We start from the raw sequence: 132,239 nt of genomic DNA on the forward strand, positions 1-132,239 counted from the left end.
GAGGCCAAACATAGTTTTTTGTTGTTGTTGCAAGACGTACCAAAAACAAGAGGAATCTAGCCAAAACAATGGCAATGAGACACCAGTATAAACTCTGTTCACATTTAGAAAGCAATGGATTTCTTGGAATAGATGCCTTTGACCTGACTAATCCTGTCAGATTACCTCTGAATTCACTCGGAGAAGAGCGAAACCTTGTCGGTGCATTTGTTGGGGAAGGCGATTTTGTCACTAAAGCATCAGGTTGTACAGTCAACTGCCTCACATACAACATAGGGACAATGGTTGTTAGTAGCTATGAATTCGACAGTCTTCAATTTTCTTCAGTGATCTGTTGCTTTGTTCTTTGTGGAAAACCTTTTTTTGTATTGTAAAAGATACCAAACTGTTGATTATCACAGGCATCTTTTTGTTTACATTGTAGAGCCAATGAGAAGCTATGAACTCCTGAGCATTCCAGATCTTTATGATCATTACCCATTGCCTTGTTATGTGAACAAAGGTGAAAATATGATTATCCTACATCACTACATTCGTGGCGACTGAATGATGACAAATTTTAAACAGAACTCTGTTATCAGTGGTAAATTTTAACCTGTTTTATGTAACTTGGTGTGTACCTTCCAGTGACAAATTTCATTAAAAGATTTGACATATTTTATGTATATTTGTTTCTGCCTTTTTGTGACAAATTTCATCAAAATTTTCGAAGAGAGAGAACTTGTGTCATATTAATATGTATCATGCATATTTGCACCAAAATCACCACTATCATCACCATCTATCGAGGTCAGACTACTTATATTTGCTTTCACCTTTTAAAGGCTACTATTTGTTAGGGACAAAACCAAATTATTTATTTGGCTGATTTATACCAGTCCTGCTGATGTTAAATTTATGGAAATTTAATATATCTTTTTGTAGTTGTTCTTCAATGACAACTTTTCTGCATGTGTATACATATAAATCATTTTTAATCGGTACCATACTTTTAAATTCCAGAGAGATGGCTTTATCCTTCCACATTACCTACAATGGAAAAAATTGTGGTGTCGGTGGATGATCTGGGATTGTTGCCCAGTAAGATTTCTGACAACCTAAATCTGGATGTAGATGCTACCAACTTGTCAGCTCAAATGTTCATGGAAGACTGGGTGGATGTTCAATGGTCTGACATTCCAAAACCACGAGCAAAGTTGCGCGTTTCTCTGGTTTCTAATGCTGGGGCCTCTGATGGAGAGATAGCTGTTGTGGTAAGACGTTTGTAAGAATGCGCAACCCATTTAAATTTGAGTGATTATAATCATTTATGTAGCCATTAGAAATCACTCTGCAGAAACTTTATTCCGAAGAAAAGAAGTAAAATTGTTCAATATACATTATTCAACATAGCACAATTACTGTTATTTTTTATTACAAATTTAGGCCCGTTAAAAATTTATTTTTGACCAGAATCCACCGAACCCTGAAGTGCCTTCAAGCAAGCAGAGTGCATCTTCACCCGGTCAAAGTACTGAACAAATTCAGTCCATATCATCATGGTAGGATATGTCCTAATGAACGTCAAACAGATTTTTTCAATCTGTTGGAGAAATAGTTTCATCTTTCACTTGAGACAATTAGGCCTTACTTAGTATTTCATTGCAATCAGTCAACCCCAATTTGTAAGTGTTTTGAACTACTTGATATTTGCTTTGATCAGCATCTTAGCATTCAAGCCTTGGCCAGTACCCTTTAAGCTGGAAAATTTGTCAAGTCTGCCTAGAACTACTGCTTTGCTGTTGTCGCAAGGGAAACCTGTTGAGAAAGAAGGTCGCTTCCATTTACTGGATGCAGTCTACACTGAGGTTTCCAATTATACCTTGTAAGTGTTGTGCAGTGAATACCATGCGTACCATTTCTGATTACAAGCGTGTAATTATCTCTCTTCAGATGTCTTCATCTGTATTTGATAGCCTGCCCAACCTCTATTTTCCAGATATCCCACTACAAGGCAGTATGACCAAGTAGTGGATGAAATATGTAAGCGCTACCCTCAGCTGTCAGATGCCCCAAATCTAACGCCCCAAGGTGTTCGTGTAAGTACTATCCACATGTACATTATGTTATGTTTGTTGTGAAATATACTTTCATCACAAATATATTCTTTTATCCATACATTTGACTTTATGAGCCCAATAAAATTCGTCCTAAATTGCATAACAGAAATGACTATATCACAACTTGTAAGGGTGTAAATGTATTCTGCAAGAAATATGTTCATTAGTTACAAAATAAATTAAATGGCATTTTTATGTTGCATAATATTAGTGAAGAAACAAGTGAAAATTTTATGGAAGTTATATTTTTTAAAATGCACACAAGTACATATATCTACCAAGGAAGGGCTGTGGAAAATCCTATTTTGATACTTTGAAACATTTGTTTTGTTTGTATATGATGTAACATGACTCAACTAATGAAACTCAACTACTTTGAAGCTAAAGAGAATACATTGTCAAGATGAACTCGTACAACTGAGTTATTAACCAGTATGTGTATAACTTTCAGTTTCTCAGATTAAACCTGAAAAAATGCCAAAAGTGGTTTAAAATAAATACTGTTTAAAATAATTATAGTTATACCAGGGCAGTTTTGTTATTCATTCTCAATAGAAATAATTATGTTAATTCTAATTGCAGGAGCTGTGGAGGATGAGACTTCGTCAGAAATTCCAGAATAAAAGAAAGCGGAAGGATTCATCATTGCCTTGAATCCAAGAAAGAAAGAAAAAGACGAAAACTGCAACAGATGAAACCCCATCTCAGAACAGAGGCTATATGGATTAAAGCAATAATTGTGTGAAAAGCCAGTGGGGGGATAAAACTTCCACCGAAAAACACAAGGAATGGATGAAAACTCGTCTGCATTGCAGAAAAAAAGGGTGATCTTTGTAAAGTGGACTTTCTTATGGACAAAACTCTGCATGATCGTAAGAAACTGGTCATTGACAACACTCCTGTCAATGAACTTATAGAGCATTATCCTTTCCTTGTGGCATCACCAGCACAGCTATTGAATGAATTTAAGCGGCTAGGAAATGATGCAAAAAAAGGACTGTCCAACTTTCTTTCTCAATGTAAGAACTCCATAAATTCTCACCTGCAGCACAGAAACATATCACCAGAAAATAATCCATTGCTAGCATTTCTTATGAAACAGTCCTCACACATGCCTGATGTTACATTCTTTGGTATTGCCATTCTTGGTATCCCTTTTCTTCTGAAAGAAAGTGAAAGTATCATGGTGGGTACTGAAGTTAGGGAACCTGCTGAGAGTATATATATATACGATGTGGTTCAATTTCTCAGTTTTGTGATCAGGAATTCAAACTATATGTTGATGGCTTTGATATTTGTGCCACTGAAGATTTTGTGGAAGCATTCACTATGTATGTAGGGAGTTTCTGTATCTTCAACTTTGTATTTCCAACAAAACTCAAGAAAACTTTCAACTTTGTTGAAAGAGTTGTTTTGAAGCTCTATGATGAGTCCAGGAAAATTACCAAATCTGAAAAAAAATGCAGACAGTTGTGTTCTTCAGTTGCTTGATCTCTTGAATATCAAAAAACATAGCAGCGGGAAATCTGTCAAAATGTCACAAGGTAAAGGAAGAGGAAAGTGTTCAAAGCCATGAGGTTATATTAGGTCTGGTAATAGCAACTTGTCATGTGTATTTGATCCACGGTGAATTTTCAAAAACCAAGTGTAAAGTTCAGTTGTTTATTTTCAAATTGTTGCTGCATTTTGAATTTTATTTTGGTACATGTATATTGATGTACACTTGTGTTCAGTTTGGAATAAAAATGGTGCTGCTAAAATGCATTTTATATTTTTCAGGATGGTGGCAGATTACTGGGACTTAGGTTGAATCATCAGATGACTGTGGGGTTGACTGCTCAGTGATGGTTCTGCTGACCACAACTGATTGACGATGGTTTCTTTGCCTAACAGTGGCATTGCAGAGGTGGTCCTGATCGGGTCAACATGACTTATCTTCCATGGTCGTTGGTTAGTCATAATGACAACCTCTCCTTGGACGAATAGGGTCACACTGACTATGTCATGACTACTCTGTAGTGGTTTGCAGGAAGTCAATGCGACTATTGTCAGGTAGTCAGCATTGGTCAGAATGACTACCTAACGAAAGTCATAACGACTATCATAGAGCAGTCAAATTTATTACCTGCCAGGTATCCCTGCCACCATCACCTGACTATTTTCCGACTACACAATAGTAAAAATGACTAATATTTAATAGTCATATTAGGTAGTCATCGATTTTAGCGACTACTTGGAGAGTCTTTTTTGGCACCGCTTGACTACCTGATTTACATTCAAAAGTCGTCGCCTTGACTAGTTCTTATTTTGAGTACTAGTCATGTTCGAAAATATAGTTATTTCCTAGAACCTACCAGTGATTTTGGTTGATTGGAAGGTAATATTTTTGGCGGAGGGGGTAAAGAGTTGTTCATCAAGAAAATTATCAAATTACAGAAATTAGTTGGTAATTACATATTTAGAAAAATATAATAATTATGAAACAGAGACTTTGAATGGTCAAAAGGTAATATTCACGAGGTCGACTTTCATCAAAACATGGTTAGCAATTCAGAGACCTTGACTGGTCAAGATTGCTTGTTTGTTTCAAATTAAGCACAAAGCTACACAATGAGCTATCTGTGCTCTGCCCACCACGGATATCGAAACCCAGTTTTTAGCGGTGTGAGTCCGCAGATATACAGTGTGCCACTAGAGGGGGAACGACTGGTCAAGAGCATTGTTTGCGACAGTATGTTTGGATGTTAAAGAATTTTGTTAACTGAGTAATAGCATAAATGAAACAACCTTTATTTTGACAAAATATAGCAGCAAATGCCCTTAAATATGATGCTAGAACCAGAATTTTCACCTATAAAAAGCGTTTCAGAAACCCATAAGACCATTAATTACATGTTCATCCACGGTTCGGCTTGTTGGGAATTTCGCGAAAAGCTACACGAAGATTATTTACGTTAGCTGTGCCTAATTTAGCAGTGAAAGACTAGTGAGGGAGGCAGCTAGTCCTCATCGTCCACCGCCAACTCTTGGGTTACTCTTTTACCAACGAATAGTGGGATTCACTGTACATCATAACGCACCCACGGTTGAAAGGACGAGAACATTTGGTGAGACAGGGATTCGAACCCATGTTATTCAGATGACGAATCGAGCAACCTAGCCACATGGCCATGGTTTATTCATGGAAAGTTCAAAATTTACTAAAACCTTTAATTATGTTATTGTGTACTTGTAATGAGCGTTTAAGTAAATAAAAAATACCATTGGGGTGAGTGCGAAAATGTCATTGTTAACAGTATTGTTATTTCAATTTTTTTCATATATAAAAATGTACTTTTGAAGAATACTGATAATACTTTAAAATAGTTCAAGATTTAGACACCTACGTTGCTCAACGTTTTTTAAAGTTAATTGTCAATAAAATATACAAATAAAAACTGACATTCACCAGTTTGTCAATTCTTTGTTAAATATTGTTAATACGTTGAGACTCAGCACACTTAGAAGAAAAATCAGAATATTTTGTAAACAAATAACAGTTTATTATTTCTCTAACACCCCAGTGACACAATGGTTAACAACTTACAACGCCCGAAACCGGGTTTCGATATTCGTTCTGGTCAAAGCCCAATAAGTAGCTTTTTGCTTAATTACATACAAGGCCCGTCATGGCCAGGTGGGTTAAGGCGTTCGACTCGTAATCCGAAGGTCGCGGGTTCGAATCCCCGTTACGCCAAACATGCTCACACTTTCAGTCGTAGGGACGTTATAATGTTACGGTCAATCCCACTATTCGTTGGTAAAAGGGTAGCCCAAGAGTTGGCGGTGAGTGGTGATGACTAGCTGCCTTTCCTCTAGTCTTACACATGGTAAATTAGAGACGGCTAGCGCAGATAGCCCTCGTGTAGCTTCGCGCAAAATTCAAAAACAAACAAGCTTTGCGCGAAATTAAAAAAAACAACAAACAAATTATTTGTCGGGTGAATAAAAATAATAGCAACTAAATAGAACTTTGTTATTTTTTTAATGTTTAACAACGTATAATTTCAGGCCTTTCTCAGATTTTTAACATCTTACACATAATAAATCAATACATATATTTTGTCAGCGATTAATAGAAGTACGAAAGTTATTTCAAATTTTAATACTAGTTAAACAGTAAACAATTATGTTGGATAACAATTATTTTTTTAAATTTTATAATGTTAATTCTTTGCAATTGCTAAAAACATAATTAATCTATTTTTTAAACGAACAATCTTTAATTACTAAGAGAGAATATGGACCGTAAGTTGATCACTCATTCAAGAAAAGAAACGCTACCATTTATTTCGTTTCCAAATGGAAAAGGCCTCATCTGGGGTGATAAGAGTAGCGCCACGACAAGGATAGAACCACGGGTGTCTCACAGATTTTGATAAACATGGTCTCAGGCTTTCAGCGGGAGATAACATTGAATCCACTAAATCCATTGCAAAAATCCGTTCGTGTCTTCTTGGAAGGAGGTGTAAGTTGTTGCTCCAGCGGTATCGACGTCCTAGTTGAAACCTGATGATGACCACAGGACTGAGATGGTTAGGAAAAGGCATAAGACGGTTGAGAAGTCCGAATATCAGCACTCCAAGTGACCAGACATCAGCTTTATGCGGATCGTACTGAACACATTTTAAAATTTCGGGGCAAGTGTATACGTAAGACCCACAGTAGGTGTCACTAAGACAAGTGATACCCACTACTTCCCTGGCAAAACTAAAATCGCTGATTTTAATGTTAAAGTTCGTGGAAATCAAAACATTTTCCATTTTCAGGTCACGGTGGGCAATTCCTAGCCGATGAAGGTATTCCACTGCTTCGCACAGTTGACAGCTCCATTTCCGGGCCACTTCCGGTGTGAGACGGAAGTATGTTTCATCGTCATTTATTGTAGAGAGTAAATCTCCTTGACCATGGTGTTCCAACACCAAGAACGCCTATAAGGCAGTGAAAAAATGAACTAAGAAGCAACATACGAAATACAGCGACTTGTTTATCCACCTCTAAACTTATGTGTGTAAACATGGATAATAATTTCATCACTTAAATCATAAACCAACTAGATAAAGAATCAGCACCTTAACAATACCTTTTAGCACTGAGCTTTAGGTATACAGAGTGATATAAAACGTTTTCTTCCCAAGCCTAAATTTTGCTTTCAGACTTTAAGATTCAGAACATCTTTGGTGACGAATGACGCAACAACTGACATAACTTACAAGATATAAAACGTTTTACAAGTTATCCCATCAAATACAGAAAAACTCACGAAAGCTATTCATTATAGTCTACATTCGATTTATTAACATTTACGGCCAATTTACTAGCGATTGCAGAAAAAGGCAGATCTCGAGCTGGCGTACTGAACAAAGATATGGTTTGGTTTGGTTTTGAATTTCGCGCAAAGCTACTCGAGGGTTATCTGCGCTAGCCGTCCCTAATTTAGCAATGTAAGACTAGAGGGAAGGCAGCTATTCATCACCACCCACCGCCAACTCTTGGGCTACTCTTTTCCCAAAGAATAATGGGATTGATCGTCACTTTATAACGCCCTCACAGCTGAAAGGGCGAGCATGTTTAGTGCGACGAGGATTCGAACCCACGACCCTCGAATGACGAGTCAAGTGCCTTAACCACCTGGTCATGCCAGGTCCTCGCGTTCTTAATGAAACTGTTAACTTTAACCGAACAGTGGAGACGTTTTATATTCTATTCACATTTGGGGTACTTTCTTAACAAGAATTTGATGGAGCTATACAAGCAATATATGGGTGGAAGGATCGAAACCTATCACCAAAACATGTTCACTTTTTCCTAAGAGGTGGTGGGTGGCGCTAATTAGTTGCTTTGCCTCTAGTCTGTCGCTTAAAAACTGAGAGCAGTTAGCGCAGATAGTCATTGAGTAACTTCGTGTAAACTTGCAGAAGAAACCAAATAAAGAACGAAATCTTCTCAACGTCTGTGGACAGTGCTCGTTTATGTGTTAACCGATAAGGTGTAGAACACTAATATTTTGTATGGGGAGAAGTTTCCATGTTAGTTAATGAGGATTTGGACAAGATTTAATCTCCAACTTTCGTTCTTTACCCAAAATTTCGATTTTCACGTTTGGACTACTCAAGGCTCGAATAGATTGTAACCTCCAAACTTTGTGCTGGTTACTCAAGATTTGAACAAGTTTTAATCTCAAAAGTCCATGTTTGTTGCTCGTGTTTTAGGCTACTTTTAAGTTCTGTATTTGTCGATGAATTTTGATGTCCAAACTTCACAAAAAATTCTGCGTATCATTGTTAATATATGGAAGCATCAACTTTTAGAAACCAATAAATAAAACTAATATTGATATTATTGTGTAACCTGCATCTATGAAGGTTAAACATACAATGTAACATAATTATACTTCAACAGTGTGTGATACGAAGATAAATACAGTACAGCACATAAATCCTCGCTTTGTAGCTTATGGTACCAGTTTAAACTGAATAGAGCATCATAAACTGTTTTTATAGCTTATCCTGGTAGAATAGACTCTGTAAGTCTCGCTGAACTTTATTTCATACCAGGATAACGCCAGTAAAGTACATTGACCTTTGTAGTTTATCGTACCAGAATAAACCCAATGGAGCATATTGAGCTGTGTCTTATAGTTTATAATACCAGGATAACATCAGTAAACACTTCTTTATAGGTATTTGGGTATGTTGGAAATTTTGATACCCAGGAGAGTCAGGTGTAAAAGACCTCTTCCTTCATCCCTAACTTCAATTCTCAGCTACTACTGTGTTGTAGTTGTGGTGCTTGAGGGTCAGAGTAACCACACGTACTCCGGCCCTTTTCAGAGCAACGTCCATATATTGTCTAGAATTCGTTTTTTTTACTTTAGTTATTTATCTTTTAAATCTAAGCGTCTAGTGCTTGGTGTAATAATTAAAGATCTATATCCTCACAATGAATGTTTAATTGGTAGTTTTGTTTGTTTGTTTTTGAATTTCGCGCAAAGCTACACGAGGGCTATATGCGCTAGCCGTCCTTAATTAATTTAGCAGTCAGTAAACACTGCAAGTAGCGTTTGTTTGTTTTTGAATTTCGCGCAAAGCTACACGAGGGCTAACTGCTCTAGCTGACCCTAATTTAGCAGTGTAAGACTAGAGAGAAGGCAGCTAGTCATTACCGCCAATTCTTGGGCTACTTTTTTACCAACGAATAGTGGGATTGACCGTAGAATTATAACGCCCTCACGGCTGAAAGAGAACAAGCATGTTTGGTGTGACTGGAATTCAGACCCACGACCCTCAGATTGTGAATCGAGCGCCCTAACCATCTAGCCATGCCATGCCAATATTCTAATGACATATAATCATAATTCATAAATATCATAACTGTGTAGATTCATTCAAAAATAAAATGGAACTAAATTTTATAAGATTGTTAAATAATAAAAAATAAAAAGAGCAAAATCACAGTAGGCTATTAACTGTGCACACCGCAGGATCGATCCCCAAATTTTAACATTCTAAGTCCGTCAACCCCTATTTTGTTTTTGCAACAGTTTTTTTTTGTTTAGAATTAAGCATAAAGCTACACAATGGGCTATCTGTGCTCTGCCCACCACGAATATCGAAACCCGGTTTTTAGTAAGTCCGCAGACAGGCCAGTGTGCCACTGGGGGGCTGCAACAAAGACAAAACAGAAAGCAAGTTAAATACGATTACTGATAAATAAAAGTATTTGTGTAGAAAAGAACAGCAAAAGGTATAAGTCTGGGAAGCACGGATAAACACGAAGTTACATCGTATTAAGTACACAGACACGAACACGTGCTTAACGTGTGTTGGAAGAAAAAGTAATTAAAGCAATAAAGGTTAATGGAATAATTATGTTTCCACGATATCTCTAATTGCCTGTTGTAGATTAGACAAAGAAACTCAAAATGCCATAATTATAAAACTGTGAAAGTTTACGTCTGATTCTGTACTCTAATTTAAAAATAATAATATCTCTGTTCAGAAGTGCTCAATTTAGTTACAGTTTGGTTAAAACGGAAATTTTCGTTCAGAGATAATTAGTTTTCACAATCCTCTCATTAATAAGAAGGGTAATAATGACCATAAAAATTCAAAATTTGAAAGATACTGTTGTAAAGTGGCCACTGCAAAGTGCATGGGCTCTTGAAAAACTGTGTAAAACTAGTCACGTGAAACTAATCAATTTCTCTAAGTTTGTTTTTTGAATTTCGCGCAAAGCTACGCGAGGGCTATCTACGCTAGCCGTCCCTAATTTAGCAGTGTAAGGCTAGAGGGAAGGCAGATAGTCATCACCAACCACCGCCAACTCTTGGGCTACTCTTTTACCAACTAATAGTGGGATCGACCATCACATTATAACGCCCTCTCAGCTGAAAGGGCGAGCGTGTTTTATGTGACGGGGATTCGAACCTGCGACCCTCGGATTACGAGTCGAGTGACTTAACCACCTGGCCATGTCGGGCCCGTTCCCTAGAACTTTAGGACTTTAAACATATTATAATTTTACATCTAAATTATTCGAAGCATATTGCTATTTTAAACATGAACGCCCGGCTTAAAGTATCTAATGTTTCAGGTATAGACAATCTTAATTCTGAATTTCTAGTCGAAGGAAAATCAGAAAGCAGCACTCGCCGCCGTAAGGGTTATATTCAGCTCTCTAAACTGAATAAGGGGATTAAATGTAACTTTTCAAAACGCAGTCGAAACTAAAAATATGGCATCACATCTCGAACCTTTTGACCCGCTGACCGAAGCGTTAACCCCATAGACTGTATTTGGTCCACTATTTTTTAGAAATAGTGTCCAAACGTGGAATGAAAAAGTACAGCTATGTAAGTTTATTCTGTGATGTTCCTCTTATTTACCCCATCCACTACCTCAGCGATAAAGCTGTAGACCTATAATACTAAAAATTGGGCTTCGATACCCGTGAAGAGCATAATAAGATAACCTGTTATATAACTATATGCTTAATAACAAATAAACATTATTTGTATTAATTTGTGCTAAACATAAGCCAGTAAGGCGTTAATAGCAAACATATAATATCTGTACTAATATACAATAACTACATCTATATCTATAAAAAAGCGGGACAGACGAGGCCTAGTGTTTAGTTCTTTGAACTCGTAGTCGAGAGGTTGAAGGTTCGAGTTTTACCCTAACCGCATCATTGTGTTTCTGAGTAACATATTTATTCCAATTGGTTCAGTGTACTCAACTGTATAATGGGTACCAGCAGGTAGTTAAGGATTAACATGGTATGCTATCCAGAGGGTTTATGACACCAATCTTATTCGCTTGTGCCACAGATTACCGGAATTTACGTAAGTAGCAACGTTATTTTAGGTATGAAATATAACAAATGTATTTATTATTGCGAACTTTAACTAATCAGTTGTAGCCCTAGTGTTGGAGAAACGGCCCGGCATGGCCAGGTGGTTAAGGCACTCGACTCGCAATCCGAGGACAGCAGGTTCGAATCCCAATCGCACCAAACATGCTCGTCCTTTCAGGCGTGGGAGCGTTATAATGTTACAATCAATTCCACTATTCGTTGGTAAAAGAGTAGCCTAAGAGTTGGCGGTGGGCGGTGATGACTAGCTACCTTCCCTCTAGACTTACACTGCTAAATTTGGGACGGATAGCGCAGATAGCCCTCGTGTAGCTTTGCGCGAAATTCAAAACAAACAAACCTAGGGAACGTTCATGCAAATGAGATTAGAAAAAGAAAGTTCTATCGACGTTCATTCCACACAACATCTCGTTAAAGATTTTTATTTAATAGAAAAAAAAAAAGAAAGAAAAATGTATCACTAACAAACGAGAAAACTCATAAATGCATAGTGCACATGTCACATCATTATATTACTAACAAGAAACGTGGAATTCCTTGAGGGATTTTGCAGTCTGCTAGTCATGAGTATACGAGCGAAAGTTTCGTTACAAAATCGACCGGAATGATGGTTTGAGGACAAACAAAGCAAACTCTTCTATACAATGGTAGTTGATTTTCTCTAACATTTAGGGCCTGGTTGTATTTTATATATATGTTAAACATAGCTATTTTTGTTTTTTGTCACATTCATTACGGGTGGGTAATATTCTACGATATAACTCTAATATATAGCTTTCTCAAGTCTTAAAAAAAAAACAACTACGCCATGAAAATGTCTGAAGACAAACACGTAATTTTATAAATTTCAAGAAACGTTTATCAACTGAAAGAAAAATGAAGAACGTTCCACAAAAAGTTTCTATATTTTTTTAGATTAAAGCCGATGAAACATCTTCAGGATTTATTGTTAAGTAAACTCTTCTTAGGCTCGAGGGAAGTAGCTTCTAATAAAGAGGAACGTTGTTGGTAACATCCATGTTAATTAAGAGGTTAGCCCAGAAGAAACTTTGGTAGCATACGCATTGGTTAAGAGGATAGCCCAGAAAAAGCTTTGGTAACATACTCATTGGTTAGGAGGATAGCCCAGAAGAAACTTTGGTAGCATACGCATTGGTTAAGAGGATAGCCCAGAAAAAGCTTTGGTAACATACTCATTGGTTAGGAGGATAGCCCAGAAGAAGCTTTGGTAACATACTCATTGGTTAGGAGGATAGCCCAGAAAAAGCTTTGGTAACATACGCATTGGTTAGGAGGATAGCTCAGAAGCTTTGGTAACATACTCATTGGTTAGGAGGATAGCCAGAAGCTTTGGTAACGTCCGTGTTAGTTATGAGGACAGTCTTGGAGCTCTCGTAACGTCCATATTGGTTACGAGGACAGCCCTGAAGCTCTGCTAACGTCCGTGTTGGTTAAGAGAGCACTCCTAGAGCTTTGTTGACGTCCGTAGTGCAGAGCATCCCTTTCACTATACAGTAGGACTCCAGTGGTACATCTGTGGACTTACAACGCTAAAAACCGGTTTCGATACCCGTGGTGGGCAGAGCACAGCTAGCCTGTTGTAGCTTTGTGCTTAACTACAAACAAACACTCCAGTATTAACCTCTGAAACTCGAACTAATACCAGCACGTGAGCCTTGTTCTTGTTTTCAGTCAAAGTCTTTGGTTTTACTAATTAATCCAACTATAGAACTTAAGAAGATTTTCTTGGATCCTTTCACTTGGAAACTCATAGGCCGATATTGATCAAAAACAACCAAACTGACTACTAGGAAAGTGCAGTAAATAGTCTCTACAGTTCTTTTGTTGCAGTTTACAAAGAATAAAGTACGAGCTCTTCTATGTTTATAAATTATTGATATCTCGTACGTCTTTGAGTAGATATCAAATAAATAAAAACAATTAATATAATCCATGGATAAAGGGAGTTACTGCCCTTTCTAAAAACGTCGAGTCTTAACTAAAATGATTTTTTTCTTCTCCTGGAAGAAAAGTAAGGCCCACTTTTTGGTAAGATTTTAGGCGAGAGTTTTTGAAACGGACTAGAATGTGTCCACTTTAAAAAACATATAATTAATCATCAATCACTAACAAATATCCTTCCTAAACTAATTATATATTAAAAATTGACTATCGCATATCAGTATTCTCTAGTCTTATACCAGCTACTATCGGTGTTATATAGCAAAAACAAGTCGTATACTAACTACTAGCGGCCGTAGCCCAACAATCCCACTGGTAAGATACCAACGACCATCAATCATATACCAACCAGTACTGGTCTTACCCCAAAAATCACTGGTAATATATCACCAACCACCTGCCATATACTAACTGCTATCGATAACATAACACAATCACTACACAACACACACAACCATATGCCAACACTTGTAGTTTGATATCGATAACATAACACAATCACTAAACACACACACAACCATATGCCAACACTTGTAGTTTGATATCGATAACATAACCATATAAACACCACACACTTGCCAAGTTTGAAACGGGATCACTAATCACACACACAACCATACCAAGTTTGAAACGGGATACAAACCAATTACCAAGAACAAACCAACACTAACGCTATATACTCGTCCCCCAGTACGACAGTGGTACATTTACGGACTTACAACAGTAGAATATGTGGTTCAATTATTGCAGTGGACACAACAGATAGCTTAATGTGACTTAAATCTAAAACGAACGAACGAACGAACACTACACATTTTTTTAACTATTACATACGAGACGTTCTGAATGCACAAACAACTTACGTATTCTTCACATATACTAACCGTTGATAGACATTTAATAGTTATTAACAAATAATTATCCAATATACTCTAACATCTACAAGCCACGTAACAAAATTTAATACACCAATAGAAAATAACAACGTAAAGAATGACACACTATCCAATATCTACAATCAATATGACAAAACGTAATACGCCACAACAGAAATCACTACAATAAGACATCTCATTTTAGTAAAATATTTCCAAGTTGTCATTTGTTTGTATTTTAGTAAAATCTTTCCAAGTTGTCATTTGTTTGTATTTTAGTAAAATCTTTCCAAGTTGTCATTTGTTTGTAGATTAGTAAAATCTTTTCAAGTTGTCATTTGTTTGTATTTTAGTAAAATCTTTCCAAGTTGTCATTTGTTTGTCGTTGATTTTTAATCAGATATTATGTAATCTACACATAATATTAATATTAAGCAATACAACAAAAAATAGAATTAATCTTGAAAACATAAAAGAGATTATGGAGTTAATAAAGTGAACATAAAAAGGATTTAGACACATGTCTACTAGATTTAGTCACTTACATACTAGACGTTCGTTATACTTACAGAGAATACGTTTAAACGTTAATTTACTCAATATCAACTTCACACTTATATTGACATGATTTAAAAACTGGAAATTTAAAGACATGCAAACAGAGATCGTAAAAAGGAAACAAGGCTGGAGATACTATATAGATTATTTAATCAAACTACAAATCCATATTTTGTCTCCATGACCTAGAGTTACAATTGGTGAAGTCAAAATATGGATTTGTAGTTTAAGTTTGTTTCGAATTGCGCGCAAATTCCCGAGTTCAGCAGTGTAAGACTAGAGGGAAAGCAGCTAGCTAGTCATCACCACCCACCGCCAACTCTTGAGCTACTCTTTTACCAACGAATAGTGGGATTGACTACAACATTATAACGCTCCCACGGCAAAAAAGGCGAATATCTTTGGCTGGACGGGAATTCGAACCCACAACCCTCACTCGCAAGTCAAGCGCTCTAATTACCCAGTGATAGTGGGACATCTCAAGCAAACTTTAACAGAAACAACTCATATTCAGCTTTTGAATGGATATTTTTGATTTATTCATGACAAAAACTCAAAAGAAAGGTATATTACATTGCTTTCAAAAGCGAATCAACTGTCTCAAAAGTCAATATTTTAATGTGGCTTAAAATAATACTCTTCAAACAGGATAAACTAGCAAAATCGAGTTCTATTTATATTGTATTAAAGCGTACCGACAGCAAAGTTAGAGTGGTGTTAGAATGACCTTTACGCTCTAGGTAATAATGATAGATTTTTCTTTATATCAGGAGAGTAAATGCAATTCAGTTTCTCCATAATCTTATTGTTAAAACGTATAAATCCCTCCAGTGCACATAAAATTTAGAAGAAAACAAAAAAAACACAATATCAAAACATCTAATATTTTTGCTTTCATTTGTTGTTGTTTTTTTTTCATTTTGCGCAAAGTTACACGAGGGCTATCTGCGCTGGCCGTCTGTAATTTAGCAGTGAAATACTAGAGGGAAGGCAGCTAGTCATTGCCACCCACCGCCAGTTCTTGAGCTACTTTTTTACCAACGAATAGTTGGATTGATCGTAACATTATAACGCCCCAATGGCTGAAAGGGCGAGCATAATTTTAGGAGTCACTTCAAACGTTTCCTTTTTTTTTTCAAAGAAGAAGTACAATGCAATATATATATATATTTTTCTTAAATCTTTCTCATTTTTCAACTTATTTCTAACATAGCCAATGACAAAAATCCAATGTGACTAATTTTTCAACTTATTTCTAACATAACCAATGACAAAAATCCAATGTGACTAATTTTTCAACTTATTTCTAACATAGCCAATGACAAAAATCCGATGTGACTAATTTTTCAACTTATTTCTAGCATAGCCAATGACAAAAATCCGATGTGACTAATTTTTTAACTTATTTCTAACATAACCAATGACAAAAATTCAATGTGACTAATTTTTCAACTTATTTCTAACATAACCAATGACAAAAATCCGATGTGACTAATTTTTCAACTTATTTCTAGCATAGCCAATGACAAAAATCCGATGTGACTAATTTTTTAACTTATTTCTAACATAACCAATGACAAAAATCCAATGTGACTAATTTTTCAACTTATTTCTAACATAACCAATGACAAAAATCCAATGTGACTAATTTTTCAACTTATTTCTAACATAGCCAATGACAAAAATCCGATGTGACTAATTTTTCAACTTATTTCTAACATAACCAATGACAAAAATCCGATGTGACTAATTTTTCAACTTATTTCTAACATAACCAATGACAAAAATCCAATGTGACTAATTTTCAACTTATTTCTAACACAGCCAATGACAAAAATCCAATGTGACTAATTTTTCAACTTATTTCTAACATAACCAATGACAAAAATCCAATGTGACTAATTTTCAACTTATTTCTAACACAGCCAATGACAAAAATCCAATGTGACTAATTTTTTAACTTATTTCTAACATAACCAATGACAAAAATTCAATGTGACTAATTTTTCAATTTATTTCTAACATAGCCAATGACAAAAATCCGACAAGCAGGGTTAACACTGAAATTGTTCATCCTCCTCTTTTAAGCTATTTGGATGCAGAAACATGGATCAATGACAATATTGATCTTCATGGGAGACCCAGCATGGCCAGGTTGCTTAAGGCGTTCGATTCGTAATCTGGGGGTCGCGGATTCGAGTCCCAGTCGCACCAAACATGCTCGCCCTTTCAGCCGTGGAACGTTATAATGTGACGGTCAATCCCACTACTCGTTGGTAAAAGAGTAGCCCAAGAGTTGGTGGTGGGTGTAGGTGGTGATGATTAGCTACTTTCCTTCTAGTCTTTCACTGCTAAATTAGGGACGGCTATCTCAGATAGCCCTCGTGTAGCTTTGCGCGAAGTTACAAAACAAACAGTCTTCATGGTTCTTGCACATATTCTGAAAGTAGGCTTAGGAGCTAATCACAAGAAAATTAGGATTAAGTTTTAGTGATTTTATAAATAAAATGGAATGAAAGTTTAATCTACGAAGCGTTGTGTATTATATATACTGACCTTTTCATTTATGATGAAATGTGCAATCATTCTAACAATATGTGGATGTCGGACCTTTTTGAGCACGGACAACTCTCTTGGAAAAAATTTCTCAACGTACTCTTGGTGAACGTACTTCAGATCAATTATTTTTATAGCAACTTTATTGTTCCCACTCTGAAGTAGTTCGTCAGCTTCTATTACCTGTAAATATACAGTGGGTATCAGATTCCATATATCCTTGTGAGAAATAACTTTAATAACAGTAAAATGACATGTTTAATTCAATAATAAACACAAATATCCTATAGTAACTGGAGTACCAATTTCACGGACGTAAGATATGTAAATTTATGATTAATGAAAAGTTAGCTAAGGACATGAAAAGTTACTTCCCTTACATGTAATTGTGAAAAAACATAAAAACACGCCCATAAAAGCTGCAAAACGCAAAAAGTGAAAGTACAAATTTGTATGTATCTCCCTATGAACCTAACAAACCCTCATGCCAAGTTTGGTGAAGATACATTGACAGGGAGTAAGTAAAGATAAAAAATGCCCATTAAAACTGTCAAACGCAAACCTTATAGTTTATACGTATCTCCCCTTGTATCCAACAAATCTCATAATTTGTATGTATCTCCCCTTAGCCCAATGAACCTCCACACCAAATTTGATGAAGATCCAACCACAAAGGTGAGGTAGTGGTAATGAACGCGAAAATGCTCAAAAAAATTACAAAACGCAAAATGCATGACTGAAAATTTGTATGTATCTCTCCATGGTCCCAATAAACCTCCACATCAAATTTGAGAAAGATTCATCTAGAGTGAGCGAAGTAGTGATAACAATGCAAAAGTGCCCATAAAAACCGCAAAATGCAAAACTGAAAATTTGTATGTAACCCTGCATGAATCTAATGTACTTTCATACCAATTGTGGCGATCCATCCACACCTTGTGAAGAAGTTAGATGGAAATATAACAGACAAGACTGTTATATACATTTTTTTACCTGAACCTTTTTAACTTATATTTATCTTTAGCAAAGCCATATAACAAACCTTCAACCTGACACGCAGGACCAGCGCTAGGGGTCATGCTAAGGTGAACCTTGCATCTGCAAATTCCACTCTAGCTCATCTAAGTTTATTCTTCTTAGCGGTTTAAAACTTATATTACTATTTTTTTTTTAAAAACATAACTTTTAAATCGCTAAAAGGAGTCAACAGAAGCATCACTAGACCCTCAATGGAGAGGTAATGGAGCCGGGCCTGTTTCAATCTGATATTCTGGTTCGTGTGCTTGTTTGATTGTGTGTTTTTGAAATTTCACGCAAAGCTACACGATGACTATCTACGCTAGCCTTCCCTGATTTAGCAGTGTAAGACTAGAGGGGAAGACAGCTAATCATCACCACCCACCGCCAACTCTTGGGCTACTCTTTCACCAAAGAATAGTGAGATTGACCGCATGTTATAACGCTCCCACGGCTGAAAGGACGAGCATGTTTGGTGTGATGGGGATTCGAACCCGCGACCCTCAAATTACGAGTCAAACGCCTTAAGCACCTGGCCATGTTGTTTGTTTGAAGTTAATCACAAAGCTACACAATAAGCTATCTGTGCTATGCCAACCACGAGTATCAAAACCTCATTTCTAGCGGTATAAGTCGGCAGATATACCACTTGGAGGCACTAAAATGATAAATTTTGTTTCTTCTTGATAAATAATATATTCCTTTTTTTCAGCATATCACTACTGAGATTGCACTTGCAAGCAATAGATATTTAACTATTATTATTTCACAGTGAATGAAACACACACAAAAAGGCAAAACTCGAAGTTGGGAAATATGTTTGTAAGGTCGCCTTTAAACAACTGCATTTTTTTTAATTACATTTCAAAGCAAAATGTCAAAATAATTATACTTTTTTCGATGTCCTACTTTGAAAAGTAATTAATTTATAATTCTAAACATGTTTATCTATATCCAAAACAGATCTCAGTAAATGTCCTTCATTAAACCAACTTTAATTTTAGACATAGTAGAATTTGTTTGTTTCAGAGGCAACGGAGGCAAATATTTTGGATAAAGTTGAACATTCTCTGCACACTTATGTTTTCGGAGCCACCACCTAATATTTTGTGCACAAACCTTTCTTGGGTGATGAATCTTACGTGATAGGATTTTTTTTTAAGAAAAGTGTCAACTAAATACCTAGGTTTCATCCTGACGCACGAGGACATCTGCGACAATATTGATCTTCGTGGTGCTTTCACGTACTCTGAATGTAGACTTATTGGATAGACCACAAGAGGATTAGGGTTAAATCAGCAGAAGATGATGAACCTAGCGACCATATGATTCTTTTTTCAATCCCAGAAAGCAGAATACAGTCTCATATCAAAAGCATAAAGATGTAGAAAAGGTTGAAATATGAAAAGATTTAATGATGACATGACCACTGTAGCAGGAAAGCATGGTTTATTTCCAAGTAATTGAAAAGCCGTACATAAATTAATGTTATTTGTCCATTCCTGTTAAAATTGCCATCATTCCAAATTTATTTTGTTTCATTCTTAACTCTGAAATCTATGAATTGAAATACATTTAAATTTGTCTCCCCTTCCTTCAGATTAACATATAAATTATTTATATCATAAACATAATTTACACAGGGATCGATTATCTTCTTTCCTACTTGAATAGCAACAGCATTAGGTCATAGAGCAACTTCTGACAGAATATAAAACTACTATTTTACTTTCTGTACACCTTTGACCCCACACTTATGCCCTTGAACTTTCTAAAATTTCACTAAATGAATCGTGGGTTAAGGCGTTCGACTCGTAACCTGAGGGTCACGGGTTCAGATCCCCGTCGCACCAAACATGCTCGCCCTTTCAGCCATGGGGATGTTAACTATTCGTTGGTTAAAAGAGTTGGCGGTGGGTGGTGATGACTAGCTGCCTTCCCTCTAGTCTTACGCTGCTAAATTAGGGATAGCTAGCGAAGATAGCCCTCGAATAGCTTTGCGTGAAATTAAAATCAACAACAACAACTAAATGAATCTCATCCGTATGCAAACACATCCGTTGACTGTTTTAATTATACATCGGAAATTTCAATATGCACTGACTAAAAGCATTTCACTACCATGAATTTCCCTTAAGTTCAATCACTGCGTTTATCCGGAACAATTTGCTGCTATAGAATAGGTTTGTCATACCACTCAATAACGGGTAACATACATCATTTTAAAATTCACAAAAACCATCGTTTTTGTTAATACCATGTCGGCGTCACATTTGACAGCAGAAACCACAGATGCTATTTTCTGCCAAGTGTTCGACTGAAAATGTCAGTCAGGCTCTGGACAAAATTCGATAGCTTATTTAACTCATTGAGACTCTTGATAGATAGCCTGACTGGAATCTATAGCTTTTGGCTGGTGATTCTATTTTAGTTCGTCACATATTACAATTTTTAAATATTTTGTTATTCTTGTTGGGTGAGGTACATTTCCTCGTTCAGCGGCATTAACTATCAAGAAAATTATTGTATGTTGGTTATAGTGTCATCTAGTGTACAATTATGTAACAAGATATTGAAAGTTTGAGAAATTTAGGGTATCCAATTATATGATTTTTGTAGTTAAAGTTGATAACAGAAAGACATTCCTAAATGCTGAAATAATATTTCTCAATTTATTTATAAGCTCCAAATGATGAATAGAGAAATACCTTACATAATCAGCAGTATATATATTTATATGTGTGTGTGTAAAAAATCAGTATTTAGTTAAGCGATGGGCCCGGCATGGCCAGGTTGGTTAAGGCGGTCGACTCGTAATCCGAGGGTCGCGAGTTCAAATCCCCATCGCACCAAATATGCTCGCCCTTTCAGCCGGGGGGCATTATAATGTGACGGTCAATCCCACTATTCGTTGGTAAAAGTGTAGCCCAAGAATTGTGAGTGAGTGGTGATGACTAGCTGCCTTCCCTCTAGCCTTACACTGCTAGAAGGCTTGTGCAGATAGCCCTCGTGTTGCTTTGCGCGAAATTAAAACAAAAACAAAAAACAAAACAAATAGTTAAGCAATCAAGCAGTAATTGATATCAATAGGTTTGTTTTTTAGTTACACACAAAGGATATCTGTATTCTGTCCACCACGTGTATCAAAACCCGGTTTATAGGTGTATAACTTCGATGCCATACCATTGGCAGGTGCCATAAAAAAAGAAGGAGTTAGTTATAAACAACAAATCCAAACCTGAGGTGAAAAATACTTTAATGAATAAATTAAAAGGGCCTCTAGGATACAGGTTATAATATAGAATATAAAACGTTTCTCGGGGTTTGGAAGTAGAACCCACATCGCGATTCACCCAGAAATGTAGAAACTCACTTTTATTTTTCTTTCTTCTATTACTTCAGAAAGTAGTTACCTTTCCATAACTGTCTGCGGACAACGAAATGTGATATACACGCGGGAAGTTGTGGACTTGAGCATTCACACCTTGTTCTTCTAATTTATGTTTTTGATGATTTTGTTTTCTTAAACGAACAGAGCTTAAGACTAGCAGATGGTGTATTCCCATCACAATGTAGGTTTTACGTCTGCAGTCACCTACAAAACCCAGGGCATATTTTACAACCAGCATTAAAGCCTGTATCCTGACGCACTGAAAAATCCAGCGTTAGTATTCGGGGGATAAGGTTTTGAAAGGATGGCGCCGAAGGCATCAACGCAAGCGTAAACATTTACGGTGTGGGCTTCAGGGGTAACGCCCCTGGAAGCTCATCTGGAATAAAGAAATGTGCCTCCCCCACATAAAAGACCCCAAAATCCTCTGGTATACCTTCCATGTTCAACTTTCAAGAGTAAGGTTCGAAGATTACCTCCTCCTATTTCTGGATTAAAACCATCTTTTTTTCTTTTTTTTACTTTCGTTTTAGGGTCACGACACCCTTTGCCTCTGGGTCTCCCAATGCTCTGGGGATCCTTTTAATTCATGCACCGTCTTCAAATTCTTTTTTTTTGTTGTTGTTGTTTGTGCCTGCTTTGTTCATTTATATATATATATATGTCCAATATTTGTGACTCTGATTAACCGCAAACCGTCAATTTTAAAATTAAGATACACAAGCATCTCTGCCGTTCCCCAGTAGTGCAGTAGTATGTCTTCAGACTTATACTGCTAGAAACCGCGTTTCGATACCCGTGGTAGGCGGAGTATATATAAACGTTTGGGTAGCTTTGCGCTTAACGACAATAGAACATCAACAACTTATGTGGTTTAACTTGTTATTAAGTTATATACCTATTTCTCAGCCAAAAAGATCTAGTAATATTCTAGGCCTAGTTCCTTAAAAACACTTATTTTCAATCATTTCTTATTAAAATCAAGATCAGGTCTAGTCCTTTTTTTCTTGCGGGAGGCGGGGAGGTGGAGCTTTTGTTGGGACCACCACACAGTGATACGGATTTACAAGAAAGGTAAAAAAAACAAATATTCTCTAGAGAGGGTGAACTTTTGTGAGCTAAAGTGAAATATGAGGGTGCACGACCCACCCTGATTAAAACTAATACCAGAAAAGAATTTCAGAAATCGTTTTCATCCACTACAACACAACTGTTAATTACGAAATAATATGACCTGTGGATCGTGGGTTCGAATCCCTGTCACACCAAACATGCTCGCCCTTTCAGCCATTGAGGCGTTATAATGTTATGATCAGTCCAACTATTCGTTGGTAAAAGAGAAGCCCAAGAACTGGCGGTGGGTGGCAATGACTAGCTGCCTTCCCTCTAGTATTTCACTGCTAAATTACAGATGGCCAGCGCAGATAGCCCTCGTGTAACTTTGCGCAAAATGAAAAAACAACAACAACAAATGAAAGCAAAAATATTAGATGTTTTGATATTGTGTTTTTTTTTTCTTCTAAATTTTATGTGCACTGGAGGGATTTATACGTTTTAACAATAAGATTATGGAGAAACTGAATTGCATTTACTCTCCTGATATAAAGAAAAATCTATCATTATTACCTAGAGCGTAAAGGTCATTCTAACACCACTCTAACTTTGCTGTCAGGACGCTTTAATACAATATAAATAGAACTCGATTTTGCTAGTTTATCCTGTTAGAAGACTATTTTCTAAGCTACGTTAAAATACTGACTTTTGAGACAGTTGATTCGCTTTGGAAAGCAATGTAATATACCTTTCTTTTGAGTTTTTGTCATGAATAAATCAAAAATATTCATTCAAAAGCTGAATATGAGTTGTTTCTGTTAAAGTTTGCTTGAGATGTCCCACTATCACTGGGTAATTAGAGCGCTTGACTTGCGAGTGAGGGTTGTGGGTTCGAATTCCCGTGGGAGCGTTATAATGTTGTGGTAAATCCCACTATTCGTTGCTAAAAAAGTAGCCCAAGAGTTGGCGGTGAATGGTGATGAGTAGCTACCTTCCCTCTTAGTCTTGCACTGTTAAATCAGGGACGGCTAGTGCAAATAGCCCTCGTGTAGGTTTGTGCGAAATTCAAACGAGTTACTTACATTGTTAAGTGATAAGCCTCGTCCCTTATCATGCAACCGAACTGCTAAATCTTAACGATTTTTACGATAAAGAAGTTTTTTTTTTCCATTTATAAAAATATTATTTCTTCTACATCCTTAGGCGTAGCTATTCTAAACCCATTTTTGTTTATTGTCTGACGTTTCGTAAACTACCGTCACTGCAAATTAAACTGTTTTTGAATTAAAATTTCGTGAGAATTTCACGAGAGTTTGCATCTGTACCGTTTCATCGTAGACTTATAGATTATGTAGTACGCATTGTAGCAAACCTTAGAGCCGTGAACTAGTTTAAACCAGATAAAGCATTTTACTGTATATTAGAAGCACTTTTTCCTATTTTAAAAGTAATGTTTTATCAAATAAAACCGATAACACTATTTCAGCAATGAAGCCTACCTTCGCAAATTGACCAGACCCTAATGTTTTACCTAGTCGATATCCTTTATCTGCCATTATACTGTAATCGGATCGACGAAAAATGTGCCTCCAGCGACTTCGAGTAACTGTCTTATTGTTTTTAAATTTTGATCGAATTTCATGCGTTTTAAATATATTTAGACTTGAGTCGGACTCGAAGTTTAAGGGCTTGTAAAGGCGGTTGTTAAATGTATGTGGTTGGTCACTGCTTTCTTGTGCTGTGACGTATTTCCTGGAAATCCAGAAACCCATAGTTTAAAATAAAATATAGGCTTCTGTTGCCTCTCCATTCGTTGTTAAGCAATATATACATATTGCAACAATGACATAAAACATATTGTTGTGGTCCACTCTCACTTAAATTACGTATGAAACAAAGTAATAATTAAAAACAAACCGTAAAAAAAGGCTTCATAACCAAAATAAAAAATAATTTATTTTTCACGATCAAAGGAAATTACTTGAATAAGTAGTACTACGTTACATTAAATTCATTTTTGGTGGAGCGTCATTTGAGGCTAGCGTAAGGTTTGGTTTGGTTTTTGAATTTCGCTCAAAGCTACGTAGGGTTATCTGCGTTAGCCATCCCTAATTTAGCAGTGTAAGAAGGCAGCTAGTCATCACCACACACCGCCAACTCTTAGGCTACTCTTTTGCCAACGAAGAGTAGGATTTACCTCACTTTATAACGCCCCGACGGCTAATAGGGCGAACATATTTGGTGTAATAAGGATTCCAGCCCACAACCCACAGATTACAAGACGAGCGCCCTAACCACCTGACTATGCCGGGCCCACCCTCATCAGACTTATTATAAAAATAAACAGTACAAACATAATAGTAATGATGAAAATCACATTCGACTGCAATCGAACCCAAATGTTTAAGTTATAAACCCTCAAACTTACCGCTGAGCCATTAGTTTTCTGTATAAAAGGGGAAATGTTTTATTTCTATATTTTGTCTGCCACATATCAGTGCTCAAGAAATATTCTCCACAATACTATGATAAAGTCTAATATTAAACAAAAGGCCTTCAATTCACATGTGGGAGACAAAAAAAAATTAAACAGTGTTATCAAACGCCTCTTGTCTGAAATTCGTAAGGTAGTAATTACTAATAAAAGTCAATGACAAAATACCCGCAATCTCAAGTGTGATTTTTATTATCATTACTAGTGTAGAGTCTGTTAAAAACAAAGGGTATTTTAAAATCTCTGTAAAGATTTTTATAAATTAACTAACAACAATTTTATTTACATTGAAAATAAAATTTCTGTTTCATAATATTTCTTTATACACAACACTGACAATATTTACATGTTATGTCTAATGTTAGTTAAATTAACTAACAACAATTTTATGACGGTTATTCATTAAAAGAGTAGCCCAAGAGTTGGCGGTGGGTGGTGATGACTAAAATAAAAGTCTTACACTGTTTCATATAGCCCTTTCTTTATACACAACACTAACAATATTTACATGTTATGTCTAATGTTAGTCATAAAAAATTAGAAAAAAATTCAGCATTTTAGTTATTGCTGCATTATAAAATATTCTTAAGCATTTTTACATTTCAATTTTTGTATTCATGTTCTAGCTATTTACACACTGTAACTGAGTATGTAAATATCAAAGAAATATATAATTTCTTTAGTTTAGTTATTTAAATACTGTTTCCACTTATACATATAACTATATATTAACCGAATAACGTTAGTATTAGTAGGTTTATCTGTAGTCTAATTTAAGCATTAGGCCTAACACATAAACGTAACGTGAGGCTTAGCTGAAACACTACTTCACTGAAATCTTTCGTAACTTTATCTCGCTTTTCTCTACAACTTAATGTCAAAACATTTAAATATTTATTAAACAACTGCAAAAATATAAATAAAATGTTGTTAAACTTGTCATAGTGCAATAGGAAAGCCTAAGGTATTATTTGTTCTATAATTAAGCCCAAAGTACAAAGGTAATTTTCAATAACTTACCATATGCCAAAGTGCATAAAACTTTTCATGAAAGAAAAAACACCAATTCCAAATCTAAATCATTTCTAAATTAAACTATTTTTCTTGTTATATCATCGAAGTTATCATAAAATAAAGGTCCGGCCTGGACAGGTGGTTGAGGCACTCGACTCGTAATCAGAGGGTCGCGGGTTTGAATCCCCGTCACATTAAACATGCGTTATAATGTTACGATCAATCCCACTAATCGTTGGTAAAAGAGTAGTTGTTGTTTTGTATTAAGCACAAAGCTATAAAAGGGGCGAACTGTGCTCTGTCAACCACGGGTATCGAACCCGGTTCCAAGCATTTTAAATCCGCAGACACACCGCTATGCCACTGAAAAAAAAACTAATAAAAAGTTTTTTAAACGTCGATTTCTGTAGACTTAACTGTTAAAGGTACGTTCGTGTAACAGTACGATGTGTTGTGTGAGTAAGAACTATTTTTCAGATAATGGTTCTCAACTTTAATAAATTCTAAAAATTGTTTAGAACTTTAATATCAGTTCAGTCTACTCAATTTCGTAACAATATTAATATACGCATGATAGTATGATGTCGCTCGACAACATACCCACTATTTTCAGCAAACAGGGGGTTGGGGTCAAAAGGAGTGAAGTATTTGTATCCGTATTTGAGGGGGTTCAAAAATTGACGTTTTAACGTAAAACTACATAATAGGTTATCTGCATACCATGGGAAATTAAACATTTTACTTTTCAGCGTTGTAAGTTCCTAAACTTACCATTAATCCACCAGGGGCATATTGGAAACAAATTAAAAACTTGGAATGGAGGTCACCAGTAACCAGTTGGCTAGTTTTAAATTTTGCGCAAAACTTTTTAAGGATTATGTGCCTAACTTAGCAGTGATAAACTACATAATGAAAACTATTTTACCAATGAGTTATGGGACTCACCGTCTCATTATAACATGGCTGAAAGAGCGAAAATATTTGGAGTCGGGGTTTAGAACCCACAGTTTAAGAGTCAAATGCCCTAACCACCAATCCATCCAAGGCTGCACCAGTAAGAAGAAAAATTTTAGATGTCAAATCCTGAAAACCAAAGTTATTTTTATGTATTATGGTTATTGAAGCTGGATATTTAGAAACATTTAGTAAATATGCCTGCAAGTGTCTAACTGTTCTATTTGTTTTAAACTTCCAATCATGAAATAATCGGCTAATTACTTCTTTTTTATCAGATATAAAATGGGCAATATTTTATAAACAAGCAAAAGAGACAGTAGAAATTGAGGCTTATAACATAAAATCTTCTTTCCAATCGCAAAATGTATAAATTTAAGAGTTATTACTGTGTTTGGAGTTTCACTTTTTTATATAACATATTTATTTCAACAAATAAAATAACGACCTACACCCTTGTGCAAATTAATTAAAACAAATGGTCATTTTACAATATTTTCAGCATGACGGCCGGTGTAGGCTCGCTGATTTCCTTTAATAGTCATTTTTTTACACAGACGGCGTCATTAGCTGTGTTTTGCAGTACGGTCGATCTATTTTTGGAATATATGACGAAATTTTGAGGAATATTACATTATTCGAAATTGCGTTAGAAGGGCAAGGAGACCAGTCAAAAAACAACTTCTTACCAACTCAATAAAGAAAAAACGGTATCAATGGAGTCTGAAATACAAGAAATGGACGCAAGAACAATGGAGGAAGGTGTCATTCAGTGACGAGACTCATTTCTTTGTATAGGGTCAAAGAAGTCTGCATGTTCGCAGATCACCAGGTGAGAAACTTCGAGAATTTCACATCAATCAGTTCCTAAAACATCCCTTGAAGAATATCTTTTGGGGCTTTTTTCAGCTACTATGACGTCAGAGGCTTACATATCGTAGAAGGTATGATGCGAGGACCACAGTACATCGAAGTTTTGCAGAGAAGAGTCATTCCAGAATTGAAAAATATATTTCTAGATGGATCTGGCATTTTTCAGCAAGATCTGGCTCCGTGCTACACATCGAAACTTGTGAAGAATTTTATAACTACAACGCGAATAAAGGTACTGGGCTGGCCTGGAAATTATCTGGACTTAAATCCTATTGAAAATCTTTGGGCAATTTGTAAGGAAAGACTTTGGGAAAAACACTGTACTACGAAAAATAAGCTAATTGAGGCCATAATTGAGGTGTGGTACCGCGATCCAAAATTTAGTAAAGATTGTAGTCAACTCGTGGACTAGATGCCAAAGCGGATTTATGATCTTCTGAAAAGGCGGTCATATCATGTATTAATTTATGAGCAATTTTTGGATTCTCAGAAATAAAACGCAAAAAATTGAAAAAAAAAATCGTAATTTTCCGTCTTGTTTCAATTAATTTGCACAAGGGTGTATATCTCCAGAATTTATATTTATTAGCTCAACATTCCGCTATTACAATTTCGTCAGGAACCATTGACATCCTTCAAGTTCAATAATCCATTTGAATCTATTAGAATGGAAAGTCTTTAGTCTGACATTCTGTAGATTGGCAACTCTCATGGTCCAGCACATTTTAAATCTGCCGCCATTAGTTTGTAACTCAGCCACCAAAAAGGCGCTGTTGGCAGCGCCAAGACATTAGGTTTGTTTACATCCAAGACGAGTGTTTTGATTATACACTCCTGTTTTAGCTTATATTTTGCCTGTATTTTAAACCTATATCATGTCTTTCGAGAATCCAAGAGTTGTGAAAGGTGATGCTAGTGTTATTAAGCGTAAGCATAAATCATTATCTGTGCTTCAAAGGTGGAATTACTGAAAAAATAAAGGAACTTCGGTAAAGGCTTTGTGCGAGTTCTATGGCATTGGCTCATCAACAGTTTATGACTTAAAACAATAAAAGAAGCAGATTTTTAAGTTTGTTGCTAAGAATGAAAGTCAGAAAAGATTAAAATGTCGGGAAACTTTGAAAGATGTAAGATGCAAGGGCAAAGACAGTGAACTTATAAAGCAGGTTAAGCTCAGATTAATGATTGTGTAAGCATTTCAGGTGAGACGGTTATGGATCATGCCAAAATTTTTCACGAATAACTAAAACTAGTCTACGACTGTGAATATTCACCAGAATGGTTACACAAGTTTAAAAACAAACATAGTATTTCACTACGTAGTGTGTGCAGTGAAAAACTAAGTGCTAACATGGGGGCTGAAGCAAAGTTTGTGGATGAATTTGCACAGTTAGTGGCAACAGAAAATTCATCTCCAGAACAGATGTACAACGCTGATGAAACAGCCCTATATTGACGTCGCATGCCACACAAAAAAAAAAAAAACCCTTGCCAAAGATATTGAGGAAGATAAATAATCGAACTTTGCTGCATTAAAAGTTTGCAATGAAAATAAATTGATCCGAGAATTGGTAAGGTAAGCTAAAAGTATGACAGACCCAAGGTGTCTTGAAGTAACTAAAGATATGACAAATATAATCTGGAGGAATGGATGAACGTTGATAAAGTGCCAGTTGTTTATAAACCCTCTGATAAAAAGATTGTGGAAATGGTTCAGCTAGAAGAGAAGAAACGAGAAGGTCGTGAAGAAAATGCAGATAAAGATGAGAAAGTGGAAGAAAGTATTTTTATTAATGAATGTATCCAGATGATTAGAAATTTAATTACAAGGTTGGAGCAAAAGGACTTTATAAGAGAAAAGAAATTATGTCTGTTCATTTGAATTATGTCTGTTCATAAAGCAAGCTACCTTGCAACAGTGATAAGACGTTTCTTAAAACTACTGAGGACCAGTACAGTGTAGACAATCCACTTCCCAAACTCTCTTCTGCTTCTGATGTATTTCTTATGTAATCTGAACTACCATTAATAATGTGTTGTACAACACATTGGAAGTGGATATATGGCAGCATTAAAAGTAATTTTTTTTTTTCTGTTGTTGTTGTTAAGTTTTATTACACTTACTGTAATTATATATGGTTAAGTTTCAACAGCATCATACAGCTGGAAATGTAAAAAACAGTACAGTTTCTCAATTTCAAGGTTTATGTTTCTTAAAACAAAAACTATCTAACAGCATCCATAATAGTATGGTACCTGTATTGTTTTCTCTTTTAGGCCTTATTTTGTACCAGATAGAAATGTGTTTTAACAGCATTAAGTATGTAAGAAAGTATAGTACAGTTTTACGTTTTACATTACCGGTACGTAAAACAATAAAAATCTTTTCTGGCAGCATTAATGATTGTGCCCAACATGGTCAGGTGGGTTAAGGTGTTTGACTTGTAATCTGAGGGTCGCAGGTTCGAATCTCAGTCGCACCAAACACGCTCACCCTTTCAGCCATGGGGATGTTATAATGTGATGATCAATCCCACTTTTCGTTGGTAAAAGAGTAGCCCAAGAGTTGGCAGTGGGTGGTGATGACTAGCTGCCTTCCCTCCAGTCTTACACTGCTAAATTATGGATGGCTAGTGCAGATAGCCCTCAAGTAGCTTTGTACAAAATTTAAAAAAAAATGATTGTATTATTTTCAGTTTTAAGCTTTATTCTACCTTTTATGACATAGCAATAAGTATGTAGGCAATCTGGAAAGTCTAGAGATAAGACATATGTTTACATATGTGGTTCTTAGGGGACAAATTCTGTGGTTTGGCATTTTCCATTTTCTGTAATCTGGCACTTGTCAGGTCCCAATGGTGCTGGACTAAAAAGTTTCAACTGTGTTCTAAAACCACCTGTTGTTTATTATAAAACATTTCTACTAAAATAAATACCTATGTTTCTAGGATGCAACTTTATTAGCTCTATATTTCACTACTACAACTTCGTCAGGAGCTAAAATATCATATTCTTTCACTAATCCAGTTGAATCTATATTGGCGTACAAATTATTTTATTTACCTTAATAGAAATATCTCATAATAAACTCCAGTATGTATTAAACAAATTTAAAAACAATAACTTATCTTAACAGCATGTGATTAATAAAGCAAACAATTCATTTAGTTTTTTGGTAGATATTTTCATAAATGCAATAATAGTTACTTAAATCTATTCTAGTCCAAAAATATCTTTTTTAGACTGACCAAGAAATAACATTTTACTGAATATAAAACAACAAAGACATTTTGTCACAATAAATACTGTTAAACTTGTGTCTATCACAAAATTGTGAAATCCTTGATAAACCATAGCATTATATTGGTAAACCCAAAATTTTATTGATTTAATAAAAGCAAATTTCAATGTAAGCAACAGAATTTTGATAAAAACTATTTTTTTGCAGAAATAATAATGAAAAATTGAGTTCATAAACAAATCATTTACAAGAGTAATGTGGTTAAAATAAGCAACCATGCAGGAAATTCAAATCAGAAAACTTAAAAACCAATCATTTATTTTTCAAATATTTATTAAAAAGGTTTACTGTTTGACAAAGCCATATTAATATTCATCAGTTCTAGAGAGAGTTGATATTTTCTGTAAAGGTGCTGTCTCAGTTATGAAATTTTTTTAAATCCATGCACACACATATAGGAAAAACATGATAGAAAGCATGTGTACTATTGTACCAGTGTTAATTTCATACTGTTCTTTGTATTTAATCATAAGGAAACAAAACCAAAACTATACAGAATGATTACCATGTTTAGAAAACAGTATTATATGAAATATCAAATTAAGATTAGCAAATGATGAAGAAATGAAAGCACACTGTACAGAAATAAGAAAATAAAAACAATAAACCCAAATTCCTGAAAGATCAGTTTGAGAACAAATACCATCAAAATCGAAACTGACCGAGTAACAAAGTTGTGGAATGTGAAACTGCCTAGTCTGAAAGCTGTAGGTTTTAACTTGAAATTATTACAACACAAACAAAAATGTACATGAAATAAGCTTGTGTCATTGACATACCATTTCACAGATCACAAATATATTAAATTTTTTTAAAAATAAGTACAAGATACAATCTTGATAAAAATGCACCAATTTCAAGTGAATCCTAACCACTGATTCAAATGGTCATTAAACCTTGTCCACCTCTCATGCCAGTGGAGCTCTGACCAAGAAGGTTCTCGATGACTTTCTGGGTAAATTTGTGGCTCTTCGTCTTGGAGACAAAAATAAGACTGAATGACTCCTCGGCACATAGGACAGGTAGAGAGTCTTGAAAGCATGTCACACACACGCACGTGTGTCTACAAGGAAGCAACACCCTAGAAATAGGATTAGTCTGACATACAACACATTCTGCTGGTGTTTGTGTACTGCCACTAACATTATCTGAATATTGTTGCTGGTATGAACTGGAATCTGTAGGCATGTACAGAGGCTGGATAAAAAAATAAAATATTTTAACATTTGGCAAATAATGTGGAAATCTCTTTTAACATCTCAGTGACATTCTGAAATACAATTTCACTACTAATAATGCAAGTGTTTGTTATGTATGTCATACACTGTTTCCTGTAAGCTGCAATAAAGTTTGGCTGCCCAGCAAACTGGCAGGTACCATACATCAAGTACAACAAGTCACTTACAAATCAGTCAGTTGGTAAAAGTCTCCTGTGCAGGACATAGGCCTACAGTTGAACAATACCACATACAAATATAAAGCAGGTGTGCAGGTATCAACAAGTGCTCAAAAAATTTCTGAACAGAAAAGTCGTTTTTAAAGAAGTTTGGAGTCTGTCCTGTACAAAGAAAAATTAAAGAACATTTTAACACCCCTCCACATAGACGTCCAAATGTCAATGGAAAAACTACTCTTATCCATCTAGGGGCAGATAAAATATGCACCACAGTGCACTTGCAACTTGATAATCCCACTATGTACTTTAAAATTTTAAAATTAAACAGCGTTATGCATGTGATAATCACCATGTGACATGGCATTTGATTCTTACCTTCAAACAACATATCTGCTCACTAGCCTGCTTCAAATACTGTGCTATAACAGTGGTACTTAATGTGCACACTAGATCTTTGATATGTACAACGGTTACCATAGCTACCTGTGAAAACAACATTCATGTTAACAACTATTTACGATCACCTTTACAGCTGGCACTTTCATACATAAGTGCAGAGATTAATCCAGTTATTTACTCTAATACACAGTTAAAGAAATAAAAACCAATTCATTAACTATTGTCCAAGTACACAGATTAAAAGTTGTGAATTATAAGCTTGAAAACAGCTACACAGCTTCATATTTGTTCCAGAATACTAAACAAACGTTAGTACTTACTCATACTTTTGCTGCTTAGTAAAAGCAAAAATGGGCAAATAAAGTTCAGAGTTTGAAGTGTATTAGAAATTAAAACCCCAGAAAACTGAATTTTATGAATACTTTATTGCTTTGCTAACATATTCCCCTTAGATGATACCGCTTCCGAAAATACATTTTAGATATAAAATATTGCAGGTTTGAGTTTCATCAAAATAACAAACTTAGTAAACAGTGAGTAGCACAGTTAGAGACTGGTAGAATGTTTGAGAGTTCTAAAAAATATTGTTATACCACACTGTTTTTCTGATCATCATCTTCAAGTAGACAATCTTTCCTCAGCATCAGTACTACTAAAGGAAACCTTGTTCGAGGTAAGGTTCCTAAATCAGCTGCCGTAATGACTTGGTTTGGAACAATTTTAAGCACATTGTTCTCACATATGTCTAATCTGAACTCAGTGTGAAGATTCAACAAGGACAAATTTTAATGTTATCTATTATATGACTCTTTCATGATATTAACTATTTCAGTACAATTAAGATATTTATGTACCATCATCAACTAAACCATTTTCATCATCATAATTTTTTTTAGATAAAATACAGCTTCTAAGTTAATGGATACTGGTGTGAGGTTATGGTTATAAACTGATCAGACAACAATTATTATAGTGTCGAGAGACATATGAATATGTCATCATATATGCATGTTTTATTTTAATGTTGAGTACAGTCAGAACTGTATAATTACTTTCAAACCACCTTCATACTGAATATTTATATTTCTCTTATATTTTACTAAAACACTAATTTCAAGGCTACGTTTACATCTTGAACAAAATTACCAAGCAAAGAACTAATTTATCTAAACCACGTAAATATAACATATAATATGGCACTTTAAAAAACATTTCACTGGAATCTTGCTTATAGGGTTTTCTTTGTACAAACCAATTACTTTTTTTAAGATTTCTGAAATAGGAATTGAAGTAATTTACTTATACAATTTACACCTAAACTTTGAAGAAAATTAATTTCATAATAATAAAAGGATACTCTTCCATTTGGTTTTTACCCAAACATCTGATTTCTTGAAGATCATTTCTCAAGAGAACTTTCTTCAACTGAAGCCATGACATATGAATCATTTTATCAAGTTCTTCCATGCTAACACCCCAAAATACTTGCATTAAACAGGGTGTTTGACATGTGACAGAACAATCTATGCCTGAAAAATACGTAAATAACACATAACATTTCACATGTCTACACTGTGTTAGTCCTGATAATTAGTTCTTACTTTGAGACTGTTGATTTGTAAAGGTCAAATTTCTGAAGTCATAATATAGATTGTGCAACATGTGGAGTCTTCATTCTTCTAACGAGGCTAAGAAGTATTTCAGAGTTACCTTACTGTCTGATAAATCAACCTTTTACATTTAAAATGTACTGAATGAAGCACAAAGAACAAAGTTCTTTAGTACAGAACAAAGTGTACAGCTTCATCAATTTATAAGTTTTCAAGTTTGGAAACAATAATTTGTCAAAATCTGAGAACATATAACAAAGTGAAACAAAAACAACAGAAATACAAACCCATCCTTTCAAGATGCATCATAGAAAATTCAGTCAAAACATTATAAGAAATGTAAACAAACCCTTTTCATCTTTATATCAATATTTTACATAGAAGAGCTAACAACGTTTTGACCTTCTTGCAGTTACCTCTTTCTTTGTGAACCTGACGATGACCGAAGAAGATCAAACGTTGTTCGCTCTTCTATGTAAAATATTTTCTCAACCCAAACGAGCCGTTTTTGCATATAAATTTAAAAAACCCTTTTCATCTTTATATCACAACAGACCACTGACCATGGAGCACTAGGATGAGTTGATGGTCTCATACTGAAGTTCTGGTCAGTGTAGCCGTTCTAAAACCCTGATATCTTAGAGCATGGGTTCCCAACCTTTTGGCACTCGCGACATGAAATTGATGAAATAAAATTAATGTTATCCTAAGCTACTTCTAACAAGGCTACACGACTCCCCTGCCAAGGCTTCGCAACCCCCGGGGGGGTTGCGACCCACCAGTTGGGAACCCGTCTTAGAGCCTAAAAATGCTTTAGTATAATACCCATGCATGTATGCAGAAATGGGGGTGGGGGGTCAGATGAACCCCCTACTTTTGTGATGTAAAATATATTATGCTTATATAGTTATAGTGCAACTGTTTATGATATCAAGCATATTCTACATGGTTTTTCTGATAAATTGTTAGCATTTTTTGGTTTGAAATAATTACATGCTACCAGACTCCTGTAACATTAGCATGCTCATTTTGCTTCACACTATAGGCGTTACTTTTTGATCTCACAAAATTATAACCCTCTCCTTCTGCATACAGGCCTGATAACATCCGCAAAACATAGGAGGCTTACAAAGTCATAAACATACAGGAGAGAAAGCACAAATAGTAATCAGAAAGAAAAAAAAAGTTGATTTTAATATTACAAAAACAAAAGCAAAGTTTGATAATTTGGGATAAAAAACTGTAAACACAAAGCAAAACATACCAAGATCAAGAAAGAGTAATATAGTAATAATTTACAAACAGTCAAAGATTCATCATAACAGGAAACCCTGTAAGGAGTGAAAGAGAGTTTGTAACTGAGAGATAACTTACTGGAAATAACTATACAAGTGGAAGCCACTTTTTGTTGCACTATTTTAAACAAGGAACTAAAACGTAATCACAGAGAGAAGTGGAACAAAGCCTATATTAACAACAATGACCACTTATATCTAAATCCAGATGAATTATTTGTTGAAACAATTTCATTTTCATAATACAGTCTGTTATTTATTTCATTACTATAAATAAATAATCAAGATGTCATATGCTTAACAATATAAGTAGCTATCATATAAGACAGGTTGATGTTTTAACAGTCATAAAAATTTGTTATGGTTTTACTTTCCTTCACAACTTACTATTTGTTTAGTCTACATATTAAGAATACATTTACATACATTTTCGAAAATATCAAGGTTACTAAAAACGACCTTGCTAACCAGAATGAAGAAACATGTCAGCAGAGGTATCGCCCCCACATTACCTAACATGTGAAAGAACACTTATGAAGGATGTAAAAAAATATAGTTCATGGTTCAACAGTCATAATGAATTAAATATTTCTGAAATGTACAACTGTCTTTGTTTTTTCAATACTGTAATTTCAGCAGTTAGTGATGATTTGGAATATTATTTATATTAATAAAAAACTTACAATAATACAAGAAAGCTGTCCAAATTAAACCAATATTACACTTCAATTATCTCACCAGAGAGAGAGCTATCCTTCATATTAACAATCTTCAATATGAATGGATTTTGTACAAGAATCATTGACTGCAACATTTGTGTTGGTGGTTTGTGTACCACAGTCACAGAGGTAAAAGGACCATTTAAGTTCCTGAAACTAAAAGAAAATGATTTTATCTTAATGTAGATTCATGTTCATTTCTACCAGTTACATTTATTAAAACATTAGTTGAAGAATTTTCTCATTCTTAAAATTAATTGCTTTAATCTTTTAACATTAACCATACATGCACTCAATAGGGGTTCAAACACCCTATTTTTGTTATTTTACAAAATTATGTTCATATAATTATAGCTCAGACGCTTATGGTATTTATTGTTTTCTGCACAGTCTGCATTCTTCTGATGAAGTATTAGCATTTTTTTGGTTTAAAATAGTTGCATGCCTCTAGACCCCCACAGCAGAAGCTTGTTGATTGTGCTTGATACAGTACCTGTTGGCTTTCAATCTTATAAATTATAAACCCCCTTTTCAAACATTTTGCATATGAAACTAATAACAATAAATTATTTGGTATTTCAAGGCTACCCTTAAATACTTGTTCTTAGGAAAAGCAAAGACTTAAACACTCCCTTTATTTTTCAGGAAATTACCTATTTCCTTTTTAAGCTCCCATAAGGTGTTGTCCACCATTCCTGCTAACAGTCAACCACTCTTTTAAGAAAATAATGTCATCCTAACTAGAGCCCAGCCTGTTTTTTCTAAACCTTGGATAGTTAACTTGTGTTCTTTCATTCTGTTATCATGAAGAAATCAAAAGCTTTTATCCTAACATCCCCTAACACAATCTACAATATAAAATGAGTTGAAAGATCTCTGGACTTATCCTAGAAGTCCTCCTAGAAATCACTTCCTAATCAATCAATATCCTTTTTCAAATAATGAGGCCAAAATTATCTACACTATTGCAGGTGAGGCCGAACTAGTGACTTGTTTAGAGAAAGAGTTTCCTATTTTTAACTGGTAATCAAAAGATACGCTGTCATAATTTACTACTGCAGCTTTGCTACAATCAACATAGCACTGTCTCAATAGCTTGAGTAACCTACCCACCACCAAGCCAATGTGTCATTCAGGTTTAACAATCCAAATGTATCACCTTGCATTTATCATAACTAAAGCTAAAAGAAAATCATCTTCCACATATTTGTCCAACTTATCAATTGATTCAATTCATTCTGTAACAGTAATACCTCAAAATTCTCAATACACCTAGAAATACCTAACAAGTTGACGTCATCAACAAATTTAAATGATTTACTAATTATGCTCCTACCAGTATTTCATTACTACAAATAAGAAATAGCAGAGTCCTAAGCTACTCCATTAGTAACAGTCGTCTAGGTCAACTGGCCTCCTTTAATATTAATAATAGCCTATTGCTTTATCTCATCCAACAACCAACAATTAACTAGTTTTTTTCTGCAATCATTTTTATTGCACCTTATTAAAGGCTTTTCTTTTTTGAAAGAAATTAATTGCATCAAGTCCACACTTTTTCCATCACCAAGTTAACAAGCAACATGCCCAAGGAAAAAGTTCAGTGACTAACCCTAACAGAACAGTATTAATAAAACATTATTTTCCTTTAGGGTTTCATTTGGGTTATGTTTCACTAAGTGTTAGTGTTAATTGATTATCAAAATCTTCTTCCCAATACACAAGTAAAACTTGCAACTTCTTAATATTGATACATATATAATTTATAAATTATAAACCTCATAGCCACTAGGCCTACTGTCAAGTATCATCCACCAAGTTTTCTTTAAATTAAAGATAGTAAATGTCCAGATCAAAACATATTATACATAATAATTACTACAGCTGTATTGAAAAAGTACCATACTGATAATGATAGAAAACATGACCAATAACCTAACCCAACGACAGTCCTGGCGTATGACTGCGAGAAAAGCAGTGAACACAATAAATAACACAGTACTTTATAGTAATAAAGTACGGTCAATAACTTTTTATATAGTATTCAGTTAAGTACATTTTTCACTCGCAATTTTTACTCTTTCTAGTCTTAGTCTAAATCATTCACCATTAGATACTAAGAGATTAATTTTAAAAGTTTAACAAGCCACGCAAAATATAAATCATAATTTCTTACTTCAAATTGAGCTTTACTTCTAATAGTAGTAATAGTTAACAATTATACTTAATAGTTTACAGCTTACATAACCGCAATGACTTATTAAGGTTTTATTTTTTATTGGGCTAAGCGGGTACCTCAGTTGTTATTTAATTGTAATGTATTATGAGTACTTTATTTAATGAAAACAAACATTATAAGAAAAGTGAGAAACCTCTGATTAAGCAACGACTGAACAGTTTTTACCGTAGAAGAAAAGTCATCATCGTAAAAAAAGAAATTAAAACAATAAAAACTGCTATAACGTTAGAAGCTCCTGCTAAAGCTGCTAACGTGGCCATTTTTAAGCTTTTATATCACGTGATAAAACGCTAGTTGTAATTGGATAAAACGAGCGCCTTTTCGAGCATGGCAAAATTTAAATAAGTGTCAGGTTGCATTCTGTTCAAAGGATGAGAGTACAAACTAAATTACTTGCTACATGAGAAGAAGAAAATTCTAACTTATGAAAATATAGAATTAACATATGAAATATTAATTTGCAAAGGTATGTATTTTGATGATATTTACTTTCGTCGATAATATAGTGTAGAGCTGACTACAACAGATCAAGTTAAACCTACTTGCGAGTTGCAGTATGACTACGAGTCACAATTGTGTTTATTTTATGAGATACTGAGCGATTCTTGATAGACGTGAGGCTAACTTAAGTACACTTTATTAAGTTAACGAATATTACTGTAATGTAAAAGTAAAAATGTTACAACTTGTATAATACTTACGATATGAGTTTCAAAAATAGATTCAAAACACTCATCCGCTATAGTACTATTAGTAATAGCATTGCTGATGGTATTAATAAACAAACAACAAAATCGCTACAGTAGATTAGATCAGTAATAGTTGATCATTTCTTCTCAGTCTAATCTCACATAGTAACAGTAATGTTAATTTATTAACACTTAAGAGTTGTAATATTTCGAAGATTAATAATCATAGTACTATAAGGCGCAAATGTAAATTTTGGCAAGGTAGAACTCGTCTTTAGTTAAGAGTTTCATTTTTCCCAACGGCAACATTGTGGTTGGACTTGGGTGTTGTTAAGACTACATTTAACGTTTTGTGAGTTTAATAGAAAGCTTGATACCTATGTAAATGATAAGGGCTATTTTTAAGATTTTTATAAAATTGATTTAATAGTTTTAGTTTAGAAATTAGAGGCTGGGACAGTTGAGATGGACCAATAGGTCATTTGTTGTCCATAAACATTATGTTGTTATATTATAAAACAGTTAAACATATAAGAAACTGTCTTTATCAAGTTAGTTTGCCTTTTGTTTACAAAACCTTAAACTGTACATGATGTTGTAATTACTTTGATTTAATATTCATCTTATAAGGCTAATAAAAATTTCACAAGCTCCTTAAAATGCATCTGGTCCCATCAGTTAGTACTTCTACCAAATTCTACTTAAATATTTTAATGACATTCTGAGATGAAATTACATGTATTTATTTATTTAGAATATTTGTGAAAATAAAAAAATAGTTGTGGTAATAATTTGATTTTATTCAGGATTTTTTGGAATATTTAAAATAAATTTATGCTTCACATAACTTTTAACAAATAGAGTTAATAATGTTCAAAGAATGTCTAATGACATTTGCCAACTTTTCTTTTATTTATGTATAAAACTTTGTTATACAAACCATAGGTCAGATTTATTATATAAAAAATGATTGCAAAATACTAAAGTTAATTATTTTTTATTATTTTAGGAGAAAATTACAGCTAGATGTAGCATTATCAGTTTTTGATTTATGCTTATAATAGGTTTAAATAGTGTCATTTTCTTTATGCAGATCACTAGCACAATTGAAGGACAAAATAGAATGAGTTCCAATAAAAAGCGGAAAATTGGTCACTGTGATTCAAAAAGAGGTTAGAGGTTTATCAGTATTTTATTGTATATATACTAAAGGGCCAGTAGTTTACCTTGTTAAAACTTAAGTCTTATTATTAAAAGACAAAAATCATATTTTAAATAATTTATTTTCTAGTTTTGTAATCTTAGTTGAACAAGTAACTGAATTTTATTAGTAAATATTTTTCACAGTGATAAATTTTTTACACTGGAGTCTAAACTAAAACTAAAATAATAACACTAAGCATTTAAATGAAATCATGGGTAATAGTGATATTTACTGTGGTCTTCCTTATACAGCTGTTTGCATTCTTTGTGAAACTAGCTATGAAGAAGAGTTGATGGTTGGAAAGTTTTTTCACCATGATGAATTTTCAGTACATCACTTCTGTATGGTAAGATTGTATCTTGCAATAAAAGAACATATTGGAGTACTATTAACAAGTTTATTTTTATTTTCTTTATAAATTAGATTTGTGTATGCACCTAAGTTTGTTTTTTTGCATAGTTTTTTATTTTTACTTTTTTTCTGGTGTGGAGACTAAAAGAGTTTGGAAGTTATTTTATCCTAAATTAAAACATATATATAATTTTTCAGAGTTTAAAATGAATATTTTTCAGCTGCTATCCAGTGGACTGGAACAAAAAGGGCAAACTGACAAAGATGGAATTGTTGGGTTTCTGCCTGAAGACATTTGTTTAGAAGTAAAGCGAGGAAAAAGACTGGTAAAACCATTAGGTTTCTTCCACCTTTTGTGTGCACTTTATTGAGTAGAAGTTTTAATACTGTTTAAAACTATTATATGGTATATATCAGACCTGAACAGTGCTGGATAGACAAAGATTCTGTATTCTCAAGATGGCTGGTATGGGTATTAGCACTTTAATTAAAATAAAGTACAGAACAATGTTTTGACCTTCTTAGGTCCTCTTCATGTAAATAAAGAGAGAGTTTAATACATATGTAAAATGGCTCTTTTGGGTTGAGAAAATAATTTACATAGAGGAGCGAACAACATTTTGTCAGGTTCCTGACGATGACCGAAGAAGGTTGAAACGTCGTTTGCTCCTCTAGGTAAAATATTTTCTCAACCCAACCGAGCTGTTTTTACATATATATTTTTCTCTACAAGTGGGTTTTCTCGACATCAAAGAGAGAGTTTGTAACTTTGTTAACTTGAAGATGACCTGAGAAGGTCAAAATATTGTTCTGTTCTTTATTTTAATTAAAGTGCTAATATCCATACCAGCTGTCTTAAAAATACACTTTTACTTCAGACAAAGATTCTTGTTACAATAACACTTCCCAGAGGACATCTTGTTAACTACTTCTGTATCATTTATAGTAACAGTTTTAAACAATAATAAACGTGATAAAAGAAAAAACCGTAAACTGTATAATAATAATTAAAATGTGAATCACAGCACAGGTGGCTAATAACTGAAGCTTGCTGATGGAAAGTTGTAGCAGGGCCATAAAGTTATAATGAGTATTTTTACATGGAGATATGGAAATTTCTGATTACAATAGTTTTTTCTAATGCAAAGATGCAGGAAAACAATTTTTTTACTTTTAGGATTCCAATAGAGACTACCCTGTCTTAACTTCCTTAATACCTTTAATGCTAAAGAAGTTATCTACATGACTATAAATAAATTTTATTATAATGCTAGAGAGTACAGAGAGTATTTTCTGAACAAATAGCTAATTGCATAGAGCCACAAGCTGATTATCTTTCATTGGGTGACAGTATTGGTGTGGACCGAAGATATTATTCTGATACGGTCTAATCCTCACTCACACAAAGCTATCTCAATTTTTTTCTGCCCTATAAGCATTGCTAAAACATTTTTGCACCCAGAGCACTGGTCTATATACCCCCATCAATTTTGCTTCATTTTTGAACATGTGACTACTTTCTTCCAATAATATTGCACCCACTATATTGGTACTGCTAGCTCTCTGCTATTCTTACTCAGTTCTCACTTTCTGGATTGGCTCAACATCAGGTAGTTGGATTGTATCAGTTAGTTGGAAAAACCTTGTATCAATGGCTTTTCCACCTGTTGGAACACCAAACTTCCTTCTTTTTGGTCCCCGATTCCACACCTGCCATCTCTGAGGGTTGCCCTCAAGTGGCACAGGGGTATGTCTGTAGACTTAGAAACCAGGTTTTGATAGCTTTGGTGGGCAAAGCACAGATAGCCCTTTGTGTAGCTTTGTGCTTAACTACAAACCATTCTCTGAAGGTAGGTGTGTTCAGTAAAAATTGGATGGACTTTCACGTGTGTTTATCCTCCTGTTTGACTCCTCTTCAGAGTTCTGAAGCCTTTTAACGGCTCCATATTGGCCTACCCAACCTCATGGCTATGACCTTTACCTGCACAACTTTCCCTAACCTTATCTTTGTCTTAGTCTCCATCCCATCAACTTCTGTTTGGCACTGTTTCATTCAGATGTCACCATTCTCCATCTTCGTGAATGGATTTTGTCAGGTTAATTTCCTAAGCCCTGAGACTGACTTCAAGTTTTCTCAGTTTCTCCAAGTTGCATAAGGTGTTTGTCTCCCCCTGCTATTTCTTTTGAGTTGTGAGCCCTTCGTGTTTGTTTGATATTTACCTAACTTGGTTCTCAGTGTGGTCATTTATGTATTTTCCCATCCTTTCTTATCTACATGTTTCATGTACCATCTCTTCATCAAAACATGTTTCTTTTTCCTCCCTGCTGACATCATTGATTAGATGTTTATGCCATTAATGTTACCCAAATCCTCTGTACCATTTCTCTTTTGTCACCTGACTGATTCTTCCTCCCTTAAAACTCTGCTACTAGTGAAGGAGGTTTGGCTTTCACACCCAATTTCTTACCTTTAATCTCCCATCCGTATTATCATTCTAATCCTGATTGACTTATGCGGCACATACTAACTCATTTTAAAATTTACATTCCCATCTTTTATTTGCTGGAACCCATCTGTTTTTATCATGTTATCATGTTTATCACTCACTGTAGTGGTGTATTCAGGCTTATCTGTGTAAGTCACTGTCTCCACAACATTTCTTCTTGTGAAATATCATATTACCATGTCTTTGGCTGCTTGCCTTTGCTATTTGCTGGAGAATATTGTATCCTATGACCTTGAATCTAAAGTATCATCATGCCAAGGTTGTTTGAGATTGTCTCAGTAGGCTGGGAGTAATTAACCAATAAGCTTTGTAAAACAGCAATAGGGTTAAGTTTAATTTTGAACCCTTTAGGACATTACCCATAGTTCATAGTGTTTACATGCAAATTTTGGTTGAGTTTAGCCTAATAGGCCTGGAGAAATTAAGGTGCAAACAAACATACATTTTGTCTTTATATATAGGTTTATTTCTTGGCATCTGCAAATATCATTCACTGGTAGACCCTCATTTAGAGACTTCAGGAGTAAAATCTGTCCCTGCTGATTCTTTGATTGAATAAATTGGGATCAGACTGCTTTTCAAAATAGGGAATTGTTGACACCCACTGCCCTTGCTGTGATGTGATGTTCATCCATACTCTCCACCATGTTTGCTTCCACTTTTTTCTTCCAATAGAGCAAGAGAGTTCTTACCGGTTCCAAGTCACTAGGGTGGTGGACTGTGATGGCTCCACTGCCCTGAGTGTTTTTGTAGAATTTTGTATTCCCTTACAAACTTGTGAGAAGAAGGCAAAGTTGGTTTTCCCCCTCCCACTTCCCATGGATGGTTTTTTTTCCAGACACAGACAGCTGTCGATTGGAGCAGGATCACTCTTGTAATACTGGATTTAAATGATACCAACCTGTTTCTGTGGTTGAGTGCAATAGAAGTTCTTGTTAATTCCAGTTGCAGAAAGTTCTTTCCCTGTTGGGTTTGTGGGACTTCATCTGCCTTGTAATGCCAGCAACATGTACATGCATTATTCCTACAGTTAAATGAACAGTACATGTCCTCCTCATAATTATATGTACAGGATGTCTCTTTGTACTTTATATTTGAGTAATATATGATTTCTTTTTGTAATAATGGTTACACATCTTACCCTGTTCTTCCGGTTAAGTTCATGTAACATCGTGATACTGTAATGCCAGGTTCACTTTGTTTGTACTTTTTTGGTCCTACAGTGGTTTTGGGAGTTTTCCAGTTTCAGGCAAATGCTCTCTTCATAATTCCAGTTACTTGGCTTATTACATTCTGTTTACTTATGGTTGAGCTTGGTGAGTATATATAATATGATCCACATGTCATAGTCAGTATATTTATGTTGTACTAATTTTCTTATCTGATTTCACCCTCAATCTCCTAATGCCGAGGATGAGTTATGCAGTCTTATCTGGATGGTTGAAGATGTGTAGCTACTTAACTCATTCAGTTTATATTTTACTATAGATTGCACCTCTTGGACCTTATTGCACTTGTTCACATCCTTTTTTTCCCACCCATATCAAATTCATTTCCTCCTTCAAGGGCAAAAATCATACCTGTTCTTGATGTAGCATAGTACTCCACTTAAGTGCTTCATTCTGGGTGATTGCTTTCCACTTGTTAAGTGCCTACACTGGCTAATTCACCTTTACAATGTGGGATTTTAGTTTTGTGTGAAAAGGGGTAAGACTGTGTCGATGATTAACATTTTTCTTACACCGAAAATGTTTTTCTGATAAATATTTACCTTTCTCGCACACTTCCCACTGCTGGTGTTATTCTTTTAGAGCTTGCCAATTCTTGAAAGTGAGGATTGAAATGGAATAGCAGATGGAGCTAGCCACTATAGGTGTCACAATATTATGGGTGGAGAGCAGTCACATGATATTTACATGTACAAAAATAAAGTGAAATTGATGGAGTATATAATACTTAGAAGGCAAAAAGAAGATTGAGATAGCTTTGTGTGAGAGGGGTTAAGTACCTGTTAGAAATACATTTTCAGTGTAAGATAAATACTAACATTAATTACTGTTTACACTGCTATTAAATTGTACTGTTTTAATCTACCACAGTGTATATGTTTTTCATTTTCATTACAAGTTTTGTGGATCTGGAAACTCTTCATTTGGATTAATTTTCTTCTTTGTAGCGATGTTTCTTTTGTAAAAAGAGTGGGGCGACAGTGGGTTGCTGTAATAAAAACTGTAAGAAAGTGTTTCATGTGCCCTGTGCTTATGGACGAGGTGTCCTCCACCAGTTCTTTGATAATTTTTCGTGAGTATTTTGGTGATAACATATTCACTTCTAAAGTTGTAAGGAGTATCCTTAAGGCTGCGTATCAGTGTTAGAGACAATAACTTTCATTTAACATTCATTGTAAGGTCTTTGAGTGATTTAAAGACAGCAATATGTTTTGGAAATGCATAGTTCTTAATTATTATATACTTTAGGTTCTTTCAAAAATCTTGCAGCTGCTTAGTTACAACTGCAAATAATCATATCAGTGATCTTTTTATAGGTATTTTTTTCAAAACTGATGAAATATATTTAAATGTAAAGTATTTCTAACAGTATTTAGAATATATTCACATAACATTTTTCCATAAGCACATCTATATAAGCATTTGGTTGGAATGAATTATTCATTAGTTTATAAAATTCAAACTTATTTTGGAATAGAAAACAGCACTGTCATAGTTATGTATAGATGAATTATAAATAATTTTGAATGAACGGGTGGTGTGTTTTCTAGAATGTTCACTTCTAATCAGTTTTATGTGAATATTATCTACTTTTGAAAGATGTAATTGCAAGTATGGTTGATTTATTTACGGTGGCATTTTATAAATGATTATATGGTTTTTAAATTAATGTTTACTAAAATATGCATCGATGTTTTAGCAAATGTCTACTGTCAGTCAAGACAAAAAAATTAAATGTTGGTGATAATTGCTGAACCTCATGTGTATGTTTAAACTGCATTTCAATGGATGTTGCAGGTCTTTTTGTGCAGACCACAAACGTAAACAAAAGATACTAAATAATTCCCTCGTGATGTGTTCATGCCCAATCTGTCTGTGTCCTGTAAATAGTCAAGAAGTTGATCACATCATACTTTCTCCATGCTGCAAAAATTTTTTTCATCGACAATGCATCCAGGTTTGTACTTTATGCCATTTTCAGGTTTTCAGCAACAGTGTATCCACTGTTGTACTTTGTTATTTTCAGGTTTTCAGCAACAGTGTATCCACTGTTGTACTTTGTTATTTTCAGGTTTTCAGCAACAGTGTATCCACTGTTGTACTTTGTTATTTTCAGGTTTTCAGCAACAGTGTATCCACTGTTGTACTTTGTTATTTTCAGGTTTTCAGCAACAGTGTATCCACTGTTGTACTTTGTTATTTTCAGGTTTTCAGCAACAGTGTATCCACTGTTGTACTTTGTTACTTTTTCAGGTTTTCAGCAACAGTATATCCATTGTTGTACTTTGTTACTTTTTCAGGTTTTCAACAACAGTGTATCCATTGTTGTACTTTATGTTACTTTCGGGTTTTCAACAACAGTGCATCAGTTGTTGTACTTTTGTTACTTTCAGATTTTTAGCAACAGTGCATTCATTGTTCTAATTTATGTTACTTTCAGGTGTATAACAACAACAGTGCATCCATTGTTGTACTGTATGTTATTTCCAGGTTTATCTTGCTTGTTGATAGGACAAAGAGCCTCTTTTCACTGAAAACTTCGTAAACCTTGATTTTTATTAGCAATTTCTTTTATTTTACACTCATAATGTCACTCAGTTTTGATATAGTATTGAAAAAAATCTTTTAAAAAGGATTAAAGCTTATTCAAAATAGTATTTTTTGTTGTTCTTTTCAGAGAAATGAACAAAATTCAGAATATCTGTGGGTGTTAAACACAGTGCTTTTCTTGTTATGTTGTACACAGTGCCTTCCTTGTTATTTATATAATAAATTTATCAGAAAAACATACATCTATAAACCAGAAGATAAGGGACTAAGAGAAAATGAAATAAAACCCAAAATTTATCAAACATTTTAAAATGAAACAGTTTTACACCTAAAACAGGGGTGGGGGGCATATTACATAATGAACAGCCTTATAATTTGTGCCATGGTGTTGAATGTTTGTATTGCTGTAATTATATTTTTTATCATTGAAATTCATTGATAAAATTATATATTATTGGATGGTTTTTGTCAACTGTTAAACCACCACTTGATTGTACAATGTTTTACAACAGATGCAGGCTCTATGTGCAGGGTACTTTTTCAGATGCCCTATCTGTAACAATAAGGAAAACTTTCAAAACGAAATGCTTACATATGGCATTTACATACCTGAACAGTAAGTTTTTATTTCTTGTTAAATTACGTAGTAACTATTATAAAGTTACTTTTATTGTATTGTTTTGTAGTAAAAACATTTCTGTAGTTTTTCCTTACAAATATAAAAAGTATGTCATTAGTACCTACCATGTGGGAAGGGATTTTTGATTATTTTTTTTTAACTTTATTCCTGCAAGTAAGAGAAATAATTACTAATTATATTCTTTTTATGTAAATCATTTGCAATTACATTTTTATTGTCGATATCAAATTGAATCCAAAACTTCTTGCCCCAGGGATCAAGTCCTCTTAAACCTCTTTCTATGGGTAGATCAAAATGTGTCATGACCTCTTTTGGAGTTATATTCAAATTTTAATTAAAGTACTCTATTATTAATGTAACAGATAAGCTTGGCATGAAAATATAGTTAATAAATCATATTTTAATATTACATGTTTTAATTTCTTAATTTTAGAAGGAAAAAAACTGAAATAAATCGCCTATCTCTCTTTCATTGTTTGTCTAATTTACTTACCATCCTTCACTGAAGTATACAGTTAAATGTAAATTACGTGATATAACATAGATATTACTCAGACAAAGCTTAATTTTTTTTATCCATGATATAATATTACAGAGATGCAGCTTGGGAACTGGAAGATAATGCATATCAAGACCTGTGTTTCAGGTATGCTCGATGTGATGTTTCTCCTTGTAAGTGTCCCAAAGGACGATCGTATGGCAAAGATCATACGTAAGTTTTCAGGCTAACATTTTATTTTTACATTGCATTCCCTGAATTTCTTGTTCATAAAAAAAAATGAAATAAGAACCATGAAACACTTACTTTTAATACTTTATGTTCTACAGTATATGCTATGAATATTATAGTAACAGTTAACTGAAAAATGATATTTTTTTAATCTAAATTTAATTTTCTTGGTTGTATTAATGAAGTTTATTACATATTTAGATTCTAAGTACTACAGATATTAGCTCTACTGACTGGAAAGCAATATTAAATTACTATGTATCACTATTAACCCTTAAAAATGCATGATTTCAGTTGAATAGGCTTAAGCTTATGATTTTAAAAATTCTGCTATTACAAATATTATGCAAATTTTTAGATCTTGTTTTCTGTGGAAGTGTTCCATCACTTGTGGAAATATGAAGAGAAGCAGTAACTTGAAATATATCTCTTTGAAAATTGATTTAAAATGAGTAGTAAGTCTGAAGGCTTATAATGCTTTAAAATGGGTCTTGATACCCATTGCAGGCACATTGCAAATAGCCTATCATGTAGCTTTGTGCTCAACAGAAAATAAAAAAAATCTAAATATAGGAAATAACTTTTTTTACCTTATATTTGTAATTGAGATAGGTTGATCAAACATGGAAAACATTTGTAGATTGGTTGTTTTTAAGCCTACTTCGAATATTTTAAGGAAACCAAGGAACATAATATATATTATATAATAATTTTATATATATATATCACATCAGTACTGTTTTTAAACATTACCCCTCTGTGTAATTTCCTGTATATGGTGAGGAGACCTGCCAGTGAAGGTTCTGTTCTTTCAGTTTACCTCCTCTGGGATCTAAACATCCACCCACGTGTTTGCCGTGCATGGCGACGCGTGAAGGGGAGGAGACGATCCTGATGGTCGAGGGGCCCAACTGACACACCACTTTGGCCTTGAATTTCTGTAGACGGGCAGCCTTGGGGTGGCCCCATCTTGGGTCAATCAGCCGGTCCACTTGGGTTAGGGTCAACCAAGTACTAATGTTGAATGTTCTCAACAGGTTTTATGGACATTGTATCTGATGCTGGTGTTTGGGTATAGTGCTCACAAAACCCCTGCGTTGCTACAGTGTCCTTGTTTGGCATTGTAGTGCGTCCCCTCGTAGGACTCCATGGTGGGTGGGGTCAGTGAGCATTGAAATATTCTTTTTTATTATTATTATGGATCCTCCAAATAAACACTTAAATAAAATATTGAAAAAACAGTCCATAGGTAAATGACCACATTTTGAAGATTCTGAGCAGCAATCTTTAACATTTGTAACACTGTTGCACCTCATTTTCTTATACTACATTCTCTTTCAGAAAAACCATTAGGGCAAATGTCTCCCTTTTTCATTCAGAGGGACTAGAGGGCTTTGCTGGCTCTCCAAAGTCAGTAAAGAAGCTTTGCTCTAGTGACATGTTGATGAAAACATCCACATTTCAACACAGTGAACAACTCCTCTTGCATTGAAAGGCAGTTGGGGATATACCTATTGAGGTTACACCTCATGCTACTTTGAATTCATCATGAGGAGTTATCATTAAGAGGGATTTGAAGAACATTCCCAAGTCGGGGATTCTCGCTGGTTTATCAACTCAAGGAGTTTCTGCAGTGAGGCATATCTCCACTAGCAAAGATGGAATTACAATGCCGACCAATGTCCTCATTCTGACATTTACATCACCATGTCCACCTGCCACGATCAAGGCAGGTTATCTTAATTGCAGGTTACGACCATAACCCTCTCTGATGTTTCCAGTGTCAGCAATTTGGTCACTCAAAGATTTTGTTGTGGTTTCTTGATGTGTGCTCCTTGCAGTGGCAAGGGTCACGATCCCTATGAGTGTGAAATGGACCCTCATTGCATCAATCACATTGGTTCTCACCTGTCCTGCTTCTGTTCTTGTCCTAAATGGTTGGAAGAAAAAGAGGTGCAGCATTTGAAAACAATTCAAAACATTACTTATCCTGAGGTTCAAAAGTTGCTGTCCATTACTTTATCTCGGATATATGCTCCTGCACTTCATTCCACTACTACAGTGGGAGTGCAGACGGATCTCTCTGTGCCTCCAAAAGAATCGTTCTCAAACAAAATGAAAAGTCTTATAGCCTCCATGGTTAGAAAAGTTGATGAATCAACTTCAACACCCATCTCTGTCTCTAACATACATTTCAGCAAACCCCAAGATCCACTTCCTTTGATTTTGGGTATGGACATTTCCTTGGATACATCTTCTTTTCCCACCCCAAATGCAAAACGATCATTCATTCATGTCCTTAGTCGCTGGAATCCTCTTTCAACAGCAAAGACCTGCCCAATCGACCCAGGGCAGGATCCATGGAGGTCAATAGACCTCCCTCAAATAAAGACAGTAAAGAAAAACGTCATGGTCGTAAACAGAAGGGTTCTCCACCCAATTTGCCTACACGTAAATAAAAATGGCCACCCTGATACAATGGAACTATCAAGGTTTATGTTCTAATTTAGATGATATCAAAACACTGATTGCTTCCTACCTTCCTGTTTGTCTTTCCTTACAGGAAACATTTCTGAAAACTGCCGATACATTCACCTTTCGGCAGTTTTCTTTGTACAGCAATGACAGGCTGTGTGATGGACGAATGCATGGATGGGTGGCACTGTTGGTTGATCAGCATGTGCCTATCCATGTTTCCTTGGGTCGTATCATCACTGTTTGTTCTCTCTACCTGTTGCCTGTAGAGACATATGATCAATCACACCTTGATGGTCTCATTGAACAGTTGCTGTCTCCCTTTTTTATCCTGGGGACTTTAATGGACATCATCTCCTCTGGGGAAGTGCTGATATTGATATGAGGGGTCACTCTGTAGAGCATATGCTCTCTGATCATAACCTTTTCTTTTCAATACTGGTTCTTCTAGTTATTTTCATGCACCTAGTCAGTCCTTTACTGCTACTGATCTCTCAATTTGTTCCCTTTCATTATTCTCCCATTTTTCATGGAGGTTCGACAATAATTCACAAGGCAGTCATAATTTTCCTAGAATTTTGAGGGAGACTGGCCATGGTCAATGCCACCCGACCCAAGTGCCCTGGTGGAAGTTGGATCAGGCAAACTGGCCTTCTTTTACTGCTCTCGCAGAACTTGATTCTGCCATCGTCTGTAAGCCATCAATAGACGACTGTGTGGCAGCAATAACTGAGTGTATTATACAAGCAGCTGCTCAATGTTTTTCTAAAATCTCAACACATTTTCCACAATATCCTTGTCCATGGTGGAATCCTGCCTGCCATGTTACGTGGAAGGCTCAAAAACGAGCCTGGGATACTTTTCTTAAGTATCCCACATTCTCACTCCGCATAGCTTTCCAGCAGGCCCATGCACATGCTTGGTGGGTAAGATGTCAAAGCCAGAAGGAATCTTGGATTAAGTTCACAACCAGCATATTTTCTACCACCAGTTCCAAAGTCATATGGGACAAGATTTAAAAGGTCAGTGGGTAATATAATTCTGTCACCCTCTCTGTCTTGCTGTCTGATGGCCAGGAAATACCCAGAGCATCATTGGAACTGTATGTGGAAGCTTTTGCTGGGTATCTAGCACTTCTGCTTCTTCCTCCACCTTCTTAGCCGTCAAGACTCAGGCAGAGTGATCATCTTTTTCCCTTCGAGCTGATTGTCTCTATAACTATAATCATCCATTTACACTGGTGGAACTCAAACTGGCCATCAGTTGGACCTGATGATGTACACTATGAAATGCTGCACCATCTGTCTCCTGCTTCTCTTGCTATTCTTCTGATTGTTTTTAACTGGATCTGGCAGGAGAGTGTTTTTCTTGATGCTTGGACCAGGCTATTGCCCTACCTTTCTCTAAGTCTGTGAAGTATCCCAAGATTCCTTTAAATTATTATCCAATTGCTTTGATGAGCTGTCTCTGTAAGGCCTTAAAGAGGATGAATAATGCTTGTCTTGTTTGGTTCCTCGAATCAGACAACCTCCTCTCACCCACCCAGTGTGGGTTCCGATGGTAGCACTCCACCATGGAACACCTGATTTGAATTCAAACATCAACCAGAGAAGCCTTTCTCAAATGACAACATCTTGTATCAATATTCTTTGACACTGAGAAGGCTTATGATACAACATGGAGGTATGGCATTTTGCGAGACCTCTATATATAGGGTTATGTGACCATTTGCCCATTTTTATTTAAAAATTTTTTTAATAGACAGGAGATTTCAAGTTCATGTGGGTTCAACACTTTCCCTTTCTTTTCTAGAGGAACTCCGAGTCCCTTGGGTGTGTTTTGAGTGTCACACTTTTCAGAATAAAGATTAGTGCCATCACTGAACAACTCCCTCTCACTGTTGCAAAGAGGCTCTATGTCAACGACTTTCACATCTCATGTCAGCTACAGAGTGGCAGCTACAGACTGCCCTCAATCAATTACTGAAGTGGACCACAGCAAATGGCTTTAACTTCTCTTTCTCTAAAATCATTTGCATTCACTTTTGCTGCCAACGGAGTATTCACCCTGATTCTGAACTCCCCGTTGGTGAAATTGTGCTGCCTGTGGTTCCTGAAACAAATTTCTTGGGCTTATCTTTGACCATAAGCTGTCCTTTATACCACACATCAAGGAGGTACAGGTCAAATGTATGAGAGCACTGAACATCATCCGTGTCCTCTCTTCCACCACTTGAGGACCGGATTGATGTTCTATGCTAAAGATGTATCATGATCTTATTCGATCGAAACTCGACTATGGATCACTTGTCTATGGCTCTGCCAGGACCTCGGCCTTAAAGATGCTGGACTCCATTCATCATCAAGGACTTTGGTTCTGCACTTTCCCAGTTCAGAGCTTATACACAGAGTCTCATGAACCTTCTTTGCACTTTTCCCATTTGCAACTGTGTTTACTATATGCTTCAAAACTTCTTTCCTTACCAAAGCATTCCACCTGGGGTTGTTTTCCTTGCTCAGTGGGCTGTGCCTTTCTTTTTGGCCTTCGTATCCAGGCCCAGTTGAATGAATTGGGTCTGTTCTTAGATAATATTGCTGTATCCGTTGGTCAGCCCATCCTACCATGGCTTCTTACAGTCCCCAAATGTGACTTCTCTTTAAGTCATCTGAGAAAAGCAGATACTACCGATTGGAAATGCTGTCTGCTATTTGCTGAATATCTTTCAAACCATCCTTCCATTCCTATTTATACACATGGTTCAAAATCAGGTGACTGTGTGGGCTCTGCCATGGTTTGTTGTGGTTCAGTGGTTGCATGCAGAATCCCCTTTACAAGTTCTGTGTTCACTGCTGAACTGTGCACCATTTCTCTGGATCACATAGAAGCTAAGCAGTACTCAAACTGCACTATTTATACTGACTCGCTTAGTTCTCCATTGGCTCTGGAATCACTTCACGTTAGTTTGCTCCCTGTTCTTGCTGATATTCAAAACCGATTGGCCCATTTTTCTTTAACATGTACTTCTATACGGTTTTTCTGGATACCAGGCCATGTTGGTATTCGTGGGAATGAGCTTGCTGACACTACAGCTAAGTCTATCTGCTCTGGCACTATCACCACTGTGCCTGTTCCATACATGGACTATGGTCCTGTATTCAAGGCTCAGCTCTGTTCCAGCTGGCAGTTGACTTGGAGTGAGCAATGCGAAAACAAGCTTTTTCCTAATAAAACCCTATGTTGGACTTTGGCCGTCTTGCTACCGTAAGGATCGGAAAGAGGAAGTTGTTCTAACTAGACTATGCACTGGTCACAGTTATTTAACTCATTGTTTTCTTTTATCTAGGACTGATGCACCAGTGTGTAGAGTCTGTGTAACACTAGGGTCATAATTTACTTTCTTGCCGTTATTACGACTCAACGATGGCACTATTTTAAACACATTCTGTCCCAAGGTCTGTTCATAATGTTAGACACTGTTATTGGTGATGGTGACACTGTCCACCTTAGAAATGTTTTTAGTTTTTAAAGGCCATTAACCTTTTTAATGCTATTTAAGTTTTTAATTTATACATTAGACCTTTCTTTAATGTGATTCCCTTTTAAGAATCACAGTCCATCTAATTCGATTTGAAATTAGAAAATGGCCATAACATCAAATAACTCGAAACCAGGACTGGAAAGGCCAACTTCAGGTGACTGACGGTGGTTTTTGTACTTACCTGTTAGTCTTCCTGGTGAGTTATGATAATTACAGTTATGCTACAGAAAGTACTTTACAACTTGTATTACTGTAGTTTTTCTCTTACTGCTGTAGACTAGATGTAAACATTAGTTTTATGCTGTTTATCTTTTTTTTTTAAACTTTGTTTTGTTTTACCTTAATTTCCTTTTATGAATTTTACTAAGATTATTTTAATTTAACTTTTTACCAGATGTTTGGTACAGATAGGCCTAGTTGCTTTGTGCCATAAAATACCAAACCAACCAACCAACTTTAAACATTATAAGTAACTGACGTATCTCTGTTTAGTAAACTAAAGTAGTTGTTTTCTTTACATGTTTAACTCAACTGTTTCTCTGAATTGTATTCGCAGCATGATGTAGTTATTTCTGAGAAAGAAAATTGTTTATTTGCAGTGTTTTTGTTGATAGATAATAAACTTACAAAATTAGAAGTTGTATGTGATATAAACATGTAAAAGCTTAAATCAGAGTTCATCCAGTAAATTAGGTGATTCAATTTTTTAACACTCACTTTTAATCAGGAAAGAATAAATATTGTTAAAGTGAAGGTTCTGTTAAGTCTAAAACATTTACTGCAGTGTGGGTTCTACTTCTGAAATAAACCCCAAAAAGTAAGGTACATTTTATAATCCCATGCTGTAGCTTCTACCCTAGGATCTTTTTTAAAAAATGCAGTGTATTTTGTTGTATAGTGATGAAACATCAAGGGACATAGTGTACATATGTTCTAATATATGATGTATACATATTCTACTATGGGATGTAAGACCAAAGAATATAATATATACATATGTTCTACTACAGGATGTTTTTATTTTTTTCAACCTGTTAAACTTATCAAAAACTAAGAAAGACTGCTAAGTATTAAGGAAGACAGATTTTCATTCAAAGTATCAGTATAAAAGTTGCAACTTGTAGTGAAATGGTTAACATGAGGCTTTAAGAGGCACTATTTTAAACACATTCTGTCCCATTTTTACACTATGTAACAGAATTTTTACTTTTCTTGTTCCTGGGCAGAAAGTGTTATTTCCCAATTGCTTATGCCTAAAGTAAATGGAAAAGACCTATTTTTCTCTTCACAGTTTGCTTTTGTGACCTGGGAGCATATAAAGAAAACATGATGGGAGACTATATTTGGGGGCTGATACGTGAAAGTGATTTACATTACAGTCACAAATCTCAAAAAACTACTCCTAAATGTTTTTGTTCATTTTTGTATAACTTTAGTGTAAATACATGTAAATCTTGATTCATATGTTGTTTTATTCAGACTTTACGTAAATGAAAATGTGCATTTTGCTCATTTTTCATAGAAAATAGGTTAATTTTTTCTAAATTTTGTTATCCAGGTCACAAAAGCAAAGATTGAAGGGAATAATGGCCATTTTCTGTACTTTTACAACATAAGCAATTAAGAAATAATAATACTATCCAGGAATAAAACTTGTGTTACATAGTGTTATTTTTCTCGCAATCCAGAGGTACCACTTGTTGTCTGTGGTGTTTGAAGTATCCTTGTAATGCACACAGGATGTGTAAGGGGAGGTAGTTTAATGGTTTTGTGTATTTGGAGACATTCATAATTAGTTATAGTGCTAACAGTATGTTTCTTACAGCCTCTGGGAGATCATGATCTGTTACATTTGTGGATCTCAAGGTTGCCATGTTGGCTGTGGAAATTTATCAACCACAATGATGCACTGGGAATGTCCAGAATGTGCAACTGTCAGTTCCAAGGGTAATTATTGCTCGTTACCAAGAAGAGAGCTTATAGTTAATCGCCAGCTACTTTCAGAGTTAAAAATAATAATAATAAAAATTAAGGTTATATAGTTTACAAACAATAATCTGTATGGAATATTTATGCATGTTTCTTTTTTGTGTAAGCTAAAGCTATGTTGTTTTCTGTTATTCCACAGTGGATGAAGACGAGGATCTTTATCTAGTCCAATAAATACTGATGTATCTGAGCCAGATTCTGTGCATGAAGTCCTGAACCTAAAAAAATCCTCGGATAAGAGTATCTTTTGTAGGAAACAGCTGTTTGTGAAGGAAGAAGTACCACGAAAGAAAACAAAAAGAAAAAAAAGGAAAAAGAAATCTAGACATAAAGATAATGATCAGTTTCTCCCGGGCAAGATGGATTGGACATATGGTGAGGGTGAGTGGTGTTTTAATCAATGGAACTTAGTAGCGACAAATTTCAAGTTATAGTACTGGTGTATATTCCATTTATATGGGATGAATTCTCGCACTCTGTACTTTCTCCATAGCCAAGTGGTTCAACTGCTAATCTGGGGGTCGCAAGGTTTGAATCCCCTTCACACCAAACATGCTTACCCTTTCAGCCGTGGGGGCATTATAATGTGATGGTCAGTCTCACTATTTGTTGGTAAAAGAGTAGCCCAAGAGTTAGCAGTGGGTGGTGATGACTAGCTGCCTTCCCTCTAGTCTTACACTGCTAAATTAGGGACGGCTAGTGCAGATAGCCCTCATGCAGCTTTACACAAAATTCAAAGAAAGACAAACAAACCTTCTTCACGTTGAAAAGTATGTGAATGTAACTCAACATTGAATGTAAACTTGAGTGCCAAAGGTGTATAATTAAATCGTTTTTTTTATTCTAAGGTAAAATTGTCTTTTCTTAATAGCTTCATATTCATAATTTTCGGCAACCAAATAAGTGTCGAAATTCATGCCTGAATCTTTAAATAAAAAAGAAGTCACTGGTTACCTAAAGCAAAGCACCCTTTGTGTTCTCTCACTAAAATATATTTTTTTAAACTCTTGGAACTTGGAGCTTAAGCTTTAACATGATTACCAAACAATTGGAGAACCCAAATAATCTAACAAAAAATACTATGGTTAAAAGTATTTTTAAAGTGGTAAAATAAACCACACTAAGATCATATACAAATCTTGCATTTTAAGCAAAAATTAGTTTTCAAGAGATATAAACATTGGCATTTAAAATTGATTCACAAATTAGCTGTGTCTTGAACATTAAGACTTACTTGTCTGTAATAGTTGTCAATGAAACTAGTTGCAACAACTTACTAAAATCAAAATGCAAATAACTGAATCGAAATCTTAAAGGATTTTTTTAAAAAAGATAAAATGGTTTAACACTCAAGTTGTGGTATGTGTTACTGTTATTTTAACATATGTAGAGGGTTCACTGCATTACAGCCCCTGTTACAACATTTAATTATGTTTTAATCTTACAACCACTCTGCATCAATAGGTTTGTAGAAAAAAGCTCCATAATAAGGCTGTTATATTCAAAACACACCACTCCTCCATATGTGCTTTCCATAATCCACTTGTTATTTAACAGTCTTATAAAGGGTCATATCAAGCAACTTAACAAGTACATCTTTGTATGAATAGCATTTAAACCCTGTTTAATTCTCCTGATGCATGAACTTTGAAAAAGAAAGTATGATAATTAGACTCACTTCATGATGGATATCCTTGATGATGGTTCTTATTATTGTCTGGAACATGTGGACAGTTTCTTCCATTAATATTTGTGGATTCTAACCTGTTAAAAAATATCGCAGTTTGTTGTAAGTCTCCTTCTGGATGTTTGGTGCCCTAAGTTGATCTGTAGTCATCTGTTTTCCAATGCCTTTAAGAACAGGGATGTTTCCCTTTTGGAAATTCTGAACACATTATTATGAACTGTGTATGAATGTTCTGCACTGGAAAGGGCTATTAAATAAATTTCTCAAAAGCAGTGACTTTTGGTACCATCACAATTATATTGGCTGTTGTCATGTGACTTTCTGAGTTGCATAATCATTTTAATATCGTGTATTGTACCTTGTATAATCAAACCTCAATTTACATTGGCAACATTCTGAAGTTTTCACATTGTACAACCAATTGCATGAAACTTGTATGCAAATAATTCTGACAAATTACTTTTGTTGTTCTTGTAGAAGTTTTGCACTGAACATGAGGCATACTTTGGTTTGTGTAAACAATAAGCAGTTCTTTAAACACTGTTGAAATGTTTTGTATAACAGCACACCTAAGGAATACAGAATAACATTTTGTTGAAATATATATTTTCCCCAGAAATAAATCGCTTCATTATGTCTTAACACGTTGTTTACTAACTTATTATTAGCATGACAACTGTGTTCTACAGCTGTTTGAAAGAGTTTTACTGCAGAAGGGTGTTAAAAAAATAAATCTGTGTTTTTAGAAATAGTGTGTAGCAAATAACAATAACTTTAAATGTTTCATAGTAATTTGAGCTTAATTTTCAATATAGGTGGTGGAATTAAGTTTTTTCTTTTATTGGGGGTGGATAATTAATGTGTGAGTACTTGGTTCATATTTGCTTTATATATTTTGCCATCTTTTGTTTATTATTTCCAGTCGGGGACAGTTCTTTACTTTTTACTTATAATATATTATTTTACAAAACACCTAATGCATTAATTTCATTTAAAACATCAGGAATTCTATCCAAGAAATACATTAGAGCTATTTGAGCAGCTTTGTTGGTTTATTTAGATGAAAATGACACAATTATCTGTATAAGATTCCCCTGTGGGAATTCTAACTGTGGCAGACCCATGCATTTGATTGTGTAATAGTGAAAGGCACATAGGACCAGTGTACTTCCAAGGTTATAAGCATGGTAGCTAGTTCATATTCTCATAATATTTCCATAATTTTGAAGACATTATTTGATTATTATAAACATTATTATGTTTAATGTAAAAGCATATTACCTTTCGTTACAAGTGGGTTTGATAAAACAACCACTAGGGATCACCTCAAGTCTGGAAGTTGGTCAGTTGTTAAGTGAACTGTGTTCTAACTTTGACATCTTTAACTAATTTAAAAGATACCTTTTCCTAGCATGATGTTTCAGTGTATTTTCATGTTTAAGCACTGTTTGTTAGATCACGTTTTTTTACAATTCCCAGTCAGCAATGTTATGAGTAACATCAAGTTCTTGGCTTCTCAAATGTCTTCTAACATAGTTTTAATAGTGTGCTCTTAACACTTACCATTCCATCGTTAGATCCAATAGTGCTGATACCAACTTTTAATAAAGTTCTTGCTGCATTTTTTGACAAGTCTTTTGGTCATATTCCAAATGTCTTGACTTTTGTTATAAGCTTAGACACAGTTTTGTTAAACATTTAAAAACGTGGTACAAGATTTGTAACATGGGTTTGAAATGCATCCCTTCAATGACAGTTATAGGTCTCACCTAACTGGTTTTCAAACAAGACTCAAGACTTTCGAATAGTTCACCATTCTTCTTCAATCCTCCATAATCATGTTTCCAATCTGTTTACTCTGGTGCCACTAACTTGTAAGTTTTATAAATAAAATTGTAGTTATGAAGTTGTTTGGTGTTACATCTTTATTGGTGTTTCATGGTAAATTTCAAGAATGTTGACTACCCATATGGTCTTGCAAAACTGGCAGTGTTAACTGAGTAACTGAGACAGTTTTGACATATGCTGCATTTTATTTCTTGCCCTCTTAATCTTGAAAGGAAAGACATAATTGGTTAAAATTCAACTGTTTAGAATAGAGGGAGCCAGTTGCACTTGGTGGGGACTTGAATAAAATATACAAAAATATGCACAAATTTTACAAATACAGTGACAAGTTAAATCACTGTTATAAATACAATTTTATGTTATCACACAAAGACCTAAAATTGTTCATTTTTTTTTTTTTACCAGTAGCCTCTTGAGGGGGTTAAAACTATAAATGTTGTCATGTTTAATGCTTGTTAAATATCCAATTGTAAACTTAGAATGTGATTTGGAAGTTTTTGGTTGGACCATTTGTTATGTACACGTGTGGTGTGCTCGTGTCTGTGTAAGTGTGCAATATATTTGACCTGTCCTAACCTTGTCTTTCGTCATCTCACAGTGAAACAGATGAAATCCTTTACTACTGAAGCTGAAACAACTACAGAAACACAGGAGGTGGAAAAATTACTATTTAGAAGTTCTGTTCAACTTGCAAGGAATCAGCTGTCTCAAAAATCCAAGAAAGGGAAGAGAAAAAAGTCACACTCTTATATTGAAGAAAATTCTGTTTTGAAGTACAAAAAGAAGCAAACGGAACCAGTTGGATGTAAAAAATCGGACAGTGGAAATATTGGTACATTGCAAGACATCTCACACATTTTAAAAAAGAAAGACTGGGCCTTTAACGAAGAAACACTGACTGGCCGTGAAAGTTCTAAAGAACATCTGCCGAAATCTTCAAACTCTGATGGTTACATTTCAGCTCATTCTACAGAATCTAGTAGCAACAATCATGCTCTATCAAAAATGTATCTTAATAGTAGAGTAAAATATGTAGAGTCCACTACAGACAAGAGTAATGACACTGTTGAAATAAACCATGCAAAACCTCTGTCTACTGACAGCAGTAAAGTTGACTGTGCCAAGGGTATAGAAACTTATGTTAGTCAGACAAATAGTACTATAGATAAAGACACTTGTGTTACCAGAAAAAAGAAAACTGTGAAGAAAAATAAAAAAAATCGATCAAAATTTGTTAGTTCTGTTGAAAATTCCACCACAATTCAAAGTAACTCCAACACACTTTTAAGCTTGCAAAATGTTCCATGTGAAATGAAAATTAATCCATTTGTCAATATCAAGTCCTTAAATTATATTTCATTTAGTTGTAAAAAAAATTTTCCAGCACATGACATCTTAAATCAATTAGAATTTAAAATCCAAGACTCGTCAACACTTGATCAAAGAGAGACCTGCATCCTAGAAGTTTTCAGAAAACAAAACAAGAGAGGATGTTCAGTAAAAGTGGGATGTCACAACATCCTTCTCCATGGTAGCCAAAAAGGCAAATGGTCTAGCAATACCAGCAAGAAAGAAGGGCCACTATCAGAAGAAAAAGCTTTAATGTCCATTATTCCCACAAATAGAGATTTTAAGTTGAAAATGCCTCAAACTGCCCGGAAAAGCTTTCCAAGGTCTCAAGTATCATTTCCCATCAAGCTCCCGCATCAGAAAACAAAGACTAAAAAAAGATTAGCTTCTGAAGGCTTCATCAAACAGATCCCTAGAGTTTCTTCATCTTCAGTGAAACAAATATCTACAAGTGATTCAGCTTCATTATTACCAACAGTAGAAATGAAATATCAGGAAATACCTCGTGTTAAAATACCAAAGTCTAGGAGAAAATCCAGTTTTGGAAAAGGGTACAAGAAATCAGAAAGTTCTCAAGTAGATGTGAAGATGGTTCGGAAGCAGGGTGGGGTATCAGTGAAGAAAAGCTCTTCTAACAGAAAGTGTTATTCAAAACAGTTGTCAATATTAGATTTTGTCATCAAAAGTGCTCCACCTGTATTTCTTAAACAGCAGAACAGGAAAGATGAACCACATCTAAGTAATGGGCGTGTGGACAGCAACTACGATACCACGCAGGAGGTGAGAAGCCTGCCAGGTGAAGAGAGCTGTTCCAAAAATATGGGGTGCCTTCATTGTCCAAAGGAGATTCCCGATATAATTAAATCTCATGTTTCAGCAGGACCATCACACCAATGTTACTAAAAGTTACTTTGCACAAACTATTAATTATTCTTGTAATATAAGTAGTACAGAGGATTATTCCTCTACAAACATATCTTGTTTGTATGATTTTTAAAGTTTCTCTTTAAATGTTTTGCATGTAAATACTTTAAGTTAGTTTCCTGAAATTAGACTTTCTCTGCAACAGTGAACTATGAAAAAATTCACAAACTACAGAATGTATTAATAATGGATGACAACTGACCAAACACAAAATAGTTTTATTTATGTAAGGTTCATACTTTTAGGAATGAGTGTATTTCAGAAGGTTCAGATCTTCTGTAAATCAGTATAATCCATCAACTCTCTTCATCTGTACTGTAAACATTGTTTTTCCTCGTTACAAAACATTTTTGTCGTTGGTTCTTGTTACTTCTCACAACTCCTTTTATAGTTGTTATTTTATAAGATTTCCATTGTGGAAGAAACTTTTAAAAAGTACTTTGTAATGATAAAATACACGTGTTTAAATGTTTTATGTGTCTCTTACAGAAAAGAGTGAAGAGATGTGCTCTTTACCATATACATGTCTGATCTCCTTCAATAAACTAAATATAAATTGTTTTATTTTCTAATAGTCTGTACAATTATATGTACTAACACAATTGAAAGATAAAATATTCCCTAACACTTTTGTTTTTCTAATAACTAATTGTACAAAGTTTCCAGTTACTTTAAACCTGTCTTCTGGTTAGCAATCATTTTATAACATTAAAGCAATTTTAGCAGATCTGTAGATGTGGAAAATATGTATTTAATAGTTTTGTGGGAGAAAAAAATTAAGATTTAGAGATGGTATAAACATTGTATCATATTTCTAACAGGAGCAAATATACATATTAGATTTTTAGCAATGTCAGTATTTTCATTGGGAGTGTTTGTTGTAACCACAAGTTAAATTGTGTTTCTCTGTAATGCATTTAACTGTTTACCAGATCTTATGAGTTAACCTGTAAGGATTCTTTTAAGAGCACTGAGTTTGTAAGACTTCTTAGAAAGTTATGTACTTCTGATGACTGACATAATGGCTATTACCAGTTTTTAATAAAAACGTGTACTGAAATGTTTGGTGATATGTGAAAAATGTAAAGTCAGCAGTTTGTGTTAAGACTAAAAGATGTGCATTTGATAGAAAAACTGGGAAACAGTAAAGGAATTTCTTACCATTACATATAGGTGCTGAATTTTACACTTGTCTTATTTAAATTTAGTTTATGTTGAATTGTATAAAAAAAGAGAGAGAGAGTGAATAGTTTATTTGTGGATGACTCTCAGCACATTAAAAAGAAATACATCTTTTAAAATATTTCTTTTTGTACTGCCATTTTTATAGATGAACATTAACAATTAATTAGTCCAGCTGATGTACCCATCCAGAAGACAGTGAGATCTTTACTGATGGTACATCTTAGTGGTGTATTTTCTGGTTGTAGCAAGGCCACAGGGTTTTTAAACCTCTGATTTTAGCATTGTAAATCTGTAGACTTACTGCTGTACTAGCAGGGGACACACCTTAGTTATAAAACATACGCAAAACTCTAGCTTTTAAAAGTTGAGACAGTTTTGCCATGTCCCAACCCAAGAAATTGATTCTTTGATTTTAAGAATTTATGAACATTTTAAAGAATATTTAACTTTTATAGTGTGTACTAATAACCACTGAATTGCCTTTACTTTTAAGAATTTGCTCACACTTATATGACCATTTAACATTAATGGGTTTACATTTTCTAAAATGTGTTTAGGGTGGTATTATTTTGTGTGCATGTGATAAGGTGATTTTTTTTATATGTGTATTTTCGTTTTGATATCAAACAGTATTGTAGAAATTGTTTGATGTAAATGGAAGGCTTATGAGGAGATAATGTAATTGTGATTCCTTGTACAATGGCATGATTGTGTTTGTGTTTTCTGTTTATTCATGATGTATAAATATGATCTAATCAGTTCTTAGGTACATCATTAGATCAAATCATGGTAATTTTGTAATCTCCAATTAATTTATGTTGTACAGTGGGAAAATATGTTTTGAAAATAAAGTTTCTTGCAGAAGAAATTAAAGATTTCCTCTTTACAGCAACAGAAGCTTTGAATTAAAAGGCCAGTTTGCAGGTGAATGCATCATGTCTCTGCCACGTTATCCTAATGTGGTCAATTTAGACAACAAAAAAATTGTGTATTTGTACCAAATCTGATGCAACTTAGTTGACAAAGATATCAATGGTCCACAAAAAAAAAAAAAAAAAAAAATGTAATTTCCTTGCAGAAAAATTGAAAAGACAAAAATTCCAAAATTGTTTGGGACCTGCAAAGAGTATTTGTACCATATTCCATGTAAATTAATCTAAAAGTAAAGTAATTGGCCAAAAGTCCTAAAATAAAAAAAATGGGCATATCTGACATTAGTGTACATACAACATATTGGACCTATGAAAAATCTTTGTACCAAATTCCATCAGAGTAATGGTTAAACTGCTAAGATTATATTGTGGCATCTTGATCCACCATTTATGTCTGTCAGTGTGAGGCATGTGAAAAAAAGTACCCTTGTACCAAATACCGTGTGATTTGGTAAAAATATGTCCAAGTTGCTTTTTGTGAGCTCTAGACTCCTTCCCCCTTTAAAAGAAAAAGGGGGGGGGGCTCATTTTGGTGTTATTTTGTTGGTCATGTATATAAAAATTTGTATTTGTGCCAGTTTTCATTTTGTTCTGTTAATATGACTGCACAGGTTGTTTAACACTTGACCCCATAAAATCCTTCAAAAGGCCTAAACCAAAAAAACAAGAAGTGGGCATGTTAAACCAAGATATAAACCTACCAAGTTTCAAGTCAATATTGTAGAAATGAAATGGCGTGAAATTGAAAGGTGTTTGGAAAAAGAAATAAAGAGTACATCTTTTTTGGATACATGTATGTCATAGCTGTCAATTCTATACACTACAGAATACCTTTTTGAACTACTGTACAAGAATAAATTGTTTTATACGTGCTAGAATCAGTATTGTAAGACTGGTTTCTTGCTTTGAATTAAAACTAGCATAAGTGCATTTTGATCTTTGTGGTAATTAAACCTAGCACAAACCTGACTGTAGCAACTAGAGAAATTGGTCACAGGTGGAGACGAGATTTATGTGAAGATGAGATAAATCAGTACTAATCATGAGAGCAACAGGTGAATGTATAATGGTACAGGCAAGAAAGACTTCCATTGTGATATTCATCCCTACTTTGTACTTAATTTTAACCTCTGTTTAGTTTTTAACAATTTCACTGAATTAGATTGCTAAGTGAATATTGGTTGTTTCATTTTTATAATTCAATTGTAATAGGTATGGTTTGTATCATATCAGTTTCTTCCTTGCACCAGGAGAATGACCTTGGGTACTGATATGATACAGTAGGCTACAATCCATTATTAATCTCTAATTATTGAGACAGTATTAAAGAAGCTACAGTAAGATAAGAATATATCAAAAGTATATTGCTGGATCATTCATATGTTCATGTGTGCATTCTTTTTGGTACTAGCATTTCACATGTACAATTTTGTTTTTGTTCTGTGACATATTCCCCTAACTGAAAGCTGATATATGAATGTGTTTTTAATAAAGTTTAATATGTGTACCCTTTTTTTTTCCTCATAAGCTGTAAAATGCTCAATAATAACAAGTAGGTGCTAAAATAAGACTGTAATTCAACTATCAGTTATATCATAAAGTAATAGACAGAATGTGGCACTTTTTTTTTCATGACCCATACATATATACTTTATTGGCTAATTCAGTACTACAATAAACACAAAATGGCTCCATTAACCATCTTTTTCACTCAAAGTATCAAAGGACACGTGCTTATTTGGTGTTTCAACAAAACCTGGTCAGTGCAACAATCTCATTTGTTTCCTTCAGCCCATATTACACATTTTCTACTCACGTTCTTACGTCTATTTGAAACTGTACCAGATTTCTTTTTTTGACATAGTAAACACAGAAGTAAAAGCACACGTTATTCAATGGATTTATTTAGCCTTGCGATTTCCAATTTTGAATGTTAAAAACAAAAACTGAATGCTGGTAACCTATGAACTTCATGACGCTGGAAATAAATGTACACAATTATACACGTATAAAAAAAAATCTATTCACAACTGCACATACCAATTACTCTAAAGTCAGCTTTATTTTTAACTACTGTTAAAACATAATGTGAAACAAAGAAGGATAACTTTGGTGTGATTTAAACAGTATTTCTTCACAAGGCTTATATCAATATAAAAATTAGTTGTACTGAAGTATTCAGCAGGCTTGGCAATGAGTAGAAGCACATTCGTAAACTACAGTTTTACAGTTTATACGTTCATAAAGTATTAAAATGACACAGAGCTGATTAATATATTCCAATTGACCAATCATTAGCAATATACATAAAATTCCAAAATGATCATCCAACAAGTACCCATTAATAATGCTTAAATACCTGATTAATCATCACTGAACTAATTAAAACTAGCAAACCAGTCAGGTAGACAAAATTAACACGAAATGTAATCACAAAAGTTTAACACTTGCCAACTAGTAATATGATGCTAGTAAAATAAAGCTATTTAATTAATGCTTGGAACTGCAAACTTGTGATGGTAAAAATTCTAAAACTTATATTTAAATATGGACATCATTTTCTGCCCTATGGGAGTGGATATGTTCCAACTGGTTTATGAGTGTAGTAAACATATGTACACTTAATATTATACAAAATGTGAAATATATAAACGTTACTTTAAACACCAAAACCAACGATAAAGTGCAATGCCTCTACGATTATTTGGCTGTAAGTGACCCAGTAAAACTATAAAACCCAAGATAAAATATATATGCTCATAACATAAACCATATTTGGATCTATTATTACCAGATAATCTACCTTGCTGCTATCTTTTCACAAAAGGTCCATTCTTTTTCATCCACAATAAACACCATAAATGGATTTGACTAGGTAAAATTTGCAGAAATATCTAATTTGAAAAGTGAATTTTTTTCCTTCTTATCTGTACAACCTTTTCACTGACAATTCCCATACTTTAACAGTGAACTATCAACCCCCAGACTGATCTGTGGGATCATGAGTACACTTGCTAACCTATATCACAAACTCAAAGCTTTTAAATTATAATCAGGGCTTCTGATTTTTGTGTTTTTACTTGCTATTTGCTGCATGGAGTTACTTTAGTTTCTATTATGACTTACTATATGTAAGAAAATTACTTCTGTGTCAGTTTCACCTCTGCCACTCCTTCAGTATTTGAGGTATTCGGGACAATTTAATGCTGCATACAGTTCAGGATGGAAAGGCACTACATAACTAATTACACTGGTAAAAAGGTGAAGTTATGTAAACGTAAAATAAGTATCTGCTCTAGTGGGTTTTTTGTTTTTTTTCCTTCATCAGGGCTATTTCATCAGTTAAAACTGAATATCAGAAGTCCCACTTATAATTTATGCTTTTATACAAACTTGCTGGAATAATAATAAGACAAAGAGATTTAAATGACATTACTGTGAGCTCCTAATTCTTTTATTCACCTGTAAAACTACCAATAGTATAAATGTAAGAGTTAGTTTGCCTGAAAAACCAAAAAACATGCAATCATCAACTCTATTATGGGAACATTTAATAGTGATTAAAAAAAACGTGTTTCTTGCACAAATCTGATCCTCTATGAAATTCCAACTGACTAGATCAATTTGTTTTATAGAAATGGCAAGAAGTTTCCTGCATAGACTGTGAATAATGAAACAATGTATTAAACAGCTGTCACGTGATGAGTGAAACGCTACTTAATTTAAATTTAAAACTAATAATACATGAATTTAGAAAGACAACTAAATAAGTAATTCAAAATAATTTTTCTATTGCAATACTTCGGTATGTATTTCTTAGTCCACAACTGTGTTACCTTGCTTTTATTAACAGAACATCAATATCTCAGTGTTTCATTACAGTAACTAGTTCTCTTATTTAACAGTTACTGTCCACTAATCCAAGTTTCTTAAAAGCTATAACATGATTACACCATACGATATCCAGGTCCAAGTCACTTAAGACAGATATAAGCAAATTATTTTTATTGTACACCAGTAGTTCATTCTAATCTCTAACCACCACTGAATCACGGATAGCTTAAAAGATTCTCTTGGCAAGTTAATATTACTTTCTTTTTCCAAGACAAGCCACTGGTCGAGTTATTAGAATATAGTAAACCTGAAAATTAGGTTTAAGTAACTGACCTTAAATAAATATCTCGGGAAGAATTTTGTTCAAACAAACGATATTTTAACAATTAAGCTTCCAAAAAGAAACTGATCTGAACAAAGGTTTCATCACGTGGAACACAGCAAAGATTAAACTGTGCACAACATGTGTGTGTGTTGAAGTTTTTATGTTGATCAAAAGTTTTAAAAAAACGTATAATGTATGCATAAAACAACCTGGCAAGTACAAGCATATTAGTTTTATTCATTCAAAATAATTTGTAATAAACAGATTTATGTTTAGAATATAAAGAGAACTCCAACATCTCAGTATACATATGAAAAGTTGTTTTAACTTGGAGCACACATAGTTGTGTAAAAAACCATCTGTTCTTCTCTACTGAAACTGGAAGAATGACGGCCACAAAAAGAAAGAGGTGGCTTCTAGAGTTAGTGTAACTAGGATAATGTGTAATTTTTCACAAAAGTTTCCCTCCAATTTTGAAGTCCGAGCCAAATCTAAACTTTGTTGGCTATATAAGTTAGTGTTTTATTAAAAGCTCCATCTGGAATCTATACTTCAAAAAGCCCCTAGTTTTGCTTTGAATCATAGGTTATGTTTATCAAAATCATTAACAAATACTCAAAGAACTTTCTGGTTTAGGTGTTTTTATCTTTTAGAGGAAGTCAGAATTCCATTTATCAAATATAAATAGATGTAACTGGGAATCATTCCATCTTGTTTCTTTCAAACTTTGCTGTCATAATTTCCTAGTGGAAAGAAAAGATTAGAGTAAACTTTCACATTAAACAAAAGAAATATTATATATATATATATATATATATATAAGAAAGACACTACTTTCAATAAAAACAAATCCATTGGAAAATATTAGTACATCTATACATTAAACAAAAGAAATATTATATATATATATATAAGAAAGACACTACTTTCAATAAAAACAAATCCATTGGAAAATATTAGTACATCTATACATAAAACAAAAGTATGAAACCTAAAAACTTCTGCACTTTCAAAAGACGAACATTTCTTCAACAGAAGTAAAGTAATGAAGTCCACTTTTAGAAAGTGCTTGGGTTATAGGGTTTAGTAGTTTTGAATTGACATGTATATATATCTAAAGATTCCCTTTATATAACAAGTTTATCTGGGTCCAAACATAAAGTGAAAATAACCTGAAACAATAGCCTGCTATAAAATGCCTCAATATTAGTCAAATTTAATTCAATGTATTTAATGTACCATTACTAAAGGCAAAATGTATTTCAGAGGTTTTAAACTTTTTAATTCTAATAGGCTTTCAAACTATTTACAGTTCTCACCAATGAAAAATGAAACATTACAAAACACATTATCTAAAGAAATGTAGCACAAAACTTGATAAATGTTGAGAAATATCATTTTATTTAAATATAATAATAAAAATACATCTATGAAATTCTAAATTATCAGAACTTCAGTTTACTACTTGTTGTTAAGCAAAGCATCCTTCAATGTCAGTTTATCTCCTTACAACAAGGTAAGTTATTTTGGTGACATCCTTGTACCCTTACTTGTGGTTGGTCAAACCACTGCAATCTACTTTAAAATTATTCAACTTTAACCTGTAGCTTTACCCTGGTTAATTATAAAAATAATTAATACAAAAAATTTATATGAAAAACGAAATTTGCAACGAATTGGTTACAGTTATCCACCAACACACTGTCAGGAAGGAAAACTGAATAAAATAAGTCCTGCATTACAAACAAATGGAAACCCATGGTTACATGCAACAGAACATCATTACACAAGGAAGTTAATATTATCTTTTAAAGTTATTCTTAACTCACCTCATCAGAATCTAGGAAAGTTGGTAAAGCACTGAAAAGAGGAAAATGACCATTCTTAATACTGATAAAATATTAACAATAAAACAAATAACAATAAGCAACAATAAACAACTTTATTTTTAAAATCTAATTTCTGCAATTTTTAAGCATCATTATCCAAGTGTCATTTGTAAAATATTTGCAAATAACTACTTTAAAAAAAATTCACATACCTGTCAGAGACAGAAGATGGAATATTTTCTTCCACCCATTTGAGGACCTCATCCTAAAAATAAAAATAAATTAACTGAAAATGTAACTTAATGTATTAAACCAGATACTTTACATTTTAATATACTCTTGACACCAGATAGGTTTTAAAATTAAAATCAAAATTTAATAAACAAAAAATTTGAAACCATACTTTAATAAATAAAAAAATTAAATTTAATTAGAAATGTACTGTGACTCGAAAAAATATGGTTTATGTTCTCTGTGTGGCATTGCCAAACATACCCTGATAATTAAAACATTAAGCAGTTCATAATTATTAACTTCTAAAAAGTAAGCTGTATTATACAAAGTACAAAATATGAACTTCTAAAAAATGAGTTGTATTATATGAAACTAAGTACAAAATAAATGATCTCACTAGAAAAATTTCTTACACTTCATAAAGTAAAAAAAAAAAAATCCAAATCATAATTTTTTACTTTATTTTCTTTACTGTATGATGACAATTTCCTCTTATCATAAAATTTCATCAATTTTCCTTACTGCATTATTGGAAACTTCCTTCTGTCTGGGAGAAACACTATTCTGGGATTTTGTTGATCTCAACTTTGTTCCTGCTGAGCAAAAAAAAATAGTTAACAACGAACATTTTAATATTATACAACAATAATACTGATTCCGTGGCTAAATAAAATTCACGAAAATTAATTGGATCACCCTACCAGTACTAATGAACATTAAGTACAAACTTTAATTAAAGACTTACCAAATGCATCGTTAGCCAACGTCTTTTCGAGATCTTCATCGTCATCTTCGTCGTCTAAAGCGTCCAACAGTGGAGTGAAAGCATATCTAGCAAATCAAAAAGATTACACGTTATGTTTGAATGAAGAAAGAAAATTGTTCAGGCACTTGCAATACTTTGCTTTCAGTGAACAAGTATTTTCATAACAGATAAACATAAAGCTCGTAGAACATCAGGCACTTGCTTACACTTACCTTTGGTTATTAATGGTGGGCCTCCAGAGAATCATGATGACCAACAAAATAACAGAAAACAGAAGATGCCAATAGGCTTCATCTACCCATAGTTCCTTCCAGTCCTAGATAAAAGAACAGAGTACTTACTACATAAACATCACACTAAAACAATGAAGGCAAAGAAAGGAAGTGAAACAATAATGTATTGTACATGTGTAAGTATTGGTTTTTGGTCAACCAGCATTAACATGCCTATAAAAAAAATGTAATAACTTAACTAATATATAAACAAATTCTAACACTACTCAGAAAACACACAATGGTACCATAAACAATAAGTTATGGGATAAAAAGTAGTTTTGTGATTCGTGAACATTTGTGCATAAAATACAAACAAATGTGGATCAGAACCTACAAAAAAATAAAATTTTATCTCAACTCAATCATTTTTCTATACACTTTTCTAAACGATTAGTTCAAAGTGTGAAAATGAGACAAGATCGCATGTGAATATTAACAGAAATTGTTGAGCTGCATTTGGCTTCTGTTATCTTTTATATGTTGCTCTTAAATTACTTCAAGAATAGATGCTAAATAGGAACTTTCTTTCTGTTAATTCCATAATTTTGCTTTATTATTTCTAGCCTCAAAGGTCATTCAGTATTCACTAGCAACATTAAAAATTTAATAAAATATAATAGTTACTTCACAAATAAACAGAAAAGTTCAAAGTTACATATCTGTCATATATCTCAGCAGACAAACTATAAACACTGGGCTTATGTTTTTATTTTTTGGCTTTTAATGAAGTTTAGATTTCTTTCTCCTGGTCAATTTCATTAATTTTGATTGAATTGCTGTTTGTTTTGCTCCTACACTTTTTGTTTCTTTAAAAAGTTAATTTCGCCTTTCATGCTCTTTATTGAAGAATGTAAGTGTTGTGAAAATCAGTCTGAAAGTTGGTGCAGACAACTGCAGTCAATAGTAAGAAAGTAACATCACACTGTAATAGAACTCTTGCTTGAATGATACTGGAAAATCTTTTTTATTGCATTATGTGCAACCCTCAGCTTCACAAACTTTTTATCCTGTGTGCATGTATATTTCCAATAGGAGTCATGATTTTCCCGGTTTGCCATCGTTTCCTATCATGGAGAACTTTATTTTTCTCCATTCTCAGGGTGCAGATATGACATTATGAATACATCACATACAAATCTAATGCACTTGTGCCATCTATATAAATATAATAGTACTGTCTGTTGCTTGTCCATGTAAATACTTCATAGGGTGTGAACGGATCTTCACCAAAATTGGTGTGGAGGTTCATCAAGTCCATTGGAAAATGACACAAAATTTCAATTTTGCATTTTCTGTTTTTGAGTGTTTTACAGGTTTGTTTTTTTTTGCCACTAATTCACCCAACTTTTGCATGAAGGTTTGTTGAGTCCATGAGAAGATACAATCAAAATGACAGCTTTACATTTAGTGTTTTGCTGTTTTCATGGGTGTTTTGGTGGGTTTTTTTTAATTATATATAAAGGAAACAACTTTTCATGTCCTAAGATAATCTTTCAATTAATCGTGAATTTACATAACTTCTGTCCAGGATACAGGTACACCAAAGCTAGTGAAGGTATAGTTCAAAAATTTCTCTAACATTTAAAGGCAGGTTTCTTCCCCTAAATATTGTACTGACTGTCTTTTCATGCCTAACTCATATTTTGTGTGACACTTTACGTACTGGACAGCTATAACAATATTATTCTAGAACAAGACTTCATTTATAGACATTAACAAGTAAAGCAGGGTACACAAGTAATGTGAAACTGACTAGATAGTACAAATATCTTTTTATAATCTTGAATTTTAATAGTTTCATATTATTGCTTTGAAACAACACACATACAAATACTATAATTCCTTATTCACAGAAAGTAAATTATTAATACCAGACATAAAATGACCTTGACAGAAAATACTGTTATGAAAATATCATTACATGATACTTGAAATATCGTTACCAAAATATCATTACATAATAGTTCAAATATCGTTACCAAAATATCATTACATGATAGCTGAAATATCGTTACCAAAATATCATTACATGATAGTTCAAATATCGTTACCAAAATATCATTACATGATAGTTCAAATATCGTTACCAAAATATCATTACATGATAGTTCAAATATCGTTCAAAATATCATTACATGATAGCTAAAATATTGTTACCAAAATATCATTACATGATAGTTGAAATATCGTTACCAAAATATCATTACATGATAGTTGAAATATCGTTACCAAAATATCATTACATGATAGTTGAAATATCGTTACCAAAATATCATTACATGATAGTTGAAATATCGTTACCAAAATATCATTACATGATAGTTGAAATATTGTTACCAAAATATCATTACATGATAGTTGAAATATTGTTACCAAAATATCATTACATGATAGTTGAAATATTGTTGTCAAAATATCATTACATGATAGTTGAAATATTGTTGTCAAAATATCATTAGATGATACTTGATAAAACCAATGATGCTATTCAGAAAGGAGAGAATATGTAACTGAAAATTTGAGTCTTGCCATGTTTTTATGGTTTATAGTTTAATAATTAACCAAACTGAAACATTTGTCACTTAATTGTTAAGGTTAAAAATTTAAATGCAGAATTCTGAATAATTGTAAACAGGTAAACAGCTGTTTAATTCCTTATGTTATAAATTACTCTTTATTATATTAGTCTTGTTGAACTGAAATAAATGAAAATATAAAATTAATTTAATCTCAAACACATTCTTGATACTAACTAAACTTACTACAATAATCCTTAATATTTTTTAGTACAGGGCTTTATAATGAAAGGCTAATTATCTAATACAAGCTGCATGATCAACTGTATTATTTCTTTCAGTATTGTCAACTTGATTTCTGATATCAGGAAAAACATGTTGGTTCCAAAACTGAATTAAAGTCAAAAATAAAAAAATCTATAACTCAAGCATGTTTGAAATTTTGCTCTATTTTACATCAGGAAAACTGGATGAAATCATCAGGACTACAAATTTTAAGTGGTGTCTTTTAGTTTCTAACCAGTTAAGGTCCCAGGACTCTTAGGAAGAAAAATTGTGGGCACACTGCAAAACTCTTTTATAATGATTACACATTTAGAAACTTTGGAAAGAGGAAATTATGCAACTTATTTTAATTAAATAACATCAAATAGATATTGAATGTTTGGTGCTTTGTTCCACTGTCTGTATCACAAGTTTATGAACTTCAAAACTACAGATACTCACAATAGATGTTTTTACACAGCCATATTTCCTCACGTATTAAAGTTGTACCAACTACATCATGCCATACAGTATAATTATAAGTAACTCTGGCATACTACACATCTTTATAAACTGTTAACACTTACTTCCACACATGTGGTGAGTTTGTGGTTGTAAATTGCCCAGATCATGAAAGCCACGGATGCTGTAAAAATACAAATATATATGTAAATATATGTATGTGTATACACACACAAATATACATGTGCATTATTGGTTTGTACTGTGTACTGATGCAAAGCTACACAAGAGCTATCTGTGCTAGCTATCCCTGATTTTGAACTGATACACTAGAGGGAAAACAAGTGGTTAAACAGCTTTCACTACCAACTCTAATCAAACAGTGGAGTTTGACCATCATTCATAAATTGCATCCACAGTCCCAAAGAGGAATATGAAAAATGGTGACTGTTTCTTTTTTAGGATACAAGTTAATTTTCTAAGTCCTGTTAAAATCTTGTTTGACAGTAAGCTACTTAAGTAAGAAATGCTGGCTAAAAAACTGAAGACCATATCTTAACTATACAGTTGTTTCCCTTCCCAAGTATGAAATTTCAGACCTTTCTGGTTGATTCAAAGATTTTTTTTAATCCAGTCTCAGAAGAAAATTTTTGGGGTTATAAAATTAGAGGTATGATCCCCTAGATGACTAAGTGCAGACAAATAGTCTACCATATGGCTTTGAACTAAAACAGAAACACAAATATCATGTTTCTACTTTTCTCCTTGGATTAACTAGAACATTAATTATAATGATAAATGCTTAAGATACCTTATTGAAAGAAAATTATTGTGTAGTTTAAAAAAGAAGAATAAATCTCCACAAATAATATAATTATTTGTTTCACCTCCCTGAAGTTAAGAAGGGCTTAGCTTATAATGGTTTTCACTAAAATTTACTAATAACTTCCCGGAACCAATACAACAGCTTTGATTCCATCAAATCACTGAGAGCACGTGCTATCTTATAATAAGGCTTCTGGCCTTATCAGGTTGTAAGCAATTTCTATATATTCGATTCTTTACTTGAATCTGATTACCCAGTCATAACCTAGTAATAACTCCATCTTTATAACTGTCCTTTCATTTAATAATTTATATTAAACCAATTTCATACTAATCAGGTCCTCTAGTGGGAAAGCTGTAAGTCTCCAGACTTACAGTGCCAAAATCAGGTTAAATTCTCCTCAATGGACACAGTAGATATCTAATGTAGCTTAGCTATAAAGCACACATCTAATACTGTTCTATACCACCTACATATCACAAGAAAGCTACCAAATAAAACATTTACTATTTTAATAGAAAGTGATATCTAATTTAATACGGACATATCACACTGTAATCAGTATTCCCCTTCACAGTGGAACTTTATGAAACTAATATCTGAGAAACTACATACTAAAGACAACAAAATAATAGTAAAAGTCTAGTAATCAAATGACAGGTAATGAGAAAAATTCTTCAATGTTATTTTAATGTTTCTGACATATTAAGTACTAGTATCTTTACAATATGCTAGGATTTCTTTAGTAATCATAGAAATGTTTTTTTACACTTAATGTTTGATTGTTATATACACAAAATCTTCCATGTAAAATCAAATAATTCCCTAAATGTTAATCAGATAAAAGTAACTAAATCTTAAAACAACTTCCACACAATTCATGTAGTTTGATATACATACTTAAAAGTATATGTTTACAAGTAATTATTCTATCAGTTGTTTATCTAAGTTTAAGATAGTTACTTGCTAATAACTTTTAAATAGTTAGTGGAGTATGAAGTTCATGATATTTCGATGTACTTGGGAATAGTTAGTGGAGTATGAAGTTCATGATATTTCCATGTACTTGGGAATAGTTAGTGGAGTATAAAGTTCATGATATTTCCATGTACTTGGGAATAGTTAGTGGAGTATGAAGTTCATGATATTTCGATGTACTTGGGAATAGTTAGTGGTATATGAAGTTCATGATATTTCCATGTACTTGGGAATAGTTAGTGGAGTATGAAGTTCATGATATTTCCATGTACTTGGGAATAGTTAGTGGAGTATAAAGTTCATGATATTTCCATGTACTTGGGAATAGTTAGTGGAGTATAAAGTTCATGATATTTCCATGTACTTGGGAATAGTTAGTGGAGTATGAAGTTCATGATATTTCCATGTACTTGGGAATAGTTAGTGAAGTATGAAGTTCATGATATTTCCATGTACTTGGGAATAGTTAGTGAAGTATGAAGTTCATGATATTTCCATGTACTTGGGAATAGTTAGTGAAGTATGAAGTTCATGATATTTCCATGTACTTGGGAATAGTTAGTGGAGTATGAAGTTCATGATATTTCCATGTACTTGAGAATAGTTAGTGGAGTATGAAGTTCATGATATTTCCATGTACTTGGGAATAGTTAGTGAAGTATAAAGTTCATGATATTTCCATGTACTTGGGGATAGTTAGTGGAGTATGAAGTTCATGATATTTCCATGTACTTGGGAATAGTTAGTGGTATATGAAGTTCATGATATTTCGATGTACTTGGGAATAGTTAGTGGAGTATGAAGTTCATGATATTTCCATGTACTTGGGAATAGTTAGTGGAGTATAAAGTTCATGATATTTTGATGTACTTGGGAAGAGTTAGTGGTATATGAAGTTCATGATATTTCGATGTACTTAGGAATAGTTAGTGGAGTATAAAGTTCATGATATTTCCATGTACTTGGGAATAGTTAGTGGAGTATGAAGTTCATGATATTTCCATGTACTTGGGAATAGTTAGTGGTATATGAAGTTCATGATATTTCCATGTACTTGGGAATAGTTAGTGAAGTATGAAGTTCATGATATTTCGATGTACTTGGGAATAGTTAGTGAAGTATGAAGTTCATGATATTTCGATGTACTTGGGAATAGTTAGTGAAGTATGAAGTTCATGATATTTCGATGTACTTGGGAATAGTTAGTGGTATATGAAGTTCATGATATTTCCATGTACTTGGGAATAGTTAGTGAAGTATGAAGTTCATGATATTTCCATGTACTTGGGAATAGTTAGTGAAGTATGAAGTTCATGATATTTCGATGTACTTGGGAATAGTTAGTGAAGTATGAAGTTCATGATATTTCGATGTACTTGGGAATAGTTAGTGAAGTATGAAGTTCATGATATTTCGATGTACTTGGGAATAGTTAGTGGTATATGAAGTTCATGATATTTCCATGTACTTGGGAATAGTTAGTGAAGTATGAAGTTCATGATATTTCCATGTACTTGGGAATAGTTAGTGAAGTATGAAGTTCATGATATTTCGATGTACTTGGGAATACGAAGCTACTAATAAAATATTTTTAAGATCAACTTTGCTAATGTAAACTGGTTGACATTTGATTTTTATGACACTATAAAGTAAATTGACCTGATATTTTTAGAGTAAATAATATTTCAACAATAAATTAACTTGATAACACATCGTTACCTAGTAAGATTAATATTACATAGAAGTTAACAAAAGCTACAAAAGCTTAGATCCTGAAGTACATTTATGATTTAACATAAACATAAGAACACCATATCAATGCAAGTGGTGGTGGACAGAACCTAAAGAACTATATCTATGTGATGAAGGACATAGATAGTTCAGGTGTGTCTTCACTGTAAAAATGGACCAGTGTTATCATGTGTTATTTCACTTATTAAAGCTAGAAGAGAAGAATCATACCAGTATAAAAATCAGTAATTATTTGGTTCACAAGACAATATTCTGTGGTGATATGAGCCGTAAACTTTACCACTTTGAATCTACAAAGTACAAATTGTACAATAAAGATATTGAAGAAAATTAATAAAAATAATTTACAAAATCATAATGACAATGTTTGACTTACTTCAAGACTTAGAATAATCAAAATCAACAGTACAATTACTATACTAATTATTATTAAAGTTTTTGTGACATTGATTAAAGTTACGGTTAAATTTATTAATGTAATAAATTATTAAATATAATTAATACTCATAGATGATTAAGTTAATTGCCTAGTTCTAGTCATTTTGAATAATTATGTATTTTTCTTCACTTAAACAAACTCCATGCTACAAAAAAAATACAGCATTTCAAGATAACTTTTTTTTTTTAACATGCATCATATACAAATAAAATAATGTATATTTTACCTAGAACAGCAAAAATAAGCGTGTTAGTGAAATGTTTGTAAAGAGAAAGTTTCACAATGTTTCGACGAAGGCGAAGGGTGCGGGTTGTCTGCACTAAGCAGCTGAAAATGTAACTATGTCAAGGATGATACCAAATTCTGAAGTTAGAATAGTATAGAACATAATAACAAAGTAGTCTAAATATATTAATAAATACATGTTGTTTTTTTCTCTTTTACATAAGCAAAACTTAGTTAATTGCAAAAAAAACAAAAAACTATTAACACGTTATCATCAGGAAAGTCACACATGTAAATCTATATTCATTCATGACTCACTAAACAACTGGAATACTAGTTATTTTATACCAAGTTATATCAAGACTAAAGTCTATTTTTCCCATGTTATATCAAGAGTCTAGTGTCCATTTTCCCCAGGTTATCTCAAGAGTGTAATGTCTATTTTTTCCCAAGTTATATCAAGAGTGTAATGTCTATTTTTCCCCAGATTATATCAAGAGTGTAATGTCTATTTTTTCCCCAAGTTATATCAAGAGTGTAATGTCTATTTTTCCCCAGATTATATCAAGAGTGTAATGTCTATTTTTTCCCCAAGTTATATCAAGAGTGTAATGTCTATTTTTTCCCCAAGTTATATCAAGAGTGTAATGTCTATTTTTTCCCCAGATTATATCAAGAGTGTAATGTCTATTTTTCCCCAGATTATATCAAGAGTGTAATGTCTATTTTTTCCCCAAGTTATATCAAGAGTGTAATGTCTATTTTTCCCCAAGTTATATCAAGAGTGTAATGTCTATTTTTCCCCAAGTTATATCAAGAGTGTAATGTCTATTTTTCCCCAAGTTATATCAAGAGTGTAATGTCTATTTTTCCCCAAGTTATATCAAGAGTGTAATGTCTATTTTTTCCCCAAGTTATATCAAGAGTGTAATGTCTATTTTTCCCCAGATTATATCAAGAGTGTAATGTCTATTTTTTCCCCAAGTTATATCAAGAGTGTAATGTCTATTTTTCCCCAGATTATATCAAGAGTGTAATGTCTATTTTTTCCCCAAGTTATATCAAGAGTGTAATGTCTATTTTTTCCCAAGTTATATCAAGAGTGTAATGTCTATTTTTTCCCCAGATTATATCAAGAGTGTAATGTCTATTTTTCCCCAGATTATATCAAGAGTGTAATGTCTATTTTTCCCCAAGTTATATCAAGAGTGTAATGTCTATTTTTCCCAGGTTATATCAAGAGTGTAATGTCTATTTTTTCCCCAAGTTATATCAAGAGTGTAATGTCTATTTTTCCCCAAGTTATATCAAGAGTGTAATGTCTATTTTTCCCAGGTTATATCAAGTGTGTGATGTCTATTTTTCCCCAGATTATATCAAGAGTGTAATGTCTATTTTTCCCAGGTTATATCAAGTGTGTAATGTCTATTTCTTCCAGCTTATATCACGACCTAAAATAATGTGCTTGTCTTACTTATTCATAACTAGTAACCATGTAATATTATCCTGAACTTTATGAAATGCATTTCAGTGCTTTAATTCCCAACATGACTAAAAACATAAAACATGTAAAGCATAAAAAAAGGTTGCAGAGTATATAGCAGATCAGATTTTTACCTTCAATAATTTTATAAACTACATTTTATCTCATAACAAACACATTTACAAATAAAAAATACAACTATTTAACAATGGAATGTAAATAATTATAATCTTTATAATCTAATATATAAAAGGATATCCACCAACAGATGGCACTGTCTAACACAGCAAGAGGGATTCCAGCCATGAGGACTTGATGGCTTGGATCAGTTTTAGGCTATAAAGGAAACCAGGTAAATATAAAGGATCTTCAGAAACGAAAAGTACAAGAAGAAATGTTTGGTTCCTTATAAAAAAAAAATACCACGGCTTTTATTTAAACAAAAAAAACAAACATTTATTAAACAAATTATTTTATGCAAATACCATTTAGTGTAATAAAGCCAAACTAAAACCTGTAAGAAGTATCACCTAGAGATAACAGTTATTAGACAAAGCAGTTTTATGCACCTATTTTATTACTGTAACACACATATATCAGTAAAGTTGACTAAACTCTGTAAGTAATACCACCTAGATGTAACACTAATTAAACAAAAACTTGAACTATTATTACACATATACTTTGTTACTATAGTACAATGGGATCAGTAAACTTTACTATAAATAACATTTATTAAATGCAAAACATATTTCTGTTCAACTCATTCCATTATCAAGTAACACACTTAACAACAAAGTAGGTGTGGCACGACAGTGACAGAATTTGAAATTATACGAGAGAACTGATTAAATTACTGGGAAAACAACACTTTAAGCAAATTACTTTCACCAAAGTTTACATAAAACTTTGTTCACAAAGTGGCTTAACAACACTTGAATCAACTGATGACTCATGAAGTGTCCATATGGATTCTTTTATCTTCATATCTTCATATTTTATCTTCATTCAGTACCAAGTATTTCATCCACATAAATCAGATTTTGTAGTCAAGTGTCTTTACTGAAAATTTGTATGGAAATCAAAAGGACTCAGACTCTGACTAGTCTGAGTGCAAATGTAATTTTTTCATGTTAAAATTCAATATATGTTTACACCTTAGTTTTCAAATTTCATTTGCATAACTTCAAGACACTAAATAAATAAATATCTTTTTTATTAAATAAAACTTTATATTTCAATTATTTTCTCTAGCTTTACGTGGACTTGATTAACTTAGCTGTAACTACAACAAATAAAATAAATGTTAATTATCCTTTTCAAGAAAAATGAAAGATTGCACCAGAAAATTACAATTATTTACCATAAACAGTTTAAGGCACATAACAGATTACATATATTTATAATTTTAATGCCCTTAGAACTTGTCTAACTTACAATCCTGTGACATAAGTTGTAAATCACATCAGTTGAATGGCATAAAACAAAAGCTACTCACAAAGCGTAACCTCATAGAGAATTTTGTCATTTTTTTATTATTTAACCTGATTTAAACCTTACCTAATTTACTAAAGTTTAACATTCACATCTTAGTTATTTTTATAGCATTAAAAAGAAATATGGATAACAACTGAGAAGTTTAGTATTTAAGTTTGGTTTCGTTTTCTGGCTCTTAACCACCATCAAAACTTTATCCTATTTTTCTGTGAAAGCAGTAACAGTACATACAGTCATTTTACATTTTTTTCACTTAAGATTGTAGAAGCACTGTAACTACTGTAATTTAACTGACTTTCTAACCAAGAAACAATTGTTTTAAAACATTTCAAATAACTAGTTGATCTGAATTCAGTGATAGCAACTTTGAATCTGTATAAAAAATAACTCGAAAACTGTCATGAAACCAGGCTAGTATTATGAAATATTCTGTGTAATAAAACTTTGTTTTTACATCAATAATAAATGATGTATTAGTAGCAAACAGAGAAAATTATCGAGAGAGAGATATAATGAAAGTTCTTTAGACTTTCTGGTTCATATATTCATAAACAAATACTGAAGGATATAAAAATTAGATAACAACCTAGTAATATTATACAATAAATATTTCATTTATGTAAAACTCAGGACAATAAACATGGAGAATGACAAACAGAACACAGGAAGGTTGGAGAAAACAAACAGTACGTACTACAGAGAAGCAGACTGAAAATATATTTAAATAATTCCTATTGAAATTACGAACTGTTGGAAGAACTAAGCATTGTTACAACACTGTTGAATACACTAAACATTATTACTACACAGGTTGGAAGAACTAAGCATTGTTACTACACTGTTGAATAACCTAAGCATTGTTACTACACAGGTTGGAAGAACTAAGCATTGTTACTATGTTGTTGAATACACTAAACATTATTACTACACAGGTTGGAAGAACTAAGCATTGTTACTACACTGTTGAACAAACTAAATATTGTTACTACACTGTTGAACAAACTAAATATTGTTACTACACAGGTTGGAAGAAGTAAACATTGTTACAATGCTGTTGGAAGAACAAAACATTGTTACAAGACTGCTGGAAGAACTAAACATTATTACAACACTGCTGGAAGAACTAAACATTGTTACAACACTGCTGGAAGAACTAAACATTGTTACAACGTTGTTGGAAGAACTAAACATTGTTACAACGTTGTTGGAAGAACTAAACATTGTTACAACACTGCTGGAAGAACTAAACATTGTTACAACACTGCTGGAAGAACTAAACATTGTTACAACATTGTTGGAAGAACTAAACACTGTTACAACACTGCTGGAAGAACTAAACATTGTTACAACATTGTTGGAAGAACTAAACACTGTTACAATGTTGTTGGAAAACTAAGCATTGTTACTACACAGGTTGGAAGAAGTAAACATTGTTACTACACAGGTTGGAAGAACAAAGCATTGTTACAACACTGATGGAAGAACTAAACATTGTTACAACGTTGTTGGAAGAACTAAACATTGTTACAACGTTGTTGGAAGAACTAAACATTGTTACAACGTTGTTGGAAGAACTAAACATTGTTACAACGTTGTTGGAAGAACTAAACATTGTTACAACACTGCTGGAAGAACTAAACATTGTTACAACGTTGTTGGAAGAACTAAACATTGTTACAACGTTGTTGGAAGAACTAAACATTGTTACAACGTTGTTGGAAGAACTAAACATTGTTACAACGTTGTTGGAAGAACTAAACATTGTTACAACACTGCTGGAAGAACTAAACATTGTTACAACACTGCTGGAAGAACTAAACATTGTTACAACACTGTTGAATAAAATAAACATTGTTACAACACAGGTTGGAAGAACTAAGCATTGTTACTACACAGGTTGGAAGAACAAAGCATTGTTACAACACTGCTGGAAGAACTAAACATTGTTACAACACTGCTGGAAGAACTAAACATTGTTACAACACTGCTGGAAGAACTAAACATTGTTACAACATTGTTGTAAGAACTAAACACTGTTACAATGTTGTTGGAAAACTAAGCGTTGTTACTACACAGGTTGGAAGAAGTAAACATTGTCACTACACTGTTGAATAAAATAAACATTGTTACAACACAGGTTGGAAGAACTAAGCATTGTTACTACACAGGTTGGAAGAACAAAGCATTGTTACAACAATGCTGGAAAAACTAAACATTGTTACAGCGTTGTTGGAAGAACTAAGCATTGTTACAACGTTGTTGGAAGAACTAAGCATTGTTACAACGTTGTTGGAAGAACTAAGCATTGTTACAACGTTGTTGGAAGAACTAAGCATTGTTACAACGTTGTTGGAAGAACTAAACATTGTTACAACGTTGTTGGAAGAACTAAGCGTTGTTACAACGCTGCTGGAAGAACTAAGCGTTGTTACAACGCTGCTGGAAGAACTAAGCGTTGTTACAACGTTGCTGGAAGAACTAAGCGTTGTTACAACGTTGCTGGAAGAACTAAGCGTTGTTACAACGCTGCTGGAAGAACTAAGCATTGTTACAACGCTGCTGGAAAAACTAAGCATTGTTACAACGCTGCTGGAAGAACTAAACAGTTATAACGTTGTTGGAAGAACTAAACACTGTAACAATGTTATTGGAAAAACTAAGCATTGTTACTACACAGATTGGAAGAACTAAGCATTGTTACTACATTGTTGAATAAACTAAACATTGTTACTACACAAGTTGGAAGAAGTAAACATTGAAATTACACAGGTTGGAAGAAGTAAACATTGTTACTACACAGGTTGGAAGAACTAAGCATTGTTACTACACAGGTTGGTTTGTTTGCTTGTTTTGGAATTTCGCACAAAGCTACTCGAGGGCTATCTGTGCTACACAGGTTGGAAGAAGTAAACATTGTTACTACACAGGTTGGAAGAAGTTAACATTGTCACTACACTATTGAATAAACTAAACATTGTTACAACACAGGTTGGAAGAACAAAGCATTGTTACAACACTGCTGGAAGAACTAAACATTGTTACAACATTGTTGGAAGAACTAAACAGTTATAACGTTGTTGGAAGAACTAAACAGTTATAACGTTGTTGGAAGAACTAAACACTGTTACAATGTTGTTGGAAAAACTAAGCATTGTTACTACACAGATTGGAAGAACTAACCATTGTTACTACATTGTTGAAGAAACTAAACATTGTTACTACATTGTTGAAGAAACTAAACATTGTTACTACATTGTTGAAGAAACTAAACATTGTTACTACACAGGTTGGAAGAACTAAGCATTGTTACTACGTTGCTGAATACACTAAACATTGTTACTACACAGGTTGGAAGAACTAAGCATTGTTACTACACTGTTGATCAAACTAAACATTGTTACTACACAGGTTGGAAGAACTAAGCATTTATACTACACAGGTTGGAAGAAGTAAACATTGTCACTACACTGTTGAATAAACTAAACATTGTTACAACACAGGTTGGAATAACTAAACATTGTTACAATGTTGTTGGAAGAATTAAACACTGTTACAATGTTGTTGGAAAAACTAAGCATTGTCTCTACACAAGTTTGAAGAACTAAGCATTGTTACTATACACGTTGGAAGAACTAAGCATTGTTACTACACACGTTGGAAGAACTAAGCATTGTTACAACGCTGCTGGAAGAACTAAACACTGTTCAATGTTGTTGGAAAAACTAAGCATTGTTACTACACAAGTTTGAAGAACTAAGCATTGTTACAATGCTGTTGGAAGAACTAAACATTGTTACAACACTGCTGGAAGAACTAAACATTGTTACAACGTTGTTGGAAGAACTAAACATTGTTACAACGTTGTTGGAAGAACTAAACAGTTATGACGTTGTTGGAAGAACTAAACAGTTATGACGTTGTTGGAAGAACTAAACATTGTTACAATGTTGTTGGAAAAACTAAGCATTGTTACTACACAGATTGGAAGAACTAAGCATTGTTACTACGTTGCTGAATACACTAAACATTGTTACTACACAGGTTGGAAGAAGTAAACATTATTACTACACAGGTTGGAAGAACTAAACATTTTTACTACGTTGCTGAATACACTAAACATTGTTACTACACAGGTTGGAAGAAGTAAACATTATTACTACACAGGTTGGAAGAACTATAAGCATTTTTACTACACAGGTTGGAAGAAGTAAACATTGTTACTACACAGGTTGGAAGAAGTAAACATTGTCACTACACTGTTGAATAAACTAAACATTGTTACAACACAGGTTGGAAGAACTAAGCATTGTTACTACACACGTTGGAAGAACTAAGCATTGTTACAAATCTGCTGGAAGAACTAAACAGTTATAACGTTGTTGGAAGAACTAAACACTGTTACAATGTTGTTGGAGAACTAAGCATTGTTACTACAAACGTTGGAAGAACTAAACATTGTTTCAACGCTGCTGGAAGAACTAAACATTGTTTCAACGCTGCTGGAAGAACTAAACATTGTTTCAACGCTGCTGGAAGAACTAAACATTGTTTCAACGCTGCTGGAAGAACCAAACATTGTTACAACGCTGCTGGAAGAACCAAACATTGTTACAACGCTGCTGGAAGAACCAAACATTGTTACAACGCTGCTGGAAGAACCAAACATTGTTACAACGCTGCTGGAAGAACCAAACATTGTTACAACACTGCTGGAAGAACCAAACATTGTTACAACGCTGCTGGAAGAACCAAACATTGTTACAACACTGCTGGAAGAACCAAACATTGTTACTACACAGATTGGAAGAAGTAAACATTGTTGATACTCAGGTTTGAAGAAGTAAACATTGTTGATACTCAGGTTTGAAGAAGTAAACATTGTTGATACTCAGGTTTGAAGAAGTAAACATTGTTAATACTCAGGTTTGAAGAAGTAAACATTGTAAAGACTCAGGTTTGAAGAAGTAAACATTGTTAATACTCAGGTTTGAAGAAGTAAGCATTGTTAATACTCAGGTTTGAAGAAGTAAACATTGTTAATACTCAGGTTTGAAGAAGTAAACATTGTTAATACTCAGGTTTGAAGAAGTAAACATTGTTAATACTCAGGTTTGAAGAAGTAAACATTGTTAATACTCAGGTTTGAAGAAGTAAACATTGTTAATACTCAGGTTTGAAAAAGTAAACATTGTTAATACTCAGGTTTGAAAAAGTAAACATTGTTAATACTCAGGTTTGAAAAAGTAAACATTGTTAATACTCAGGTTTGAAGAAGTAAACATTGTTAACACTCAGGTTTGAAGAAGTAAACATTGTTAATACTCAGGTTTGAAGAAGTAAACGTTGTTAATTCTCAGGTTTGAAGAAGTAAACTTTGTTAATTCTCAGGTTTGAAGAAGTAAACATTGTTAATTCTCAGGTTTGAAGAAGTAAACATTGTTAATTCTCAGGTTTGAAGAAGTAAACATTGTTAATTCTCAGGTTTGAAGTAAACATTGTTAATAATCAGGTTTGAAGAAGTAAACATTATCAATACTCAGGTTTGAAGAAGTAAACATTGTTAATTCTCAGGTTTGAAGTAAACATTGTTAATAATCAGGTTTGAAGAAGTAAACATTATCAATACTCAGGTTTGAAGAAGTAAACATTGTTAATACTCAGGTTTGAAGAAGTAAACATTGTTAATACTCAGGTTTGAAGAAGTAAGCATTGTTAATACTCAGGTTTGAAGAAGTAAGCATTGTTAATACTCAGGTTTGAAGAAGTAAACATTGTTAATACTCAGGTTTGAAGAAGTAAACATTGTTAATACTCAGGTTTGAAGAAGTAAACATTGTTACTACACTGTTGAAGGAATTAAAAACTTACTAAGTTGTTTTAAAACTGATTCCAAGGATAACAAAGTTTAAGTAAATTCAAAACAAAGCAATTAACATAATGTAATTATAATATTCTTTTTTTTGTCAAAATACCATAATAAGTTGATGAGTATATCTGCTTACTTTGAGATAATCACTTACATTCATTAAAAATACTGTACACTAACATAGTTACAAAATGATACTCAAATTCCAATGAAAAACCAAATTATAGACAAACAACAATTACAGAATCATAATTTCTTTCTTTGTTCATCTATATTTAGTCACACAACATACAGAAAACAAAAACCTACTTTAAAAATGCGAAGCCATGCCTCAACAGTCCCAAGAATGAAGTATAATGCTCCTACACCAACAACACGATGAAGCATAGGACCAAGTCTTGGCCTAACAATATAAAGTAAAAAATAAAATAATATTCAAAGAATATTTCTTTCAATAGAACCAGTCCTACATGTTTAAGTATACACATTTTGTAAGAATAAAATTGTAAATTAGTTTCTGTACAACTGTAAGATTCAAAAACACAGTGAAGGTTTTAAAATATTTTAGTTATTCTTTTTGGAAGGTGTATGTTGCATGAAACAATCACTACAAATGAGATGAACTGACAACCTGCTACAAGGATAACAAGTTCCATTCCATCACCATTTTCAACTGTCCAGCATTTTACCTACTGCCTCAAAGAAACACAACTAAAAGTTCATTGGTCTAGTTTAGTTGCTGAATACATCTGTTTGGTAATAATTAATATACACTCTTCAAATGTAGAATTTGCATATCTGTTAATTTTTCAGAGGTTTCTTTAGTCTCACAATGACAGATTTTAAGTACTATATGAAAAAATTAACATAGGTCATACTGCACACATTCTGACATTTTATTAAGTTTAGTCTAACAAATCTGTCCTTAAAAGTAGAAAAATAAAAACAAAATCTTACAGTGAAGTCTCTGAGTTACTTCACACTGGGTCACAATTTGTGGTTAATTTAAACACAATTTATATAATTGAATACATTTATTTCAGACATTAATTTACAAGTATTAGCAAATTATCAAGTAAGAAAAAGTAAGGTTTTACTCGTGCAACATTAGTGTAAAACAATAATTCTAAGATAAAACAATAGGCTTTTGTTCTGAAACAGAACAGCCTAAAATGTCAAGTTTCCCATTCTGGTAACATTCAAGAAGCTTTGTTACAAGCTTAAAATATGTAAATTACCATGCTGAAGAAATAAAGAAACAAAACAAATAATGTGTATTTATTAAGAATTTCTCAACTTACTTGACAATTCCAAATCCTAGACTAACAATGATCACCAACATCCGTGCTAGTGTCCTTTTTGCACAAGACAACAACTCAGCTAGCAGAACAGCACCTTTAACTGGAGATGTACAAACATAACACATACCATCTCTAATTACAACACACTAGTGCAAACAAAAACTTACAATGGGGAAGCATTTCAATAAATATGTATTCCTAAAACATAGAGGGAAGGAAGCATTTAGATAAATGTGGATTCGTAAAACTTAGAGCAGGGAAGAATTTCAATAAATGAGATTCGTAAAACTTAGAGGGGGAAGAATTTTGATAAATGTGGATTTGAAAAACCTAGAGGGGGAATCATTTCAATAAACATGGATTCGAGAAACTTAGAGGGGAAGAAGCACTTTGATAAACATGGATTCGAGAAACTTAGAGGGGAAGAAGCACTTTGATAAACATGGATTCATAAAATTTAGAGGGGAACCATTCTGATAAACATGGATTCCTAAAATTTAGAAGTGGAGAAGCATTTCAATAAACATGGATTCGTAAAACATAGAAGTGAGGAAGCATTCTGATAAACGTGATTCATAAAAGTTTAGGGGGAAGCATTTCAATAAACATGGATTCATAAAAGTTAGAAGTAGAAAGGAATATCAATAAACATGGATTTATAGATTTTTCTTTAAAACATTAAATGAGTTTGTTGGTGTACGTTTTAAATTTTTCCTTTAATGTAAGAATTTACTGAGACATTAGAACCATGGCACTAAATAACTTGTATTCTGTAAAAAAGTAAAAATGATGAGAGAAAATAATCATAATGGTATAAAGAAACTTGAACTTTTATAAACAAACACAACTGTATCAGGTTACCTGACTGTCCAGTGGAGTTGATGGACTGGTACTCAGAATAAAATATTGCCTTTTCTATCATACCTAACAAATAAATTTGAATATTTGCAACCTCAAATAAAACACAACTGTATCAGATTCCTCAACAGTGAATTACTAATATTTATATATAAAGTAAAAGAAATAAAAACTATGATACAAGTATATATATCAGATTGCATTATTAAGATCATGTAAAAACAACTTATTATTGAGTTCTTAATAACTATAAGCACTTAACCATTATTCTTTTTAACAACACCCTTAAAAATATTTTTGCTGATGTTTACTGTATTTCGACATGATTTATCTCGTTCACCAATACAATTAGCTGTAGTACACCAGGGTAAACAGTGTAGCAGTCATTAATAATTTTGGTGTGCTTTCAATGTATCCTTTAACAGTGTACACAACTTAGGTCTTACTTGTTTTGGTATGATTTTGTGACAATAGTTTACAACAGTATATAGCTTAGTAACTGTCATTAACTACTTTTGTGTAGTTTTAATATATTCTCCAACAGTGTACACATCTCAGTAATCCTTAACCCTTAGGTTGTCACTTAATGTTTTCCTTAGCAAAATATAAATCAATAACATTTTTTATTTATAGTTTGACAAATGTAGCACCAGTGTTTCAATTACTTGTGTGACTCACCAGTCCAAAATAGATACAATAAATATGCATTTGTTGAATTTCACACAAAGTAAATGACTGCCTACTAGTCATACAATCTACTTTGATATCAGATAAAAAATATATTTCAATCTAAACCAAAAGCACCCTTTACCAAGGAAAATAACTCCCATAATCCAAAACTGAATTCTTAAGAGGTCTCTCCACTGAAGAGCAGAAACAAGTAGCCATGCAACAGCAAACACCACATACACTCCACACATAACTCCATAAAACTGAAAGAAAATGAGTCATTAAATAACTAAATCTAATATAGGCGACATATACGGTACATCCATGTTATTTCAAGCTATCCCTTAAGTAAGCCTAAACTTATAATTAATTGATTAACAATACACACCTATATACCATAGAATATTGATTGATATTTTTATATTCACTTCTTTACATGCTAAGTTATTTCCATTATTTCACATGGTAGTAACATACTAGTGAGCTTTAACATTCAAAACCTTTCATTCATTATTCTCAATTACAAAACAAGAAAAACACAAGTTGGGACCATCTTTTATTTATTATTTATTTACATTATTTAATTCTTTAAATATTTGTTTTTTCATCAATTAAATTCTCTTATTTCTCTAACTTCACTGTTACTTTTAGTCAAGTATCCTTTTCTGTTGATAACAAAGAGTTAAGTGTCTTACGTTCAAAGTTTTACTCAAAAGTTTATGTTATATCAATTAGTATAACAGAGAAACTTAACTAGTAATACATAATTTAATGGTTAATAAGTTTTAAGTTATTATTTCTACAAGGCAATATTTTTAAAAAATCTTGAATTTCGCTAGTGCGACATTTTCTGTAGGCATCTTGTCCCCTCTATTTTATGAACCACCCCCTCAGAAAAGTCCAAATTGAAATACAATTATGCACCATAATATTGTTATTGATCAGACAAACCATACCTTTTATAGTCTTCAATTTTGTTTGGTTACAGAGCTATCAAATAGAAAATCAGAACTCTTGTGCCACACCCACCTGTTACTTCCTCTCTTTCATGATTTGTTAATAGTTCTCTTACACAATTATGTATTATCTATAACTAACAGAAAGTCAATGTTTCCATCTATCAAATGACATTGTATTATGCTTTGATCTGAACATATATGCATCAATTTTACTTATAATACAACTTTGATTCTAGCTAGTTAAAACTGGCTAGTTTATGTGAATTTGTAATGGCTCTTGCTGAATAGTTAAAAAGCCAGAAAAATTGTAATGGTTAAACGAAATTGTCTGCTTTTTTGCAAGTTATTAGTCTTTGTTCTTTCGTACATTATTTTGTTGTATAAAATTATTTAGTGCATTACTAACACATTAGTATAAAACAGGTTTAAGTTTCACCAAGAAACGGCAGCAAGAAAAAAATAGGTTGGATACGTACGTTATTTCTTGTTTTTCATGTTCATTCTTCATTTATTATAAAATTAACTAAGTTGTAAAAATGGGGATCTTTTTAGGTGAGTTAACATTAGATCAGATAAAATAAATAATAATAATATAATCAAATGGTGTAGTTAGCAGTTTGATTTGGTTCACGTAAAAGTCAATTAAAATAAAGTGTAAGTATAAATAGATGTATACTGTTACAAGCTTACTTTAAATATAGTTTCATGTTACAATTTGAAGTCATTCTAGAAAGAATAAATTTTAATTTTAGTTCAGTTTTTCTATTTCTGGTGACTGAGATCAGTCAAATTTTTCTGATCTCATTTTCAAATGTGTAGATAAATTAACAGATACAAAGTTTTATTGAAAAAGTACATTTGATACGTATTTAGGAGGTTTTAGGGATTACACAGAGAACATTTGAGATTTCCAAGGTCAGGAAAAGTATTCTTAATCTTAACATGAAAACAAAAATTAATTTGCACCTAGACTTATTCAAATCAAGTACTCAGTATACTCATGGACAGATCTTTAGTTTTTGTAAGATGTATAATGTTAATTTAAAGACTGCCAAATTTTGTAATGATAGACACTGTATTGAAAAGTAGAAGTATTAACTTTATAAAGACTTTAAACAACTACAAATCACATATTTGGTCAAATTGACCAAGCCTGTGTTGAGAGAGTTAACGTGTGTGCATGAACTTTCAGAACTAGTAGTAGCTTGCTAGCTAAAAGCTAACGAGTTTTAATTTAGTTAGTGACCGTCAAGAAAAAAGTGTTTTGTTTTTGTCATTTGATAACTCAAATACAGTTATCAAAAATCAGAACAAATGAACAACAGTAAAAACTAAATAAAAATAAAAAGAGAGTTTGTTGCAAGCATAATCAGTAAGCCTTTTTTGTTTTTTTGGCAGATAGTTGTATATCATTTTGTCACCTTTCTTTAAAATTTATCAACTTGAGAACAGAAATACGCTTTATTCTCATGGTTTTCCAGTGTTTGTTTTACGAGTGTGTATGTATTTTAATTCCTGAGAAAGAATGTAATTATCACTAACAGATCTATAATTCAAGGCTATTATGTCCTTCACGCTATATTCTTTAAACAGATACCTGATGCAAGCCTCCTATTCACACTCTAATACTTCTGTTATAAACTTAAATACTAACACGTAAAAATTAAAAGCTTTGGCCTATTCTCATCATAAATACACCTAACTTTCATGAATAACATTCCCAAGTAACTTGTTATATTTTTAAGTGGATATTTAATTTTCTACTTATCTAAGCATCTACCATCAGAGTAACAGCATGTGTTGATGATGTCCTGTTAAAATTGGGTTTACCATATTTCAAAATCATAATTATAGGGGCATCGTTCTATTACCTAGTCAGCAAGTTTTCTCTTAAAAACTGTACAGTTATATCTAAAGTAATATTATAATACTGAAATAAGATATAACAAGGAAAATATAAATTAAAGTATATTTGGTAAGAAACAAATAAACAGTCTTATTATTGTGTTTGTTTGTTTTGAATTTCATGTACCACCAGATGAAAGCTATCTCTACAAGCCAATCCTAATTTACTAATTTAGCAGTGTAAGACTAAAAGGAAGGCAGCTAATCATGACCACCCACTACCAACTCTCAGGCTACCAAAAAACAGTGGGATTGAACAAACCATTATAACACCCCCATGGCTGAAAGGGAGAGCATGTGTTTAGTTGATTGGGATTCAAACCCACGATCCTCAGACTGTGAGTCGAGCACCCTAACCACTTGGCCACCCGATCCCAATATCCTTATGTCAAATAATAAGTATGACAATGGTGTAAATTCATTCAAACATTAAATGGAACTAAACTATTTTATAAGATTGTTAAATAATAAAACAATAATAATAAAAACTACTCACAGGTAAGAGAGGCCAGTCAATTGCAGACAAAAAACCATAATCCCCTTTCAACTTAATGTCAACTGAAGTAGAAAAACACTTATTTATGACTTCAACTACTAATATTTTATCAGTTACCTGAAAATATTCACTTTTAATGCCAAAAATATGAAATTTCTAAAATACTTTAATATTCTGATGTACAACCAAATATGAGTAGTTTGTCTATAAAAGATCTAAACCCTTTTCACTACTATGAAAACTTCTTTAAAGAAACCATAGAAGTCTGTACAGCTTTACCTTAAATTTTTTAGCAAAATGTTCAAAATTAACTACAATAACGCGTTTATGATAAACTCTATAAAAATACCACAGTTTTTTTTTCTTGGCATCTGCCACATGAGCCAGCCCAGCATTTGTTAGTATGGAGCCTAGAGCAGTCAACAGAGGAATGCAGGATGTCCAAAAACTGGTGATGTGGGGTTATTTCAACAGGTGTCTTCAAATGAAGCTTTACAAGACTTTTAAATTGAAAATAAATTAATTATTAGTGAATACATCACGATAAAATCTGTGTGGGTTATAATAAGATGACACCATATTGGACATAAAACATCTTTCTTATGTTTATTCTTCATTGCAGAAATATTATTTGTAGGGAAGTCATTCTGTTGCATATTGTGTATCTGCACCTTTGATATCTATCATATCATTAGCTTCACATAATACTGAAAGTAATCATTTCTTATATATAATTCCAGTCCCCCTTTATGAAGATAACAATACTATTGTTTGTATTGTTTTGTTTTACTTTCAATGCAGAAATTGACAAATCAATGATTTAGCTGTTATGACAAACTGATTGGAATTATCTTCGAATGAGTTCCTCCCATGACATTTACAACCATATTCAGAACATTCAAAGCCTGTTTCATTGTTACATCATTTACATTTACATGTTAACTTCTCTATGTATCTCAGAACGGCTGGTATGGGTATTCGGAAGTTAGGTCATCTTTGATCTAGAAAAGTCGAAATGTTATTTTCTTCTTTATTCGTAAAAATGTTAATACCCATACCAGCCATTTTGAGAAACATTTTTACTTCAAGCAAGTTTCTCATCACCAAGAATTAACTTCTCCATCTTTGCTCACGTGGCCTCAAATCAGATCCAACAACTTAGACCTTGAAAATAATGTCATATGTCTTCTTTCTGTGTGATCAAAACAATCCAAACCTTTCCAGAATAACTCGTTTTTTTTAATCCAAATTAAGATGTCCAGCTGGCTCATGTGACAGTGATAAATAAACTCTACAAATTTTACCTCAATGTTTTGTACATACAGTGGAAGTCAAAAACAACCTTACATTTGTTATAATGCTTCTACAAAACTGATGAATTTATAAAATATTTCAATGTAAAGTAATCCAAACTTATAAACAAATACACACGATTGCATGCCCACAAATACACATACTTACCCTAACTTTATCACAGTGCACTTGTGTTAATTCTCTACAGACCAATAAAAAATGTTACTCAACGTACTCCTCTATCATACCTTAACTCATAAAAACAACTGTGTACATGTATACAACAATTTTAGTTCTTGAGTACTCACCTGTTGCTCTGAAATCTTTATTTTCACCAACAGACTTCAAGTTAACTACGAGAAGATAGACTCCATCTTGATCAACAGTAGCTAAGTAGTCTGGGGTCTGTGTAGGGAAGTAAATCAGATTATTACACTAAAAAACATTCTTAAATGTTTATTAACTCTAAAAATAACTACCCTTGGTTTAAAATTTATTCCTAAAACAGATAATCTGCTATATATTTGTTTTCTGATCATTAAAAACAATATTTTGAAAATAACCGATTCTTTAACACAAAGCTATTTGAATACAAACACATCTTCAGTGAAGTACCACTATTTAAACCTATCAATCACAATTAAAATCATGTTTGACTGCAGTTGCTTTAATTACTACAATCCTTTTATTTAACCTCACTGTTCTAAGAGTTTCAATATTTTTACACCACAAAATTAAGAAAAACAGTTTAATAAAAGTGCACATCCAGAGAATACTAAGTCTAATTTATAATCTGAAAACAATTAATAACATATATTTTCTTAACCATTTTGCCAAAACATTAATATTTGGTGCGAATAGTTTAATAAAAATACTTATTCATAGAAACTATTTGTTTTGTCACACGATGCTGACTTAGTGATGGTTTTGTGATAGAGGAAAATAAATAGTTGATGAAATACACAAGGATACATAAAAAACTGTAGAAATGCATTTCAAAGTTTCTAGAGGTAAAGTGCAACATGTAAACTGTACAATGGATAAATACTCTTCACATGAACAACTTGTCAGGACCAGACTGAAGTCATCAATTCACAGACAATATTTGAGAAGTACAATCACCTCTGTAACACGTGATTTTTTTTGTGCAGAACAGATTTGAACATTTTACTAAAAGCCTGCTGTACTTCATATGGATACACATAATAAATTCAGAATTATAGTCAACATTTTCTTCATTAGGAAGTTGGTCCAAATATAACTCAATTTTAACTTTGTAACAGATTTACTGTTATAGTTATTTCATTACATTATGTAACAAAACTTTTACTTTTTCTTGTTCCTGGACAGAAAATGTTATTTCCCAATTGCTTATGCCTAAAGTAAATGGAAAAGACCTATTTTTTCTCTTCAAACTTTGCTTTTGGGACCTGGGTAATAAAATTTTCAAATTTACCCATTTTCCAGAACATTGCAGGAAGATTCAGTGCTTAGTAGCTGATAGAATTTTCTCAAACTTTCTAGAATGTTGTAGAACTTTATTCAACAAGATGGGCTCTGCTTCTGCCACAATGTATTCAGTCTGTGTGAGGCAACTGTAATTGCCTGTAACCCAAACAAGTGGCACCTCTTCATTGATAGCTCATCCAGAAGCACCTCAAGACTGTGCTGCTCCATAACAGGAATAAGTATCCATCTATTCCCCTGGCTCATTTGGTGCACCTCAAATAGGAATACAACAGCATCAAAATCTTGCTGGAAGCCTTGAAGTGTGATGAGTATGGCTTGGAGGTTATTGGAGACTTCAAAATGGTGGCATTCCTGATGGATCTCCAAGGAGGCTTTACCAAGTTCTCCTGTTATCTTTACCTTTGGAACAGCAGGGACACCGCAGCACACTACAACAGGAAGCACTGGCAACAACAGACTGAGTTCTCTGTGGGGAGGCACAATGTCAAGTGTTAGCCACTAGAAGACCTGCAGAAGGTGTTCCCACCAGTGCACATAAAATTGGGTCTTATGAAACAATTTGTTACAGCTCTTGATAAGGAGTCTGCAGCCTTTAAGTACCTTCAAGACTTCTTCCCTATGCTGTCTGAGACAAAGGTCAAAGCAGATGTCTTTGTTGGACCACAAATAAAGAAGATCCTGGAGTGCACAGAATTCCTCAAAAAGCTCAGTAGGAAGGAAAAAAAAAGGCTTTGGACAGCTTTGTTGCAGTGGTTCAGAGCTTCTTGGGCGATCACAAGGCTGAAAATTATATGGAACTGGTCGAGTCTCTGGTAAAGAACTACAGCAAAATGGTCTGCAGGATGTCCCTGAAAGTCCATATCCTTGACAGTCATCTTGATAAATTCAAGGAGAACATGGGAGCATACTCAGAGGAGCAAGGCAAGCACTTACACCAAGATATACTGGACTTTGAATGCTGCTACCAAGGAGCATATATAGAAAACATGATGAGAGACTATATTTGGGGGCTGATACATGAAAGTGATTTACACTAGTCACAAATCTCGAAAAACTACTCATTTCTAAACATGTTTCTTCATTTTTGTATAACTTTACGTGTAAATCTTGATTCATATGTTGTTTTATTCAGATCTTATGTAAATGAAAATGTGCAAATTTGCCCGTTTCTACATCGAAAATAGGTTAATTTCTAAATTTCATTATCCAGGTCACAAAAGCAAAGTTTGAAGGGAATAATGGCCATTTTCTGTACTTTTACAACATAACCAATTAAGAAATAATGCATACTATCCAGGAACAAAATTTGTGTTACAGTGTTATCTTTGTTTTTTTCAGTTTAATATATATTTAGAAATGCATGTAATGTATATTTTTAAATGGGTATTGTGAAAATTCCACCTATTTCATAAATATGTAGAAGATTCTTGCGAGTAAGAATCAAAATATACAATTTGAATAGGTAAAATACTAGTGACTGCCAGTATTATTGCCAGCTGATTTTTTTAGAGAATTTTGCATAATGAATATAAAAGATGGCCATCACAACATGTAAGGAAACAATTTTTATATTGTTGGTTTGCTGAGCCAGGTATAATATAAATCTCAGAAGCTATAACTGTGATAAATGCTTATTAATAAAAGAAAATTACAGATACTTGACTGGAAATATTTATAGGCTTCAAACACTAAAAACCTCAGTGAATTAACTTTGGACATTAGATATTTTCATCAGTAAAATGTCATCTTAAAAGCTGCATGAGGCCAGCCATGAAGGGGAATGTAACAATATCAACATAGAATTCACTCCTTGATGAACCATCAATAAAATATTCAGTTCCAGAACAAATAGAAGACTCCGTATTGTTTGTAAAATTCATGTATATAAATCATTATTTTTAATAACTGTTACTATAAATTGTATTGTTGTTTGTATATTAAAACTGTGCATAAATTTTGTTGGCAAATATCATAAATTTGATACATATTAACATTTAATTTCCCACTATTTGAAACCATAATACGTAATATAATAAATTAGGCTTGTTTGAGATAAATCATAATAAGTAATAACCTTGGTGAAACCTAATTCACCATTAATATGTGTTTTACAAAGATATATAAAATGTATACCAGTGGCAATCTTTAACAGATAGTTACTATACTGTATTTATCACAAGAAAAGGGAATGTCACCAGAATCATTGGGAATATTTTAAATACACACTGACAATCAAGTTATTTCTTAAGTGACTATTTTCAAATTAAATAATCCATCCAGTAGTCTGAAAATGAGCTGAACACCTTAGATGTTACAGAAGATGAATACTTTACTTTTGGTGATGCAATTTTGGTTTGAGGCTGGGGAGCTGGAACATTCTGGGAAGAATCGGATGCAGACTTCAGAATCTGATCAGGGCTTTTCCCATCAGGAACTGATGAAAAAAATAAGCATTATAATAATTAATCAACTTTTTAAACTACTTAAATAAATTCATGAAAAAATAAAGTAAGGTTAGAATAACAATTTTCAATTACTTAAATAAACTAATCATTATAATGTTAATCTTTTCCATCAATCATGTTCTATACACTATAAAATTAATAACACAAAATCATGTGAAACCACAATCAGTAAGAGTAAATTTACATACTATGAAGAAAAAAATGGCTTCTAACAATATTTTACTAGTTATAGCAGACATCAAAAATTTACTAGAATAAAAAGTTAATGTTTTTTTACTATTGCTTTAAAGTAAGATAAGAATAAGCAATTTTAAGCTACTTAAATCAATAACAGATAGAGACATCTACAAATATATCCTCATAATTCAAATTGTTTAGAATTTTGTACATAGTGTGATGCTGTCAAAAACACATTGCTTTTGCGAAAGAAATGTAACAACATACTCAGAAAATAAAAATGTATTTTATAACAAGAATTTCCAAGATATGGATATCCTCTGTAAATGGCATTGGAAAACAAAGGAATATGGATTAGCTTGGGACACCAGGACTATTCAGAAAGACTTGCAACAAGTGGTAACCTACCTTTGAAAAACAAAGTATAATATTTCATAGCAGGTGAGGATACAAAAACATCAGTGATAAAAAACAGTCAAGAAAGATCTCCCACAGAAAAGACCACACAAATCAATGTGCACACAAGTCACTTTCACTGCATATTCACTCAACAGTGGTGTGGCTTAAACAACTGAAGAATTAAAGTATTATTCACGCTATTCCAAATGAACACAAACTGGTCAAGTAACTGAATACAGAATCCACAGGATACAGTGCAATTACACTGATGAAATAGGTGCTGGAAAACAGTCATCTTATTACATGAGATAAATTTTAGAAATCAGCATGGAGAAGGATATGCTTAAGACACTACAGTCTTTCTTGAATGGAAACTGCACTTCAAAAGCTACTATGAACTGCTCATGTGTGTGCCTTGAGAAAACTTATTATTAATTTTATCTTATCTAAACTAACCTAAAAGATCCCTATTTTTACACTTTAGTTACTTCTGTAATAAAAAATAAAGAATAAACATGAAATGAAGTACTTGCCCAAACTTTTTTTCTTGCTATTAATTGTTGGTGAAACTTTAACTGATCTTCTTATATTAATGTTAGTAATGCACTGAAGTTTTATTTAACTATATTATATAATATACCAAAGAACATAGTCTAATAACATGCAGAAAAATAAACGATTTCCTCTGACAATTAGGATTTTTCTAGCTTTCTCATTATACAAAAGGGATTATTATAAATTCATTCAAGATAGCCAACGTGATTCCTGTGGGAACCAAAGTTACAAGTGAAATTTGTATTTGTTCAGAACACAACATTATACAGTACATCATTTGAGAGAGGAACATCTCGACTTTCTATTGGTCATAAGCAATATGTAATTAAACATACAAAAGAACTATTTACAAATTCTGAAAACAGCATGTGGCAGGTGGATGTGGCAAAAAACATATGACTTTCTATAACTCTGTAACCAAACAACATTGAGGGCTATAGAAATTATGGTTTGTCTGAGCAAGGACAATTTTATAGTGACTAATTTATGTTCAATTTTGTACTTCTGCAAAAAGTGGTGGATAAAATAGAAAAGACAAGATATGTAGAGCAAATGTGTGTACTAAAACTTGTATACTATAATAATATGAATTATTAGTTATATTAATTGGTATAATATAACCAAAGTAGTTTAACAAAAGTTTGAAAAGATAAACTTTGAGTCATGCGCACTACATGATACCCAGGAAATGAGGGTTTATAAGCTATTCCATTGTTGTTTTTGAAGCTGAGTGAAAAAAAATCTCCCATTCTTATGTTAATATATAAATGTAATTATGGACTAATAATTCAACTCAATATGATCTATAAAATTCTTATTTTCTTTACATTTAGTCACAAAATTCAGTCTTTTTTTTTTGTTTGAGACTTGTATGAAAAATCCTAAACAATGTTTTAATTTTTCTATCAAACTTCAGTTCTTACTTTGGTAAACTTTACATGAAAATAGACGGCAGAGTATTTTATCACAAGTTCTGTTAATACATCTTTTACCATTGACACAAAAACTTAACAATGGTATCTAACATATCAGTACTGTTTTGTTAATATATTTATATATATAATAATTTCACTGCTGAAAGCTTTAGATCACTTTATGTCATGGTGTGGGTCATTTTGTCCAACATGTCAACATAAGTATTAAGCATAATAATAAACTTAAGTCTTCTCTCCCTACAATGTTCAGCAATAAATGCTTAATTGGATCTTTAATACCAATTATATATTGGAATAATTTTAAAAAAAGGGATAAAAATCAGAAAGGTAAACATTTTCAATTTATGTTAAAATCCAAAATTTCCTACCACAGTGTAAAGCTAATAAACTGGAAGCATAAAAAACTTCAGATATAATAGTACTTGTATTATATTTGCTTATTAACAAAACTGAAAACTTTGCTTAAATAATATGTCAAATGCACACCATGTGTTATATAATTACATGCATTTGTTAAGTTTTCTCAGTCTCTTGTTACTGCCTTACCATATTCTCCTATCTTGAAACATATTTGAATTAAGAATCTGTTGGCAAAAGTCAAGACCTATGTTTCCAGTACTCTTTCAGAATCCAGTTTAATGCTAAGCTTGACGTTAAAGATAAAAAAAAGGGTAGATTTCCTAACAGTTTATCTTGATAGTCAGACTATCCTTAAGACTTAACTAGGCTTAAGTCCTCCACAACAGTAGAAGAATAGGGTATTCAGAATTTGATTTCTTAATATGGGAAAAGCTTGTTTTGACTCCACTTTTGTTAGTATGGAAATAACCCAGGGTAACAATAGAAAGTCTGGGGAGATTAGGGAGTATCTACTGATATTACAATCTCTTTAGATCTGAAACAACTCTCAAAAAAAAGTTCACTTTTCACAAGCACTTTGGATGTTGGGTTTTTATCTTAAATCGATTCTTTAAAACTGCGTGTTTTCCTAACATCATGAATGGAAGAACTCTCATATAGTAACTTACTGTACAAAAGTTCTTTAGGCCTCTAATGAAATACAAGTAAGTGGACAAACTGAGGTATGAAAGTTTCAGAACTGTGAATCGTTAGGAAAAGGGGGAAGAACTCTCGGACGGGAAGGCAATGCAAACTAAACAAGTATCTCAAGGTAATCTGATTTAATAAAGGCATATTGATTTGTAGGGATAATCAATGCTTCAATATTTTTCTTTATCAAATAATGATACTAAATTAATTTTTCTTTATTCACTCAAATAACAAATGCAATTAGAAATGGTCATAAAGAATTTAAATTCTGGTATTATTACATCATTACATTTTGTTTTTAATAAAATCATTCACTGAAAAAACTTCTGATATTCATTTAGGAGATTTTAAAGGTTATAAGTGAAATAAGAAAACTGTAAGATGAAAAGATTGGTTCAGTAAAAGCTTTGTAACCTCACAAGCCAAATCTTCCAAGGAAATACAATTATATGTATACAAAACACTGATAAGTAGTTACTAGAAGTTTGGCAAATTTGGAGAAGATACCACTAGTAGATTTAGAACTTTAACATGTTAATTCTTACACTTTCAAAGATTGTCAAGATGATCCTTTTCATACTGAAAAAGTTAACAATTCTCCCTTACTGTTTTCAATAAATATCAGTTGTTTCCCATATGTAAAGACTCATAATTATGTTTTTGATAGACAAGCATTTTTGAGCATTTCAAAGCTTCAAATATTGAATATTTGTGTGTATTAAGGAACAGTGTGATACACATTCACAAAAGTATACAAATATGATTATGTAATGACGAATGCCTAAGAGGAGAAACATGTTGATAAACTTTCCATTTGTGTGTTTATACTGCTACTAGCTGACGCTATCAAGGTAAGAAAATGCATCTTGTTAAGCTTCATTAACAAGATGGAATAGCAAACGTTCTCCGATAGCTCAAAGACACCATTGTATGGGCTAATGCTGTGGATATCATGCCTAAAACTGCCAAAAAAAGGAAGTGAATCAACACTTTCAAGAAAATGGAAAACATACTACAATAACACGATATGTGGACTCATTATAACATGGAAGTAAGCCCATAAAGTCCAAAACATTTTATTAAATAATCCACCCTACCTGTGGAACTTGTAAGAGCTTTACTCCCAGATTTTGTAGGAGGTTTGATTGTAGTTTCTTGACTAGCAGAAAGATCCTTTTCCTTCTTATGTAAGTTATCTTTTTTCACAGCCAGTGATGGTTGTGACTGATCATCTTTCATATGAGATTCTGACTTTTCCTTAGCACCAAGCTTCACATCATCAGCTTTTCTTTTTCTTCGGTTTTGGTCAGGAGCCTACAAACAAAATTCCACTCAAACATTAACAATAGCTATACTCACTTACTCTACAGTTAACAAAAAAAAATTTCACATACCTTGCTAACAAACTTCATCAATGTGTGAGGATTTGTTGAAGATGTCTTCAACTGATCAGCTAAAGCTACAATACCAACATACCTAAACACAGTTATACAAGTTTTGCTTTTTTCACTGCATGATTATTACCCTAAAGATTATCTTCTTTGAAGGTATTTGTTTCAAAATCTGTCACTACCTAACAAACACCTGACAGCTGCAACTATACTTTAAATACAGTGTTAAACATGTATTAGATACCCTATTATAAATTTTCAAAAATCATAATTTACAGAGGTTTTGAAAATATTGTATTTCTAGCAAATTTATTAACTAACCATTGGCTGATTTCCCATGGCAACAGTGCATTAGATCTGCATGTGTTGTATTCATAATGCCATATTGGCACCATGAGAATGGAGAAAAATAAAGTTATCTGTGACAGGAAACAGAAGTGAAACAGGAAAACCGTGACCACTATTGCAAACCTACATACACACGGGATGAAATTTTGCAAAGTCGGAGATTGAACACAGTGTAATAAAAATGTTCCATAATCATATAAGCAAGAGTTCCATTATAGTATGATGGTAGCTGTACCAAATACTTAGTTAAGAAGCTATAACAATTTTTGTGATTTCTTTGGTTGGAAGTACAATTTCCCTTTGTAAAATAGTGTATTTCCAGAGATTTTTCTCATAAAAGTAGATTAGGTCTAAGACATGTAAGGCCAATGGATTCCAATGTAATATAAAATCTTTCCAGATAAATACATAAATTAAAAAGAATAAAACTATATCTGAATATCTGAAACTGTAAATTTTAATTCCTTCAATACAAACAATAGGCACAGTGGTGTTTCAAATTTCATCATTATCCTTACACATACAGCTGACTCCAGGTTCTCTATCATTTTTATAGTTAGAACTGCAATAACCTTTCATCACCAATTTTATATTTCAAAATATAAACCACATAATTCAATCTAATGTTCTGTTTGTCTTTGAATTTCGTGTAAAGCTACATGAGGGCCATCTACACTAGCTGTCCCTGATTTAGCAGTGTAAGACGGGAGGGAAGACAGCTAGTCATCACAACCCACTGCAAACTCTTGGGCTACTATTTTACCAATGAATAGTGGGAGTGACCACCACAGTATAATGCCCCCATGGATGAAAGGGTGAGCAAGTTTGGTGTGATGGGGATTTGAACCCATGACCCTCAGATTACGAGTCGAGCACCTTGATCACCTTATCGTGCCAGGCCTCTATTATTGTGTCTCAAAATATAAAGCAGGAATGTTTACAGGACCACTTTGTCTTCATTTTTGTCTATCATAGTATGTGGATGATTTTAAATTTTTCAGAAACTGAATGTATAACACAGAATTTAATATATATGAAACAGTGGACTTCAAGCAGCAAGAAATGAAATAACTCTCACAAGTATTGAATTAACAAAGAACCAACACAGTATTCTTACCTTCTCATTCTTCTGAGTAAGTGTATTATCTGCCTCATCAACTGGGATTTCTTCAGTTGAGATTGTTTGTTTTCCTTTAACGTTCTCAGTGGAATCAAGAACACCAGTGTTATTTAATACCTAAAATTAATAACAAACCTATTTATGACTAGTAATAATTACAGAAATAAGGTTTATAATACTTTAATATTGTGAACAGAAACATTTAATTACTTCGGTAATGGTGAACCTAACATAACTTAATAAAAATAGTAGCAGGCAATATTAAACACATTAAATAAAAACCTCAACTATTCTTTCCTAAAACAAATTCTGATCTTAGTCAAAGAAGAAACAATTCTAATTTCAAAACTTGTAGTTTTGTGAAGTAAAACAAAACATGCAAACTAACACATTGGATTAATGAAGCAAGTCATAAACAAATAAATTATTTCATTATATCTGAAAGAGGATATCTTAAAGCCTTAAACATCAGCTTGATAAATCATCTGGTTTGTTTTGTGAACAAAATGTCACTTTTTCTCAACAGATTTACTTCACATGCAAGCAAAAAAATATTTAAACTTATTTCAAGCATTACTTGTGACTGTTCACTATAAACATTATTTTTGTACCAACTTAGCATATGTTATACAATATAGTATACACTAAGAGATAAAATATAAATGTTAAATTAGTGAGTACCTGTACAACAGTGAAGGGCACTTTAAACGTTCTTTAAACGAAGATGCACATTAGTGTTTCATTCAAGTAAACAAAATGACAAAATCATTGTTTAATTTTGAAAACTACTTTATAAGGAAAAGGCATGCTTGTTGTATCCTATTAAATAACTGTATGAACCCATAAATTTTATAACATTCAACAGACAAAAAAAAAACAAATTTAAAGCACAATTAACTTTTTCTGCTTCACTGATATAAGTATTAATAATAAGCACAGTATTTGTAAAGAACCCATAAGATATTCACTTAAACTCTTTTTACACAACTAGCTGAATGAAAGTGACAAGCACACATTCTGCAATAGCTGTAAAAATTCAATGTTCAATTCGTCCAAACATGGTCGAGTCAGCTGGCTTCCAGGTAACCATATCTACACAAACATAAGGTATGCTGATGCATCAGAAAAATTCTTGTACACCTGTGTATTCTGATTACTACAGCAGCTCAAAAAATTTAAAATTCTCTTTTAACTTAGAATTAGCAGCACATGCTACACTTACTGTTTTATAAATGAAGATTTACTATAACAAGAAATATTTTGTGAATAAAATTAAAGATATTCAGAATGTTTAAACATTGATTAGAAGAGAAGAGAATGTCACAAGAAATACTATACACCCAATGAAAACTTTCTGTTAAACCAAAAACATTATCTAAATGTTACGTAAGCTAGGTTTTCATGTATAAAATTTTTACATAGTAACAAAGAGTAAAATTCGATCCCTACCGCAGGGGAATGAAATTTGCTTGGTGCACTCTGAAAAAAAAAAAAAAAAATGTTTTATATCAAACACCTTTAAATACATGTATACCTATTTACAGACCTATCCACTTACTTTACTGTACTACACTATACTAAATACATGTATACCTATTTACAGACCTATCCACTTACTTTACTGTACTACACTATACTTCAATCACATGAAAACAAACATTGTGTTTAAAGATAATTACTTCCCAGCCTACAGTCTATCTGATACTACCACAACACAATAAAAGAACTACTTGTGCATTTTACACAGCTTTATTTTAGCTGTACATTTGCTAGAAAATGGTAATTAATGTGGGTAGTTCGTCTTAGAAAAGAGTTGTTTATCCAGGAAAGTCACATATACAAAATGTTTAAATTCTGCCTAAGTTTTTTGCAAATTTAGGATTTGTTCTACCAAGTACAACCTTTAATATTTTCATATCTGTTTTTTTTAAACAAATTTTAAAAAATTTGCAGTTAAAGTGGTTCATGAACTAAAGGAAACATACACAATGCTATTCATGTGTTATCTCACTGATCTCAGAAAGGAAAAAAACATGAATTTTTTTAGTCAGTCTATTCAAGTTTATATTATCTTCAAAGATTTCTTGATACACTTAACCCTTTTGTAATGGATCAAGGGTCAAACGCCATGTTATTACGTTTGCACTCAAAATTTTATTGAACTACTATTCTATGAATTTATGTCAATAGCTTTAAAAACAAACTGTAGATAATTCAAGCTTTAATATTGCATAAGAGTTAATTTTCTAATTTAAAAATAAATATTAAAAGAACACACCTAAATACAGGTTTTATGGAGTCTCATGATATGTTGAATGCAGCACTGTTTAAAATTAGATGTTTGTGATGTCAAAATACCAAGTCTATAGTTTTGTATAAATTAGGAACTCAACTTACTAATATTAGCAAGCTACAATATAAAATAAGAACCTCATCTTTTTATTTTGCTGAGATATTACTTATGTACTGAATCAAACATGGTGGTCCTGTTCAACTCTTTCCATTTTTTGAAATGGTCTCTTATATACATTTACTTCAATATATGACACGTGAATAACCAATCAACAGCTTAGAATATACCCCGGAGTGGTTTTTCTCAGCCATTTTAATTTTTGAAAAGGCTACCACATTCTTTCGATCCAAAATTTCAATGAGGTAAGTTGTGTCTTTAGTCTGCTCAAAGTTTCATATTTTATAAAATCTAAATAAATCTTAGTTACTAAGTTTAATAAATTCTAGTGGAATTCTATGGTATCAGTGTAATGATTTATGATTTTTTTGTTTATTCAGCTGTAAGTGTGTGTATGTAAAAACTTGAAAAGGTTTTGTTTGATATCTTCCACATGCAAACTTTTAAAAGACTCAGCAACCTATGTAAAGCAACAACTGAGTACAAAGCTTGTAGTTAGAAGAGATGTTTATTTCTTGATTTATTTTTCTATAACAATTGAAATGTGACTATATATTACAAAATACTAGTCCACTAAAACACAGCCAATACAGAGAACACTAATGAACAGTCTTATATTACTGGATAGCTGACCTGCATGCACGTGCTCTGCATCAACGCAAGTTATGTAATGTTGGATAGGCATGACTGGAAGGTCAATATAAAATATGTTCAAATATGGCATTATGAGACTTAAGCTACTTAGACTAAACATTTGTATTTTCATGTTATTTGTAGTCATTCTAGCATGAAAGAAGCATAAGTTACATTTATTTCCTAATTTTTTATGGTAATTACAAGATTCATTACATGACAGACCCCACACAAAATACAGAAAATAAAATACAATCTTACTGAAAACAAATGTTTAAGATGTATTTAGGAGGTTTTGGAAATTATGCAAAGAGAGATTTTTGGGAGGAATCATTTTTAATCATATCATGAAATCACTTTGCTCTCAGACTAGTAATGAAACAGACTATAAATCACTTTGCTCTCAGACTACCGTGTTTCTCCGAAAATAAGACAGAGCTTATATTAATTTTCACTCCAAAATATGACACTAGGGCTTATTTTCGGGGGGTTTCTTATTTTGATACATTAAAAAAATGAAGTTACAAAGTAAAACTATTAAACTAACCATTTAAAATAAACTATTATTAAACTATTAAACTAACTGATTAATACTTAAACAAACTAATTAACTAACTATTAAACTAATTAATAAATTAATTTTTTTTTATTTCTTTCCTCTTCCTTCCACTCTTAACTAGGGCTTATTTTAAGGGTGGGGCTTATATTAAAACTATCCCCAAAAATCACACTAGGTCTTATTTTATGGGTAGGTCTTATTATCGGAGAAACACGGTAGTAATGAAACAGACTATAAATCACTTTGCTCACAGACTAGTAATGAAACAGACTATAAATCACTTTGCTCTCAGACTAGTAATGAAACAGACTATAAATCACTTTGCTCTCAGACTAGTAATGAAACAGACTATTTTCACAAATAAACCTTTAGTAAAAACATTTTACTAAAAAACTGATTTTTTTGTGTACAAAAACTTTGTAATCTTTACTAAAAGTCTACCAATTTTCACAAAGATACACATTTTGTACCAAAAGTTATAATGCAAATACTTAATGTGTGCAAATGTGTAAATAAACTTGTGTATATTATACAGTCTTCTGAAAAAATGTTAGTATTTTGAAAAAAACAATGTGTGCACACAGACATACACAGTTTTTACAAAATAAGCTCTAATTTAAAAGCTTTCAGTCAATATTCGTTTCTCCTCACTTTTTTCATGATAAGAGAGACATATAATATTGTGAACAAATATCTCGGTATACATATGCATGTGCATTTAAATTAAATTATAATTCTCAAAGGTAATTTCCTCACACATTCTAGGGACTTACAAGTGAAATCAAAGTACGGTAAGTTATAAAATGTCAACCACGTTACAGTTGCCACATTCAGTGCCAAAATTCCTTTTGCTCAATGCCAAGGCTGTATAGACTGGTTAGAATATGATAAACTACTGGTTTGGTTTTGGTTTGTTTTAAATCTCACGCAAAGCTACACAAGGGCTATTTACACTAGTCATCACCACCCATCACCAATTCTTGGACTACTCTTTCACCAACAAATAGTGGGAGTGACAGTCACATAATATATCCCCCATGGCTGAAAGGGCAAGTGTGTTTGATGCAACAGTGATTCAAACCCACAACCTTTGGATTACAAGTTGAGTGCCTTAACCAACTGGCCAAGCCAGGCCTAAACTATTGGTTCAGGCATTATTTATATCATTAACTTTTGTAAATAATGATTATCATAATGGGAGTTAAATTAATTAAATGGACTGTATTTATGAATAACTTAAAGTTGTTAGTATTAGTAAAACATTTCAAAACTATAACTAATATATCATCAACAATAAATGGTTACACTACACTACATACCAAAATATTTAGTTATAATGACCACACCAAATACTAAGATATTTTGTTATAAAGACCACATTACAACATAAAATATTCAATTATAAAGGCCACACTGTCTCATAAGATGTTCAGTTATAAAGGCCACACTGTGTCACAAAACATTGGGAAGTTTTAAAGCTTTATTTGGAGATTGTACTTAAGCAACTAACTGCTACAAATTCAAAATCTTCATTTATAGCCTTACCAAGAGATATATGGTGTCAGTACAGTTAAATATCATCTTATATTTAACATCCATGTACCGTGGAGGTTTATAACCAAACTCACTGAGTGTAAGATCTGGATGCTTGTAATAATAACTCAGAATTGTCTCAGGACCCTGTAAAAGAGACAACTGCTCATTATAATAGATGATAGATTTTGATTTTGTAAAAGCATATTTCTCTACTACTATATACTGTTCATTCTCACTTCCAATATTATTCATAAATCAAGTTATCACAACTTGCAATCCTTTTTTCAGTTCCTTACAATGATACATCACTGACCCATATCACTAATGACTGCAGCAATGTCACAACTTACTTCTTACAAACAGTGACACCCTGTAGTGGTGATAAGGTTCTGGGAAATTATAAAAGATACTGAAAAAATTGGTTTTGCAAGATTATTGCCAAGAAAGATGTATTACAAACACAGCATGCAATCATGACAGCTTTGTATGTTACCAATTATACATCAAAGAAAAATAGTTGTTTTTGGGGTAAGTTAGTTTAATATTAAACCCTTACAGTTAAGAAACCTAGTTTTTTATTAAATTAACACAATCCTGATATTTAACCACCAATTTTTAACTCTTACATTTAATTATATTTTATAAATAACTGATAGAAAGTCAAAGTTTTCATCTACCAAATAACATTGCATAGCACTGCATTCTAAACAAATACCAGTCAGTTTCACTCAAAGTACAAGTAATATTTCCATTAGAAACTAAATAAATAGATTGAATAAATTTGTAATGGCTCTTATCACTTGGTTAGAAAGTCAGAAAACTTGAGAGGCATTGGAATTTGTCTATTTTTTTCAATGTTAAGAGTCCATGTTCTTTGTTTCATTATTTAATTAAATAAAAAATTTAGTGCATTAATACCATTAGTATAAAAAATTAGGCTTAAATATCCCTGACAATAACTGACAAGAAAAAAAAAAGATTGTGTAAGTACTTTATTTCTTGTTTTCCATGTTTATATTTTATTTATTATCATAAAATTAACTTAAATGTAAAAACAAGGTTCTTTTAAGTTTGTTAAGGTCAGGTTAAGTAAAATAAATAATATGATAAATATGTTTTACAAGGCATGAGGCAAGCACACAAGCTGCACGTGGATAATGCAATACAATAGTGTAACGTTAGCTACAAATTGTAAATTATTTACAACTTATAATGGTATGGATGAAATTTAGACACGGTTCACAGGGCAATAAATTAATATTTAATTATAAATAGATGTGTAATTAAGATAAACAAATGTAGTTTAGTGTTACAATCTGAAGTGATTCTATCAAAATAAAGAGGGGTAATTTAGATTTATCTTGTTGGTTGTTATGAGATCAATCAATCTGACTGATCTAATTTTGAGTTAGGGTAGAGAAAATAACAGATAAAATATGTTTCCTGAAAAGAAAAAAAAAAAAACATTTGAAATATATTTAGGAGATTTGAGAAATTACACAAAGGAACTTTTATATTTTTGAGATTAGAAAAATTATTTTTAATCCTAACATGGAAATTACTTTGCACAAGGACTATTCAGAACAGCAACTCAATATATTAATGGACAAATTTTACTTTCCTCAAAAATGATTTTTTATACGTGAAAGACTTGTAAGTTAATAGTATTAAATCTATAAAGATTTTAAACTAGTAAAAAGATGTCACATGGTCAGTGAAATTGACTGAGCCTGGATTGAAAAAGTTAAAACAGCCTAAATACATTTTTTTTGCACAAAAGCATATTACATACTAGTTTTATTACAAGTTTGAAGGCTTATTTCACCCTTGTGTGCATAATTTTTTAAACTATGTAACATGAAGCATATTTAAACCACCTGATCTTTATATAAGCAATGCATACACATATACACACACACACAAATAATAAAACAAACATTATACACAACTCAACAACACACACTATTATAACCATAGTAAAACTTCTACTGTGATTATTTGAAAACAGAACCTAAAAACTTACATTATCAAGCATGTCAATCCCCAAGTACTCTTCATAACAAGGAGTTTGACGTAAAACCCAACCTATCTCAAAATGTATTCCTTCTGTTACATCAGTAGTAGGTTCACAAGTCACTGAAACATTCAATGGCTCTTATTACTATGATATTTAACTTTTCTAAATTACAGGTATCATCAACCTACTATTTCTTTCACTGGTTGCTTGGAAGGTATATAAAAGAAATCTATGGCTCCTTAGGTTTGTTTTAATCTGGTAGAATTTATGCAGAAATTTTAATAGAAGTATTATGTTTAGAAAAAAAGCCTAAACACACTGAGAACAACAGAATTACAATTACATCTTATCAGTTGTAAGCAGGGCATTGATGTTTATCCTTATTCCATTATCCACACATGTAGTTTTTACCAAATTGTGAAATCCAAACTTTCCAATAGAAATGACAGAACAATCCAACCCCAGGCTTTTACTACACAAACACGACAAAGCTTGCATTCTTCAGTTATATTTAATGATATCCTACTGAACACGAGCTGTTATGTCGGTTAATCTTTAACTCAAAGCCCATTTTTGGATTATAAAGTGTAATAATCATCTGAAATAACACAAAATGGTTGAATTCCATCAGTGAACAAAATATAATTAAACTTTCTTAATACACAAAAAAACAGACAAAAGACAAGTCTGAAAACATAGCAATCTTATCTAGAAAACTGTGTGAAAAAGTGTATCACAAGATGTGATGTTTCATCCCATTCTACAGACCCAACAATGCTTTGATTTAATGATTTATAAACTACAATGTTTTCAGCATTCTAATGTCACAGGTCCTAACAAATTGGTATAGATACTGATAAAGTATTCAGAAGTGTCCTGTAACAGACAGGATCTGGAAATGTACAATAAAGTTTCATCACTATTTGAACTGTCACAGTCAAGCAGTGAATACCAACTGTATTATTAATCACCTGTTTTAACTTCTTCAGTTGATTCTGAGTTGATGTACAGAAAGGACAAAAAATATAAACTACATAAAAAAATAACATTTATAATTTTTAGGAGATAAACACTTGTTTGGTGTTAAAGATACAGATTTTAATTCATAAGTTAATCAACAAAAATTAAGCAACACGTGGTTAAACAGTGAATACTGAATCCATGTACAAGTTATAATAATGTTTAGGAAACTTACCTTTTATAGACACTTTTGAACCTTTATAAAGAGACTTGGCAACACCAGCATAAAAATCTGTTTGCTGAGAGAGATGTAAAAAAACAAATATAACATCCTTGTATGTGTGAGTTATTATAACACCATTGTTCAAATAACATGTTACTAAACATATAAACATCTATAAAACATCTTTTAACACTAATTCCTAGCTTGTTCACTTTGACCAACCTTGTAACGACCTTAGTGAGCTCTTAGTAAATGTTAAAAGTGTGTTTTATACAAAACATTTTTCAACAAAATGTATCTGCTAAAGGTTTAAATGGTAATTTCCAAAGCCTTTACTATGTCAGTTTGAGTTAAAGATAATTTTCACACTAATACTTAAAACACTTCTTACAGTTCATTATTTACTTAGCACACTTTCTAGAACCTCAATTTCTTTTGTGATAAAACTTATCTCTTGTTTTCCCTACCCTTATTCTAAGAATTTATAGTGAATGTAAAAAAATATAACATGTCAACCAAACTTTCTCTCTCATATCCAGCACCCATGAGATATTTTTTACAATATTTAAAGTTCATAAGGCCAGCTAGGATACAGAAACATAGTAGTGATCTAGACCAGTGTTACTCAGCTGGATTTGCCAGACATTTCCCCTGTCCAGGCTTTGGTGACCTCTCATTACCTCAACAAAGATGAAAAAATTCTTGATGTTTCTTGGCACAGTTCATCATAGTTCATAACATAGATAAGTGCATCTCTCGGACACCTTGAGGAGTCAAAAAAAAAAAAAAGGGGTGACTCAGTGCAGATAGCTTGTGACCCTTGCTACCAACTCCCACTTGAGGGTCACAACCCACCTTTGGAGAAACACTGGTCTAAACATTATATAAATCACCAACTTTCATGAATTTTTATAGGGTCATGATCAGTCTTTCTCAATTTATCCCTCATAACAATTCATCTAAAATGCTGTCACCTGTTGTTAGCTCTCTAACCATTTGTTACAGAAAAATACTGACACTTTAAGAAACCTCTCTCCCCTACTTTTGTATTCATAGAAACCCAATCAATGTGTCTAAAATTAAAGTATCTCATTATTATTGCAACAGTATTATTATTAATAGTTAGCCTGATCTCACTCTTCAGTTTTTCAATAACATTTCATGATTAAGTGGACTATAACAGCTGCCAATTAAAAACTTTCCAACCTTGAAACTCCTGATCGGAAGACATACAGACTCAACTTCTCAACTACCATTATAATGTCTTCAGGCCTAACAGGAACACTTCATCCATTACATGAATTATATCACTATTAAATAACTTTTAACTCTGAATTTCAAAATCATTCCTATTATCAATGTTTCGCAAATTTAAAGGGTTTTCAATAATTTCTGATAAAACCTTTCATTTAAGCGTTCACTACTGTTAAGTGATTCATCTCCACATCTAGCCTGAAGGAACATTTCCAAGAGCCACACATCTATTTCTACCACTAAAACTCCAAAGGAAGTCTTCACACTTTTTTAAGCACATCTTAAGATTTACAATTTCCAAAATCATTCACTTATTCATGCATTACTACAAGTGAATACATGTTGGTATGAGTAACTAGACCATTAATGTGCTTTATAGTGTCCTGTACTTTAACACCTGAACAGCAAATTTCAGTCATTGTCTTTATCCCATTACTGTTACAATTAAATGTTCTGGTAACGAAAAATGCATAGAACTAAAGTTGTTTTGAGATAGGTTGAATATGGGTGTGCTGGGTTTCAAGTCCTACCTTTTATTTATATTACAAGTCTTTTTATTTATTTATTTATGTGTAACTTTGCACTTGTAAACCCAACACACACATATTCAACTGACCTCAAAACAACTTTACCCTAGTTCTATTCAATTTTGTCTTGCTTTTCTTGTTTTCTGCTCCTAATAAGCTATTTTCCCTCCTCTCATATCACAATCTTCCCCTAACTACCTCTAAGTAAGTACAGGTAGTGTAAGCCTACTCCATTTTTCTGAATCTCCTTAAAGTTGTGATCAAGACCATAATTATCAAACATAACCCAAACTTGGTATCTATACCTCACTTTATAAATTCCATTCAACTTATCCCTAAACTACTTATATCCATACTCACAATTTAATAACTGTTCTCTATTGCCAATCTACCTACCAAATAATTGTAAATTTAACTAAAATTAAGCTGTCTTACTATTCACAGGTTAAATTTTAGACAAATCTTACACTAAAATTTCCTAATAACTAATTACCTGTTCTGTAGCTATGAAGCATACAACTTCTTTAGTTATACATAACTAATTGCTAATTTCAATTATTTAATAATGTATAAGATTCAGAGCAGCCTCCAAATAACAATAGAAACATTAATTTTAATTACCTGAGTAATTAATTCTCCTTTATATCTCGCACTTGATCACCCTTTATTTCAATCTAATATTTAATAACTTTTATAGTAGTATCCTATAAATTAGTAGCAGTAATTAACAAACTACAAGTATCAATGTAACAAAAGAATGTTACCTCTAATGTTAAAACTTTAATTTTTATCACAATTTAAAAAGGCTTTCAAAATCTTACTTCTCAAATCTTTAGAAGTAATATGTTGATGTATATTTATTAAACATATTTCATATATCTAACACACAAGTTTATGTGAAGGTCAGTAAAAGTTAATCATTATAAGATGACCAGTTGGTCTTTTTTGCTAACCTATATTTAAAATAATTTACTTTTAAACCTTCTTATTAATGCAAATAATTTTGCTGCTGTTGTAATATTATTCCCCTAAAAATAACAGTGAGTTAGACTTAATCTAATACTAAGCCTAATGTCTTAACTAGGTTTTGCTGTTGTGTGTACCTTAAATAATAACAGTAATATGTAAAAGTGTCCAGTGCTAACTAATTTAACTACAATTAGGACTCTATAATAATACTAAAATTATACTTATCTTCTCCACAAAAACATTATATTCTAATGGTGAGAATGACATACAGACTACAAGACACAAGTTTATATAAATGTTTATAGGAGTCATCTTCAACTAAGAAATTTTAACTTAAGTTCATTGCCTCCACAACATACAAAGGTAACTCATTCCAAAGGCCAACCAGAAAAATAAACTATCTCAGCTGAAGATGACTCATACCCTGTCAAACTTTGTATTTGTCCCCTATTCCCACTATTCTCACTGTTAAACATGATAAATCATTATTATCAATTCCCCTTTACAATCTGAAATACCTCAATCAGATCCCTTCTAACTTTTTTTTTAAGAGAAGACAATTTGAGGGATCTTAAAATAACCCCTCCATTCCAGACACCATTCTAGTAACCCTTCTCTGAACCCTTTCTACCAATTCAATGTCTTTTCTAAGGTAAGAAGTCCAAGATTGAACACAATATTTCAAATATGGCCTAATCACTGACGTTTACAATGAAATTATAACCTCTTTAGACTAGTATTCAATAGATACAACTGAAAATCTTATCTGCCCTACCACTAGTGACACCACACTGCTTGGATGGCTTAAGAGACTGATTAACTCTTACATCAATATCCCTTTCTTTCATAACACTTTCAAGGTTATTCCCACCCAAATTATACTTAAAACTGAAATCATAATAAAATACATGCATTATCTTGCATTTATCATAATTAAAACCCATTTGCCATATATTCACCCAACTCACTAAATGATCTAAATCCTTTTGTAAATCAGCAGCATCCTCTTCACAGCCAGCAACACCCACGACTTTAATATCATCACCAAATTTAAATAATTATTGACCACTCCTTCATCTTTGTCATTAATGTAAACAAAATAGTAATGGTCCTAATACTGAGCCCTGAGGTACCATAACTTGTGACATTAATCTAGTCTGACTGAATTCCATTTGTAACAACCCTCTGCTTTCTTCCATCCAGCCACCATTCCATCCAATTTGCTAACTTAATCTCCCATACCTATAATTTCTTTTACAAGCTCTTTACATGGCACCTTGTCAAATGCTTTTTAAAAATCCAGATACACCAAATCTACACCCTTACCTCGTCTACATAACCAATAACTTTTTCAAAGAATGTCAAAAGATTTAAAAGGCAAGATTTTCCCCTTATTGCAACCATGTTAATTATCTGATAAAATTCTAAACTTTAAGTGACCTTGCAATACATCTTTTAACAGGCTTTCCAAATCTTATCCCAGAACTGATCTAACACTACTAGGTCTATAATTATTAGGGCAATTTTTATTACCTCCCTTGAAAAGAGGAATGATATTAAATAACTTCTAACCCTCTGGTACCTGGCCACTATTTAGGGCCTTATTTAAAAAATAAAAAAAGTAGCAAATGGCTCACATATCCTTGCAGAAATATTTTGCCAGAAGCCTTATCATCCTTTAAACTTCCAAAGTTGTCCTGAAATTTTAGGTTATGTTAAATATTTCTAACATCTATTCTCAAAATCTATGTTTCAGAGCTTCAAAATATTCTACCCATTACTCTCCACAACTCTCTCAACCCTATACACTAATCATTAGTTAGGCCTGAACTAAAATACCATATATAGTTTTGGTCTCCTTATCTAAGAAATAATATCGATATATTGCCAAGGTTTCAGAAGAGGTCTACGGGAATTATATCTTGTCTTGATAAAAGGAAACTAAGGTGTGATGCTTCAAAAGTTTACAAGGATTATCCAAAGGATTGATAGAATAAAGGTCTGGTTTCTTTGTACTGTATTCTGAAAAACAACAGGGCGAGAGGGCACAAGCTTAAAATTTGAAAAAGACAAGCTTGCCTTCAGTTATGACAATTATATTTTTCTAAAAGGGTTATTGCTTATGGAAGGAGTTAGTAGTGACTACTCAAACTTTAAGAAAAAGATAAAAAGGAAATCAATAATTTCCTGAAAATTTTATTTTTTTCTCAGGGATGGATCTCTGTGTAAACACAGTATTGAAGAGTAAATTGTCTTCATATTTTTGAAGAATTATCTCATATATTTCATGCATTAAAAATTTATCATTATAATGCTACAAAAAATTTGCCAGTGAAGATCCTGTACTTCTAACAATGTTAGCAAAATTGTTCATGATTAACTAAACCGCAAGGTAAAGGCTACTGATGAAACTGTAAAACAACGATCACATAATTTATAAGACTACCATATTTTAGTAAAGTCAATAGATTTGTATCTGTTCTTTAACTATCACATCATTTTGTTTTTTAAACAAATTTATGCTACGTTGCTCTCTTTGTGACAGCATGATTATTTGAGCTGCACATGTAAATTCACAATCACAAATAATATTGGAAAAAACCTGAACTTTCCTTGAAGTGAAAAGAGAATGCTTTAATGTTAGGCTTAACATATGAACCACACCAAAACTCTTTTCAGCTTTTGTCCTATGCTAGCCTAGATACGTAGTTTTTAGTTCGTATCATTTAAAAAGAGAAAGATATAATAAATTTTGGACATGTACTTATTTAGATATATTTAACAACTCCAGAGACAATGACCAAAGTAAAATACCAAAAATGAAACAACAAACAAAATCCTGAAACAATTGAAATTATCTACTCATGTAAGAACTGAAACTTGCATGGAAATATTTAAAAACAGTGGTTTTACATGGTTTCTTCCGTATTTTTGCATTTTTTTACAGTATGTCACAAATTCAACTTACAATCTATTTTGGCTGATAGAATGGTAGCGCTAATTTTATCAGTGTTAGTACTAAATATTAAAACAAAAATGAAGACGATGTATGTGTGTGTATTGTATATAATATATATTCTAGCTTTCAAGCTAACATACACATACAGTGAAAAACTACATAACATATTCAACTTCTAACTTACAAGTTACATACTTAAATTATAATAAAGTTAGCCTCAGTCCTACCTGTGGTGCAACATCAAAAATCCACCTTCCTTGATCTGGGAAACATGACGCAAACGACAAAACTAAAAATGTAAAATACAGTTTAAAACCAAATGCTTCAATCATTCTAACAAAGGAAATCCAAATAATGTGCAAAATCAAAAAATTATTGTCACGAACTACAACACAAAAATTTAACCAATATTTTCACGATTAAGCCTACTGTTTGATATTTTGTTGCGTTATAATAACAATGTCCTAACCAACACCTCACAATTACACGACAGCAATTGATTTCTGTTTATTTGTATGAACTTCCACTAGGGGAGACGTTAACGCAAAATGTATGTTGACAGTCAAGCTAACAAACTAGATACAAATAATTAACTAATATAATATAGTAAGACTGTGAGTTAATAGAGTATCACTATGGAAACAGTTATTGTATTTCAATTAAGCGTATGTATTAACATTTAGAACACACTTATTTAAAAAAAAAGAAAATGCTTTTAATTCAAGATAGGTATGTTATTAAAAGATTGAGAAGGATAGCATATTGACATATTAAGACATACATGAGAAAATCAGGATAAAGTAACCAAAGTTTAAGAAAGTTAAATTGACAAATGAGATGGGAGATTCACACATCTATAAGTAAGCTGGGTTAAAAAGTAGAAATTCGAAAAGCACTTAAGAAAAAAAGTTGGCTGATAATTTTAAAACTAACGAAAAAGATTTTTTTATGAATGTCATATGTTAAAGGTAAACAAAATATTAAAATAGGAAGTAAACTCAGAAAGGATTTCAATGGTCAGAATTTTATAAGTGTGTATGTTTTTCTTACAGCAAAGCAACATCGGGCTATCTGCTGTGTCCATCGCGGGAATCAAACCCGTAATTTTAGCTTTGTAAATCTGAAGACTTACCGCTGTACTACCGGAGGATCAAAATTTTATTGGAAAACTACATGTTAGTTAAGCTTTTAAATGCGTTGTTCTGTCCTGTTTTTACCAAATAAAATATTAGTATGGTCCTGACCTTAAGTATAATATGGATATTGTAACTGGAATAGCTACAAGTTTCACAATTCAATGGCTAGTTTAGAATGTATCAAGTAAATTTTCATGTAAATAACTAGCATGTTGATATGAAATTTTTGTCAACCGATTATCAAAAGGCTGTAAATATATGCTGATCCTTTTATTGCGAATTAGCACGCCAATGACTAGACCCTTGTATTACTTTGGACCCGTGTATATGCTCACAGGATGTTCGGGGTAACACAGACACTTGTGTGATATTTTCACATGAAACGTATTTTCGAATGTTGTTTGTTTGTTGTTTATATAATTTCGCGCAAAGCTACACAAGGGCTATCTGCGCTAACTGTCCCTAATTTAGTAGTGTAAGACTAGAGGGAAAGCAGCTAGTTATCACCACCCACCGCGAACTCTTGGGCTACCTTTTACCAACGAATAGTGGGATTGACCGCACAGTATAACGTCCCCACGGCTGAAAGGGCGAGCATGTTTGTTGCGACGGGGATTCGAATCCGCGACCCTCAAATTACGAGTCGAACGCATTAACCCACCTGGCCATGCCGGACCTATTTTTGAACGAGTATTAGACAAGAAGATCGAACAAATAAATTCTTAATTAAACTCGATCTTAATAAACGAAAACAAAATAATTGAATACGTAATTTAAACCATAGGATAATCTTTATTCTTTAATCCAAACAGGAAACACGGTGTGTGTATTTGTATTTTCACTCGTTGTTGGTTCCAGTTGTATTTGTTATTTTTCAAGAATTTTATCAAAATAAAATGGAATTATATCATTCCAATGTACTTTTTCTCCCCACTGGTACAGCGGTAAGTCTACGGATTTACAACGCTAAAATCAGGGGTTTGATACCCCTCGATGGACTCAGAAGATAGCCCAATGTGACTTTGCTATAAGAAAACACATACACACACACCCAATACATTTTACTTAACAGGATACAATAAAGATTAATGCTCAGTGATGACGAGAAACCCACTTGTTGAGAAATTTATATGCAAAAACGGCTCGTTTGGGCTGAGAAAACACTTTACATAGAAGAGCGAACAACGTTTCGACCTTCTTCGGTCATCGTCAGGTTCACAAAGAAAGAGGTAACTGACCGGAAGCTGACCACATGTTTGAAAGGGGTTGTGTAACTGTGTGTCGAAATGTAGAGGGCGGTATTAGATGTTTGAATATATAATTTTATTTATTATATTAATATAGGTATAAAGGCGTTCCTTTATATTGGTTTATTTATGACATAAAAAGTCACCTTCACACGTTTTCGAACACTGCAAGTCAAATAAACACAACATAACCATAAAAAACACTCAAATACTAAATAAAGAAACAAACATAAACAAACGTAAAATTAAAGAAGCCTTACTTATACAACAACTTAAACCCAAAATAAACCAATATAAAGGAACGCCTTTATACCTATATTAATATAATAAATAAAATTATATATTCAAACATCTAATACCGCCCTCTACATTTCGACACACAGTTACACAACCCCTTTCAAACATGTGGTCAGCTTCCGGTCAGTTACCTCTTTCTATGTGAATCTGACGATGACCGAAGAAGGTCGAAACGTTGTTTGCTCTTCTATGTAAAGTGTTTTCTCAGCCCAAACGAGCCGTTTTTGCATATAAAGATTAATGCTACTTAACAGGATACGTCGGATGAAATATCCAATTCCAATATATTGGATATACCCATAAAGATTAATGCTGTCCAGTTGCCTAACCGTTTAATTTAACATAATTAATGATACAACCTTTAAATATCATCTACTTGAGCAGCAAAGGAAAATGCTGTTGTTGACCTACTTATGCACTATGTGTGAACCTGTAAGAACATCCTTGTGGGTGGAACAAATACTTTAAACATGAGAACCACACAAATCACCACACAATAATGAAACTCTTGCCTATATGTATGATACTGAAAAAAATATTTTTATTATGCAAGGTACAAGCCTCAATTTCGCGAAAAACTTACCCTGTGTTCATGTAAATTTGTAATAGGGGCCGCGATTTTCCCGTTTCTCATCCGTTTCCCGTCACGGAGAGCTTTATATTTCTCCATTCGAATGTACAGGTGGTTAAGGCCCTCAACTTTTAATCTAAGGGTCGCAAATTCGAATCTCCGTCGCATCAAACATGCTCGCCATTTCAGCTGTGGTGGCGTTATGATGTGATGGTCAATCTCATTATTCATTGGTAAAAGAGTATCCCAAGAGTTGGCAGTGGTTGGTGAAGACTAGCTGCCTTCTCTCTAGTCTTACACTGCTAAATTACGGACGGCTAGAGCAGATAGCCCTCGTGTAGTTTTGTGCAAAATTCGAAAACAAATATGTACAGAAAAACTGGGCAACTAAATTTGCTGTGCGTAGTGGAGCAAAGCAATGGTGAAGAGGACACACGCAGATTCGACGTTTACGGAGTTATAAAACGATTAATAGAGTCAGAAACAGTTCCGTATTATCACTGTATTTACCGAGTATTCAAGCGAAAAACTGTCATTTGTAGTCAGAAATTGAGTGTAACTTGAAGAAAATGTTCTCGAAGCTGTGCTACTTATTTACAAACACGCAAGGTGCAGATATGAAGTCATAAATATGTCACGCGCGAATCTAACCGTTTTTCACGAATTACATACAGAGTTACAAAGCGATGAATAGCATCATAAACAGTTTTGTACTTATATGACGTCATGAAAGGTCATTTCCAGTTCTTGGGTAGGGTATTCTGAGATTCGATAAAATGGTTGAATTTTACATTCTACTGAATACGATTTTTCTCAAAACACTCAACACACTATTTATTCACATTTATTTAGCTTGTATATGTGGTTAGTTTCGTTTTATATCGTACAAGATACATGATCAGTGTCATTGCTGGTGAAACATAAAGGTTAATTTACCTACATGCGTCACGGTGGGTGGAAAATACGTCATAGCCGGTTGCAAGCTCGGATAATGTCACTAATATATTGACACGAAGGATGAGCAATTACCTGCCTACCACTCAAATCATAGTTAAGTAACTTAAAGTGAAAGTTAAAATGAACAATGTAAAATATTTATTTTAAATTATTAATTTTATTAATAATTTTAATTAATTTATTTGTTGTGTTTATATTGTCTTCATTTTTAGTGATTTATTATACCCTTCCAACTTATATCCTTCCTTGAGAAAAATCGTATTTTGGAAATAGTATTTTTAGGACTTCAAAAAAAAAAAAGTGAACACCAAATGAATGGTGTATGATAAGGTAAGGTGCAGGTTCTTAAAAATCTAGGTAAGTATTACCATTAATTAGCACCTTGCCTATGCACGTGGCTCACCAATAGCTAAATAAATGTATTTTGCCTTTAGCATGTTTTTGTCTTTGGACAAGAAAAAAAAAAAAGAATTTAACAGAGATTACTACGAAAGGATGCAACTCGCTCATAGCCGCCATGCACTCTCATCTCTATCAACTGCTGGCACCTCAAGTGAGCACTGGCGCCATGGGTAATCTGCTGGTAACTATAACAAAAGTTTGCTGAATCACGTCTTTATTAAAAAACCGGCGTTAAATCAGACTAAATGAAAATTGTGAAAGTTTCTACATCAAAATAAGAAGGTATGAAATGCATGGTATCCTTGCATACTACTCATACACAGACTGATATGACTTTCTGGAACCTGTAACGTTCGAAGATCATAACCATGAAAGGACCTTTTATGAAACTACGTAGAACTTACAAAGTTACTACTATTGAGAGGAAGAAACGTGATATCAATACGTAATCTACTTTACAAAAACATTAGATTAGGAAGACCCACTGTTAATTGCAAATTAATTAATACTGGATTCCATTAAAACTAACCGATACTTTACTTAGAACAAAATGCACAAGGAAAACAATTTTTACTTAATGTAACATCAAACATTAGCACGTTTTTTTAACTTTATGGAAGACAGACAATCGCCTTTAGTTGCACTTTGAGTTGATCATGTTGGTTATACTATTCTAAGACTTATTTCCAAACTGACCAATCAATCCAAAATGATCTCCCAGACTGAATATATCTCATGTTATTTTGATGAATCGATAATGCTGGACTTATAAAAAGCAACTAACACCACCCATGTGACTAGACATACCATTCAAACATAAGAGAGGTCCTAACCTTAAGATATCACTTAACCTACCATTGAAGAACACTGTTGTCAATTGTGGGTTTACAGCCACGTTTCTATGGGCAGGTCAGGTGTTAGCTTCAAGGAAATGACGAAAGAACAAAGATAACTAGAAATAAATCAAGTTAACGATTTTTTTCACCATATGTTATGCAAAATTGCATATATCTGAATAAACAAAACATTATGACAAAATCTAGGTTAAAATAAGAAGGTAGAAAATACATTGCATATTTGCATACCACAAATGTAGTGGTCAAATTTAGGACTTATTATGAAAATGTAATGAGAATTACAAAAATAATTTGTCAACAATAATGATATATGTCCATGTTCTCTCTTTGTCTTTTCTGTTACAAAACCTCTAACTATTGCTCTCTGTAATTTGGAACAGTAAATCACGGATTGTCGAATAGCCTAAATGTTCCATGATTTTCTGAGATGCCTCTATGGAACATCAACGTACTCATTAATAAGCCTAATTATTGTAAGGCACTGATTCATGTCATAATTTGCCAAGAAGCATGAAAAGAAGTGCATAATAGACAAATGTTGTGAAACCATAATGGTAGCATCTAGTACCTCCTTCTGATCCATAATATCTTGTAATTAATCAGGAGGTTTCCAGGCCATCCAGGCTCAATGAAGGTGGCTGAAGACTACAGCCAGTGAATGAAGTCAATACAGAATAAAATGATGACATGCATTCCTGGATGTTCCATCATTATTTATGATGCACAGTTATGCACGTAACGCCATTTTGCATAAGACTTTACTCAATAATGTCTTTGGTAAAATATTAGAGCCTTCTTCAGATGTGAACAACTCAGCTGTAAGGCAATAGAGAAGTATATTGCAGCCACTTAACTGTATTATTATTTAATTATGATGGTGGTGGTGTGGAAGAAATGGTAGAAATCTTCTATATTTGCACGTGGAACATTGGTGGACTCGACAGTGTCCTCAGTAAAGTTGTTCTCCTTTATATATTGTATTTGATGACTTACTTATACAGCAACACTGAAAACTTCAAGTTGTGTCTAGTAAGACAATCCGCCCATAATAACATTATCCGTCTACAGGAACAACACATGCCTTTGTAAAACCTGAATAAGTTAAAACTATAAAGTAACGTGTAAAATAAAATATTGTGTTAAGAACAATTAAAATTATAGTTATATGGATAGCGTAAAGCCACGCTGGTGAAACAGTAAGATTATCGTTAAAATAATGGTTTTACTTCTAACATAATTAAATTTAGACATTGAAGATGTGTTGAGACACTTTATGATGAGATAGTCATGACGGAACAGCAACACACTTTCTGGACAACTTTCATTGCCCAGACAACGTCTATATCTAATCTCATTTCTGGTGGGACTTTATGAAACTAGTATATTATCGTCTTTACCGATTCCCTCTTGCCTGGTGACCTCCAACTGACGTGGCACTCTTTGGGCAGGAATAACTACTGGTATGTTTTTGATCTACATTTCCTGTTCATTTATTATGCGATAGTCAGTTCTCGTTTTTTTACAATCAGTATTATGTAAAACGATTTATTCATAAAAATTTGGACTTATAAGCACAGATATCATTCCGTTTTTCCAGAAAAGAGGCCGCTTTGATAATTATACGTTACAGTCGTATTTCAGTTATGTATGTTTTACAATATCTAAATATACTAAACTTATAAATAACATAAAAAATTTAATATTGGATATATACTAAAAATTACAAAACTTGACTAATATTTCAAATGTTTTCACAACCTGTAACACAAGTATTGTATGTTTGTGGTAAAATGTTTGTGAACGTTTGGACACTTACTTATGTACAATGTTTGCTCGTTGTTTTTGTAGGCTTATGTTTCAACCGACTAGTCGAAAAATTTCGAGTTTTCTATTGACAATATTGTTTTATGTTTAGTGATGAATCTATTTATCTGAATAATTAACTAAAATAAATCATCAAAACGTTTCACAATAAACAATTTATCTGAAATTGTTAACATCTGTTAATAGTTACAATGTTTTGATTTATTGTGACTATTAATAATATTACTATTCCATATTATCAGTCAAAACGTTGTAACTATTAAAATTAGAAGTTCCCTAATGCAAAAGATGCTGTTATTATATTTTTTAATTACGGTTGTTTTTTGACCTGAGAAGAAACACCACAAATAGATAGGTAATCGCAATGTTATCACAGTAAATTGTCTTGTCTTTGGTCTAGCCCACCGAGGGGAAAAGTTGTTCTATAAAGTTGTTCAAAAGCATTTGTGAAAACTATACCTAAATGCTGATAAATCTTTAAATCAATAATTTACCGTTATAAGTTGGTTTTTTTTGGAAACTTTTACTATTAGTCCACTAAAAAGCGTTGTTGGATTAGTAGGGCGAACACATTTCAAATGTTCATCATACCTATATAATATTTTCTGGTGTCTTATGTTGACGAGTCAATTCTATATTATGCATAATACTGCTGCTATCAGTTAAAATCAGTTTAAAAGAAATTTGCGGATTTCGTTAAAACAATAAACAAAATGCAGGAAAGACTCTAGTCAATAGTCTAGTCTATTGAATTGTGTCATCGCACTGATGTGTTTGTAATTTTAGTAGGAACCATTGATTCATAATTTATTGAACTAATGTAAACAAAATACACAGATCCATACTAAAGCAATTGTTACCTGTCCATTAAGTTCAACAAGCAAACCATCCTACTGATGTCAGTTTATTCTAATGGGATTTATGGATATCCTACACGTAACACCAAACTTATTTGTACTTCGCCAATGATTTAAAATATTAGATTGAAATGTTTTTAATTTCTTATTTACCACAAGAAGCCATACGTCGAAGAAATACATCGTCATAAATTAAGACAAGACTCTATATCTTCTTGTCCAAATTAAATAAATAAATAAACTTGACTACATAATAACATTAGTAGAAATCGAAAACGCTTGAACGTTGTATTTTAACACTAGTTTTGTGCACGTGCTTTTCTTAAAGTAAAGCCACATCCGGCTGGCTGCTTTGTCCACCGACGGGGATATGATCGTTCTATCTCTCCAAATCTTCAAGATACATTTCAATTTAGTTATTATCTAATAGTAGGTGGACTATTCTAAAACAAGAAAACGTTGTGATATTTTCCTAGTTTACCGATATTTCTTGGATATCAATAATTAGACGTATCTTAGATCAGACACTGTGGATAACATACATAAGGATTCTATAGCACTATTTTTTATCTTAGTCATCTCCACTGACATATATTTGGTTTCTTTGTCAGTAATTAAGAACAGCTACATCTGAATTATAGGTGTCTCCAACCTAGTCCAAGTGCGCTTAAGATGCACTTGACATTGAAAATCCCAATTCTGATATACTTCACGACATAAGTTATTGTCTACCGTCTGTAACTACAGGCCCCGGAATGGCCAGGTGGGTTAAAAGAGTTCGACTCGTAATCTGAGGGTCGGGGGGTTCGAATCCCCGTCGCACTAAATATGTGCGCCCTTTCAGCCGTGGGGCGTTATAATGTTACGGTCAATCCCACCATTCGTTGGTAAAAGAGTAGCCCAAGAGTTGGCGGTGGGTGGTGATAAATAGCTGCCTTCCTTCTAGTCTTACACTGCTAAAGTAGAGATGGACAGCGCAGATAGCCCTCTTGTAGCGTTGCACAAAATTCAGAAAACAAACTCTCATATTTTTGATATTGTATTTTATATATAACCCCTTACGGATTTTCAAGAATTTAAAGTGTATAATTGTAATATTCCACTCACATTATATTCGCTATGTCCATTGTCGAAGACGTGTTTCACTCAATCCACGACTTGTATAAATAGTGTTTCGAAAACTACTGTGTTTCTTGTGTCTCAGTTGGTTTGATGAACTTCTTATTGAGCGAAATGTGTCATTAACAATGGATAAAGTGGGCATAGTGTGGTTGGAATACAGACATTGTTATACGCACGTCTAATTTTCCAAAATTCCTAATAAACTACATATAGAATGCAATATTAAAATGATGACAGCCAAAATATTGGCAAATAACTAATGATAAATTGTTTGTTGTTGTTTTTTAATTTCGCGCAAAGCTACAGAGGACTACCTGCGCTACCGTCCATAATTTAGCAGTGTAAGACTAGAGGGAAGGCAACTAGTTATCACCACCCATCGCCAACTCTTTTACCAACGAATAGTAAAATTGACTTAACATTATAACGTCCCCACGGCTGAAAGGGCATGTTTAGTGTGACGGGGATTCGAACCCGCAACCCTTAGATTACGAGTCGAGTGCCTTTACCACCTGGCCAGGATATGTATAATGTTTAGAAAAGTATTTTGTGTTTCAAGTAAATTTTTCACTGCCTTGCGAATCTCTGAATCAATTCGAGCTTTGAAATCAGAACAGCCATGACAGAAGACTTTGTATTATTCACCTATATCCTCGCTTTTTAACTACTCATGCATTTTAACCTTTCAATAGATTTATGTACTAATTTATGAGGTCGCACGGCTCTGTTTTATTATCTAACCATGAGACTTGCAGCAGAACCTTCTATGGATGCTCCATATTAAACTAGATCTTCAAACCTACTACTTTCCATTCTCTTACCGAAGACACTGGGCAAGCAATACATGAAGGGAGGCATTTTGAGCATAATATTTACAATTTTACCTTTCTCTTCAAAATCGGTCTTGACAGTTTTGCATTAAATTCACCAATCAACAACCGTAATAATATGTGTCTGGCCAACTCTTAGTTTTTATGTTACCTGTGATATCAAGCAATGTATAGATATCATATGTTGGAGTGACATCAATAATAGGATAATAACCTATAACAAGTAATACTTGGAAATAGGACTTTTCCACCAATCAAATCCAACACGAAACACGGTGTTTCTTCTTAGTACTGACATGTGGGCTTCAAGTTTGAATAACTTGCAAGGTGATGTTACACCTAATATTCAGGCTTGGTTTAATGAATATCCTTGTATAATAATGCATAGCCTTTATAATGCTCTACGTGGATATTATGAAAGTGACACGAACGTTTCAGTGCATGATTTTTGGCTACAGCTGAAGCCGTTTTGCACCCAGATATAGTATCTCCAGTACTCTGCATTATATTATTAGTGTCATTGTATAGCATTTGATTACTTCCACAATCCAGTCTCCTCTGTGGGATACTTGCTGTAAGTACCTGAGAGACAATGGTCAAATGGATTACAAAAATTGACGACCTTTCAGTTTTGTGTCAAATGATGAATGATATCAATGGACACTAAACTATATAAGAAAAGTGCTTTTCCTTCATGTGTCACACGATAGATTTTAACTAATGTTAACATTGTTATACTGATCATTCTGCGTTTGTTTTTCTTTTAATTTCGCGCAAAGCTATACGAGGGCTATCTACGTAGCCGTCCCTAATTTGGTAGTATAAGACTAGAGGAAAGCAGCTAGTCATCACCACCCACAGACAGCTCTTGGGCTACTCTTTTACCAACGAATAGTGGAATTGACCGTAACTTTATAATGTCCCCACGGCTGAAAGGGCGAGCAAGCGCCCATCCTCAGTGACTAAAGATCCCAGTTAGTTATTCATGGTTCCTATACCAATCCACTAAAAATAAAACAAACTAGAGACAACGTCTGCAATGATAGTCCATTAATATCAGATGGAAGATTCTGTAATACTGCATAATTTAAGAATAAGTGCATCTTGAATGAAAATACCACATTTGTCATCTAAACCAAGTATTGGTTCATCAACTTTACTCATCTGGTTACTGACGATCTTCGTTAATGGTTGAACAGATCATCCTGAAGTATTATCATTAACAAAATTTTTATTTTTACTTCAGGCCTATAGAAAGACATGCACGTGTTATTACACTGTGAACGATGTTGTTTTATTCCTATGGACTCATAGCGCTGACCATTAATTCCAAGAGTAGATAATAGTTGCCAGTACTAATTATATCTAACAATTCTTAGATCAATGTATCTCAGAACGACTGGTATGGGAGAGACCAACGTTAACCTGAAGATGACCTAGGAAAATCGAAATGTTGTTCTCTGCTTATCAATAAGTGTTAATACCCATGCCAGTGATTCCGGGATACATTTGTAGTTTAAGAGGGTTTCTCGTCATCAAGAATTTCTTAGATCAGGTGCTTGGAATTTATGTTGGGCTATTCCACAACAGGCTTTGTTACAGTTACTTCTCTTGTATCGTTAGGTTTATTATTAAAGAACAGGAAAATTTAAAGAGGTAAAGATAAAATAACAAGATTTATGGTACTTCTCTTCAAAAGACATTAGATTTCAATTACTAAGGTGAAGTTTTATAGTTTCATCCCAACACTAATCTCCATTATTCAGCTGATAGAGTTGTATTTTATAAAATTTCTTCCATGATTTTCCTCAGTAAAACAGTTCTCATGTTTTGGATCACATTTCCAATGAGATCCAGTTGCTTGTTTGGCTAGAGCATGTCCACCTGAACCAAGCTCAAGAGAATAAGACAGTTTCTGTTGATATTATTTTCTCATGATGCCTGAATGTTGAATATCAGTTTCAATGCTATTTAACACCATATTGAAGAAAAATCTCAACATTCACCAGAGGATACTTGGTTAAATCATTACAACTTTAAGAGGTTCCCTGACTCTACTAGAAACTACAGGAAATGTTTT

General features: G+C 33.0%; 5 protein-coding genes across 11 annotated transcripts; 2 read left to right on the plus strand and 3 right to left on the minus strand.

Annotated features, from left to right (window-relative positions):
• Positions 1 to 6,314: 6,314 nt before the first annotated feature.
• On the minus strand, positions 6,315 to 18,546 carry LOC143228604 (testis-specific serine/threonine-protein kinase 6-like). Its single transcript, XM_076459830.1, has 3 exons — positions 18,510 to 18,546; positions 17,468 to 17,700; positions 6,315 to 7,069 (listed from the first exon to the last, which is right to left on the minus strand). Exons 1-3 carry the CDS (start codon positions 18,544 to 18,546, stop codon positions 6,419 to 6,421), a joined length of 921 nt encoding a protein of 306 aa, XP_076315945.1. The 3' UTR covers positions 6,315 to 6,418.
• Positions 18,547 to 31,200: 12,654 nt separating this feature from the next.
• Positions 31,201 to 39,534, minus strand: LOC143231130 (cell growth regulator with RING finger domain protein 1-like). 5 transcript variants are annotated; one of them, XM_076465754.1, is made up of 6 exons: positions 39,388 to 39,534; positions 37,003 to 37,139; positions 34,717 to 34,888; positions 33,953 to 34,109; positions 33,336 to 33,443; positions 31,201 to 32,761 (listed from the first exon to the last, which is right to left on the minus strand). In XM_076465754.1, exons 1-6 carry the CDS (start codon positions 39,480 to 39,482, stop codon positions 32,444 to 32,446), a joined length of 987 nt encoding a protein of 328 aa, XP_076321869.1. In that variant the 5' UTR covers positions 39,483 to 39,534; the 3' UTR covers positions 31,201 to 32,443. The 5 variants fall into 5 exon arrangements, with proteins under 5 accessions (XP_076321869.1, XP_076321872.1, XP_076321873.1 ...); XM_076465757.1 differs by having other exon boundaries at positions 39,356 to 39,495; XM_076465758.1 differs by lacking the exon at positions 39,388 to 39,534 and adding an exon at positions 39,160 to 39,289.
• LOC143231131 (E3 ubiquitin-protein ligase PHF7-like) lies at positions 39,524 to 57,257 on the plus strand. Its single transcript, XM_076465760.1, has 9 exons — positions 39,524 to 39,688; positions 41,005 to 41,083; positions 41,367 to 41,461; positions 41,688 to 41,792; positions 46,150 to 46,274; positions 47,000 to 47,159; positions 48,265 to 48,368; positions 48,988 to 49,104; positions 56,961 to 57,257. The coding sequence occupies exons 2-9, from the start codon at positions 41,035 to 41,037 to the stop codon at positions 57,175 to 57,177; spliced, it is 972 nt and encodes a 323-aa protein (XP_076321875.1). The 5' UTR covers positions 39,524 to 39,688; positions 41,005 to 41,034; the 3' UTR covers positions 57,178 to 57,257.
• Positions 57,258 to 57,263: 6 nt separating this feature from the next.
• LOC143231129 (uncharacterized) lies at positions 57,264 to 65,840 on the plus strand. 2 transcript variants are annotated; one of them, XM_076465753.1, is made up of 2 exons: positions 57,264 to 57,499; positions 61,258 to 65,840. In XM_076465753.1, exons 1-2 carry the CDS (start codon positions 57,484 to 57,486, stop codon positions 62,910 to 62,912), a joined length of 1,671 nt encoding a protein of 556 aa, XP_076321868.1. In that variant the 5' UTR covers positions 57,264 to 57,483; the 3' UTR covers positions 62,913 to 65,840. The 2 variants fall into 2 exon arrangements, with proteins under 2 accessions (XP_076321868.1, XP_076321867.1); XM_076465752.1 differs by having other exon boundaries at positions 57,264 to 57,505; positions 61,258 to 63,993.
• Positions 65,841 to 66,671: 831 nt separating this feature from the next.
• On the minus strand, positions 66,672 to 120,569 carry LOC143231132 (transmembrane protein 87A). 2 transcript variants are annotated; one of them, XM_076465762.1, is made up of 23 exons: positions 120,287 to 120,569; positions 114,363 to 114,426; positions 113,174 to 113,286; positions 111,160 to 111,294; positions 107,462 to 107,491; positions 106,010 to 106,129; positions 104,251 to 104,467; positions 99,906 to 100,006; positions 96,411 to 96,507; positions 94,810 to 94,871; positions 91,592 to 91,712; positions 90,784 to 90,846; positions 89,923 to 90,022; positions 88,931 to 89,024; positions 81,521 to 81,594; positions 79,777 to 79,889; positions 75,681 to 75,739; positions 72,251 to 72,354; positions 72,018 to 72,103; positions 71,795 to 71,865; positions 71,251 to 71,303; positions 71,039 to 71,069; positions 66,672 to 69,952 (listed from the first exon to the last, which is right to left on the minus strand). In XM_076465762.1, the coding sequence occupies exons 1-23, from the start codon at positions 120,389 to 120,391 to the stop codon at positions 69,911 to 69,913; spliced, it is 2,055 nt and encodes a 684-aa protein (XP_076321877.1). In that variant the 5' UTR covers positions 120,392 to 120,569; the 3' UTR covers positions 66,672 to 69,910. The 2 variants fall into 2 exon arrangements, with proteins under 2 accessions (XP_076321877.1, XP_076321876.1); XM_076465761.1 differs by having other exon boundaries at positions 71,795 to 71,868; positions 120,287 to 120,568.
• Between the last annotated feature and the right edge of the window lie 11,670 nt (positions 120,570 to 132,239).

Source organism: Tachypleus tridentatus, chromosome 10 (assembly GCF_004210375.1).
Source record: "Tachypleus tridentatus isolate NWPU-2018 chromosome 10, ASM421037v1, whole genome shotgun sequence".
Classification (NCBI taxonomy): domain Eukaryota; kingdom Metazoa; phylum Arthropoda; class Merostomata; order Xiphosura; family Limulidae; genus Tachypleus; species Tachypleus tridentatus.

What these genes read in the sequence shown, in the direction of transcription:
- LOC143231131 (XM_076465760.1), top strand. Translation starts at nt 41,035, where the DNA reads ATGAGTTCCAATAAAAAGCGGAAAATTGGTCACTGTGATTCAAAAAGA. An exon ending in TCACTGTGATTCAAAAAGAG is followed by an intron (nt 41,084 to 41,366) that starts GTTAGAGGTTTA and finishes TTCCTTATACAG; the next exon opens with CTGTTTGCATTCTTTGTGAA. An exon ending in CAGTTCTTTGATAATTTTTC is followed by an intron (nt 46,275 to 46,999) that starts GTGAGTATTTTG and finishes TGGATGTTGCAG; the next exon opens with GTCTTTTTGTGCAGACCACA.
- LOC143231129 (XM_076465752.1), top strand. Translation starts at nt 57,484, where the DNA reads ATGGATTGGACATATGGTGAGG. An exon ending in GGATTGGACATATGGTGAGG is followed by an intron (nt 57,506 to 61,257) that starts GTGAGTGGTGTT and finishes GTCATCTCACAG; the next exon opens with TGAAACAGATGAAATCCTTT.
- LOC143231130 (XM_076465754.1), bottom strand. Translation starts at nt 39,482, where the DNA reads ATGGCCACGTTAGCAGCTTTAGCAGGAGCTTCTAACGTTATAGCAGTT. An exon ending in GAAGGATAGCTCTCTCTCTG is followed by an intron (nt 34,889 to 37,002) that starts GTGAGATAATTG and finishes CGTATTTTTCAG; the next exon opens with GCATAGATTGTTCTGTCACA. An exon ending in ATGATCAGAAAAACAGTGTG is followed by an intron (nt 33,444 to 33,952) that starts GTATAACAATAT and finishes TTGTTTTCACAG; the next exon opens with GTAGCTATGGTAACCGTTGT.
- LOC143231132 (XM_076465761.1), bottom strand. Translation starts at nt 120,391, where the DNA reads ATGATTGAAGCATTTGGTTTTAAACTGTATTTTACATTTTTAGTTTTG. An exon ending in GGATTGACATGCTTGATAAT is followed by an intron (nt 111,295 to 113,173) that starts GTAAGTTTTTAG and finishes TCTCTTTTACAG; the next exon opens with GGTCCTGAGACAATTCTGAG. An exon ending in CTAGGATTTGGAATTGTCAA is followed by an intron (nt 89,025 to 89,922) that starts GTAAGTTGAGAA and finishes TTATATTGTTAG; the next exon opens with GCCAAGACTTGGTCCTATGC.
- LOC143228604 (XM_076459830.1), bottom strand. Translation starts at nt 18,546, where the DNA reads ATGACCCCTAGCGCTGGTCCTGCGTGTCAGGTTGAAG. An exon ending in TCCTGCGTGTCAGGTTGAAG is followed by an intron (nt 17,701 to 18,509) that starts GTTTGTTATATG and finishes CTGTTATTAAAG; the next exon opens with TTATTTCTCACAAGGATATA. An exon ending in ATTTCATCATAAATGAAAAG is followed by an intron (nt 7,070 to 17,467) that starts GTCAGTATATAT and finishes ACTGCCTTATAG; the next exon opens with GCGTTCTTGGTGTTGGAACA.